Here is a 144,179-nt window from a genome sequence, read left to right as displayed (position 1 = left end):
CCCTCCAGTGAACCAGAAAATAAAGCCGGCCCCGGGACAATTTGGAATCAAGAACCTTCTCCACCAAGAACTCCTGTTGTCCCTGTACATCCACCGGAGATCTACCCTGAGAGATCCTCTGAGGAAATCTACTGGAAGAAACGTATTGTTTCAACAGGGAGCAATGAAATGTATTTCCAATCCTGAGAGATCTTGGTAAACGTAACCGGAAGGCAACTGGGTTGACTGTTTTAATAATAAGAAATGGCCCAATAAATTTGGGTCCCAATCTAGCCGAGGATTGTCGAAGCCTGATGTTACGAGTCGACAACCATACCCTATCTCCCACCTTAAAAGTGCAAGGACGTCGGAGCCTGTCAGAAATTTTTTTCTCTCGAAAGGCCGCTTTTCTGAGAGCAAGGTGCACTTTTTTCCAAATGGCTCTGAGATGGGAGGTTAAGGTTAGCGAGGAGACTGAGGAATGATGAAAAAAAGAATTGGCTCTGGGGTGAAAACCAAAAACTGAAAAGAATGGAGACACTTTAGTGGAGGAATTACAAGAATTATTGTAAGCAAACTCCGCCAACGGAAGAAACTCGGACCAATCATTCTGGAGTTTGGCTGAATACAAACGCAAATACTGTTTCAATGATTGGTTAACTCGCTCGGTTTGCCGGTTGGATTGTGGGTGGTAACCGGATGTTAACGACAATTTCACCTTTAATGAAGCACAAAAACATTTCCAGAATTGTGCGATGAATTGTGGACACCGATCAGAAACAATATCAGTAGGCAACCCATGAAGTCTGAAAACATGGCGGAGAAACAAAACTGCCAACCCTTGGGCAGATGGCAGTCGAGGAAGAGCAATGAAATGAGCCATCTTGCTAAAACGGTCCACTACCACCCATATGACTCGGAATCCGGCTGAAAGGGGAAGGTCAACCACAAAATCCATGGAAATATGAGACCATGGCCTGAGAGGGACATTTAAGGGCATAAGTTGCCCGATAGGCAAGGAACGGGGAACCTTATGCTGTGCACAAACCTGACATGAAAAAACAAACTCCTTAACGTCTTTAGAAAGACCAGGCCACCATACTGAGCGGGAGACTAACTCCAAAGTCTTAAAGATTCCCGGATGCCCGGAAACTTTGTTATCATGGAATTCAGTTAAAACAGTAGCTCTCAAAAACTCAGGGACGTAAAGACGACCAGCAGGAGTATTTCCAGGAGCTTGGTGTTGAAGCTGTTTTAACTGGGTAAATAAATCTTGTGTGAGGCCTGCCCAGATGACCGAAGATGGAAGTATGGGAGTAACAGGACTGTTATTGTGAACCGGAAGAAAGCTGCGTGACAGGGCATCAGCCTTGGTATTCTTGGAACCAGGCCTGAAAGTGATTATAAATTTGAAACGAGTAAAAAATAAAGCCCAACGTGCCTGCCGGGCATTAAGCCGCTTAGCCGATTCGATGTATTGCAGGTTTTTATGGTCAGTCAACACTGAAATAGTATGTTTAGCTCCCTCCAACCAATGCATCCACTCCTCGAAAGCCCACTTTACCGCCAGTAACTCCCGATTACCAACGTCATAGTTGGATTCAGCGGAGGAGAATTTCCTGGACATAAAGGCACAAGGGTGTTTGCTCCAGAGACTCCGGATCCTTTTGAGAAAGGAAAGCCCCCACTCCAACCTCCGAGGCATCAACCTCCACAACAAAGGGCAATTCCGGATTGGGATGTTTGAAGACTGGAGCCGAGACAAAGGCTTGTTTCAAGGCCCGGAAGGACAACTCAGCTTCACGCGACCCGTTGGTAGGATACGCTCCTTTCTTTGTCAGAGCTACAATGGGAGCAACCAGGTCAGAAAAAGAATGAATGAACCTCCTATAATAATTCGCAAACCCTAAAAAGCGCTGAATTGCTTTTAAATTGGTGGGTTGCGCCCAACTAAGGATGGCCTGGAGCTTCTTTGGTTCCATGGAAAATCCCCGAGGGGAAATAATGTACCCTAAAAAAGATACTTCCGTGACATGGAACTCACACTTCTCCAGCTTGGCATATAGATGATTTTCACGTAACTTTTGAAGAACCAAACGCACCTGGGTAACATGTTGTTCCATTGATTCAGAATAAATCAGGATGTCGTCTAAGTAAACGACCACGAATTTCCCTAGGAAGTCACGGAGCACATCGTTAATGAGGTCTTGAAAAACTGCTGGAGCATTAGACAAGCCGAACGGCATCACCAGGTACTCGTAGTGACCCGACTGAGTACTGAAGGCCGTCTTCCACTCATCTCCAGATTTAATTCGGATGAGGTTGTACGCTCCTCTAAGGTCAATTTTAGAAAAAATCACAGCCGAACGTAACTGGTCAAAGAGTACAGAAATCAGCGGCAAAGGATAAGTGTTTTTAACTGAGATCTTATTCAGGGCTCTAAAGTCAATGCAAGGTCTAAGCGAGCCATCCTTTTTCTCCACAAAGAAGAAGCCTGCACTTAAAGGAGTATTTGATGGTCTAATAAATCCTTTCTCTAGGCTCTCCTTAACATAATCATTCATAGCCGCAGTTTCTGGCCCGGATAATGCATATAATCTTCCCTTTGGCAAAGCGGCACCAGGAATTAGCTCAATAGCACAATCATAAGGCCGATGGGGAGGTAGAATGTCCGCATTGCCTTTGGAGAAAACATCAGCAAACTCCCGGCAGGGCCGAAACTAGGGTTGCTCTCACCCGGGGCAAGATAGTAAATTTGCGCCCCCCCGCAAAGTAAAAAAAAAAGTATAATTAAAATACAATTTTATATATATATATATATATATATATATATAAAATCCCACACGTTACACCACAGAGGAGCCTCTGCCACACTACAGCCGCTTATGCACGTTACACCACAGAGGAGCTGCGTATACACATTAGATAGATTATATAGGGGGCACACTATCACACATATGGTGCAGGTCCCAGGGGAACTCTGACACCCACACACAGACCAGGGGCACCCTGACACAAAAACAGATTGTATATGACCACATTGACACACACACGGTATAGGGACCAGATGTACACTGACACACACACAGAATATATAGGGACCAGATGTACACACACACACACACACACACACACACACACACACACACACACACACACACTGTATAGGGACCAGATGCACACTGACACACTGTATAGGGACAAGATGCACACTGACACACACACACACACACACACACACACACACACACACACTGTATAGGGACCAGACGCACACTGACACACACTGTATAGGGACAAGATGTACACTGACACACACAAAATGTGTAGGGACCAGATACACACTGACACAACACACACACACACACACACACACACTGTATAGGGACCACAGGAACACTGACACACACACACGCACACACTGTATAGGGAATCGGATCAGACGCACACTAACACACACACTGTATAGGGACCACAGTAACACTGACACACACACACACACACACACACACACACACACACACACTGTATAGGGACCAGAGGAACAATGACACACACACATTGTAGAGGGGGAGCTGTCTGCCAGGTAGAGAAACATACCTCATAATATATCTCTCTCTGTCACAGCTGCCCCTCGTTCACAGTCCACGCTGCTGCGTTGTGTGCCTCCCCCTGTTCCCAGGCATGGGGGAGGGCTGTGGGCTCAGGGCTGCTGGAGACATGCTGTCTCCGTGAAAGCTCCCCTGTCAGAGGAGCCTGCAGAGTCCAGTGCGGAATGCTGCAGCGTCAGTGACAGTGACTCATTCACTGTCACTGACTGACTGCAGCCGCCAGCCAGTGTGCTCTCATCAGTCCCAGGCTCGGCTCTGCTCAACCGTGCCGGCCAGACTACTGTCTCCGTCCTCTCTCCCTCACCTCCGCGGCAACCAGAGATTTTGGCTGCAGAAACAGCCTCCCTAGCGCCCCCACATTCCAGCGCCCGGGGCGCGTGACCCCCTAGCCCCCCCTTAGTTACGGCCCTGCTCCCGGTATTCCACAGGGATGAGTTCTGGAATGATAGCTGCTACTCTGACGGGAAACGTAATACATTCCTTAGCACAAAAAGTACCCCATTGTGAAATCTCCCCTGACCGCCAATCAATGGTGGGATTATGAAAGGCCAGCCAAGGGTGACCCAGAACAACTGGAACTGCTGGGCAATGTGTAAGATAGAACTCGATTTTTTCGGAATGTAGAGCTCCTACTGTAAGTAGTACAGGGGTTTACGGAGAGAAATAACCCCATTGGACAGCGGACTCCCATCTAAGCCATGCATGGTGACACACCTACCCAAAGGTAACTGAGGAATGCCTAAGGCCTTAGCCCAAGTTAAATCCATAAAGTTTCCTGCAGCTCCACTGTCGACAAAAGCCGACACCAAAGAACTGAGACTGCCAAAGGAAACCTTAACTGGGACTAAAAGGGAGTTATTCGAGGAGATAAGCTGCAGACCTAGGTGAACCCCCTCACAATTCACCTGGTCAAAAGCGTTTCTCGACTTGTTCGGACAGTTTCGAGCAAAATGTCCCTTACCCCCACAGTACAGACAAAGACCGGATTTTTGCCTTCTGGCTCTTTCCTCAGGGGACAGCCGGGAGAGACCCATCTGCATGGGCTCCTCTATGTCTTCAGGAATGGAATTTGAACTTATAGGTGCTCCTCTTTCAGTCCTCCGCTCTCTGAGACGACGATCAATCTTAATAGAAAGCTCCATGAGTCTATCGAGAGTCTCAGGAGCGGGGTACTGGAGGAGACTGTCTTTTATAGACTCTGATAAGCCGAGGCGAAACTGGCTGCGCAGGGCTGGGTCATTCCAGCCACAGTCGTTCGACCAGCGGCGAAACTCTGTACAATAAACCTCCGCAGGATTTCTACCTTGTTTGAGAGCGCGCAGCTGACTTTCAGCGGACTCCTCTCTATCAGGGTCATCATACAAAAGCCCTAAAGACTCAAAAAAAAGCATCTACTGACAACAACGCAAGATCATCTGCCCTTAAACCGAATGCCCAGGTCTGAGGATCCCCCTGGAGTAAAGAAATAATTATCCCAACCCGCTGAGATTCAGTACCAGAGGAAGTAGGTCTTAAACGGAAATATAGTTTACAGGATTCCTTGAAATTAAAAAATTATTTTCTGTCGCCAGAAAAACGGTCTGGCAAATGCGTCTTTGGTTCAGTGACTACCTTCGGGGAGGCTCGCAAAAGATCTTCCTGCGATCTCACCCGAAGAGAAAGATCCTGAAACATCTGAGTAAGTTCTTGCATATGGCTGACTAAGAACTGACCGGGATTTGGCCCTAAACCTGTCGGATTCATGAGGCCGATAAACTCTCACAAAACTGAATGAGAAAAAATTAAACCCCGTTTAATTTTAAGTTTTGGTATGGCCGGCAATAATGTTATGATTTCAGCACTCCAGGTCAGAGGAGATCTTATGGCAAGGACCGGAGCGCTGGAACGGAATGCTGGGGAAGGGAGCAGGAAAGAACAATAGCCCCTGGCGCCCTAACTCTGTTGTCTCACCCGTGCTGTCAGAAATCCCTTGCGAGACTATGGTTTCTTGAGCCCTTGGCAGCCGCGTTTGAAGGGCGGATTATGTCTGCCCAACTCCGATGCCCCCCGGTCTTAGTGAGAGACAAAGGGAAATCCGAGACAGGATGATGACAAGAGGCCCTCTAACTAAACAAACAGGCCAGGGGCTATGAGCTAACTACAAAACCAAAAGTATGTGCGGAGAAACCGCCAGGGAAAAGGACAACCAAAATCCACTTGTCCAATACTCCTACCCGGCACCGCCGAATACCAGAGTGGACCTGTGGAAGCGGAACCCTCCGCAAATGCTCCAAAACACAAAACATAAAGGGTAAAGCGGCCGAGCCGCTACACACGGCAGAGCCGCGACTCACGAACACCACTGGATGTTAAACGGTGATCAGTCAGGACTCCAAGGACGAGATGATAACTCCCGAGTACAGGACTTCAGACCGGATACAGCAGGACTGGAAACAGACTCTCAGCAAACAAAGGCAGCATGCAGGAAGCTATTACCGGCGTCTGTGAGAAGCCCTGAGAGTGTATTTAATCAGGAGTCCTCCAATCAGCTGCTGACAGAGCTGATTAGAATAAATGCCGTGCAGCTGCCTTGCTGCACGGCCAGGGAACAGGTGCACTTATTAATTCAAAGGACCCGGCAACGGGGAACGCGGTCCGCCAGTGGCGTCCCCGTTGCTAGGGTCCGTGCGGCTCAGCGCGCCCAGCGTCTAGCGTTGCTAGGGAGCCGGCGGCTGTACGCGCACGGCGTCCCTAGTTGCTAGGCGCCGGGCCGCGCAGACAAGTGGACCACGGCGCCTAACACCATGCCAACATTCTGGAACACAGGATGCCAATGTCGGTATACTGACATTCGGAATCCTGTGCCACAGAATCCCATACCGATCCCACACAAAGGTGTATTCAGCAAGGAGGAGGTCCGTGTGCCATCTCCATCCAGGCCCCATTCTCTCTAGCCGGCGGTGCAAGTGAGTAGACTCTGGTGGTGCCCTAGAGTCTACATACCAGCTTTTCCAAAAAGTCACTTGTGTGGGTTTTTGAAGGAGGATGGGTTGTAGGCTAAAATATAGCCTAGGGCGCAGTGCCACCATTCACTGGCCCTGCTCCCATCCACACCTGGAGCCCTGATAACAGGGTAGTAACCCCAGCAGCCTGCAGCCCTGTACAGGTGGAGCTAGAAAGTGCTGGAGGATGAGCAGCCCTGCCACAGGGATCAGGTTTGTTGTTTCCTCTCTCTGTTACCGATTGCGGTGGGAGCTGGCTGGGATTTGCACGGGGAGAGTGGTGGGTGCTTTACTTTGATATGGGTTAAGCTCACCGGGGACAAGGCTGTACCGTTATGTTCTATGCTATACAGCCAACAGAGTGGGACAGTAATGTGCTCTCCTAAGTAACACCCTCTCCCTGTCACCTCTACTGTCACCCACTGCTGTCACCCTCTCCCTGGAATCACCCTCTTCCTGTCACCACGCTCTTTCTATTACCTGCCCCTGGCGTCACCCTCTTCTGGTCACCAGCTCCCTGGTATCACCCTGTCACCCACTGCTGTCAAACTCTCCCTGGTGTCACCCTCTCCCTGTCACCCACTGCCTCTCTCTGTCACCCTTTACCTGTCACCCTCTCTCCATCATCCTCTCCCTGTCACCCACCGCATTTCCCCTGCATCACTGTCTCTCCATCACCATTGCTCTCCTGTCACCCTCTGCCTTTCCAAGGCATCACCCTCTTCTGGTCATACGGATACAGCATTCCCATTGAGGCCATGCCTCTTGTTGTGAGGCCACACCCTCATTGCAAGATACGGCACGTTTCCAGCAGCAGATGCGCCTTTGACGCACGCAAGGACAGTGGTGGTAGTGGGCATTGGCTCAGGACGGTAGCGAACATTGGCTCAGTGGCAGTAGGGGTCATCAACGGAACTCGGCGGACATTATGGCTGCAGTGCCTCACCAGCCGCTGACCTCACTGCACGTCACTGATGTAAGCTGTACACTACCATTGTTAGTAGTAAGGTTTTCCACCTGTAATAGTATCTTAGATACAGAATTTGCTGGAATTAATAGTGTTTAATCAGATAAAATCTCACTGATATCGTCGTGTTTTCTACTTACCGCCCAGTATTGAATGCAGTAATGCTAGGTGGCTGACACATTTTGAAAATAGCATTTACATTGGGCGCTGTGTTCAATTGCTTCCTGTCTACTATCTTGACATGGCACTGTCACTGACAGCATGGGTCCATTAATGACAGCTTGTTCAAGACTCAGTTGCATTTCCACACTCATGCCAAAGATATATATGTAGGATGACAATATAGGAAGACAGGCAGCAGTGATATAGTGGGTAATTACACAACATGCTATGAAAACTGCGTTTTGGTATATTTTCCATTTTAGAGATTTTCTTTCTGAATATACTGTATAATAATTTCAGTGTAACAAAATCAAGATTCTCAAGCCTTTATGTATGTGATTTGGCAGCAGCTGAGCATCCCTGGAAACCATGTGTAATTTAATACAAGTGAATTTGAAATGTCAACCGATGCTCCTGATAAATATTCATAGGGGTCATTGCATTAATGCTCCGCAGACATCACACAAAATTTTCAGTTTAACATTTTGGTTCTGTCAAGCAATTGAATTGTTTGATTTGCTTTGCAAGAAATAAGTCTTGCAAAGACACAACACAGAGTTTGCAATCTCACCTATAGCAAGTTGTTATAATGCAGTCAGAGATCTGTATTGTACTCTGTGGCTGCTGTTGGTACTGAAAAGCCCAAATCAATCTACAGATGCAAATTTTAAAGCACCAGACAACATTAAAATAGCTTATTGTATGTAATGATACTGTTATATAATCATTAGTAGAACACAGAAATATAATATAATCTCCAGAGGAAACTTGACAGCATACATTATATACAGTACATAACAAAACAAAACATGCAGGCAAGTCTTTGCAGGCTGTTAGGAAATGATCTCCTCCTAGACCTATACAGTCATGAATTCAGTTGCTACAGGTGCATGGGAGGGGTTATATAAATAGCATCACAGGCACTGTCAGAGATGACCTACCAGCATGGAGATCAGATAGCAGTTCCAAGTAAGTACATGTGAGAGATGCAGAAACTGTAGTTATGAGAGATGAGAATACCAGAAGTATGATAAGAAGCGGACAAAGCAATAAAGATGTATAAGGAGAGTTATGGTAGACTTTCCATGGTTAACTGTCTTTCTGTGAGGTACACTGGGTTCCACAGGGAAAACATCAGGTGTAGAGTGGATCTTGATCCAGAGAGTCACCAACAGGCTAAAGCTTTAGGCTGTCCCAGGATGCATTGTGGGACCTCCTCTTTAACCCTGCCTCCAGACACTGTGAGCTCAGTTTTGTTAACCAGTCCAATGTAGAAGCAGGTAAGAGAGAAGGCAGATGTTAGTCACATAGAACAACATTCTCATGACAGGAGAAGGGACCAGCGGCTAATGCCATACAAACCAATATAAGCTAGGTGCCTCAGGGTGGGCGCCCTGTGGAACCCAGTGTACCTCGCAGAAAGAGAGTTAACAATGATAAGTCTATCATAACTCTTCTTTTCTGCAGCAGGGTACATTGTGTTCCACAGGGAAAACATCAGGTGATGTCCTAAAGCAGTTCCTAAAGGGAGGGGACGTGCCTTAGCGGGTATGAGAACCCGGCATCCAAAGGAAGCATCCTGGGAGGCAGAAGTATCAAAGGCATAGAACCTAATGAACGTGTTCACTGAGGACCACGTAGCTGCCTTGCACAATTGTTCTGGGGACGTGCCACGGTGGGCCACCCAAGAAGGTCGAACAGACCGAGTAGAATGGGCCTTAATGGAAGCAGGAGCTGGGAGTCCAGCCTGCACATAAGCTTGTACAATCAACCATCTAATCCATCTGGTCAAGGCTTGCTTATTCACAGTCCAGCCATGTTTTTGGAAACCAAACAGTACAAAAAGGGTATCTGGCCACCTGATAGAGGCAGTCCTCTCCACATATATACTGTAAAGAGAGCCCTTACCACATCCAGAGACCACTCTTTAGGGGACAAGTTAGAAGAGATTAAGGCCGGAACCACAATCTCTTGGTTAAAGTGAAAAGATGATACCACTTTAGGTAAGTAACCTGGGAGAGTTCACAGAACTGACCGGTCACAATGGAATATTATAAAGGGTGGACGACAAAGCGTCTAAGTCCGACACCCTTCTAGCAGAGGCAATAACAAGCAGAAACAGGACCTTTGCTGTGAGACAATTAAGGTCCACTGACTAAAGAGGTTCAAATGGAGACTCTTTCATGGCATTCAGGACAACAGACAGATCCCATGGAGCCACAGGAGGGACATAAGGAGGCACCATGAGTGAATGTATGAACGTCAGGCATAGATGCAATTTTTCTCTGAATCCACACCTACAAGGCAGCTATGTGAGCCTTGAGGGAGGCCAGATGAAGGCCTAACTTCAGGCCTTGTTGCAGGAAAGCCAGGATTCTGGATGTTTTGTTTCTGTATGCATCAAAGTTCTTATCAGCACACCAGGTGAAGTAAGAATTCCAGATCCTATAATAGATCCGAGCAGACGTCGGCTTACAGGCTTTCAACATAGTTTTAATGAGAATCCTTTGGCTGTCAGGAGTGATGCTTCAAGAGCCACGCCGTCAAAGCCAATCTAGCCAAGTCTGGATGGAGACAAGGGCCCTGTACGAAGAGGTATGGTCATTGAGGAAGTAGAAGAGGACGCTCTTTCAATAGACCCTGCAGGTCTGAGAACCAATGCCGTCTGGGCCATGCCGGATCGACTAGAAGTAATTTTCCTACTTCTTGCTTTAACTTCCGCAGAACCCTGGGCAGGAGTGATACTGGAGGGAACACGTAAGGCAGCCAAAAGTTCCATGGAATGGCTAGTGCATCCACGAATGCTGCTTGAGGATACCAGGTCCTTGATCTGTAGGTCGCAACTTTGTGATTGTGTCGAGATGCCATGAGGTCTACATCTGGTAGGCCCCACATGTTCACTAAGAGTTGAAAGACTTCCGGACGAAGACTCCACTCTCCAGAGTGTACGTCTTGGCGACTGAGGAAGTCCGCTTCCCAGTTTAGTACCACCGGAATGAACACTGCCGATATTGCTGGCAGATGGTGTTTTGCCCATTGAAGGATTTTTGACACTTCCAACATTGCCATGTGGCTTCGAGTGCCACCTTGATGGTTGATGTATACCACTGTGGTGGCATTGTCTCACCGTATTTGAACAGGCCTGTTCTGTACCAGAGCCAGGACGAGGGTTAACGCATTGAACACCGCCCGCAGTTCCAGAATATTTATCGGGAGGAGGGACTCCTCTTTGGTCCAACGACCCTGGAAAGAGTGTTGCTCCAACACCACACCCTATCCCAGTAAGAGATCCAGAAGGGATGGCCCCTGCGCAGTTGCTGGACGTGGAACCACCAGGTCAGCGAATGATGAACCTCCTGAGTCAAGGTAATCATGTGAGATCTAATTCAATGAGGTAGGCCTTCCCACTTGGAAAGGATTAACCTCTGCAGAGGGCGGGAATAAAATTGAGCGTACTCTACCATGTTGAATGCCGACACCATCAGGCCAAGTACTTGCATCGCTGAGTGTATCAACACCCTGGGGTGACAGAGGAAGCATCTTATCCTGTCCTGAAGCTTCAGGACTTTCTCCAGAGACAGGAACAGACATTGACTGTGTGTGTCCAGGAGTGCCCCGAGGTGCAACATGCTCTGAGCTAGGACCAGCGATGATTTCTTCCAATTAATGAGCCACCCATGGGCTTGTAGCAAGCTTACCGTCAATTGTAGATGACTGAAGAGGACATCGTGGGAGTTTGCCAGGATCAGCAAGTAATCCTGATACGGCAGGATCCTGACTCCCTGGCGATAGAGATGTGCCGTCATTATGGCCATGACCTTGGTGAAGATCCGAGGAGCCGTAGCCAGTCCAAATGGCAGAGCCTGGAACTGATAGTGTATGTTGCCAATAACAAACCGCAGATACTGCTGATGCGACTTTTCAATAGGTATATACATGTACACATCCTGAATATCCAGGGATACCATATAGTCTCCGTGTTCTATCGCCAGAACAATTGAGCGCAGTGTCTCCATACGGAACTTGGACACTCTCAAAAACTTGTTTAGTGATTCGAGTTTGAGTATAGGCCGGAATGACCCATTGGGTTTCGGGACTAGAAACAGGGTTGAGCAGTAACCACTGCCCCTTTGGGACAGAGGTACCGGCACTACCATTCCTGCATCCAGGTGGGAACTCACAACCTGCTGCAGAGCTTGCGCCTTTAGTGGATCCAAAGGGATGACCATGGTGCAAAACTGGTGAGGGGGACGTCTCTTGAAACAGACTGTGTACCCGTGAGAGACAACTTCTCGCACCCATGCATCTGAAGTGGTGTTTAACCAGAACTGGGTAAACTGCAGAAGTCGGCCTCCCACCCTGGGGTCCCGCATGGGGAGGCCCTCCCCATCGTATGGCAGGCTTCTCTTGTTTAGAAGCAGGCTGACAGGCCACCCAGGACTTTTTTGCCTTGGGCTTAGTGGTTTTGAAAGCATGAGATTGTCTCAGGTGTGCCTGACCTTTTGCTTTCCCTGTAGATCGAAAAGGAATGGAAAGTGGTACCTTTTGCCTTCTGTGCAGAAGGATTAGTATTTAGGAGAAAGACAGTCTTAGCAGCTGCCAGTTAAGACACAATTTTATTTAGGTCTTTCCCAAACAAGATATCTCCCTTAAAAGGGAGTACCTCCGAGGTCTTTTTGGAGACCAGGTCCACTTTCCATGACCTCAACCACAGAATGCGGCGGGCCAGGACAGACATTGTCGACGCCTTGGCAACCAACACACCCGCCTCAGAGGGCGCCTCTTGAATACAATAAGAGGCGGTGGTGATGTGAGACAGGTATTGTCTGGCATTGTCTGATATATCCTCAGGCAGCTGTCCCTCTAATGCATGACACATGCTTCAATACCTTTAGCAGCCCAGGAGGCAGTAATAGTTGGTCTATGTATAGCACCTATCAGGGAGTAAATAGATTTCAGGCATCTCTCAACATGCTTATCTGTCAGTTCTTTCAGTGAAGTTACAGTGGTGACAGGCAGAGTGTATGACACCACTAGACGGGTGACATGAGAATTCACCGGTGGTGAATTATACCACTTGTTACATAACTCTGCCGGGAGAGGATAGCGAGCTAAGGCCCATTTGGAGAGAGGGAAGTTCTTCCCTGGACTAGACCAGGGTTCCTGCCTGATGTCTACCAAATGGTCAGAATGGGGTAATAGATTTTTAGCCACCTTCTGATGTTTAAACATATCAGTTTTCTTGATGACAGTAGTGGAATCCTCATCATCAGTGATTTGTAGGGATTTGCTTAATAGCAACCACTAGAGCAGGGACATCAACTTGCAATGTAGAATCCTCGTCAGAAAAGCCGGATTCATTGTCTGACAGGACAGTATGTTCCCCCACCTCTTCAGATGGAACATCTGAGAGATTTGTGAATTGTGAGGAGGAAGCAGGCCACTTATATGACCCAGGGACACGGGATTGACCTGGGGTAGATTTTTGTCTGACTAAGGAATGAGTCAACTGCTGCAACTGGTTAGACAGGTTGTCCGCCCAAGGCAGATTGGCCATAGGGACTATTTGAGGCTGTAATGGTACAGGGGGTCCCATAGGGGGCGTTAAGTGTTCCACTAGAGTACCCAGTAGGTTTGATAATGCGGTTCAGGGTAGCACTTGATTGGTTACAGGAGCAGCGAACTGACTAGGAGACGTATGGCACATAGTACACAGACCATCATGCACAGCTTCCCCATCTGGATAAATCCTTGGCACATGCTCTGCATGATGCAGGACTGTCCATAGACTTACTGCCCTTTCTGTTAGACATTGTACACAAATGCAACACAGAGCGGTTTAGTACAATGAAGCCAGACAGAGTATAATACCTGTGAATAAATCTGATAGTATGTGACTGAGTCCCCAGTACACAACACCTGCAAATAAATCCAGTATTATGTCACTGAGTACACAGTAGAATACACGTAATTTGTAAATACTGTAACACACTATATAAACAACCCTGATGCACCTAGTCCCTCGGGGTACAGAATATAGTGATAGATCTCTGGGAAACACTGAAAGTGAAACCTCACAGCAGATACAGGCACACACTGTCAAATTAGCAATGCATATAATAATTATAATACAATAAAACTGCACTGAAATTAAATATATATATATATATATATATATATAAACAGGAACAAACGAGGCGGCACTCAAAGACTTGAAAAATGCATCAAACGTGTATTAGTGCTATCAACGTTTCGGGGACCACCTCCCCTTCGTCAGGATAACTGCACAAGTGAACAAACCAAACTTATATAGCAATAAACTTGCCCCCTTGCAAGATTCCCCACGCTCGTTCTCCTCTGGCCACGCCACTCGGGCATCCCGTCCGGCGTCACCGCTCGCACCAGCGGAACCGGAAGTGACGTCGCAGCTCCCTCCTGTGTGGCCATGGAGACGCTATAACAAAACAAACATGACATGTAAAAACAACCGTGTCTAAATACAAGACTGTAGCATAAAATGCATTGCAGAAGTAAAATGCACACTGCCATAATAATATAAGCTTACAATCATAGTGAACAGATGTAAAAGTGCATAGTGCTAATCGCAATTGTGTAAGTACTTTGAAAGTGTAACATACAAATTCCTGTTAAACAATCATATAATGTGCAAACTAGGTTAAATCACAATAAACATTAAAAGGAGAGGACCACGGCACGCCACGATGAGTATATGTATATTAACTATATTAAATGTCGACACATATGTAATCGATTAAAAACCTGAACTGTCACCATTAATATCCCCCTACTTGAACTATCCCGGGGGTACACAGGCAACCCGTATATATCTCAAAGGACGCTCCGTTTTTACAAAAAATTAATAAGACCTAAACTATCATTAAGCCCGCCCGGTTTGAGTGTGTTGAGTCTATGTATCCACATGGACTCAAGTTGAAGCAATTTTTTGCCCCTGTTGCCCCCACGGGGAGACTCAGGGACATGGTCTATGATACGATGTTTAAACGTGGCCATGCTATGTCTATGTTCCACGAAATGTTTGGCTACTGGCTGTTCCCCATTACCAGATGCCAACGCACTCCTTATGGCCAATCTATGTTGGGCCATCCTCACCTTGAATTGACATTCGGTTTTACTGATATAGTAACGCCCACATGGACAAATGATAGCATTCACCACATACTTAGACGTGCAAGTGAGGGGCCATCTGATGTTAAATTTTTTCCCGGAAAAGGGGTGGGAAATGCTATCACCAGGAGACATATGGGTGCACGTGGTGCATCCCGTACACTTGAAACAACCGTTTCTACGGGACAAAAAATGTCTGGGAGAAGGTGTCTTGAACCTAGCCATATCAGTTTTAACTAACATGTCTCTGATATTTCGGCCTCTAGTGTAACTGGGCATGACCCTCTTATCCCGGAAAACTTTTAAATCCGGGTCTGTGGACACCATCGGCCACAATTGACGCAGTTTTTGACAAACCTCTGCTCCATTTCTTCCAATTGTACATCTCTCACTGTGCTGTTGTTATTAACCCTACAGACCCTGAGGAATTGGGAGAATGGCAAGCCCTGTAATGTGGATTTGGGGTGAAAACTATCAAACCTTAAGATCGTGTTCCGATCTGATGGTTTTTTGTAAAGGCTCGTCTCCACTTTCCCATCTCCAAGATTCAGTTGGATGTCCAAAAAAACAGATCTCGGCTCTACTGTGACTCATGGTCAGTTTCACTGGGCTATCCGTTAAATTGTGCGCTGTCACAAGATCCGATAGATCCTGCACATCGCCTCTCCAAAATAATAGCAGATCGTCTATATATCTGTAATAAATAAATAATCTTTGGGCTATTAGAGGATTGGTAAAGAATAGCGCCCGCTCCACCTCCCACATGTAGGCATTAGCGAATGAGGGTGCCACTGCCGACCCCATGGCACACCCTGTTCACAGTCTGTAAAAGACACCATCAAAAATGAAAAAATTGTGTGACAAAGTGAACCGCAATAATGAGATGAAGAAATCTATGTCAGGACCTGTATATGCACTGTTGCCCATAATCAATTGTCTCACTGCTTGTAAACCCTGTTCGTGCGGTATGCACGTGTACATGCTCATGACATCTATAGTGGCCAATGTGACATCATCTGGCACTTGGTCTACCAACAACAGTCTCTGCGGGCTTAATGATAGTTTAGGTCTTATTAATTTTTTGTAAAAACGGAGCGTCCTTTGAGATATATACGGGTCGCCTGTGTACCCCCGTGATAGTTCAAGTAGGGGGATATTAATGGTGACAGTTCAAGTTTTTAATCGATTACATATGTGTCGACATTTAATATAGTTAATATACATATACTGATCGTGGCGTGCCGTGGTCCTCTCCTTTTAATGTTTATTGTGTTTTAACCTAGTTTGCACATTATATGATTGTTTAACAGGAATTTGTATGTTACACTTTCAAAGTACTTACACAATTGCGATTAGCACTATGCACTTTTACATCTGTTCACTATGATTGTAAGCTTATATTATTATGGCAGTGTGCATTTTACTTCTGCAATGCATTTTATGCTACAGTCTTGTATTTAGACACGGTTGTTTTTACATGTCATGTTTGTTTTGTTGTAGCGTCTCCATGGCCAAACAGGAGGGAGCCGCGACGTCACTTCCGGTTCCGCTGGTGCGAGCGGTGACACCGGACGGGATGCCCGAGTGGCGTGGCCAGAGGAGAACAAGCGTGGGGAATCTTGCAAGGGGGGTAAGTTTATTGCTATATAAGTTTGGTTTGTTCACTTGTGCAGTTATCCTGACGAAGGGGAGGTGGTCCCCGAAACGTTGATAGCACTAATACACGTTTGATGCATTTTTCAAGTCTTTGAGTGCCGCCTCGTTTGTTCCTGTTCGTGTACTGGGGTGACCCCCCGGGGGAAGGCACCTGAGCAAGCTGGTCCTGTGGGACTTCTGGAGTGCCGGAGTTAAGCAGTTGTTGTATTGGACCCGGGCGTGCCGTGCAGGCACACGGGATTTTTACTCAAGGCACCTGGAACTGTTAACATTATTGACTTTCCACCCTTCAGGATTTTTCACGGCACTAGAGCACTTTTGTTGTTGTTTGCATATATGCACGTGGTTTTCTATTGTATTAGCACAAGTCTATTTGCTATTTTGCACCATTCAAGCACCAGCACTTTGTGAGTGCATAATATGGCTGCGGCAGCTTCTGATCAAGTGGATTTTACTTCTTTCTTGCTGCACTGTGACACTTATGATACCCTCAGTTTTTCTGATATTGAGGCTGAGCATATATTGCACAAAGAACCCGTGTTTTCAGAGGTAACCATTACTACTAATGAGGAGGCGTACAGGGATTTGCTACGTCTAAAGAAACGTGAGCTCGACTATTTATACCAGTCGTACATTGTCGGACTATTACATGGCAAAGCAGTTGCCCCGAGGCTTCAGGGTGCACAATATACCCACCATAGGACGGTATAACATGGAGTTCTGTAAAAAATGGGTCTCTGTGCTAAATAAGTGCTCTATGGACTTAATTCTGCTCGTAAATTGAGGAATCCACTAAAGAGCATGGTATTACCAAGGACCTCATTACTAAATTTGAAACAGAGCACGCCGATTTGCTTGCGGCTGAACAGTCCAAAGGGTGGATTGCTAAACTACAAGAACAGGTGGTACAGTACAAATCCAATTTATTAAAGTTTAAAAAGGAGAAATTGAATAAAGTTCAGTTGGACTATGCACATCATAGGGTATACACCTGGCTTGGTAGCACATCGCACTTTAACACAGGGACTGGCCCTCACCGTGTGTGCAGACACAGGGGCGGTGGCAGACGTGGACACACGTCCACCAGTGATTCTGATGATACACACAACAGCTCTTCGGCCACGTCCCAACGGGAGATCCCTTTAGGGGTTCGAACCCGTGCTGGGATAGCAGCACCGGGAAAAAGCTCAGGCACACACGGAGGGGGAGACAAAACCAAAGACAAAAACAAATCCAAACCAGCGAGGACGAAGAAGCATTGATCTTCAACTTGTCAAGGACTCCCCTTGCCCCAGCTGAGGTAAGGGTTCTTAACAAAGGACTGTCTTACGTCCCCACCAACTATGGTGACAAATTTAGAATGAAGGTGGATGCCTTCAGGTAACATCGCACACTGAAGCTAAAAGACCATTACCACAAAATGCCATCTGTAACAACCGACAATCCATTACCAGCAAGGGTCCAGAGGTTAGGCCCTAAATCCCGGTTTGATCCAGCATCCAATAATGCGTCACTTAAGACCTTTTACCGCATGTTGGATAGCCCGGAGAGCAATTTGAACTGCAAGAAATTTCACAATCTGCAACATGAGGAAAGAGAAGTCCTTAAAGCACTGAGTAAAAGGACTGACATCGTGATACGTAGTGCGGATAAAGGGGGAGCGATTGTGGTCCAGGAGGTCGCGGACTATACACAGGAATGCCAGCGACTATTGTCTGACAGGGACACTTACTGCGTGTTACCTAAAGATCCCACTAAGGTTTATCAGGCTGAACTAACATAGTTATTACAGCAGGCCAGAGATGAGGGCATCATTAACACCACCATTGTACAAAAGTTATCCTCTGAGTGGCCAGTCATTCCTCTTTTCTATACCATCCCCAAGATACATAAGGACACACAGAGACCCCTGGGTAGACCAATTATTTCTGCCCGGGGTTCTCTGTGTGAACCTTTAGCAATATATCTTGATGCATATTTACAGCCCTGTGTGCAGGGTGCGTTCAACCATTTGAAAGATTCGAGCATGTAATTACAGAGACTGTTGTTGGTAGACCAAGTGCCAGATGATGTCACATTGGCCACTATAGATGTCATGAGCCTGTACTCGTGCATACCGCACGAACAGGGTCTACAAGCAGTGAGACAATTGATTATGGGCAACAGTGCATATATAGGTCCTGACATAGATTTCTTGATCTCATTATTGCGGTTCACTTTGTCACACAATTTTTTCATTTTTGATGGTGTCTTTTACAGACAGTGAACGGGGTGTGCCATGGGGTCGGCCGTGGCACCCTCGTTCGCTAATGCCTACATGTGGGAGGTGGAGTGGGCGCTATTCTTTACCAATCTTCTAATAGCCCAAAGATTGTTTATTTATTATAGATATATAGACGATCTGCTATTATTTTGGAGAGGCGATGTGCAGGATCTATCGGATCTTGTGACAGCGCACAATTTAACGGATAGCCCCGTGAAACTGACCATGAGTCACAGTAGAACCGAGATCTGTTTTTTGGACATCCAACTGAATCTTGGAGATGGGAAAGTGGAGACGAGCCTTTACAAAAAACCATCAGATCGGAACACGATCTTAAGGTTTGATAGTTTTCACCCCAAATCCACATTACAGGGCATGCCATTCTCCCAATTCCTCAGGGTCTGTAGGGTTAATAACAACAGTACAGTGAGAGATGTACAATTGGAAGAAATGGAGCAGAGGTTTGTCAGAAGAGGCTACCCCCGTGACCTACTTCGAGTAGCTAGGCAAAAAGCTGTAGCCAAAAACAGGGAGGAGTTATTAAAACCCACACAGACACGGGACATGTCCAAAGTTATCCCGTGGGTTAAAGAATTCAATGTACATAGTGAACAAAACTCCAAGAAACTGCGTCAATTGTGGCCGATGGTGTCCACAGACCCGGATTTAAAAGTTTTCCGGGATAAGAGGGTCATGCCCAGTTACACTAGAGGCCGAAATATCAGAGACATGTTAGTTAAAACTGATATGGCTAGGTTCAAGACACCTCCTCCCAGACATTTTTTGTCCCGTAGAAACGGTTGTTTCAAGTGTACGGGATGCACCAAGTGAACCCATATGTCTCCTGGTGATAGCATTTCTCACCCCTTTTCCGGGAAAAAATTTAACATCAGATGGCCCCTCACTTGCACGTCTAAGTATGTGGTGTATGCTATCATTTGTCCATGTGGGCGTTACTATATCGGTAAAACCGAATGTCAATTCAAGGTGAGGATGGCCCAACATAGATTGGCCATAAGGAGTGCGTTGGCATCTGGTAATGGGGAACAGCCAGTAGCCAAACATTTCGTGGAACATAGATATAGCATGGCCACGTTTAAACATCGTATCATAGACCATGTCCCTGAGTCTCCCCGTGGAGGCAACAGGGGCAAAAAATTGCTTCAACTTGAGTCTATGTGGATACATAGACTCAACACACTCAAACCGGGCAGGCTTAATGATAGTTTAGGTCTTATTAATTTTTTGTAAAAACGGAGCGTCCTTTGAGATATATACGGGTTGCCTGTGTACCCCCGGGATAGTTCAAGTAGGGGGATAGTAATGGTGACAGTTCAGGTTTTTAATCGATTACATATGTGTCGACATTTAATATAGTTAATATACATATACTGATCGTGGCGTGCCGTGGTCCTCTCCTTTTAATGTTTATTGTGTTTTAACCTAGTTTGCACATTATATGATTGTTTAACAGGAATTTGTATGTTACACTTTCAAAGTACTTACACAATTGCGATTAGCACTATGCACTTTTACATCTGTTCACTATGATTGTAAGCTTATATTATTATGGCAGTGTACATTTTACTTCTGCAATGCATTTTATGCTACAGTCTTGTATTTAGACACGGTTGTTTTTACATGTCATGTTTGTTTTGTTGTAGCGTCTCCATGGCACACAGGAGGGAGCCGCGACGTCACTTCCGGTTCCGCTGGTGCGAGCGGTGACGCCGGACGGGATGCCCGAGTGGCGTGGCCAGAGGAGAACGAGCGTGGGGAATCTTGCAAGGGGGCAAGTTTATTGCTATATAAGTTTGGTTTGTTCACTTGTGCAGTTATCCTGACGAAGGGGAGGTGGTCCCAGAAACGTTGATAGCACTAATACACGTTTGATGCATTTTTCAAGTCTTTGAGTGCCACCTCGTTTGTTCCTGTTCGTGTACTGGGGTGACCCCCCGGGGGAAGGCTCCTGAGCAAGCTGGTCCTGTGGGGCTTCTGGAGTGCCGGAGTTAAGTAGTTGTTATATATATATATATATATATATATATATATATATATATATATATAGGAAATGAAGAACACAAGCGCCAAAATGTGTTTTAAATTGTATAAAAAGGTGAAAGCAAGTAGAGATGAGCGCCGGAAATTTTTCGGGTTTTGTGTTTTGGTTTTGGGTTCGGTTCCGCGGCCGTGTTTTGGGTTCGACCGCGTTTTGGCAAAACCTCACCGAATTTTTTTTGTCGGATTCGGGTGTGTTTTGGATTCGGGTGTTTTTTTCAAAAAACCCTAAAAAACAGCTTAAATCATAGAATTTGGGGGTAATTTTGATCCCAAAGTATTATTAACCTCAAAAAACATAATTTACACTCATTTTCAGCCTATTCTGAACACATCACACCTCACAATATTATTTTTAGTCCTAAAATTTGCACCGAGGTCGCTGTGTGAGTAAGATAAGCGACCCTAGTGGCCGACACAAACACCGGGCCCATCTAGGAGTGGCACTGCAGTGTCACGCAGGATGTCCCTTCCAAAAAACCCTCCCCAAACAGCACATGACGCAAAGAAAAAAAGAGGCGCAATGAGGTAGCTGTGTGAGTAAGATTAGCGACCCTAGTGGCCGACACAAACACCGGGCCCATCTAGGAGTGGCACTGCAGTGTCACGCAGGATGTCCCTTCCAAAAAACCCTCCCCAAACAGCACATGACGCAAAGAAAAAAAGAGGCGCAATGAGGTAGCTGTGTGAGTAAGATTAGCGACCCTAGTGGCCGACACAAACACCGGGCCCATCTAGGAGTGGCACTGCAGTGTCACGCAGGATGTCCCTTCCAAAAAACCCTCCCCAAACAGCACATGACGCAAAGAAAAAAAGAGGCGCAATGAGGTAGCTGACTGTGTGAGAAAGATAAGCGACCCTAGTGGCCGACACAAACACCGGGCCCATCTAGGAGTGGCACTGCAGTGTCACGCAGGATGTCCCTTCCAAAAAACCCTCCCCAAACAGCACATGACGCAAAGAAAAAAAGAGGCGCAATGAGGTAGCTGTGTGAGAAAGATAAGCGACCCTAGTGGCCGACACAAACACCGGGCCCATCTAGGAGTGGCACTGCAGTGTCACGCAGGATGTCCCTTCCAAAAAACCCTCCCCAAACAGCACATGACGCAAAGAAAAATAAAAGAAAAAAGAGGTGCAAGATGGAATTGTCCTTGGGCCCTTCCCACCCACCCTTATGTTGTATAAACAAAACAGGACATGCACACTTTAACCAACCCATCATTTCAGTGACAGGGTCTGCCACACGACTGTGACTGAAATGACGGGTTGGTTTGGACCCCCACCAAAAAAGAAGCAATTAATCTCTCCTTGCACAAACTGGCTCTACAGAGGCAAGATGTCCACCTCATCATCATCCTCCGATATATCACCGTGTACATCCCCCTCCTCACAGATTATCAATTCGTCCCCACTGGAATCCACCATGTCAGCTCCCTGTGTACTTTGTGGAGGCAATTGCTGCTGGTCAATGTCTCCGCGGAGGAATTGATTATAATTCATTTTAATGAACATCATCTTCTCCACATTTTCTGGATGTAACCTCGTACGCCGATTGCTGACAAGGTGAGCGGTGGCACTAAACACTCTTTCGGAGTACACACTTGTGGGAGGGCAACTTAGGTAGAATAAAGCCAGTTTGTGCAAGGGCCTCCAAATTGCCTCTTTTTCCTGCCAGTATAAGTACGGACTGTGTGACGTGCCTACTTGGATGCGGTCACTCATATAATCCTCCACCATTCTATCAATGGTGATAGAATCATATGCAGTGACAGTAGACGACATGTCCGTAATGGTTGTCAGGTCCTTCAGTCCGGACCAGATGTCAGCATCAGCAGTCGCTCCAGACTGCCCTGCATCACCGCCAGCGGGTGGGCTCGGAATTCTGAGCCTTTTCCTCGCAGCCCCAGTTGCGGGAGAATGTGAAGGAGGAGATGTTGACAGGTCGCGTTCCGCTTGACTTGACAATTTTCTCACCAGCAGGTCTTTGAAACCCAGCAGACTTGTGTGCGCCGGAAAGAGAGATCCAAGGTAGGTTTTAAATCTAGGATCGAGCACGGTGGCCAAAATGTAGTGCTCTGATTTCAACAGATTGACCACCCGTGAATCCTTGTTAAGCGAATTAAGGGCTCCATCCACAAGTCCCACATGCCTAGCGGAATCGCTCTGTCTTAGCTCCTCCTTCAATGTCTCCAGCTTCTTCTGCAAAAGCCTGATGAGGGGAATGACCTGACTCAGGCTGGCAGTGTCTGAACTGACTTCACGTGTGGCAAGTTCAAAAGGTTGCAGAACCTTGCACAACGTTGAAATCATTCTCCACTGCGCTTGAGACAGGTGCATTCCACCTCCTATATCGTGGTCAGTTGTATAGGCTTGAATGGCCTTTTGCTGCTCCTCCAACCTCTGAAGCATATAGAGGGTTGAATTCCACCTCGTTACCACCTCCTGCTTCAGATGATGGCAGGGCAGGTTCAGGCGTTTTTGGTGGTGCTCCAGTCTTCTGTACGTGCTGCCTGTACGCCGAAAGTGTCCCGCAATTTTTCTGGCCACCGACAGCATCTCTTGCACGCCCCTGTCGTTTTTTAAAAAATTCTGCACCACCAAATTCAAGGTATGTGCAAAACATGGGACGTGCTGGAATTTGCCCAGATGTAATGCACGCACAATATTGCTGGCGTTGTCCGATGCCACAAATCCACAGGAGAGTCCAATTGGGGTAAGCCATTCCGCGATGATCTTCCTCAGTTGCCGTAAGAGGTTTTCAGCTGTGTGCGTATTCTGGAAACCGGTGATACAAAGCGTAGCCTGCCTAGGAACGAGTTGGCGTTTGCGAGATGCTGCTACTGGTGCCGCCGCTGCTGTTCTTGCGGCGGGAGTCCATACATCTACCCAGTGGGCTGTCACAGTCATATAGTCCTGACCCTGCCCTGCTCCACTTGTCCACATGTCCGTGGTTAAGTGGACATTGGGTACAGCTGCATTTTTTAGGACACTGGTGACTCTTTTTCTGAGGTCTGTGTACATTTTCGGTATCGCAACCCTAGAGAAATGGAACCTAGATGGTATTTGGTACCGGGGACACAGTACCTCCAACAAGTCTTTAGTTGGCTCTGCAGTAATGATGGATACCGGAACCACGTTTCTCACCACCCAGGATGTCAAGGCCTCAGTTATCCGCTTTGCAGTAGGATGACTGCTGTGATATTTAATCTTCCTCGCAAATGACTGTTGGACAGTCAATTGCTTGGTGGAAGTAGTAAAAGTGGTCTTACGACTTCCTCTCTGGGATGACCATCGACTCCCAGCAGCAACAACAGCAGCGCCAGCAGCAGTAGGCGTTACACGCAAGGATGCATCGGAGGAATCCCAGGCAGGAGAGGAATCGTCAGAATTGCCAGTGACATGGCCTGCAGGACTATTGGCATTCCTGGGGAAGGAGGAAATTGACACTGAGGGAGTTGGTGGGGTGGTTTGCGTGAGCTTGGTTACAAGAGGAAGGGATTTACTGGTCAGTGGAGTGCTTCCGCTGTCACCCAAAGTTTTTGAACTTGTCACTGACTTATTATGAATGCGCTGCAGGTGACGTATAAGGGAGGATGTTCCGAGGTGGTTAACGTCCTTACCCCTACTTATTACAGCTTGACAAAGGGAACACACGGCTTGACACCTGTTGTCCGCATTTCTGGTGAAATACCTCCACACCGAAGAGCTGATTTTTTTGGTATTTTCACCTGGCATGTCAACGGCCATATTCGTCCCACGGACAACAGGTGTCTCCCCGGGTGCCTGACTTAAACAAACCACCTCACCATCAGAATCCTCCTTGTCAATTTCCTCCCCAGCGCCAGCAACACCCATATCCTCCTCATCCTGGTGGACTTCAACACTGACATCTTCAATCTCACTATCAGGAACTGGACTGCGGGTGCTCCTTCCAGCACTTGCAGGGGGCGTGCAAATGGTGGAAGGCGCATGCTCTTCACATCCAGTGTTGGGAAGGTCAGGCATCACAACCGACACAATTGGACTCTCCTTGTGGATTTGGGATTTCGAAGAACGCACAGTTCTTTGCTGTGCTTTTGCCAGCTTGAGTCGTTTCATTTTTCTAGCGAGAGGCTGAGTGCTTCCATCCTCATGTGAAGCTGAACCACTAGCCATGAACATAGGCCAGGGCCTCAGCCGTTCCTTGCCACTCCGTGTGGTAAATGGCATATTGGCAAGTTTACGCTTCTCCGACGACAATTTTAGTTTAGGTTTTGGAGTCCTTTTTTTTCTGATATTTGGTGTTTTGGATTTGACATGCTCTGTACTATGACATTGGGCATCGGCCTTGGCAGACGACGTTGCTGGCATTTCATCGTCTCGGCCATGACTAGTGGCAGCAGCTTCAGCACGAGGTGGAAGTGGATCTTGATCTTTCCCTAATTTTGGAACCTCAACTTTTTTGTTCTCCATATTTTATAGGCAGAACTAAAAGGCACCTCAGGTAAACAATGGAGATGGATGGATTGGATACTAGTATACAATTATGGACGGACTGCCACGGTTAGGTGGTATAAAAAAACCACGGTTAGGTGGTATATATTATAATAATAATACAATTATGGATGGACGGACTGCCTGCCGACTGCCGACACAGAGGTAGCCACAGCCGTGAACTACCGCACTGTACACTGGTTGATAAAGAGATAGTAGTATACTCGTAACAACTAGTATGACACTATGACGACGGTATAAAGAAAGAAAAAAAAATACCACGGTTAGGTGGTATATATTATAATAATAATACAATTATGGATGGACGGACTGCCTGCCGACTGCCGACACAGAGGTAGCCACAGCCGTGAACTACCGCACTGTACACTGGTTGATAAAGAGATAGTAGTATACTCGTAACAACTAGTATGACACTATGACGACGGTATAAAGAATGAAAAAAAAACCACGGTTAGGTGGTATATATTATAATAATAATACAATTATGGATGGACGGACTGCCTGCCGACTGCCGACACAGAGGTAGCCACAGCCGTGAACTACCGCACTGTACACTGGTTGATAAAGAGATAGTAGTATACTCGTAACAACTAGTATGACACTATGACGACGGTATAAAGAATGAAAAAAAAACCACGGTTAGGTGGTATATATTATAATAATAATACAATTATGGATGGACGGACTGCCTGCCGACTGCCGACACAGAGGTAGCCACAGCCGTGAACTACCGCACTGTACACTGGTTGATAAAGAGATAGTAGTATACTCGTAACAACTAGTATGACACTATGACGACGGTATAAAGAATGAAAAAAAAACCACGGTTAGGTGGTATATATTATAATAATAATACAATTATGGATGGACGGACTGCCTGCCGACTGCCGACACAGAGGTAGCCACAGCCGTGAACTACCGCACTGTACACTGGTTGATAAAGAGATAGTAGTATACTCGTAACAACTAGTATGACACTATGACGACGGTATAAAGAAAGAAAAAAAAATACCACAGTTAGGTGGTATATATTATAATAATAATACAATTATGGATGGACGGACTGCCTGCCGACTGCCGACACAGAGGTAGCCACAGCCGTGAACTACCGCACTGTACACTGGTTGATAAAGAGATAGTAGTATACTCGTAACAACTAGTATGACACTATGACGACGGTATAAAGAAAGAAAAAAAAATACCACAGTTAGGTGGTATATATTATAATAATAATACAATTATGGATGGACGGACTGCCTGCCGACTGCCGACACAGAGGTAGCCACAGCCGTGAACTACCGCACTGTACACTGGTTGATAAAGAGATAGTAGTATACTCGTAACAACTAGTATGACACTATGACGACGGTATAAAGAATGAAAAAAAAACCACGGTTAGGTGGTATATATTATAATAATAATACAATTATGGATGGACGGACTGCCTGCCGACTGCCGACACAGAGGTAGCCACAGCCGTGAACTACCGCACTGTACACTGGTTGATAAAGAGATAGTAGTATACTCGTAACAACTAGTATGACACTATGACGACGGTATAAAGAATGAAAAAAAAACCACGGTTAGGTGGTATATATTATAATAATAATACAATTATGGATGGACGGACTGCCTGCCGACTGCCGACACAGAGGTAGCCACAGCCGTGAACTACCGCACTGTACACTGGTTGATAAAGAGATAGTAGTATACTCGTAACAACTAGTATGACACTATGACGGTATAAAGAATGAAAAAAAAACCACGGTTAGGTGGTATATATTATAATAATAATACAATTATGGATGGACGGACTGCCTGCCGACTGCCGACACAGAGGTAGCCACAGCCGTGAACTACCGCACTGTACACTGGTTGATAAAGAGATAGTAGTATACTCGTAACAACTAGTATGACACTATGACGACGGTATAAAGAAAGAAAAAAAAATACCACGGTTAGGTGGTATATATTGTAATACAATTATGGATGGACGGACTGCCTGCCGAGTTCCGACTGCCGACACAGAGGTAGCCACAGCCGTGAACTACCGCACTGTACTGTGTCTGCTGCTAATATAGACTGGTTGATAAAGAGATAGTATACAATACATACAACAATGAATATACTACTATACTGGTGGTCAGGCACTGGTCACCACTAGTCACACTGGCAGTGGCACTCCTGCAGCAAAAGTGTGCACTGTTTAATTTTAAATTAATATAATATTATGTACTCCTGGGGGCTCCTGCTATAACAACCTGCAGTGCTCCCCAGTCTCCCCCACAATTATTATAAGCTTTGCCTTTTATACATTGATGTGCAGCACACTGGGCTGAGCTGAGTGCACACAGACTGAGTCACACTGTGTGACTGGCTGCTGCTGTGTATCGTTTTTTTTCAGGCAGAGAACGGATATAGCAGAGAACGGATATATTATATTAAAATAAATAAAAGTTAACTAACAACAACTGCACTGGTCACTGTGGTAAACTCTGTCTGACTCTGCACAATCTCTCTCTCTCTTCTAATCTAATTTCTAATGGAGAGGACGCCAGCCACGTCCTCTCCCTATCAATCTCAATGCACGTGTGAAAATGGCGGCGACGCGCGGCTCCTTATATAGAATCCGTGTCTCGCGAGAATCCGACAGCGTCATGATGACGTTCGGGCGCGCTCGGGTTAACCGAGCAAGGCGGGAGGATCCGAGTCTGCTCGGACCCGTGAAAAAAACATGAAGTTCGTGCGGGTTCGGTTTCAGAGAAACCGAACCCGCTCATCTCTAAAAGCAAGTATATAGGGTGGTTAGTTAAGCTGGATCACTTATCTGGTTTAGAAAGGCAGTGATCTTTCAACCATCATTTGGATTCAGTACATGGAAATAAGGAAACAGCAAAACGAGTGTGTACCATTCATAAACAAATCACATAACACTAGAGATGAGCGCCGGAAATTTTTCGGGTTTTGTGTTTTGGTTTTGGGTTCGGTTCCGCGGCCGTGTTTTGGGTTCGACCGCGTTTTGGCAAAACCTCACCGAATTTTTTTTGTCGGATTCGGGTGTGTTTTGGATTCGGGTGTTTTTTTCAAAAAACCCTAAAAAACAGCTTAAATCATAGAATTTGGGGGTCATTTTGATCCCAAAGTATTATTAACCTCAAAAACCATAATTTACACTCATTTTCAGTCTATTCTGAATACCTCACACCTCACAATATTATTTTTAGTCCTAAAATTTGCACCGAGGTCGCTGTGTGAGTAAGATAAGCGACCCTAGTGGCCGATACAAACACCGGGCCCATCTAGGAGTGGCACTGCAGTGTCACGCAGGATGTCCCTTCCAAAAAACCCTCCCCAAACAGCACATGACGCAAAGAAAAAAAGAGGCGCAATGAGGTAGCTGTGTGAGTAAGATAAGCGACCCTAGTGGCCGGCACAAACACCGGGCCCATCTAGGAGTGGCACTGAAGTGTCACGCAGGATGGCCCTTCCAAAAAACCCTCCCCAAACAGCACATGACGCAAAGAAAAAAAGAGGCGCAATGAGGTAGCTGACTGTGTGAGTAAGATAAGCGACCCTAGTGGCCGACACAAACACCGGGCCCATCTAGGAGTGGCACTGCAGTGTCACGCAGGATGGCCCTTCCAAAAAACCCTCCCCAAACAGCACATGACGCAAAGAAAAAAAGAGGCGCAATGAGGTAGCTGACTGTGTGAGTAAGATAAGCGACCCTAGTGGCCGACACAAACACCGGGCCCATCTAGGAGTGGCACTGCAGTGTCACGCAGGATGGCCCTTCCAAAAAACCCTCCCCAAACAGCACATGACGCAAAGAAAAAAAGAGGCGCAATGAGGTAGCTGACTGTGTGAGTAAGATAAGCGACCCTAGTGGCCGACACAAACACCGGGCCCATCTAGGAGTGGCACTGCAGTGTCACGCAGGATGGCCCTTCCAAAAAACCCTCCCCAAACAGCACATGACGCAAAGAAAAAAAGAGGCGCAATGAGGTAGCTGACTGTGTGAGTAAGATAAGCGACCCTAGTGGCCGACACAAACACCGGGCCCATCTAGGAGTGGCACTGCAGTGTCACGCAGGATGGCCCTTCCAAAAAACCCTCCCCAAACAGCACATGACGCAAAGAAAAATAAAAGAAAAAAGAGGTGCAAGATGGAATTGTCCTTGGGCCCTCCCACCCACCCTTATGTTGTATAAACAGGACATGCACACTTTAACCAACCCATCATTTCAGTGACAGGGTCTGCCACACGACTGTGACTGATATGACGGGTTGGTTTGGACCCCCCCAAAAAAAGAAGCAATTAATCTCTCCTTGCACAAACTGGCTCTACAGAGGCAAGATGTCCACCTCATCATCATCCTCCGATATATCACCGTGTACATCCCCCTCCTCACAGATTATCAATTCGTCCCCACTGGAATCCACCATCTCAGCTCCCTGTGTACTTTGTGGAGGCAATTGCTGCTGGTCAATGTCTCCGCGGAGGAATTGATTATAATTCATTTTAATGAACATCATCTTCTCCACATTTTCTGGATGTAACCTCGTACGCCGATTGCTGACAAGGTGAGCGGCGGCACTAAACACTCTTTCGGAGTACACACTTGTGGGAGGGCAACTTAGGTAGAATAAAGCCAGTTTGTGCAAGGGCCTCCAAATTGCCTCTTTTTCCTGCCAGTATAAGTACGGACTGTGTGACGTGCCTACTTGGATGCGGTCACTCATATAATCCTCCACCATTCTATCAATGTTGAGAGAATCATATGCAGTGACAGTAGACGACATGTCCGTAATCGTTGTCAGGTCCTTCAGTCCGGACCAGATGTCAGCATCAGCAGTCGCTCCAGACTGCCCTGCATCACCGCCAGCGGGTGGGCTCGGAATTCTGAGCCTTTTCCTCGCACCCCCAGTTGCGGGAGAATGTGAAGGAGGAGATGTTGACAGGTCGCGTTCCGCTTGACTTGACAATTTTCTCACCAGCAGGTCTTTCAACCACAGCAGACTTGTGTCTGCCAGAAAGAGAGATCCAAGGTAGGTTTTAAATCTAGGATCGAGCACGGTGGCCAAAATGTAGTGCTCTGATTTCAACAGATTGACCACCCGTGAATCCTTGTTAAGCGAATTAAGGGCTCCATCCACAAGTCCCACATGCCTAGCGGAATCGCTCCGTGTTAGCTCCTCCTTCAATGTCTCCAGCTTCTTCTGCAAAAGCCTGATGAGGGGAATGACCTGACTCAGGCTGGCAGTGTCTGAACTGACTTCACGTGTGGCAAGTTCAAAGGGCATCAGAACCTTGCACAACGTTGAAATCATTCTCCACTGCACTTGAGACAGGTGCATTCCACCTCCTATATCGTGCTCAATTGTATAGGCTTGAATGGCCTTTTGCTGCTCCTCCAACCTCTGAAGCATATAGAGGGTTGAATTCCACCTCGTTACCACTTCTTGCTTCAGATGATGGCAGGGCAGGTTCAGTAGTTTTTGGTGGTGCTCCAGTCTTCTGTACGTGGTGCCTGTACGCCGAAAGAGTCCCGCAATTCTTCTGGCCACCGACAGCATCTCTTGCACGCCCCTGTCGTTTTTTAAAAAATTCTGCACCACCAAATTCAAGGTATGTGCAAAACATGGGACGTGCTGGACTTTGCCCATATTTAATGCACACACAATATTGCTGGCGTTGTCCGATGCCACAAATCCACAGGAGAGTCCAATTGGGGTAAGCCATTCTGCGATGATCTTCCTCAGTTGCCGTAAGAGGTTTTTAGCTGTGTGCGTATTCTGGAAAGCGGTGATACAAAGCGTAGCCTGCCAAGGAAAGAGTTGGCGTTTGCGAGATGCTGCTACTGGTGCCGCCGCTGCTGTTCTTGCGGCGGGAGTCCATACATCTACCCAGTGGGCTGTCACAGTCATATAGTCCTGACCCTGCCCTGCTCCACTTGTCCACATGTCCGTGGTTAAGTGGACATTGGGTACAACTGCATTTTTTAGGACACTGGTGAGTCTTTTTCTGACGTCCGTGTACATTCTCGGTATCGCCTGCCTACAGAAGTGGAACCTAGATGGTATTTGGTAACGGGGGCACACTGCCTCAATAAATTGTCTAGTTCCCTGTGAACTAACGGCGGATACCGGACGCACGTCTAACACCAACATAGTTGTCAAGGCCTCAGTTATCCGCTTTGCAGCAGGATGACTGCTGTGATATTTCATCTTCCTCGCAAAGGACTGTTGGACAGTCAATTGCTTACTGGAAGTAGTACAAGTGGGCTTACGACTTCCCCTCTGGGATGACCATCGACTCCCAGCAGCAACAACAGCAGCGCCAGCAGCAGTAGGCGTTACACGCAAGGATGCATCGGAGGAATCCCAGGCAGGAGAGGACTCGTCAGAATTGCCAGTGACATGGCCTGCAGGACTATTGGCATTCCTGGGGAAGGAGGAAATTGACACTGAGGGAGTTGGTGGGGTGGTTTGTGTGAGCTTGGTTACAAGAGGAAGGGATTTACTGGTCAGTGGACTGCTTCCGCTGTCGCCCAAAGTTTTTGAACTTGTCACTGACTTATTATGAATGCGCTGCAGGTGACGTATAAGGGAGGATGTTCCGAGGTGGTTAACGTCCTTACCCCTACTTATTACAGCTTGACAAAGGGAACACACGGCTTGACAAATGTTGTCCGCATTTCTGGTGAAATACTTCCACACCGAAGAGCTGATTTTTTTGGTATTTTCACCAGGCATGTCAACGGCCATATTCCTCCCACGGACAACAGGTGTCTCCCCGGGTGCCTGACTTAAACAAACCACCTCACCATCAGAATCCTCCTGGTCAATTTCCTCCCCAGCGCCAGCAACACCCATATCCTCCTCATCCTGGTGTACTTCAACACTGACATCTTCAATCTGACTATCAGGAACTGGACTGCGGGTGCTCCTTCCAGCACTTGCAGGGGGCGTGCAAATGGTGGAAGGCGCATGCTCTTCACGTCCAGTGTTGGGAAGGTCAGGCATCGCAACCGACACAATTGGACTCTCCTTGTGGATTTGGGATTTCGAAGAACGCACAGTTCTTTGCGGTGCTTTTGCCAGCTTGAGTCTTTTCAGTTTTCTAGCGAGAGGCTGAGTGCTTCCATCCTCATGTGAAGCTGAACCACTAGCCATGAACATAGGCCAGGGCCTCAGCCGTTCCTTGCCACTCCGTGTGGTAAATGGCATATTGGCAAGTTTACGCTTCTCCTCCGACAATTTTATTTTAGGTTTTGGAGTCCTTTTTTTACTGATATTTGGTGTTTTGGATTTGACATGCTCTGTACTATGACATTGGGCATCGGCCTTGGCAGACGACGTTGCTGGCATTTCATCGTCTCGGCCATGACTAGTGGCAGCAGCTTCAGCACGAGGTGGAAGTGGATCTTGATCTTTCCCTAATTTTGGAACCTCAACATTTTTGTTCTCCATATTTTAATAGGCACAACTAAAAGGCACCTCAGGTAAACAATGGAGATGGATGGATACTAGTATACAATTATGGATGGACTGCCGAGTGCCGACACAGAGGTAGCTACAGCCGTGGACTATTGTACTGTACTGTGTCTGCTGCTAATATAGACTGGATGATAATGAGATGTAGTATGTATGTATAAAGAAGAAAGAAAAAAAAACCACGGGTAGGTGGTATACAATTATGGATGGACTGCCGAGTGCCGACACAGAGGTAGCTACAGCCGTGGACTACTGTACTGTGTCTGCTGCTAATATAGACTGGTTGATAAAGAGATGTAGTATGTATGTATAAAGAAGAAAGAAAAAAAAAACATGGGTAGGTGGTATACAATTATGGATGGACTGCCGAGTGCCGACACAGAGGTAGCTACAGCCGTGGACTACTGTACTGTGTCTGCTGCTAATATAGACTGGTTGATAAAGAGATGTAGTATGTATGTATAAAGAAGAAAGAAAAAAAAACCACGGGTAGGTGGTATACAATTATGGATGGACTGCCGAGTGCCGACACAGAGGTAGCTACAGCCGTGGACTACCGTACTGTGTCTGCTGCTAATATAGACTGGTTGATAATGAGATGTAGTATGTATAAAGAAGAAAGAAAAAAAAACCACGGGTAGGTGGTATACAATTATGGACGGACTGCCGAGTGCCGACACAGAGGTAGCTACAGCCGTGGACTACCGTACTGTACTGTGTCTGCTGCTAATATAGACTGGATGATAATGAGATGTAGTATGTATAAAGAAGAAAGAAAAAAAAAACCACGGGTAGGTGGTATACAATTATGGATGGACTGCCGAGTGCCGACACAGAGGTAGCTACAGCCGTGGACTACCGTACTGTGTCTGCTGCTAATATAGACTGGTTGATAATGAGATGTAGTATGTATAAAGAAGAAAGAAAAAAAAACCACGGGTAGGTGGTATACAATTATGGACGGACTGCCGAGTGCCGACACAGAGGTAGCTACAGCCGTGGACTACCGTACTGTGTCTGCTGCTAATATAGACTGGTTGATAATGAGATGTAGTATGTATAAAGAAGAAAGAAAAAAAAAACCACGGGTAGGTGGTATACAATTATGGATGGACTGCCGAGTGCCGACACAGAGGTAGCTACAGCCATGGACTACTGTACTGTGTCTGCTGCTAATATAGACTGGTTGATAAAGAGATGTAGTATGTATGTATAAAGAAGAAAGAAAAAAAAACCACGGGTAGGTGGTATACAATTATGGACGGACTGCCGAGTGCCGACACAGAGGTAGCTACAGCCGTGGACTACCGTACTGTACTGTGTCTGCTGCTAATATAGACTGGTTGATAAAGAGATGTAGTATGTATGTATAAAGAAGAAAGAAAAAAAAACCACGGGTAGGTGGTATACAATTATGGATGGACTGCCGAGTGCCGACACAGAGGTAGCTACAGCCGTGGACTACTGTACTGTGTCTGCTGCTAATATAGACTGGTTGATAAAGAGATGTAGTATGTATGTATAAAGAAGAAAGAAAAAAAACCACGGGTAGGTGGTATACAATTATGGACGGACTGCCGAGTGCCGACACAGAGGTAGCTACAGCCGTGGACTACCGTACTGTACTGTGTCTGCTGCTAATATAGACTGGTTGATAAAGAGATGTAGTATGTATGTATAAAGAAGAAAGAAAAAAAAACCACGGGTAGGTGGTATACAATTATGGATGGACTGCCGAGTGCCGACACAGAGGTAGCTACAGCCGTGGACTACTGTACTGTGTCTGCTGCTAATATAGACTGGTTGATAAAGAGATGTAGTATGTATGTATAAAGAAGAAAGAAAAAAAAACCACGGGTAGGTGGTATACAATTATGGATGGACTGCCGAGTGCCGACACAGAGGTAGCTACAGCCGTGAACTACCGTACTGTGTCTGCTGCGACTGGATGATAAATAATGATATAAAAAATATATATATATCACTACTGCAGCCGGACAGGTATATATTATATAATGACGGACCTGCTGGACACTGTCTGTCAGCAGAATGAGTTTTTTATAGAATAAAAAAAAAAACACCACACAAGTCACACGACGAGTGTTTAACTTTTTCAGGCAATCACAATATAGTATACTACTAACTATACTGGTGGTCAGTGTGGTCAGGTCACTGGTCAGTCACACTGGCAGTGGCACTCCTGCAGCAAAAGTGTGCACTGTTTAATTTTAATAATATGTACTCCTGGCTCCTGCTATAACCTATAACTGGCACTGCTCCCCAGTCTCCCCCACAATTATAAGCTGTGTGAGCACAGTCAGATATATACATAGATGATGCAGCACACTGGGCTGAGCAGTGCACACAGATATGGTATGTGACTGAGTCACTGTGTATCGTTTTTTTCAGGCAGAGAACGGATTATATTAAATAAAACTGCACTGTCTGGTGGTCACTGTGGTCAGTCACTACTAAACTCTGCACTCTCTACAGTACTCCTAAGCTCCAGTAAATCAAGTGTCTCTGTCTCAAATCAATCTCACTCTCTCTCTTCTAATCTAAATGGAGAAGACGCCAGCCACGTCCTCTCCCTATCAATCTCAATGCACGTGTGAAAATGGCGGCGACGCGCGGCTCCTTATATAGAATCCGAGTCTCGCGAGAATCCGACAGCGTCATGATGACGTTCGGGCGCGCTCGGGTTAACCGAGCAAGGCGGGAAGATCCGAGTCGCTCGGACCCGTGAAAAAAAACATGAAGTTCGGGCGGGTTCGGATTCCGAGGAACCGAACCCGCTCATCTCTACATAACACTGTCTGAATCAAAACGGCATCATTAGGGAACTAGCATATTCCCACTAGTAAATACTTCTTAGCCTCAGCAGTGAAAGATTTAAAAACATAGATTTAACAAAATGATATAAGAATGGCTGAATAACACATGTAATGCTTATATCTGCATTGTAATTTTGTTTTTTAAGCACAGCTGCACCAATGCAATTTAACCTGCAAACACTTAAAAAAAAAACTAACATAATTACCATTGCTTCTTAAACCTCTCACAATCCTTTCATTTCTTACACTCCAAAAACATTTCTGCAACCACTTTATCTACGCTTTTGACTCTTTTCATACTAAATCTACACCCCTTGAGCCTACACTGCTTTTCTCACCTGCATTTCAGCAAATCTTCTGCTTGGATTCACTTGCAGTCTCCTCTCCTACTTCCACTTTTCCTCAACCTATTTACCTACTTAACACTATGTCAAGGCTTTCCTATACTCCCCACATCACTCAGTGTCTACCTAATAATGTATCTTTATCCTTCCCCCCAAGTCTCCTACACCTCCTCCTCTCTCCCCTCCTCTGTCTCCCCTCCATCCCTCTGTTTCCTACCCCCACCTTTCCTGTTACCCCACTTTCATTCACCTCTGCCCCATGGTCCTGCTACCCCACAACTCAGCCCTGCTCCCTCTCTCCCTTCCCTGTCACCTGCCCACACCCCCATCCACATCACACTGACCTCCCTCCCTGCCCACCTCCTGCAGTTTCCCCTCCTAGCTCAGGCACCCGTACCATCACTACTCTCTCATCATCCCTGCCCTCAAAGTTAATCCAACCTCATCGCTACAGCAACCCTGAAAATCTCATTCACATCTCTCCCACAAACTCATACCCCCTATCCTGTGCACTCTGGAATGCCAGATCTGTTTGTAACAAACTGGTCCCCACTCATGACCTTTTCATTTCCAACTCCCTACACCTACTAGCCATTACTGAAACTTGGATTACACCCTCTGACACTACTTCTGCTGCTGCTCTCTCTGCTGGGGGCCTCACATTCACACACACACCCCGACCTGGGGGTCGCCATGGGGGTGGTGTTGGGGTCCTTTTACCTTCTAGTTACTCCTACCAACTCATACCACCAGAACCATCCCTTATATTCTCTACATTTGAGGTCCACGCCATACGCCTCTTCCAACCAGACCATCTTAGAGTAGCTATCATTTACCGCACCCCTGGCACTGCTTCCAAATTCATCGACAACTTTGCTTCCTGGCTTCCTCACTTCCTCTCTTCTGACATTCCCACCATTATTCTAGGCGATTTCAACATCCCTATTGACATCCCCACACAATCCCCTGCCTCTAAACTCCTTAACCTCACCTCTTCACTTGGTCTCTCCCAGTGGACCTCCTCACCCTCCCATGTGAATGGGAGCTCACTGGATCTGGTCTTCACTCACCGCTGTGATATTTCTGATTTTTCCAACTCCCCATTTCCCCTCTCTGACCACCACCTGCTCTCCTTTAACCTATCTCTCTCGACTTCCCCATCTCTACCTCCTAAGGCTACCATCACTAAGCGTAACATTGAAGCTATTGACACCACATTCCTTTCCTCCCTGTTTGACTCACTTCTCTCTCCTATTCTCTCTCTCTCATGCCCTGAACAAGCCACTTCCACATACAATGCTTCCCTTACTTCTGCTCTTGACTCTGTTGCTCCACCAACCACTATTCACCCTCGCAAATTAACACCTCAACCCTGGCACACCAAATGCACCAGATATCTGCAAAAATGCTCACGTACTGCTGAGCGACACTGGAGGAAATCACGCTCTAAGGCAGACTTCCTCCATTTCAAACTTATGCTTTCATCCTTCAGTGCTGCCCTTTCTCTTGCTAAACAGTCATACTTCAAGAACTTCATCTCCTCCCAGCCTTCCAACCCCCGGCGCCTCTTTGCCACTCTCAACTCACTCCTCTGCCCACCTCCACCTCGTCTCCCTTCCTCACTCTCTGCTCTTGACTTTGCCACTTACTTCACATCCAAAATTGACTCCATACGTCAGGACATCACATCACACCAGACCATCAGTAACCAGCCTTCTCCCATCCCTTACCAACCCTCCCCATCCCTCGCACCAACTCTGTCATCTTTCTCCCATGCATCTGGAGAGGAAGTCATGGCCCTCATTCGTTCCTGTCCCCTCACCACCTCCCCACTTGACCCTATCCCCTCCCGCCTCCTCCGCTATCTCTCTTCTTCTGCTTGTTCCCATCTTTCCCACCTTCTCAATCTCTCCCTATCATCAGGCACTGTCCCCTCTGCCTTCAAGCATGCACTCATCTCTCCTATTCTTAAAAAACCTACCCTTGATCCAAACACTCTCTCCAACTACCGACCCATCTCTCTCCTCCCTTTTGCCTCCAAACTCCTTGAGCGTATTGTCTACAACCGCCTTACTTCCTTTCTTTCCTCACACTCACTGCTTGACCCATTCCAATCTGGCTTCCGTCCTCTCCACTCCACTGAAACTGCCCTTACAAAAGTATGCAATGACCTCCATGCTGCTAAATCTAAGGGACACTACTCTCTACTTATTCTACTTGATCTCTCTGCTGCTTTTGACACTGTGGACCATCCTCTCCTACTGCAAATCCTTCACTCCATTGGTCTGCGTGACACTGCCCTCTCTTGGTTGTCGTCCTACCTTTCTAACCGTTCATTCTCTGTCTCCTCTCATGACTCCACCTCCCCCTCACTTCCACTAACTGTAGGGGTACCCCAAGGTTCTGTCCTTGGTCCTCTTCTCTTCTCTCTCTATACGTCCTCACTAGGTAAGCTCATTAGTTCTTTTGGTTTCCAATATCATCTTTATGCTGATGACACTCAAATCTATCTTTCCTCTCCAGACCTCTCCCCTACTCTCCTCACTCGTATCTCCAACTGTCTCTCTGCTATCTCTTCCTGGATGTCCCAGCGCTTTCTTAAACTTAACATGTCTAAGACCGAGCTGATCATCTTCCCTCCCTCCCGCATAACCTCACCTCCTACAATCTCATTATCTATTGATGGCACTACTATCTCCTCTACCCCCCAAGTGCGCTGTCTTGGAGTAATCCTTGACTTCTCCCTCTCCTTCAAACCTCACATTCAGCACCTCTCACAAACCTGCCGTTTTCATCTAAAAAATATTTCCAGGATCAGACCCTTTCTGACCCAGGATGCTACTAAGACTCTTATCCACTCACTGGTCATCTACAGACTGGACTACTGTAATCTCCTCCTGACTGGCATTCCTGACAAATACCTCTCTCCACTCCAATCTATCCTCAATGCTGCTGCCCGGCTCATTTTCCTCACCAAACGCACTACGTCCACCTCTCCTCTCTTACTAGACCTTCACTTGCTCCCCTTCCCTTTCAGAATCCATTTCAAGCTTCTCACACTTGCTTACAAAGCCCTCACCCACTCCTCTCCCATCTACATCTCTGATCTTATCTCGCTTTACACTCCCACCCGTCCTCTTCGCTCTGCTAATGCTCGCCGACTCTCCTGCCTACGGATTACTTCCTCCAACTCCTACCTCCAAGATTTTTCACGCGCTGCACCACTTCTCTGGAATTCCCTACCTCTCCCCCTCAGACTCTCCACCTCTCTACAAAACTTCAAACGGGCTCTCAAGACCCACTTCTACACCAAACCCAGCCAAATCTCATCCTAAACCTCTGTTCCACGCTCTCTATGTACCCCATCTGTCTCACCCCTGTCTGTCTACCCCTCCCCGTTAGAATGTAAGCTCTCACGAGCAGGGCCCTCTTCCCTCATGTGCTTACCCTTTTCTTACTTTAATAATCTTCAACTGCACAAAATCCAGCAGTCTTCTGCCACCTGATACTTATTCCCGTGTCATTTGCTGATGTAGCTATGTTTATTTACCCTGTACTTGTCCTATATTGTCGTCAACTGTAAGTTGCTGTTTTCTTGTTTGATTATTTGTTTATGTACTCTGTAATTGGGCGCTGCGGAACCCTTGTGGCGCCATATAAATAAAGGATAATAATAATAATGTACAAGAATTAAAAACATATAGAGCTTATCTGTCCATAAATGGGATATCTGCAAAGCGTCCCAACGCGTTTCATCCGTCTGTGTCTTGACTTCATGTGACTGCATTTTATACAGAATAACTGTGTATCTATCTTTATTTGTACCTTTAATAAAAAAATGTTTTTTATACCAAACATTTAATTTTTGAAATTTTACCGGTAGTTGTGTGCTGGGAACAACCATCTATGGCCCTCATTCCGAGTTGTTCGCTCGCAAGCTGCTTTTAGCAACATTGCACACGCTAAGCCGCCGCCCTCTGGGAGTGTATCTTAGCTTAGCAGAATTGCGAACGAAAGATTCTCAAAATTGCGAATAGAAATTTCTTAGCAGTTTCTGAGTAGCTCGAGACTTACACTGCCACTGCGATCAGTTCAGTCAGTTTCGTTCCTGGTTTGACGTCACAAATACACCCAGCGTTCGCCCAGACACTCCCCCGTTTCTCCAGATACTCCCGCGTTTTTCCCAGAAACGGCAGCGTTTTTTCACACACACCCATAAAACGGCCAGTTTCCACCCAGAATACACCCACTTCCTGTCAATCACACTCCGATCACCAGAACGAAGAAAAATCCTCGGAATGCCGTGAGTAAAATACCAAACTTCTTAGCAAATTTACTTGACGCAGCCGCAGTGCGAACATTACGCATGCGCAGTTAGCGGAAAATCGCACCGATGCGAAGGAAAATAACAAGCGAACAACTCGGAATGAGGGCCTATATTGTGAACTATCCATATCAAAAACTATCATATAAAAAAAACCTCATAACTTTATATGAGATCATTTTGCAATAAATTCAATAGGTTTGGCAACTTAGTTAGTCATACTACATTTGCATTGTAATCAAAATGATGGTTAATCTCTTTTGTCTGGCAAAAATATGAAAATAAGAAGAAACTATGGGGGTCATTCTAACCCGTTAGCTCGCTGCTTTTTATTGCAGCCGAGCGAACGGGTACCCACTGTGCATGCTCCGGCGCCGTAGTGCGCCAGCGTATGCCAGACGGCTGAAGGCCATAGCTGGGCTGTGATCTCCTCTGCCTGATTGACAGGCAGAGACGGTCGCTGGGCAGGATGGGGCGGAACGGCGATGTTTCATGGGCGTGGTCCGGCCAACGCAGGCATGGCTGGACCATGCGGGGAGCGGCCGCAGCGACTGCGTGACATCATACGCAGCCGCTGCGGGCCGGGGAGGGACGAGTAGCTCCCGGCCAGCACGCTAAAGCTGCGCTGGTCAGGAGCTACTCTTGAAGTGCAAAGGCATCGCCGCTGTGCGATGTCTTTGCACTTCTGCGGGGGGCCGGCACAGACATGCGGGGCGGACTAGCCCTGTGCTGGGGGTCCCCCCGCATGTCAGTGTGAATGATCGTAGCTGTGCTAAATTTAGCACAGCTACGATCATCTCGGAATGAGGGCCTTGGGGGGTAATTCTTGATAGCAGCAGGAACTTTGTTAGCAGTTGGGCAAAACCATGGCCCTCATTCCGAGTTGATCACTCGCTAGCTGCTTTTAGCAGCAGTGCAAACGCTAAGCTGCCTCTGGGAGTGTATCTTAGCTTAGCAGAAGTGCGAACGAAAGGTTAGTAGAACATTGCTGTAATTTTTTCAAGCAGTTTCAGAGTGGCTGCAGACCTACTCCTTCCTTGCGATCACTTCAGTCTGTTTAGTTCCTGCTTTGACGTCACAAACACGCCCTGCGTTCGGCCAGCCACTCCCCCATTTCCTCTGGCACGCCTGCATTTTTACCTGACACGCCTGCGTTTTTTTAGCACACTCCCGGAAAACGGTCAGTTACCACCCAGAAACACCCACTTCCTGTCAATCACTCACCGATCAACAGAGCAACGGAAAAGAGTCGCTAGACCTTGTGTAAAACTGCATAGTTTTGTGTGAAAGTATGTCGCGCGTGCGCACTGCGGCCTGTACGCATGCGCAGTTTTGCCATTTTTTAACCTGATCGCTGCACTGCGAAAATAAGCAGCGAGCAATCAACTTGGAATGACCCCATATGTGCACTGCAGGGGAGGCAGATATAACATGTGCAGAGAGAGTTAGATTTGGGTGATTTATTTTGTTTCTGTGCAGGGTAAATACTGGCTGCTTTATTTTTACACTGCTATTTAGATTGCTGATTGAACACATCACATCCAAATCTAACTCTCTCTGCACATGTTATATCTGCCACACCTGCAGTGCACATGGGTGGTCATTCCGAGTTGTTCGCTCACTGCTACTTTTAGCAGAATTGCTAATAGGCTAAAATCCGTCAGTTCTGCGCATGCGTATGCACCGCAGGGCGCACGCACTAAGCAATTTAACACAAAACTATGCTATTTTACTCATGGGCGAATAAAGCTTTTCAGTCGCTCTGTTGATCGGAGAATGATTTACAGGAAGTGGGTGTTTCTGGGTGGTAACTGGTAACAGGAGTGTTTTCTGGGAGTGTGCTAAAAAAAGGCAGGCGTGCCAGCAGAAAAACGCAGGAGTGGCTGGAGAAACGGGGGAGTGGCTGGCTGGACGCTGGGCATGTTTGTGACGTCAAACCAGGAACTAAACGGACTGAGGTGATCACAATCTAGGAGTAGGGCTGGAGCTACTCAGAAACTGCAAGGAAATACTTAATAGTAGAATTGCTAATCTTTCGTTAGCAATTCTGCTATGCTAAGATACACTCCCAGAGGGCGGCGGCTTTGTGTTTGCATTTCTGCTAAAAATAGCAGCGAGCGAACAACTCGGAATGACCACCATGGTTTTGCCCAACTGCTAACAAAGTTCTTGCTGCGATCAACTCAGAATTATCCCCTATACCCCATAGATACAATGAAACTGCAAGCAGCCAATCTACTTTGAAGCAGAGGTTGGAAAGAAAAAATACAAGGAGACTGTAGATGCAGATGTACTGTATGGGTCATTTCAAAAAATAAAAATATGGCACTTGTGAAAATTAATCTGGTAAAGTACATAACAGCTCCTGCAGGAATTGCATATGAAGGAATAAGATGAAAAAAATAAGTAAACAAGGCCGTCCTCGTTTCTTAAAAATATTTTTTATTACATACGGCACTATTGTACAGATTAAAATCAGGCCCTAGCGTTTATAGAAATCGGCTTTGCAACTCAGTGCTATCCAGTAGAGATGTGCAGTTCGGTTCTCCAGAAATTCGAATCCGCTTTACTTTTGTGGATCCAAACCGAAATAAAACCTGGTCCTGATCCCCATACTAGATCCGATCCAGTTCCCAGTTTGAATCTTCACGGTTTGGAATTCGTAATTTGAATCCAAATTTTGGGCTTTGGATTGCAAATATTACATGAATTTATTGTTTTTTTTAAATCAATTTTTATCAATGATTAAATCTGAATCTTAGTGGTTTTGCCAAAACACAATGCTGAATTGGAACCAAAACTAAGTATATATATATATATACTAGTGATGAGCGGGTTCGGTTCCTCGGAATCCGAACTTCACCTATTTTACACGGGTCCGAGGCAGCCTCGGATCTTCCTGCCTTGCTCAGTTAACCCGAGCGTGCCCGAATGTCATCATCCCGCTGTTGGAATCTCGTGAGATTCGTATTCTATATAAGGAGCCGCGCGTCGCCGCCATTTTCACTCGTGCATTGGAGATGGTAGGGAGAGGACGTGCAGCGTTCTCTCAGTTTCTGTGTTCAGTGTGCTGCAAATATCTGTGCTCAGTGTGCTGCAAATATCTGTGCTCAGTGTGCTTGCAAATATCTGTGCTCAGTGTGCTGAAAATATCTACGTTCTCTGCCTGAAAAATGCTCCATATCTGTGCTGCATTGTAGTATATAGTAGGAGGACAGTGCAGAATTTTGCTGACCAGTGACCACCAGTATTATATAGCAGTACGGTACAGTAGTCCACTGCTCTAACTACCTCTGTGTCGTCAAGTATACTATCCATCCATACCTGTGGTGCATTTTAGTTGTGCGCAGTATATATAGTAGGAGGACAGTGCAGAATTTTGCTGACCACCAGTATATAATATATAGCAGTACGGTACAGTAGTCCACTGCTCTACCTACCTCTGTGTCGTCAAGTATACTATCCATCCATACCTGTGGTGCATTTTAGTTGTGCGCAATTTATATAGTAGGAGGACAGTGCAGAATTTTGCTGACAACCAGTATATAATATATAGCAGTACGGTACAGTAGTCCACTGCTCTACCTACCTCTGTGTCATCAAGTATACTATCCATCCATACCTGTGCTGCATTTTAGTTGTGTGCAGTATATATAGTAGGAGGACAGTGCAGAATTTTGCTGACCACCAGTATATAATATATAGCAGTACGGTACAGTAGTCCACTGCTCTACCTACCTCTGTGTCGTCAAGTATACTATCCATCCATACATGTGGTGCATTTTAGTTGTACACAGTATATATAGTAGGAGGACAGTGAAGAATTTTGCTGACCACCAGTATATAATATATAGCAGTACGGTACAGTAGTCCACTGCTCTACCTCTGTGTCGTCAAGTATACTACAAAAGTTCAGTAAATGACCCAAAAATCAAAATTAAAAGCGTCTGCTGAGAAGCGTAAACTTGCCAATATGCCATTTGCGACACGGAGTGGCAAGGAACGGCTGAGGCCCTGGCCTATGTTCATGGCTAGTGGTTCAGATTCACATGAGGATGGAAGCACTCATCCTCTCTCTAGAAAACTGCAGTGCCACTCCTAGATGGGCCAGGTGTTTGTGTCGGCCACTTTGGTCGCTTAGATTAGCCATCCAGCGACCTTGGTGCACCTCTTTTTTTCTTTGCATCATGTGCTGTTTGGGGACTATTTTTTAAATCTGCCATCATGTCTGACACTGTAGTGCCACTCCTAGATGGGCCAGGTGTTTGTGTCGGCCACTTGGGTCGCTTAGCTTAGCCATCCAGCGACCACAGTGCACCTCTTTTTTTCTTTGCATCATGTGCTGTTTGGGGACTATTTTTTAAATCTGTCATCCTGTCTGACACTGCAGTGCCACTCCTAGATGGGCCAGGTGTTTGTGTCGGCCACTTGGGTCGCTTAGCTTAGCCATCCAGCGACCTCGGTGCAAATTTTAGGACTAAAAATAATATTGTGAGGTGTGAGGTGTTCAGAATAGACTGGAAATGAGTGGAAATTATGGTTATTGAGGTTAATAATACTATGGGATCAAAATGACCCCCAAATTCTATGATTTAAGCTGTTTTTGAGGGTTTTTTGTAGAAAAAACACCCGAATCCAAAACACACCCGAATCCGACAAAAAATTTTCAGGGAGGTTTTGGCAAAACGCATCTGAATCCAAAACACGGCCGTGGAACCGAATCCAAAACCAAAACACAAAACCCTAAAAATTTCCGGTGCACATCACTAATATATACACTGCTCAAAAAAATAAAGAGAACACTAAAATAACACATCCTAGATCTGAATGAATGAAATATTCTTATTAAATACTTTGTTCTTTACATAATTGAATGTGCTGACAACAAAATCACACAAAAATTATCAATGGAAATCAAATGTATTAACCCATGGAGGTTTGGATTTGGAGTCACACTCAAAATTAAAGTGGAAAAACACACTACATGCTGATCCAACTTTGATGTAATGTCCTTAAAACATGTCAAAATGAGGATCAGTAGTGAGTGTGGCCTCCATGTGCCTGTATGACCTCCCTACAATGCCTGAACCTGCTCCTGATGAGGTAGCGGATGGTCTCCTGAGGGATCTTCTCCCAGACCTGGACTAAAGCATCCGCCAACTCCTGGACAGTCTGTGGTGCATGGAGCGAGACATGATGTCCCAGATTTGAACAATTGGATTCAGGTCTGGGGAACGGGCGGGCCAGTCCATAGCATCAATGCCTTCGTCTTGCAGGAACTGCTGACACACTCCAGCCACATGAGGTCTAGCATTGTCTTGCATTAGGAGGAACCCAGGGCCAACCACACCAGCATATGGTCTCACAAGGGGTCTGAGGATCCCATCTCGGTACCTAATGGCAGTCAGGCTACCTCTGGCGAGCACATGGAGGGCTGTGCGGCCCCCCAAAGAAATGCCACCCCACACCATTGCTGACCCACTACCAAACCGGTCATGCTGGAGGATGTTGCAGGCAGCAGAATGTTCTCCTTGGTGTCTCCAGACTCTGTCACGTCTGTCACATGTGCTCAGTGAGAACCTGCTTTCATCTGTGAAGAGCACAGGGCGCCAGTGGCAAATTTGCCAATCTTGGTGTTCTCTGGCAAATGCCAAACGTCCTGCACAGTGTTGGGCTGTAAGCACAACCCTCACATGTGGACGTCGGGCCCTCATACCACCCTCATGGAGTCTGTTTCTGATCGTTTGAGTAGACACATGCACATTTGTGGCTTGCTGGAGGTCATTTTGCTGGGCTCTGGCAATGCTCTTCCTGTTCCTCCTTGCACAAAGGCAGAGGTAGCGGTCCTGCTGCTGGGTTTTTGCCCTCCTACGGCCTCCTCCACGTCTCCTGATGTACTGGCCTGTCTCCTTGTAGTGCCTCCATGCTCTGGACACTACGTTGACAGACACAGCAAACCTTCTTGCCACAGATCGCATTGATGTGCCGTCCTGGATGAGCTGCACTACCTGAGACACTTGTGTGGGTTGTAGACTCTGTCTCATGCTACTACTAGAGTGAAAGCACTGCCAGCTTTCAAAAGTGACCAAAACATCAGCCAGAAAGCATAGGAGCTGAGAAGTGGTCTGTGGTCACCACCTGCAGAACAACTCTTTTATTGGGGGTGTCTTGCTAATTGCCTATAATTCCCACCTGTTGTCTATTCTATTTGCACAACAGCATGTGAAATTGATTGTCAATCAGTGTTGCTTCCTAAGTGGACAGTTTGATTTCACAGAAGTGTGATTGACTTGGAGTTACATTGTGTTGTTTAAGTGTTCCCTTTATTTTTTTAAATGGTGTGTATATATATATATATATATATATATATATATATATATATAGGGTTCACGCACATCTCTACTATCCAGGCAAGCCCATTTAAATACATTTGGGCTGATTCTGAGCCGGATGCAAAGGGGGGTATTCAATTACCCGTGATCATTGATCATGGGTAATTATCTCGCCAGGGCTATTCAATCATCCCTGATAAGCCGTAGTGAGACGCACCTATCAGGGATTTTGTTTTACCTGCCTCAGGAAGGCAAAGCTAAATCCCCGAAAATAGTTCCTTCATCCTAAAATTAAGTTGTTCCTACCGAAAACACACAGGTTTCACTGAAACTGTGTGCTTTTGGGTTCTAAGGATTTTTTGGGGGGTGACCTTATTGGATACGGCAAAAAAAAAAACGAGCAAACATCAGGAAAATTTTTTAAAAGATGTTTAGTTTTTTGCTCCTGATGTTTCTTCATTGGTAATTGAATACTCCTCAAAGTGGTTCTGTTTGCATGATGCAGTGGAAGCCTGATTTACTGACTTATGCAACTGCAAGTCTTCCTAGGGCTTATGTGAGGATCTGTATGGCTTTAAGTGGCCCACTGTTTTTCCATCCATAGCCCCAACTGTCATCAGTAATATAAGAACTTACAGCAGGGCTGCCATCAGAAATTGTGGGGCCTGGCAGTGCCGTAAATAGACATTTTAGCGCTGTGTGCAAGAAACCTCATTGGCGACCCCAATATACAACAGGGAGTGGCTTCTTGGGAAAGGGGCATGGCCAGAGCTCCCTTTCACACATTATGGCAGGCAGAGTCCCCTTTTACACAGTACGGCAGGCAGAGTCCCCTTTTACACAGTACGGCAGGCAGAGTCCCCTTTTAGACAGTACGGTAGGTAGAGTCCCCTTTTATACATTAGGCAAGTAGAGTCTCATTTTTCACATTATGGCAGGAAGAGCTCCCTTTTACACATTACGACAGGCTGAGCTCCCTTTTCCACCTTAGGCAGGAAGAGCTCCCTTTTACAAATTACGGCAGCAGAGTCCCATTTTTACACATTACGGCTGCAGAGTTCCCCTTTTACACATTACAGCAGGCAGAGTCCCCTTTCTACACATTATGGCAGCAGAGTCCCCTTTTTACACATTGTGGCAGGTAGAGTCCCCTTTTACACATTACGGCAGGCAGAGTCCTCTTTAACACAGTACGGCAGGTAGAGTCCCCTTTTACACAGTACGGCAGGTAAAGTCCCCCTTTTTTTTTACACATTATACACATAATGAGTACGTTATACACATAATGCTAACTGTAGTTATGCCCCTTACATACATAATGTAGTTGTGCTGCTTACACACATACTGCCCACAGTAGTTTTGATGCTTATACACATAATGCCATTGTCGTTGTGCTGCTTAAACACACATATTAATGCCCACAGTAGCTGTGTCCCATACCCCTGCCATTGGAGCCTGGAGCCGGCGGTGGAAGCTGGTTGCCAAGGAAACGAGCTGTGAGGGTGGAGTTTTGCCTCCTATCAGTGTAACCAGAGGAACTGGGACTGGGATCGGGCAGGAGGAGCTGGGACTTGGGGTGGGCAGTAGGCTGACATCGTTGGCAGTCCGGCACTGCTCCGCACTACTGAGTGTTCAAACTTAAAATAAACCAGCCCTTGCTGCCGGGAGCTCCCTGCAACAAGGGCTGCTGGGAGCTGTAGTTTATTTCAAGTATGAACCAACAGTGTAGTGCAGGGAGGTGCCCGACTGTCCAACACCAGGAACAGTTCCCCCTCAGATTAAGCACTTTTTATTACATTACATATACACCATAACTTAATAACCATAATTATAGATGCTGCCAGGTCAGAGAGTGCTCACCCGGCTGGCTTCATTTATTAAAGCCCTCCTCCCCTCCTGCGGCACCTCCGCCACGTGTGCAATCACTCACCAGATATTCACTGTGAGTGCTCACCCAGCCAGCCAGCCCAACTCAGTATTGCTCATGTGGTGCACACAGCAGGTGGCCGCGTTGATCAGCCAGTGTCAGTGATGGAGCTGGATACACACAGACGCAGCACCGCTGCTGTCACACCCCCTCCCGCAATAGCAGCCCACACGCTGTATCCACTAAGCCTGTAGACAAGCCGGGGAGTGGTGGACCGAATGGAAAAAAAAGTCAGGTAGGATGAGCATGGGGAAAACTGCAGACGAGTTGGGGGAGGGGTCCGATGGGATAAACAGCTACAGCGTTGTGCGCTCCGCTGCTATGTGTAATAACAGAACTATGCCCAGCAGAGAAGTAGCCGGGCGCTGCAGATAGTGGCTGGCAGACTTACGCGCAGCCTGGACCAGCAGGTGTTACCGGCGGTACTGCGCCCACAGTGCTTATGCGCTGTGTGCCAAGCACTGCTGGCACGCACCTAGTTACGGCCCTGGGGCCAGGCAATGAGTAAGGGGCTAATTCAGGTTGGATAGCAAATTCTGCTAATCAGCAGAATTTGCTATCCTTTGTATTGCATGCTGGGGGCCGCCCATTGCTGGGCAAGGCCACCCAGCATGCTGACCGGAGCCTCCCCCAGTTAAACAAGCAGAAATTGCAAAGCGTTCGCAATTTCTGCTTGTTAGCAGAAACTGTGGGAGCCTCCTGCCGGCGCAGTTTAGCTGCGGCCGCAGAAGACTTGCCCCCAGTTTCCTGATTGCATCGGCCTCGTGTGACGTCACGCAGCCGCCGTGATCATGCCCACGACACGCCCCCATTTTTCCGGCTCCACCCCCATTCACAACGCACCACCCCCGCAACGTTCCGTCTCCTCCCTGGAAACGGAGCGTTGCTGCCATCCCTCCCCCTCACCCCGCGACCGCCTCTGCATTTTCTGTGCCCCCCCCCTCCTCCGTGGAAAATGCCATTGCATGTGCAGGATGGGTGCTGCTCATGTGCCTGTACCTTTTCACCAAAAATTCCAGCTGGATCGCCAGCTGCGATCCAACCTGAATTAGCCCCTTAATTCCATCTTAAAAAAAAAATTTTGTTTTAATTTTTAGCGCTGCAAAAACCTCTGCCAATCGTTATAGAAAGGACCTTTGCACTTTAGGCCGAGCACCCACAAAAGATTTACAGGTTACTTAGAGCTAGATTAGCCACACTCATTTTAACTTTTTTTTTTTTTTTTTTTAAGGTTAAGCATGGGAAGAACTGTGCATGACTATCTCAAAATGATCACTCTGTAAAAAGTGGCAAAATCAAAATGTAAAGTTAGCAGATGAGAATTGAAGGCCATTTATTAAGGAAGAAGGTTTAGCAGCTGCCGTGGCTCCAGACAGCTGAGACTGAGCACCCAGGGGCCCCAACAATGCTTTTACAAGGATCCCAAAGTTAGAACCTAGGTTAAATATTTATTTATAAACCATACCCCTAGCTGCCTCTCCCAGCCCATCACACAGACACACACACATGCGGTGGCAGCAGCAGGCACGGATAGTAAGCCCCCCCAGCTCATGTGCCAGGGGTGGACACCAGGGCATGCCAGGGTGCAGACCCAGCTTTGCCATGCACATACCAGTGGATATCTCACCAGCCAGCAGCCATCATTCCGCTGGACAGCTGCACAGTATATATAAATTAATAGTGAACCCCTGTGATGCTACACACACCTGTATGTGGGGTGATGTTAGACAGTGTAAAAGTGTGGGGAGGATCACTGGCAGCAGAGCTGTGGTAAGACTGACGTGTCTCTGACGGAGGATGGTACAGCAGCAGCAGAAAGCACACAGAGTGGAGGAAGGGAAGCTTCTCTCCTCTCCCTACTCCTTGTCCTCCTCCGACAGCCTACCATTACCCCAGCAATATTCAATACCCACCGCCTACAGCGACTCTGAGTACAAGCAGCTCCTCATCCCCTCCATTGTGGAAGCGGGCCCCTTCTCCGCCCGGGCCCGAAACTCCAGTCCCAGAAGTCCCAACCATCATCAGCATGCATCAGCCCCATGCCAGGTGCAAGAGGTCTGTCTGAAATAAGTTTGCCTTCTCCATACACATGACTCAGAATAGTATAGAACTCAAGCTACACTGCCCCAAAACAATACCATACGATCAAGGTGCTCCCCAAATTCCTCATTTCACACTAATCTGGTTAAGTTCTATCGGCTCAGAATCTAAAGGAGATGCACAAAAATGTGTAAATTCGCTAGCACTATATGCTACACTCTTTGTGTCCATGAAAACAGATGCATCCAACTGAAGGTGGGTACACAGCAGGCAATGTGCTTTGTGAGCGACGTCGCCTAGTGTGCTCTCTTCCCTGCCGGGGCGGTCGGCGGCAGTGCGTACACACTGAGCGATATGACAACCATATCATTTAGTGACGTCACATCGCGGCCGGGCCGTGCATGCAGTTACTTGACGACAGTCTAAATTGAGCTATATGCACGTCCTACAACGAGGGTTGTTAACGACCCGCGGGGGCCGCGCATCGCTCGGCAGCGGCATACACACTTAGCGATAAAATAAACCATGTCACTCAGGAACAGTCAAAATGAGTGACGTTGTTTAATTTATCCCTAAGTGTGTACCCACCTTTAGAGCAGTCCTGTTCTTTCTGTCCCTAGAGTTGTGTTACTTTACTCAGGATTAACACAATATTTACCTGTATATTTATGTATTTATTAGGATTAAGTGTATAGTACAAGCTAAAGGTCCCAATCTGCACAAATACATCAGAAGTCAACACCATTTTGGTTTTCTGGTGTATTGAACCTCTTGAAGATTGTACTGCACAAACAACCTCTTGCACTTACTAAAGAATCAAACTAAAAGGAAAACCAAAGTCTTAGAATAAGCAAAGGAAAACTCCCAGGGTGGGGTGAGTATTGAGGGATTGATCTAGAGTATCCATTCTCTGAAACTCATCATTTCCCCATCACATTTATATACTCATGTTATTGACTCATGGATTTCAGAATCTGGCAGTCAGTCATAATCTTTAGCAGAGGCATTCTGTGACAAAAGGTTGACAAATCCCAGAGCATTTTATTATAAGTAATGATTCATTATGAATACAGAAGAAAAATCACAAATAAATTATTTAACAATGCACATGTATATATTGTGTTACGGAAAAAGCTACTGTATAATATTTCTTTATTCTCTGTAAAACATTCTCTGTGCCCTGGGCCTTAGCTTTCCATATCTCCAGCCTTAATTGTATTCAATTTGTATAACGTAAATAAATGAAAATAACTTTGCTCACACTGATCTCATAGTTAGATGAATGACTGTTAGAACATACCATATAAGAAACACATACAAAAGCCATCACTCAGACTACGTCACATCCACCCAGGATGCTCGATTACAGAGTGGAACAGCACTAAATCCACACAGCTTTATACATACAAACAATTGCAGATTTGATGATCTGAACACTTTAGAGTCCAGCTCATAGAAACTTGTGTGCTCAGAATTTGGCAGAGTATGATGTGTTTCTGAAATGCATTATACATTTTTGTATTCTACCTGTAATTGCTTAAAAAATATATTTTTTAAACTGAGCCAGTTATATAAGTGGCAAAATTACAGTCATTTAAAATCATAAAAGATTACAAAAAAAAACCAACAACTTTGACATGGAAAGTGGGCACAGTTAATCTCTGCCATCCTAGACTGGCACCTGTGGGTTTAAAAAAAAAAAAAAAAAACGTCAGAATTGTAAAATACAGTATAACAGAACTGCACAAGAGCACATATCCTTGACTTTGAGCTTCATTGCTACCTCAGTCTACGACCTGGTTGAAGTTTCTGCGCTACAAGCACAGGCAAGTGTGTGTGTGGGGGTGCCTTGTGTGCACAGACACACACTAATGTCGGACACCTGCAACATGCCAGGCCAGCAACTGTAGCACTCACTGAATTAAAGAGCTGACTGCTGACACAACTCTCACATCAACATGTGGTAAACAGGCTGTGCAAAACACCTAGACAGCCTCCCCTAGCTTTGCCTTCCTCAGTCCCCCTCTAGACATTGGCGGTGATGACGCAGTGACGTCATTGCTGCATGTCCTTCTGTGCTGCCGATGATCAGGCACCAACATCTAGGGAGGAGTATCTCTCTCTCTACTGGTATTTTTCCTTCACTCTTCAAGCATGCAGTGATTACTCCCATTTTGAAAAAACAAAATTCTGACTCTAACGCTCTCTCAAACTACCGCCCTATCCCTCAGCTCCCTTGTCCCTCTAAGCTACTTGAGAGACTTGCCTACACTCGACTAACACACTTTCTTAAATCACACATTTTATTGGACCCACTTCAGTCAGGCTTCCATTCCCAACACTCCACAGAGACAGCACTGACTAAAGTGGTTAATGATTTGGTCACTACGAAGTCTAAAGGCCATTACTCAATACTTATTCTTCTAGATCTATCTGCTGCATTTGACATTGTTGACCACTCTCTTCTCATACAAACACTGCAATCCCTAGGTCTTAAAGACACAGCCCTTTCTTGGTTCCTATCCTACCTATCTAATCGCTCCTTCAGTGTTTGCTTCTCTGAATCTACCTCCTCCTCACTACATCTTTCAGTTGCAGTACCGCAAGGCTCAGTCTTGGGTCCTCTGCTTTTCTCTATCTATACCTCATCTCTTGGTACACGAATCAGCTCTTTTGGATTTCAGTATCATCTGTACGCAGATGATACTCAAATCTACCTATCCTCCCCTGATTTGTCCTTATCTGTACTGGGCCGTGTCAAAGTGACATGTGGTGCGGTGAGGCAGGTGAGGCAGAGCCTTTATTGTCATACTTACGTTGTACCAGAGTTTTGACTGTATAAAGTATATGAAAAATACAAAGAATATGTTTGAAATATCTTCTCTGCATTATTCTAATCATTTTTACAGCCAAAACTCTGGAGCAAAAAGTCTATGGCAGGTGAGGCAGTGCCTCACCTGCTTATCTTTTACGCACATCTCTGAATAAAACTCACCAAATTTCCAGGAATTTATACTGTTGCACCTGTGTATAATGCCCAGATGTAATCTTTGGTTCATATTTTGTGTGTAAATCTGGCTATGGTGCTAGCTAGTGCTTCCTTAGCCTTTTAGCTCACTGCATGTCCCTGCCGTGTTACTGAATGCCTTTCTGCCATTTCATCTTGGATGACATCTTGTCACGTCAAACTTAATATTTTAAAAACAGAGTTAATTATATTTACATCAGCCCATAGTAGGTACCAACCTGATATCTCTATCACTTTTGAAAACTCGACAATCTACCCTACCCCACAAGCTTGCTAGCTAGGTGTCATCCTTGACTCTGATATGTCCTTTGTTCCCCACATTCAATCTGTCTCAAGATCATGTTACATGCATCAAAAAACATATCCAAAATACGACCATACCTTACACAAGACACTGCTAAAACTCTAATCCATGCTCTCATTATCTCCCGCATTGATTATTGCAATAGTCTCTTAACTGGTCTTCCCAAAACAAGACTCTCACTATTACAATCCATTCTGAATACAGCTGCGAGGATAATCTTCCTCGCTAGATGTTCATTGTCTGCAGATCCACTCTGTCAGTACCTCCATTGGTTACCTGTATTCTACTGTATTCAATATAAAATACTTTTACTCACACACAAGGCCATTAACCAAACTACACCAACGTGCATCACTTCGCTTATCTCAAAATATCTCCCAGCCTGACATCTTCGCTCTTCACAAGACCTTTGTCTCTCATCCACACCACTCATTACTCACTCCCACTCACGATTGCAGGACTTTCATCGGGCTGCACCCACTCTGTGGAATGCCCTACCATGCACAATAAGACTCTCCTCTAGTCTCCAAGCCTTCAAGCGTTCCCGGAAAACTCACCTCTTTAGGCAAGCATTTCAAATTCCAGAACCGCCCACATAACCTTCATAAACCTTCCTATCAAATTGCATCCACTCTGCACAGTCCACACATATCCTCACATGTCTTCTCATTCTTCACTTTCCCTTCCTCTCGACCCCGGTTCATCATTGCTGCATGACCATATCATACAGCCCACCAAGAACCTTTGCAATCTGGAGGACAACTATGCAACAAATAGCTTCTGTTCATTCAGTAATTCACTCAATTCTCATCAGGTCATCCCCGTCAATTGTATATGTAACAAAAAATATGGGATAGAGAATATAGTGTAACACAGTTTTTAATAACCAAACAACATAAAAATAGGTTAAAATCCAAAGCTCTGTACAAATGGCATATTTTCGACAAGGTAGGTAATCCAGTCAGTTTATGTAATGGAGGTTTACCAGATAAGGTGGAACTGTGTTTTAGACAGTTCAAAAACAGCTCGTGAGATAAAGTGGGAATCCGGGAGCGCCACTCAAATCCGTCCTTACTGCTGAATCCAACAGGTTTCTCCTCCAAAAGTGCCAAAACTGGAATGCCTCCTCCACCAACGCGTTTCCTCCCCCAACCGGGGTCTTTATCAAGGACCATTTGTACAGACCTTTGGATTTTAACCTATTTTTATGTTGTTTGTGTTAGGCGCCGAGGGTCCGCTCGTCAGTGCGGCCCGGCGCCTAGCAACTAGGGACGCCGCATGCGGACAGCCGCCGGCTCCCTAGCAACGCTAGACGCCGGGCGCACGGAGCCGCACAGACCCAAGCAACGGGGACGCCACTGTCGGACCGCGTTCCCCGTTGCTGGGTCTAAGTTAATCACCTCACTGGTTCCTGGCCGTGCAGCATGCAGCTGCACGGCATGTTGTAATTAGCCCTGTCTGGCTCCTGATTGGAGGGCTCCCATTTAAAGGCACTCTCAGGACTTCTCACAGACGCCGGTAATAGCTTCCTGTTTGCTGTGTCAGTTGCAGAGAGTTTTCCAGTCCTGTTCTATCCGGTCGTTCCTGTCCTCAGTGATCCAGTACTCGGAAGTTGTCATCTTTTCCTGGAGTCCAGACCGAGCACCTTTAACATCCTGTGGTGTTCGTGAGTCGCGGCGTAGCCGTGTGTTGCGGCTTGACCGCTTACTATTTATTATTTGGTTATATTGTGTTTCGGAGCTTTTTGCGGAGGATTCCGCTCCCACAAATCCACTCTGGTATCCAGCGGTGCTGGATAGGAGTAACGGATTAGTGGATTTTTGGTTGTCCTTTTCCCTGGCGGTTTGTCCGCACATACTTCTGGTTTAAGTTAGTTAGCTTGTAGCCCCTGGCATGGTTGCTTAGTCAGAGGGCCCCTTGTTATCACCCTGTCTCGGATTTCCCTTTGTCTCCCATTAAGACCTGAGGGGGCATCGGAGTTGGGCAGACATAATCCGCCCTTCAAACGCGGCTGCCATGGGCTCAAGCAACCATAGTCTCGCAGGGGATTTCTGATTACACGGGCGAGACAACGGAGTTAGGGCGCCAGGGGTTACTAGGCTTTCCCGCTCCCGTAACCAGCATTTCCTTCCAGTACTCTGGCCTCTGTCATAAGATCTCCTCTGGTCAGAAGTACTGGAATCATAACATTATTACCGGCCAGACCAAAACTTAAAATTAAACAGGGTTTGATTTTTTCCCTTATTCAGTTTAGAAGATTTGTCGGCCTCATGAATCCCACTGGTTTAGGGCCAAATCCTGGCCAGCTTCTAGTTAGCCAGATTCAAGAACTTACTCAGATGGTTCAGGATCTTTCCCTTCGGGTGAGGTCACAGGAAGATCTTTTACGGACTTCCCCGAGGGTCGTTCCTGAACCGAAAATGCATTTGCCTGACCGTTTTTCTGGTGATAGGAAGCAGTTTTTTAATTTTAAAGAGTCTTGTAAACTTTATTTTCGTTTAAGACCAGTCTCCTCAGGTACGGAATCTCAGCGGGTCGGAATTATTATTTCTTTACTTCAGGGGGATCCCCAGACCTGGGCTTTTGGTTTAAGAACAGAGGATCCGGCATTGTTGTCTGTAGACGCCTTTCTGGGGTCTTTAGGGCTATTGTATGATGACCCTGATAGAGAGGCATCCGCCGAGAGTCAGTTACGTGCTCTCAGACAGGGTAGGAATCCCGCAGAGATTTATTGTACGGAGTTTCGCCGTTGGTCGAACGACTGTGGATGGAATGACCCAGCCCTGCGCAGTCAGTTTTGCCTCGGCTTATCTGAGTCTATAAAAGACAGTCTCCTTCAGTATCCCGCTCCTGAGACTCTCGATAAACTCATGGAGCTTTCTATTAAGATTGATCGTCGTCTCAGAGAGCGGAGGGCTGAAAAAGGAGCACCTGTCGGGTCTACCCCTTGTGTTTTTTCCATTCCTGTGGACATAGAGGAGCCCATGCAGATGGGTCTCTCCAAGCTGTCTCCTGAAGAAAGGACCAGAAGGCAAAATTCTGGTCTTTGTTTGTACTGTGGGGGTAAAGGACATTTCTCTATCGTCCTAGTGGATGCTGGGGTTCCTGAAAGGACCATGGGGAATAGCGGCTCCGCAGGAGACAGGGCACAAAAAGTAAAGCTTTACGATCAGGTGGTGTGTACTGGCTCCTCCCCTTATGACCCTCCTCCAAGCCTCAGTTAGATTTTTGTGCCCGGCCGAGAAGGGTGCAATCTAGGTGGCTCTCCTAAAGAGCTGCTTAGAAAAGTTTAGCTTAGGTTTTTTATTTTACAGTGAGTCCTGCTGGCAACAGGATCACTGCAACGAGGGACTTAGGGGAGAAGAAGTGAACTCACCTGCGTGCAGGATGGATTGGCTTCTTGGCTACTGGACATCAGCTCCAGAGGGACGATCACAGGTACAGCCTGGATGGTCACCGGAGCCTTGCCGCCGGCCCCCTTGCAGATGCTGAAGTAAGAAGAGGTCCAGAATCGGCGGCAGAAGACTCCTCAGTCTTCTAAAGGTAGCGCACAGCACTGCAGCTGTGCGCCATTTTCCTCTCAGCACACTTCACACGGCAGTCACTGAGGGTGCAGGGCGCTGGGAGGGGGGCGCCCTGGGAGGCAAATGAAAACCTATTTTGGCTAAAAATACCTCACATATAGCCTCCGGAGGCTATATGGAGATATTTAACCCCTGCCAGAATCCGTTAAGAGCGGGAGACGAGGCCGCCGAAAAAGGGGCGGGGCCTATCTCCTCAGCACACAGCGCCATTTTCCCTCACAGAAAGGCTGGAGGGAAGGCTCCCAGGCTCTCCCCTGCACTGCACTACAGAAACAGGGTTAAAACAGAGAGGGGGGGCACTAATTTGGCGTTAGAAATATATAATAAAGATGCTATAAGGGAAAACACTTATATAAGGTTGTCCCTATATAATTATAGCGTTTTTGGTGTGTGCTGGCAAACTCTCCCTCTGTCTCTCCAAAGGGCTAGTGGGTCCTGTCCTCTATCAGAGCATTCCCTGTGTGTGTGCTGTGTGTCGGTACGTGTGTGTCGACATGTATGAGGACGATGTTGGTGAGGAGGCGGAGCAATTGCCTGTAATGGTGATGTCACTCTCTAGGGAGTCGACACCGGAATGGATGGCTTATTTAGGGAATTACGTGATAATGTCAACACGCTGCAAGGTCGGTTGACGACATGAGACGGCCGACAAACAATTAGTACCGGTCCAGACGTCTCAAAAACACCGTCAGGGGTTTTAAAACGCCCGTTTACTTTAGTCGGTCGACACAGACACAGACAGGGACACTGAATCCAGTGTCGACGGTGAATAAACAAACGTATTCCTTATTAGGGCCACACGTTAAAGGCAATGAAGGAGGTGTTACATATTTCTGATACTACAAGTACCACAAAAGAGGGTATTATGTGGGATGTGAAAAAACTACCGTAGTTTTTCCTGAATCAGATAAATTAAATAAAGTGTGTGATGATGCGTGGGTTCCCCCCGATAGAAAATTAGGGGCGGTATACCCTTTCCCGCCAGAAGTTAGGGCGCGTTGGGAAACACCCCTTAGGGTGGCTAAGGCGCTCACACGCTTATCAAAACAAGTGGCGGTACCGTCTATAGATAGGGCCGTCCTCAAGGACCAGCTGACAGGAGGCTGGAAAATATCATAAAAAGTATATACACACATACTGGTGTTATACTGCGACCAGCGATCGCCTCAGCCTGGATGTGCAGCGCTGGGGTGGCTTGGTCGGATTCCCTGACTAAAAATATTGATACCCTTGACAGGGACAGTATTTTATTGACTATAGAGCATTTAAAGGATGCATTTCTATATATGCGAGATGCACAGAGGGATATTTGCACTCTGGCATCAAGAGTAAATGCGATGTCCATATCTGCCAGAAGATGTTATGGACACGACAGTGGTCAGGTGATGCAGATTCCAAACGGCACAAAGGTGTATTGCCGTATAAAGGAAGAGGAGTTATTTGGGGTCGGTCCATCGGAGCTGGTGGCCACGGCAACTGCTGGAAAATCCACCGTTTTTACCCTAAGTCACATCTCTGCAGAAAAAGACACCGTCTTTTCAGCCTCAGTCCTTTCGTCCCTATAAGATCATATCTGCCCAGGGATAGAGGAAAGGGAAGAAGACTGCAGCAGGCAGCCCATTCCCAGGAACAGAAGCGTTCCACCGCTTCTGACAAGTTCTCAGCATGGCGCTGAGACCGTACAGGACCCCTGGATCCTACAAGTAGTATCCCAGGGGTACAGATTGGAATGTCGAGACGTTTCCCCTTCGCAGGCTCCTGAAGTCTGCTTTACCAAGGTCTCCCTCCGACAAGGAGGCAGTATGGGAAAAAATTCACAAGCTGTATTCCCAGCAGGTGATAATTAAATTACCTCTCCTACTACAAGAAAAGGGGTATTATTCCACACTATATTGTGGTACTGAAGCCAGAAGGCTAGGTGAGACTTATTCTAAAAAATTTTTGAACACTTACAAAGGTTCAAATCAAGATGGAGTCACTCAGAGCAGTGATAACGAACCAGGAAGAAGGGGACTATATAGTGTCCCGGGACATCAGGGATGCTTACCTCTATGTCCCAAATTTGCCCTTCTCACTAAGGGTACCTCAGGTTCGTGGTGCAGAACTGTCACTATCAGTTTCAGACGCTGCCGTTTGGATTGTCCACGGCACCCCGGGTCTTTACCAAGGTAATGGCCGAAATGATGATTCTTCTTCGAAGAAAAGGCGTCTTAATTATCCCTTACTTGGACGATCTCCTGATAAGGGCATAGTCCAGGGAACAGTTGGAGGTCGGAGTAGCACTATCTCGGATACTGCTACAACAGCACGGGTGGATTCTAAATATTCCAAAATCGCAGCTGATCCCGACGACACGTCTGCTGTGCCTAGGGATGATTCTGGACACAGTCCAGAAAAAGGTGTTTCTCCCGGAAGAGAAAGCCAGGGAGTTATCCGAGCTAGTCAGGAACCTCCTAAAAACAGTGCATCATTGCACAAGGGTCCTGGTAAAAATGGTGGCTTCCTACGAAGCAATTCCATTTGGCAGATTTCACGCAAGAACTTTTCAGTGGGATCTGCTGGACAAATGGTCCGGATCGCATCTTCAGATGCATCAGCGGATAACCCTATATCCAAGGACAAGGGTGTCTCTCCTGTGGTGGTTATAGAGTGCTCATCTTCTAGAGGGCCGCAGATTCGGCATTCAGGATTGGATGCTGGTGACCACAGAGCCCAGCCCGAGAGGCTGGGGAGCAGTCACACAAGGAAAAAATTTCCAGGGAGTGTGATCAAGTCTGGAGACTTTTCTCCACATAAATATACTGGAGCTAAGGGTAAAATTATAATGCTCTAAGCTTAGCAAGACCTCTGCTTCAAGGTCAGCCGGTATTGATCCAGTGGGAAAAACATCACGGCAGTCGCCCACGTAAACAGACAGGGCGACACAAGAAGCAGGAGGGCAATGGCAAAAACTGCAAGGACTTTTCGCTGGGCGGAAAATCATGTGATAGCACTGTCAGCAGTGTTTCATCCCGGGAATGGAAACTGGGAAGCAGACTTCCTCAGCAGGCACGACCTCCACCCGGGAGAGTGGAAACTTCATCGGGAAGTTTTTTCCACATGATTGTAAACCGTTGGGAAATACCAAAGGTGGACATGATGGCGTCCCGTCTGAACAAAAAACGGGACAGGTATTGCGCCAGGTCAAGAGACCCTCAGGCAATAGCTCTGGACGTTCTGGTAACACCGTGGGTGTACCAGTCGGTGTATGTGTTCCCTCCTCTGCTTCTCATACCTAAGGTGCTGAGAATTATAAGACGTAGAGGAGTAAGAACTATACTCATGGCTCCGGATTGGCCAAGAAGGACTTGGTACCCGTAACTTCAAGAGATGCTTACAGAGGTCTTATGGCCTCTGCTGCTAAGAAGGGATTTGCTTCAGCAAGTACCATGTCTGTTCCAAGACTTACCGCAGCTGCGTTTGTCGGCATGGCGGTGGAACGCCGGATCCTAAGGGAAAAAGGCATTCCGGAAGAGGTCATTCCTACCCTGGTCAAAGCCAGAAAGGAGGTGACCGCACAACATTATCACCACATGTGGCGAAAATATGTTGCGTGGTGTGAGGCCAGGATGGCCCCACAAAGAAATTTCAACTTGGTCGTTTCCTGCATTTCCTGCAAACAGGAGTGTCTATGGGCCGCAAATTGGGGTCCATTAAGGTTCAAATTTCGGCCCTGTCGATTTTCTTCCAGAAAGAATTGGCTTCAGTTCCTGAAGTCCAGAAGTTTGTCAAGGGAGTATTGCATATACAACCCCCTTTTGTGCCTCCAGTGGCACTGTGGGATCTCAACGTAGTTCTGGGATTCCTCAAATCACATTGGTTTAAAACCAGTCAAATCTGTGGATTTGAAGCATCTCACATGAAAAGTGACCATGCTCTTGGCCCTGGCCTGGACCAGGCGAGTGTCAAATTGGTGGTTTTTTCTCAAAAAAGCCCATATCTGTTTGTCCATTCGGACAGGGCAGAGCTGCGGACTCGTCCCCAGTTCTCTCCCTAAGGTGGTGTCAGTGTTTCACCTGAACCAGCTTATTGTGGTGCCTTGCACCTACTAGGGACTTGGAGGACTCCAAGTTGCTAGATGTTGTCAGGGCCCTGAAAATATGTTCCAGGACGGCTGGAGTCAGGAAAACTGACTTGCTGTTATCCTGTATGCACCCAACAAACTGGGTGCTCTTGCTTCTAAGCAGACTATTGCTAGTTGGATGTGTAATACAATTCAGCTTGCACATTCTGTGGCAGGCCTGCCACAGCCAAAATATGTAAATGCCCATTCCACAAGGAAGGTGGGCTCATCTTGGGCGGCTGCCCGAGGGGTCTCGGCTTTACAACTTTGCCGAGCGGTTATTTAGTCAGGGGCAAACACGTTTGTAAAATCCAACAAATTTGATACCCTGGCTAAGGAGGACCTGGAGTTCTCTCATTCGGTGCTGCAGAGTCATCCGCACTCTCCCGCCCGTTTGGGAGCTTTGGTATTATCCCCATGGTCCTTTCAGGAACCCCAGCATCCACTAGGACGATAGAGAAAATAAGAATTTACTTACCGATAATTCTATTTCTCGGAGTCCGTAGTGGATGCTGGGCGCCCATCCCAAGTGCGGATTGTCTGCAATACTTGTACATAGTTACAAAAATCGGGTTATTATTGTTGTGAGCCATCTTTTCAGAGGCTCCGCTGTTATCATACTGTTAACTGGGTTCAGATCACAGGTTGTACAGTGTGATTGGTGTGGCTGGTATGAGTCTTACCCGGGATTCAAAATCCTTCCTTATTGTGTACGCTCGTCCGGGCACAGTACCTAACTGAGGCTTGGAGGAGGGTCATAAGGGGAGGAGCCAGTACACACCATCTGATCGTAAAGCTTTACTTTTTGTGCCCTGTCTCCTGCGGAGCCGCTATTCCCCATGGTCCTTTCAGGAACCCCAGCATCCACTACGGACTCCGAGAAATAGAATTATCGGTAAGTAAATTCTTATTTTTGCCCGTAATTGTCCGAGCAAGTCGGGAAACGCCTCGACCAAGTGAATTGTGAGGGGGTTCACTTTGGTCTGCAGCTTATCTCCTCGAATAATTCCCTGTTAGTCCCAGCTAAAGTTTCCTTTGGCAGCCTCTGTTCTTCGGTGTCGGCTTTCGTTGACAGTGGAGCTGCAGGGAACTTTATGGACTTAACGTGGGCCAAGGCCTTAGGTATTCCTCAGTTAACCTTGGGTAGGCATATCACCATGCATGGTTTAGATGGGAGTCCCTTATCCAATGGGGTTATTTCTCTCTGTACACCCCCTGTTCTACTTTCGGTAGGAGCTCTTCATTCCGAAAAAAATGAATTTTTCCTTACCCATTGCCCAGCAGTTCCAGTGGTTCTGGGTCACCCTTGGCTGGCCTTTCATAATCCCATCATTGATTGGCAGTCGGGGGAGATCTCACAATGGGGTACCATCTGTAATAAGGAATGTATTACGCTTCCCCTCAGAATTGCTGCTGTCGTTCCCGCACCCATTCCTGTGGAATACCAGGATTTTGTTGATGTATTTTCCAAGGGCAATGCGGACATTCTGCCTCCCCATCGGCCTTATGATTGTGCTATTGAGCTAATTCCTGGTGCCACATTGCCAAAGGGAAGGTTATATGCATTGTCCGGACCAGAAACTGTGGCCATGAATGAGTATGTTAAAGAGAGCCTAGGGAAAGGATTTATCAGGCCATCTAAATCCCCTTTAAGTGCAGGCTTCTTCTTTGTGGAGAAGAAAGATGGATCACTCAGACCCTGCATTGACTTTAGAGCCTTGAATAAGATCTCAGTAAAAAATACTTACCCTTTGCCGCTGATTTCTGTCCTCTTTGATCAGCTACGTTCGGCTGTGATTTTTTCTAAGATTGACCTGAGAGGAGCGTATAACCTCATCCGAATCAAGTCAGGAGATGAGTGGAAAACGGCATTCAGTACTCAATCAGGTCACTACGAGTATCTGGTTATGCCATTCGGCCTGTCTAACGCTCCGGCAGTTTTCCAGGATCTCATTAACGTTGTGCTCCGTGATTTTCTTGGAAGATTCGTAGTCGTCTACTTAGACGATATCTTGATCTATTCTGACTCTATTGAACAACATGTTACCCAGGTGCGTCAGGTTCTTCAAAAATTACGTGAAAATCACCTATATGCCAAGCTGGAGAAGTGTGAATTTCATGTCACGGAGGTATCCTTTTTAGGGTACATTATTTCCCCTCGGGGATTCTGTATGGAACCAAAGAAGCTCCAAGCCATCCTTAGTTGGGCGCAACCCACCAACTTAAAAGCAATTCAGCGCTTTTTAGGGTTTGCGAATTATTATAGAAGATTTATTCATTCTTTCTCCGACCTGGTTGCTCCCATTGTGGCACTGACTAAGAAGGGAGCGGATCCAACCAACTGGTCACGTGAAGCTGAAGTATCTTTTCAGGCCTTGAAACAAGCCTTCATCTCAGCCCCAGTCCTCAGACATCCCAACCCAGAATTGCCTTTCATTGTTGAGGTTGATGCCTCGGAGGTTGGAGTAGGGGCTATCCTGTCTCAGAAGGATCCGGACTCTCTAGAATTACATCCTTGTGCCTTTATGTCCAGGAAATTCTCTTCTGCTGTATCCAACTACGATGTTGGTAACCGGGAATTACTGGCTATTAAATGGGCTTTCGAGGAGTGGAGGCATTGGCTTGAGGGAGCAACACATACCATTTCAGTTTTGACTGATCACAAAAAATCTTCAGTACATCGAATCAGCTAAACGGCTGAATGCCCGGCAGGCTCGTTGGGCTTTATTTTTTACTCGTTTCAAGTTTTTTATCACCTTCAGGCCAGGTTCCAAGAATACCAAGGCGGATGCCCTGTCACGCAGTTTTCTTCCAGTTCATGATAACAGTCCTGTTACTCCCATACTTCCGTCTTCAGTCATTCGGGCAGGTCTCACACAAGATTTATTCACCCAGTTAAAGCAGCTTCAACATCAAGCTCCTGGAAATACTCCTGCTGGTCGTCTTTATGTCCCTGAGTTTTTGAGAGCAACTGTTTTGACTGAGTTTCATGATAGCAAAGTTGCCGGGCATCCGGGGATCTCTAAGACTTTGGAATTAGTCTCCCGCTCAGTATGGTGGCCTGGTCTTTCCAAAGACATTAAGGAGTTTGTTTTTTCTTGTCAAGTCTGTGCACAGCATAAAGTTCCCCGTTCCTTGCCTATCGGTCAACTTATGCCCTTAAATGTTCCTCTCAGGCCATGGTCTCATATTTCCATGGATTTTGTGGTAGACCTCCCTCTGTCAGCCGGATGCCGAGTCATATAAGTAGTAGTGGACCGTTTTAGCAAGATGGCCCATTTCATTGCTCTTCCCCGACTGCCATCTGCCCAGGGATTGGCAGTTTTGTTCCTCCGCCATGTTTTCAGACTCCATGGATTACCCACTGATATTGTTTCTGATCGGGGTCCACAATTCATTGCACAATTTTGGAAGTCTTTTTGTGCCTCATTAAAGATGAAATTGTCTTTAACGTCCGGCTACCATCCCCAATCCAACGGGCAGACTGAGCGAGTTAATCAATCATTAAAACAGTATTTGCGTTTGTACTCGGCCAAACTCCAAAATGATTGGTCCGAGTTTCTTCCTTTGGCGGAGTTTGCTTACAACAATGCCTGTCATTCCTCCACCAATGTGTCTCCATTTTTTTCAGTTTTCGGTTTTCACCCCAGGGCTAATTCCTTTTTTCAACATTCCTCTGTCTCCTCGCTGACCTTGACCTCTCATCTCAGACTCATTTGGAGAAAAGTGCACATTGCTCTCAGAAAAGCGGCATTTCGGGAGAAAAAATTTTCTGACAGGCTCCGGCGGCCTTGCACTTTTAAAGTAGGAGATAGGGTATGGTTGTCGACTCGCAACATTAAACTTCGACAAACCTCAGCCAGATTGGGCCCCAAATTTATTGGACCATTTCATATTATAAAAAAAATCAATCCAGTTGCTTTCCGGTTACGTTTACCAAGAACTCTCCGGATCGGAAATACGTTCCATTGCTCCTTGTTGAAACCATACATTTCTTCCAGTAGATTTCCTCGAAAGGTCTCTCAGGGGAAATCACCAGTAGATGTACAGGGTCAGCAGGAGTTCTTGGTGGAGAAGGTTCTCGATTCCAAGTTGTCCCGGGGTCGGCTTTATTTTCTGGTACATTGGAGAGGTTATGGTCCAGAAGAAAGGTCTTGGGTCCTGGATAAGGATCTCCATGCCCCGAGGCTCAAGAGGGCATTTTTTCGAGAATTTCCTCAGAAACCTGGCCTTAGGGGTTCCTTGACCCCTCCTCAAGGGGGGGGTACTGTTAGGCGCCGAGGGTCCGCTCGTCAGTGCGGCCCGGCGCCTAGCAACTAGGGACGCCGCATGCGGACAGCCGCCGGCTCCCTAGCAACGCTAGACGCCGGGCGCACGGAGCCGCACAGACCCTAGCAACGGGGACGCCACTGTCGGACCGCGTTCCCCGTTGCTGGGTCTAAGTTAATCACCTCACTGGTTCCTGGCCGTGCAGCATGCAGCTGCACGGCATGTTGTAATTAGCCCTGTCTGGCTCCTGATTGGAGGGATCCCATTTAAAGGCACTCTCAGGACTTCTCACAGACGCCGGTAATAGCTTCCTGTTTGCTGTGTCAGTTGCAGAGAGTTTTCCAGTCCTGTTCTATCCGGTCGTTCCTGTCCTCAGTGATCCAGTACTCGGAAGTTGTCATCTTTTCCTGGAGTCCAGACCGAGCACCTTTAACATCCTGTGGTGTTCGTGAGTCGCGGCGTAGCCGTGTGTTGCGGCTTGACCGCTTACTATTTATTATTTGGTTATATTGTGTTTCGGAGCTTTTTGTGGAGGATTCCGCTCCCACAAATCCACTCTGGTATCCAGCGGTGCTGGATAGGAGTAACGGATTAGTGGATTTTTGGTTGTCCTTTTCCCTGGCGGTTTGTCCGCACATACTTCTGGTTTAAGTTAGTTAGCTTGTAGCCCCTGGCCTGGTTGCTTAGTCAGAGGGCCCCTTGTTATCACCCTGTCTCGGATTTCCCTTTGTCTCCCATTAAGACCTGAGGGGGCATCGGAGTTGGGCAGACATAATCCGCCCTTCAAACGCGGCTGCCATGGGCTCAAGCAACCATAGTCTCGCAGGGGATTTCTGATTACACGGGCGAGACAACGGAGTTAGGGCGCCAGGGGTTACTAGGCTTTCCCGCTCCCGTAACCAGCATTTCCTTCCAGTACTCTGGCCTCTGTCATAAGATCTCCTCTGGTCAGAAGTACTGGAATCATAACAGTTTGGTTATTAAAAACTGTGTTACACTATATTCTCTATCCCATATTTTTTGTTACTTATACAATTGACGGGGATGACCTGATGAGAATTGAGTGAATTGCTGAATGAACAGAAGCGCTGGTTAAGTGGTTTTTTCCATTTTCTCTGTTGACGTTTGCACTATTGGTGAGGGGTTAAGGATACCTCCAGGAGTTTACCACTGACAGGCTGCTTCTTGCGCATGGAATAGTTCTTTTAATCTCTGGTTCTATATGCAATAGATAGCACCTATCATTGTGTATCCATGCCTATTTCCCTATAGATTGTAAGCTTGTGAGCAGGGCCTTCCTACCTCTATGACTGTTTGTTATTACCCAGTTTTGTTATATCATTGTTATTTCCATTTGTAAAGCACAACGGAATTTGCTGTGCTATATAAGAAACTGTTAATAAAATAATAATAAAATGACAGTGACCTACATGGATTCTGAAAAGCGACATCTCTCACAGCTTGCAAGTAGTGGAGAAGGACTGCACAGAGGAACACAAAACAGAGGTAAGAAAGAGCTTAATTGTGGGAGCAGCATGAGTGAAGATAGGCTGCATGAGGGAAGAGGGAGCAACAAGAGGGGTTATAAGCTACATGAGGGCAGGAGCCACAAAAGGGGTGATAAGCTGCATGAGGGGAGGGGGAGCTACAAGAGGAGTGATAATCTGCATGGAGGGACTGGGCGCCACAAGAGGGGAGATGAGCTACATAGGGGGTCACAAGAGGGGTGATAAGCTACATGAAGGAGACACTAGAGGGGTGATAAGCTACATGCGGGGATCCACTAGAGGGGTGATAAGCTGCATGGCGGGACCCACTAGAGGGGTGATAAGCTACATGAATGGGGACACAATAGGGGTGATAAGCTGGTGGAGCCACAAGAGTGGAAATAAACTATATGGGGGGGCACTTGAGTAAAAATGAGCTGCAGAGGGGAGTCACAGGAGATAAAATGTGTAAGGGGGGCAGCTGTATGAGAGGGGTGAATTTTGAGGTGGGAGAGCTGTGTGAATGGGGAGAAATCTGTATGAGATATTTTAGTGGAAAGAGCTTCGTGAGGGATAAGATGTGTGATGGATAACATGTGTTAGGGGGTAAGACACATCAGGGGGAAGAGCTGCGTAACGAATAAGACATGTCAGAAGGAAGAGCTGTGTGATGTATAAGATGTGATAGGAAGAAAAGCTGCATGAAGGATAAGATGTTTCAGGGGAAGAGCTGCGTGAGGGAGATGTGTCAGGGGAAGAGCTGCGTGAGGTATAAGATGTGTCAGGAGTAAGAGTTGCGTGAAGGATAAGATATGTCAGGGGGAAGAGCCGCGGTAGGAATAAGGTGTGTAGGAATTAGATACAGGATGGACAGTGAATATGTCGATCCCAGAATGCAGGTGCCGGCATGAAGACAACATGCTCCTTACAGCAAGCTAACCAGAACAAGAGACCAACTTTAAACATACAGGCTACGCAGCATGTTTACATTTGTAATGCCAATCCAGTTAAAATGCTCTAAGTAACATTAACCTTCTTCACATGCCAATGCCTGCATTCTGAGTTTGACTTAGCCAGGGTCGATACCACATGCCCACCCCATTCAGCGCTCCTCCATTATTTTTGCATTCTTATGCTCTCCCACTTGCAGTAATTGTAAACTGGTGCTAGACATGCCCCTCTGGTGGTGCACAACCTAAGAAAATGTGCTGCACACGCCTGTGACTGGAATCCAGACATAACAGCTGGTACACTGAAATGCAAAGTATGGATAACCTCCCATGAGACTTATACCCCTTTCACACCACACAAATAACCCGGTATCGACCCGACATATTTCCGGATCGACATGCAGTGTGAAAAGCACCATAGTCGAAATCCCGGGTCGCCTGACCCAGTAATTCAACAGTGTTATTCCTGGGTTGAATACCGGGTCAGTGGCAGCGTAAACGGCTCCCAGGTCGATGCAACCCGGGACCTGTTCACTACAACAGGGAGAGGCGGCGCGGAGATGATCTCATTTCCCAGTGCCAGCTCCACCCCAGTCCCCGCTGCTGGCTCCACCCCCGCCGCAATGGAAACCCGCCCGGCATATTGCTGGGTCGGGGAAGCCAGTAGTAGCGTCCAATGCCAGATCCCACTCGGGAAGGACCCATTTCCAATTCCCGGGTGGGATCCGGCATTGGCAATGTGAAAGGGGTATTATGGTGCGGGATGCCAGCTGAACTTGGACAGTTTTTTAAAGGAGCAATCACTTACAAGGCATGGTTTTGCCTTGTAAGTGTTTGCCCCTTTAAAATAATGTCAGAGATCAGCCAGCATTCCTCACCTCCAGCGATCATGGACTTCCTTACATCCCGCTGCTGATGTGTTTGGCTACCAAAGTATCACATCTCTAGACAGCAGTAAATTATTTTGTTCACAATGTTCTTGTGTTACCATACAGAACCTTACTCTCTAACAAATTATTAGATATTTAGAATCAGGGATGTAGCCAGAACTTTGTGGGCCCCATAGCAACATATTGAAGGGGCCCCTGTTCCAATGCTTCTTCAGAGACACCTCTCCACAGCAGTTATTCATATTATACAACATAATAGTTCCATAGTTTATTTTCTGAATCATAGTAGTGCCCTAGTTAATTTTATGCCCCATGGCAGTGCCCTAGTTATTTTATGAACCATAGTAGTTCTCTAGTTTACATGATGTCACATTGTTTTGCCGTCAGTACACTTTATGTCACACAGTATCCCCAATTCACATTATGACATACAGTGTCCCCAGTTCATATTATGCCACATTATAGTGCCACCTTTTCATATTGTGAAACATTAAAGTACCCAGTTCTTATTATGTAACATTACAATTAGCAGATCAGATTATAGCAGAGTACATACACTACCCTCCAGTTCATATAGTGCCACATTACAGTGGCCTCCAATTCAAATGATGCCACATTACAGTGCCCCCATATCATCCACAACATACTCCTCTCACTAAAAGGTATATTTACTAAGCCTTTGATGGAGATAAAGTACCAGCCAATCCGCTCCTAACTAACATGTCACAGGCTAGGTTTGAAATATGACAGTTAGGAACTGGTTGGCTGGTACTTTGGGGGACATTTACTAAGCAGTGATAAGAGCGGAAAAGTGAGCCAAGGGAGAAAATGCCCCATCAACCAATCAGCAGCTCTGTATCATTTTATAGTATGCAAATTATAGATATTACTTCAGTGGTGATTGGTTGCCATGGAAACTTCTCCATTGGCTCACTTCTCTGCTCTAATCACTGCTTAGTAAATGTCCCCCTTTTTTATCTCCATACACTTTATCTCCACCGAAGGCTTAGTAAATAGACCCCTAAAACTGTAATGTCACACAATGCAGGCTGAGCAATGGATCAGACCCAATTGCTAAGCAGGCAAATCTGGGAAATTGGTATGCAACTTTATAACCTGGGTAGCGGCCCCTCCCCTATCCAAGCAATGGCACTCCTTGCACAGTGGGTATAGTTGTAACAGGTAAGTATAGGTGGGAATGTCAGTGCAGGTTCGGTGGACGTACCTGGGTTCTCCGCCCGGAATCACTTCTTCAACTGGCGTCCGGAATCACCTCTTCAACCGGATCTCACTCTCAGAACCCTAGGCGGAAAGGCGAGAAACCCCAACCCCAGAGGTCCCAACACATAAGTCACCACGTGTGGGGACGGTGACAGAAACGTTTAGAATTCGGGAACAGCAGGTCACCACTATGTAATTTATGAGTTAAAAGGCAAATACAGTCTCACATTTGTAAAAAAAAAAAAAAAAAAAGTAGTACAATCAAGGTTAAAACATAAAATGGGAAAACATAAATGTAACATCACAATATACTGGTAGATCACTTCCTTATACTTTGCAAGTTGCACTGGTCACTGGTTATATATACCCTAACCTGAGCACATGATGGCAGTCTAGTCTCTGCTATTTTTATTAATTTACATAAACTCTAAGCAAGTTCTCTGTTTCAGGCTACTCTTAGGGGGTCATTCAGACCTGATCGCATGCTAGTTTTTTTTGCTATGCTGCTATCAGGTCAGAACTGCGCATGCGTATGCACCGCAATGCGCAGGTGCATTATACAAGTACAAAGCAGATCGTTGCCCAGCGATGGATTGTACGAAGAATCCGTTCGCACAGCCGATCGCAAGGAGATTGACAGGAAGAAGGCGTTTGTGGGTGTCAACTGACTGTTTTCTGGGAGTGTTTGGAAAATTGCAGGCATGTCCAAGCGTTTGCAGGGCGGGTGTCTGACGTCAATTCCGGCCCCGGACAGGCTGATGTGATCGCAGCGGCTGAGTAAGTTCTGAGCTACTCAGAAACTGCACAAAACTTTTTTGCACTGCCCGGCTGCACATGCTATCGCACACTTCCAAAGCAAAAATAATCTCCCCTATGGGCGGCGACTATCTGCTTGCAGCAGTGCAAAAAATCCCTAGCAAGTGATCAGGTCTGAATGACCCCCTAAGTATCTAAAGAGTCCCTCTAGTCTCTTTATGATATGCACGCTTTACACATTGCAGTGTCAGGGGTAGCCATTGCAGCTAATATTGAAAGACAATAGCAGAATTTAGCACAGTTCATAAAAGCAGGGTATCTGCAGCAGCTGTACAATTTTAAGGCAATCAGTTCAGTTAGAGTGAATGATAGCATGCAAGGTTTTCTCACAGTTCCGTCAATAAAAATAGTATGCTAAAGCTGACAAACCTAACCAAGGCCAATATGCGTACATGCAATAGAGTTCCAGTCAAATGCAAGAGAAATAGTTTTAGGCGGACAGAATGGCAAAGCAAAGTTCATGCAGCGTGGGTAAAAGAATAGAAACTAGTATTTAGCTCCTAGTTCTGTTTTCAATCAAGACAGCAGGGTAATGTCTCTCCCTCAGCTTCTCGTTAACATTGCGCACAGTCTTAGTGGGTAAGGAAGGCCCCTGTTTGGCTGAGTGTGAAGTCTCTAAGTGCCTACGGTTGACAAGGGGAGGGTATTTCCCACTGGAGCTCTGACAGCCTCTGATACGGCTTACTATCTAGTAACAGGGAACTAAGCTTGAGCGGGTTTGCTTTCACTGGGACTGTAGATATGAGGTAAATGATGGGTGGCCAGTACCTGATAACTACTGTAATCAGCGGGTCCCCAGCTTCAGAGCTCATCTTGCAGCCTCTCATGTACTTCTGCACACTTCCGCTGACTGTCCTGGTGGGTAATTGGGATGCTCTCCCCTCAGTGCAAGGCGGCAGCAGCTCCGTTCTCCCAGTGCCTTCTCTCAGCATAACCCGGGCTCGTGGCAGTATTCAAGCCCCAGCTTCTGGCACTGCAGTGGGCGGCGACTCTCACAGCGGTCTCCTCAGCGGCAGCTCCGCTCTCCATGGCATGTCTCCTCACAGCGGTCTCCTCAGCAGCGGCTCCGCTCTCCACAGCGTGTCTCCTCACAGCGGTCTCCTCAGCGGCAGCTCCAATCTCTAGCGTGTCTCTTCTCACACACACTGGTGCAAACCCCGCCTCCTCTTTTTCCTGCTCTGCCACAGCCAATCAAAACTCCATCAGCCTTTTCACTCCCTCCTCCATTATAAGTAAGTCCAAGGGTCCAAGTGCCTGTCTGCTCACTGGTCCTGATGGCGTCTCCCAGGCAACAGCAGAAGGGAGTGTTAACCCTTTCAGCATTAACAGGATGGTTAGTAATCGAAGCTCAGCAAGGGGAAAATTAGGGGACCTTGCTCCTGTCTTATCCAGTCCGACAGTTGCCTGCAATGCATACCCTTTGTAGTACAAATTAAGGGGGTCCAGTTCAGAGTGTCACATAGTGATGCCCATATTTAGTAGGAAACACATCGAACCAAACATTAATTTGTAGGTCATTTCTTAGCAAATTAAGAAATAAGAGCCACCTACAGTATTTACATTCACACTCTGTGTTGTATTGTAGAAATGGCATTATGATATGTACACAACAAATTCATTTTAGTGGAGATTAGTGGTAATAAATGAGTCATGCAAGCTAAAGGAATCAATTTCAGTCTGCTTCATCTACAGTTTGCTATTGTGGTTCATAGTTTTTCAATAGACTGGACTATGGTAAGTAGTTTATTCTCCCTATTTCCACCATATGCATTTACATACACTGGCGTGCGCAGCACATTTTATTAGGGGGTGCACCGTCGGAGGGGTGTGTCTAGCACCGCCTTTTGGGCGTGTCTAGCACCATCTATTGATAGTCAACGCATATAAAATATCCACCCTTGTACCAATCCTAATAAAGCAGATACATTGTCAGATGTTGTGGTGTACACCAAACAAACACCCCTGATGGCACTCACTGCAATTACACTGCTCCTTCTCAGCCTGGTCTGGCTCCCCCTCTCTTTCCCCTGCAAGCTGCAGCAGCTTACTTAGTGTCAGTTTAGTTACCGACTTGTGACAGTCGCAGACTAGTTACTGCTGCTGCTGGAAAAACAAGTGACGTGTCAATGCTGCTGCAGACCGCCTGCCAGTATTGAACTTGTCTTCCTAAGAGGAATGCTGGCTGCATGCTGCTCCTCATCAGTGGCTGGCGTTGGCATAGCATAGAAGGAGAGAGGCGAGCAACACACTGTTTTTGTAAGTGGAGGTGGAGCTGGGAATTTGAAAGCCGGTCAGTAATGCAGTCCTGACAGGGTGCAGCGCAGAGGGGACAGTAATCTACCTGTTCGGTGATTGCTGCATCAGGCATGTGAGATCGGGGTGCCAGACATTAGGGGGTGCCTGTGTGCACCAGGCACCCCCCCTGCGCACACCTATGTTTACATACACAGACACACCATATTATAGTATCTAACGGCTGCAAGACAGCTGACCTCCCACTTCTTGCAGCTGATACAGAATGTTATCCTCTGCACACAAGCATATCACACAGTATAATGGGGGAGTATAATGTTAAGACTGATAATAAAACTACAGTAGGTGCAGAAAACATTTTCAGTGACATTGCAATTACATCAGTGTTCTTTGTTTATGTATATTGTGTAATCTATTAATAACATTTTATTCTTTTTTACACTATTTTTTTTTTAATATATCATCAAGAAACTATATTAGCACTGTGCTATAGCATAATGTTTAGATAAGCTGAAGGCTGCATAAGCCTGAGGCCATATAAGAGCCCAATTTTTTGTGATTGGTTGTTGGTGACTAAGCAGTTGCTAGGCAGATCAGTGTTCTTGGGTATTTTTTCCTATAGGATTATAGGGCTGTCCATCAAGGGCTTAGGGGTTGGCCTGGGAATAATATATAAGCCGCAATCATGTGACTCAGACTTCCTCTTGCCATTTTGGAATGGCCCAGGAAGGCTGAGTACTGATTTCATTATACTGTTATAGTCCTATTTAATTTTTTTTTTTTTTGTATTGTGTCCTTACTGCGCTGTGCTGGCTCCCCCCTCCCCCCTTCCACGGGTTTTAGCATTTATCCATTATAGTGCTTTGCTCCTGTCCCCCCCCCCCCCCTGCTGTGCTGCGTCCAGGAGGGTCTGCTCTACTCCCCCCCCCCCTGTCGCTTAGCTACGGCCTAGAGCTTCCGGCGCTCGTTCCCGGAGCGCGGCCTCCCCTTATCCCCGTCCCGGCGTCTGATAGAGCGCAGCGGGGTCGGACCGCTGCGGCCCGCGATTCTCCCCCTGCTTTCGTCCGGCCGGGGCGCACAGTGCCCCCAACACAGCGGTCCCGGGTGGTGTGCGGCCGCGGTCTCGGGGATCACCCCCGGCGGCCGTGGGGCGGCGGGCGGCTCGGGTCTTCGGCCCGGCGCTCTCCGCCCGCTTCCCCTGCATCCTCCCCATTTCTGCCCGGCTATGTGCGCCAGAGCACAATGGCTGCCTGACGGCCCGGTATGGGCTGCGGGGGGGGGGGGGGGGGGAGGGGGGGGGGCGTGTCCTGTGGCCGGGGTGGGGATGGGGCAGCGGCGGTTTCAACGCGCCATGGTTTCTGCCTGCCACCAGGCTGGGGGGCTGGTTGTGGGGTCCCTCAGTGGGGGTGGGTGGGGGATCATGGGCCAGGCACCCTGGTTTTGGGGACGGGTTTGCGGTCGGGGGTGCCGTTCCGCGGGTGTCCACTTTAGCGGGGGTCTCCTGCCGCTTGGCTCGTGGGGGGGTCTCTCACGTGTGCCCCCCCTTCTAGCATGGGGCTGTTCCATCCTGCGCCCTCCCCGTGTCGCGGCTTGCAGGTGCCCCCGTAGTGCTGGACTGCGATGGTGCGGATGGTGGCGGCGCAGTCGCCTGTGGTGGCATCGTTCCACCTGTCTGGCCCTGTCCCTTGTTTCTCCAGCGGCTGGGTTTGCCGGGGGTCGGTTCCAGCAGTTTTTACCCGGAGCCCGTCCCCGCCCCATGCCGCAGACGGTCACCACATCTTCCGTGGCGCGCCACCCGGGTCTGCTGGCTCCTACTCCCTGCAGATTTTCTCCCTATTGTCTCAGTTTTGGCCCCGGGGGTTCAGCCCACGTGGTCGGTCACCTGCCCTCGGGGTGCTCCCCCCCCCCTCCCAACTGTGCCTCCTGTTTCATCGTCAAAGCGCGGGCGCTTCCTGCGCTTGTTGTCCCCTCTATTTTTGTCTGCGCAGGTGTCTGCGGGTCCGGGGGAGTCAGGGCGTCAACACGGAGGAACAGGAGGCTAAGGAGGGATGCAGCGACAGCGGAAGACGCACCGCCGAGATCGGTGGCGGTGGCGGCAGCTAATGGGGTTCCGGGTCCTTCAGGTACCGGTGAGCATGCTGTTGTTTTCTCCTTATTGTTACAGTACTTTAACCTTCTGTAGGGTTCCTCTGGTTCTCCTTGGCGCCCGCGTTAGTTGGCTAGGCTCATTGCGCGGCGTGTGGCGTTAGGCGTCTCGGATAGGCAGGGCGCCGGCGGCTGCTGTTCCCTCCGCCCCCTGCGGTTCGCGTAGAAGGCGGACGGGGGGGGGGGTCATTGGGGAAACGGCTTTCCGTACTTTCATCTGTGGTTACAGTTTTGGATTTTACGGATTGTGGCACCGGGTCGCGACCTGCCGCGTATCCCCACATGGTGCAGTCTTGTGTCAGCGCACGCAATTTAAATCCTAGGATTCCGCTTGGGGAGATTAAGAAGTGAAGTCCATCGTGATCGGGGTGGGAACGTCATTTTTTCCTGGGGTTTGTGGTTGGGGGTCATCCGGCAGGCCGGACCGCACAGTGGTGTCCCATGTCGCAGGACCCGCGCAGTTGGCGCTTCTGATTTGCGCTCCTTGGTGGGGGGGGGGGTTCACTTGTGGCAGGGGCTAGTACACCACAGGCGTCCACTCCCGTTTTCGTCACTCATGCAAGTTGTGGGGCCTGTCACCTGTCCAGTGATGGTGCCCCAGCCACGAGCGGCTAAACTGCCCGTGGTGGCGCGCCGGCGTTATATGTCCGCTTATGCTGTCTCGCATCAGGTCCGGCGGAAGGTGGACGCAGAACCGGCTTGGGGCTCGGGTGGGCTCTATGCCGTTTTTTCCTCTCTTCATGACTTGTGCATCTTCCCTGTGGGGTTGGTACCCAAGGACCCTGGGCTAGTTCCGCCTTATCCTACATTTGTCTTATCCTCATGGGGTTTCTTTTCATGCTCCGTTTCCGAGACCGTGCGCAGGGTGAGAATTAGTCTTTTAGGGACTCTGCATTTTGTTTCATGAATATGGGCCGGGTACCTCCTTTTTAGCTAACTTATATGTCGGGCCGTGTTTTCGCCTCGTCCCCTGCGCCCCCATCCCCTGCAATTTTTCAGGCCTCGATTAGGTGCCAGTTCTGCGGACAGGTGCGTGTCCCTGAGGTTTCTGTCTCATGTGCTTCTTTGAGGAATGGGGCACTTTCTTGCATTGGTGCATACTGTCCGTCTCCGGCCCCCCTCCCCCCTCGGGTTGCTCGCTACTGGGAATATTTTCTCTTCATGGGTCTGGTAGGCACTTCGGCTCGCAGCTATCCTTCTGTAGGTTGCCAGGTCTTGTTCGGGGGCCTGGGTGTTCCCGTTGCCCCGGTGCGCTGCCAGGGCCCTACCGGTTGCCTGAGTTTTCGGGGATTGGCGCTGGGCACAATGGCGGGTTGCTGTCTCCTCCCTGCTGACAAGTTCACCGACACTTTTGGGTTTTATAACCACTGCTTGGGGCAACGCGAAGTTTGATTTTAGACGGTGCGGTCGCCGTTAGCTCCCCCCCTTTTTGCGAGCAGGTTTATCCCCATGGGTGGCATAGTTTGCAGTAAACCTGCGGGCCGCTGCTGGGTCGGCCAGGTAGCGTCACGCAGTTCCCTTCCCGCGAGATCAGATATGTTTTCGTGGTTGTGGTCTTCATTACTATAGTCTTGTTACGGGGCGGTTTTTCGGGCCTCCTCCTCCTTGTTCCCTCCAGTCCCCCCAGGCTTTGCGACTATGCGACACCTGTTTGTCTGATGTGCGGTACAGTTTTACCATTGTGCGCCCGGAATCGGAATGGGTTTGCGGATGCTTTATCTCATTTCAGTTTGATAAGTGCCGTGAGTGGTTTCCGGGGGGGGCTACATAGGCTTTCTCATGCCCGTCTTCGGTCGGGCGGAGTGTACGGGTGGTACAGCGGGTGTGTCCCTGGTAGACGGTTGATGGTTTTTGTGTTCGATCGTTATCTGGGAGGTAGGTCCTAGGCTGCCCGGTATCCTGCCCTTGCGGACTTTTCCTTCTGTTCTGGGCTGCGCGAGCTGGTGGACCCCGCCTGGTCTTTCGCCCCCTTTCATGAGAGCTTAAGGGTTGGGCTGGGGTGCGCCCCGCGCCTGCGGATACCCGTAGACCTGCTACGTGGCAACTTTTGACGTAATTGCTGGGTGGGCTGCCTCCTGTCGCCGAGTCGGTGTTGGTGGCGGCACCTGTTTTAGATTAGCCTTTGCTTTTGCTGTCTTCGGGGTTTTGCGGGTAAGCGAGTGGAGGCGAGCAATAGGCATTTCGGGATCCCGGAGCCTTTTTCTGTGACGCGGGTCGCAGGATGGTTGGTGGCTCTGCAGGATGGTGTGCCCCGAATCGGATCAAGCAGCTGGGGGTCGCTGGGTCCTTGGAGGCCCAGGAGGTGGTGGGTCTGCCCGCTGCGCCTGGCGCATGAGTATGGATGGGCCTCCGAGGGGGCGACCAGTTGCTGATACAGGCGCTCGCTGGTCCTCTCACTAATGTACAGTTTTGCTGCGGTGTTTGGGTTTGGTACCCATTCCTTGCGGAATGGGGCTGCTGGCCATGCAGCAGCCACAGGGTCCGCCACGGCAGCTGTTCAGGAGCTGACCCGTTGGCAGTATGCTTCTTGGGTCCTACTCCTTATGGATGGGGGAGGCTGCCATGCGGCACCCACAGGGGCCTCCACAGCAGCTGTTTAGGAGCTGGCCCATTGGCGGTATACTTCTTGGGTCATATTCCTTGCGGATGGGGGAGGCTGCCATGCGGCAGCCACAGGGGCCTCCACAGCAGCTATTCAGGGGCTGGGCCATTGGAGATGTACGTCTTAGGGCCTATTCCTTGTGGATTGGGGTGGCTACCTTGCGGCAGCCACGGGGTCCTCCTCGGCAGCTATTAAGGAGCAGGGCTGTTGGGGGTATGCTTATTATAGGTCCTATCCCCGGCGGACTGGGGTGGCTGACCATGCGGCAGCAGCAGGGTCCTCCACGGCAGCAGTTCAGGAGCAGGGTCGCTGGGGGGATGTTTCTTGCAGGTCCTGTTTCCTGCGGATTGGGGAGGCTACCATGCGGCAGCCACTGGGTCCCCCTCGGCAGCGGTTCCGTGCTGGGCCGTTGGAGGTATACTTCTTAGGTCCTGTTCCTTGCGGATTGGGGAGTCTGCCATGCGGCAACCACAGGGCCCTCCACGGCGGTTGTTCAGGAACTGGGGCATTGGAGGTTTACTCCTTATAGGTCCTATTCCTTGAGGATTGGGGTGGCTGCTGTGCGGCAGTCACAGAGTCCCCCACGGCAGCGGTCCAGGAGCTGCGGCATTGGGGGTGTACGTCTTAGGTCCTATTCCTTGCAGATGGGGGTGGCTACCATGCGGCAGCCACAGGGTCCTCTGCGGCAGCTATTCAGGAGGTGGTCCGCTGGAGGTATATTTGTTTTTTAGGTCCATTCCTTGTGGATGGGGATGGCTGCCGTGCGGCAGACATAGGGTCCCCCGCGGCAGCTATTCAAGGGGTGGTTCGTTGGAGGTATACTTCTTAGGTCCTATTCCATACGGATGGGGGTGGCTACCATGCGGAAGCCACGGGTTCCTCCACGGCGGCTATGCAGGAGGTGGGCCGTTGGAGGTAAACTTTTTAGGTCCTATTCCTTGCGGATTGGGGTGGCTACCGTGAGGTAGCCACAGGGTCCTCCACAGCAGCTATTCAGGAGGTGCTCCGTGGAGGGATGCTTACGATAAGCCTTCTGCATGGGGATAATGTTTAGTTGCGCCTGTTGTGCTAACCCAAAAACTTGTTTACCCGTCGGTTTTGAACGGGTTGCGTTCAGGAATCGAGGGTGTGAAGTGAATTTTTAAATTTTCCTCCGAGGGGGCCTAATTACAATTGGCTCATCAAAGGTCCACGGGAGGTTTTTTTTAGTTTTCTCCTTCACTTGGGTTAATTCTGTTATCTGTCACTTGGTTTTCCTATGTGATATATGTCAGTGTGATGAGTTTAGGGTGTTTTTCTTTTGCAGCCGTCGATGGTTTGAACAGGAATGGCTGGTTTGGCCACTCTTACATTTTTGGGCGGCAGGGCATTACTTGGCGCATAGGACAGCTGAGGTTTTGGGTTATGGCTTTTAGGTGGTCAGGCATCCTCTGCTTGTACTGCGTCAGCCGCAGTTTCGACAAGGGGGAAGGCGTTCGTCTTCTCCGGCTGGTGTGTTGCAGGTTGTTCTTACCTGGGGTTTTGGTCCTTTCAGTTAGCTGTCTTCTTTTCCTGGTTTTATTGGTTTGGATGGCGGGGCGGTTTGTTAAACCTTTGTGGCGGGAAGTCGCTACCAACCAGCGGTCAGATGGGCATAAGTGGTCATTGTGGGGCACCCTCTTTAGAAGGACGGCAGGTGTGTCCTTACCTTGCGGTTGGACATTTAGACGTTCCCCTGAGGGAACCGAACGTTTGCCAGAGAAAAGAGTGGTGAGTCCTGCACAATGCGGGTTATGCAAGGAGGAGGCGGGGTTTGGGTACTCCCCTCCATGGTGGTTGGATTTCATCCAAGAGACTGGAGCTGGTGTCTGGTAGTGACTGGTCCTTTGCCATCCTCCAATATAAAATCAATTCAATTACAATTATAGTTTAAAGAACAGGTCAGCGAACAATAAATATCGTCTGACCTTTAACTACAGCTAACCGTGTCCGTGTCGTTATTTTAGTGTGGCGTTATTTTAGTGATAAGCTAGCTTAAAGAAGTGTTTTTGTCAATCGCAATACAATTATGGGCGCCTTAGATAAGCTGAAGGCTGCATAAGCCTGAGGCCATATAAGAGCCCAATTTTTTGTGATTGGTTGTTGGTGACTAAGCAGTTGCTAGGCAGATCAGTGTTCTTGGGTATTTTTTCCTATAGGATTATAGGGCTGTCCATCAAGGGCTTAGGGGTTGGCCTGGGAATAATATATAAGCCGCAATCATGTGACTCAGACTTCCTCTTGCCATTTTGGAATGCCCTCCTGCCCGCCCTGACTATATTTTTTCCCTACATCTTGTCTTTATCGGTGGGCTCTTGACAGCCAGATTGGCGGGAAGTCGCTACCAACCAGCGGTCAGATGGGCATAAGTGGTCATTGTGGGGCACCCTCTTTAGAAGGACGGCAGGTGTGTCCTTACCTTGCGGTTGGACATTTAGACGTTCCCCTGCGGGAACCGAATGATTGCTAGAGAAAAGAGTGGTGAGTCCTGCACAATGCGGGTTATGCAAGGAGGAGGCGGGGTTTGGGTACTCCCCTCCTTGGTGGTTGGATTTCATCCAAGAGACTGGAGCTGGTGTCTGGTAGCGACTGGTCCTTTGCCATCCTCCAATATAAAATCAATTCAATTACAATTATAGTTTAAAGAACAGGTCAGCGATCAATAAATATCGTCTGACCTTTAACTACAGCAAACCGTGTCCGTGTCGTTATTTTAGTGTGGCGTTATTTTAGTGATAAGCTAGCTTAAAGAAGTGTTTATGTCAATCGCAATAAAATTATGGGCGCCTTAGATAAGCTGAAGGCTGCATAAGCCTGAGGCCATATAAGAGCCCAATTTTTTGTGATTGGTTGTTGGTGACTAAGCAGTTGCTAGGCAGATCAGTGTTCTTGGGTATTTTTTCCTATAGGATTATAGGGCTGTCCATCAAGGGCTTAGGGGTTGGCCTGGGAATAATATATAAGCCGCAATCATGTGACTCAGACTTCCTCTTGCCATTTTGGAATGCCCTCCTGCCCGCCCTGACTATATTTTTTCCCTACATCTTGTCTTTATCGGTGGGCTCTTGACAGCCAGATTGGCGGGAAGTCGCTACCAACCAGCGGTCAGATGGGCATGGACGGCAGGTGTGTCCTTACCTTGCGGTTGGACATTTAGACGTTCCCCTGCGGGAACCGAACGATTGCCAGAGAAAAGAGTGGTGAGTCCTGCACAATGCGGGTTATGCAAGGAGGAGGCGGGGTTTGGGTACTCCCCTCCTTGGTGGTTGGATTTCATCCAAGAGACTGGAGCTGGTGTCTGGTAGCGACTGGTCCTTTGCCATCCTCCAATATAAAATCAATTAAATTACAATTATAGTTTAAAGAACAGGTCAGCGAACAATAAATATCGTCTGACCTTTAACTACAGCTAACCGTGTCTGTGTCGTTATTTTAGTGTGTCGTTATTTTAGAGATAAACTAGCTTAAATAAGTGTTTATGTCAATCGCAATAAAATTTTGGGCGCCTTATTAATTCATGTCAGTCACGGGTGACACACTATTAATACAGTGAGCATGGCATAGGCAAAATACTGTACATTGAGTGGCTGACAAGGGCGGACTGGCCCACAGGGGTACAGGGGTCCTTCCACACACATACCCCTAGGGATCATGCCCTAGACTGTGCATTGAATTATTCATACTGTATATTAACTTCTACTGTACAGGATTACAAGATATTTTCTACAGTGTATTTCTGTTATTAATCTAATACATTGTCATGATGCACTAGCAGTATTTACTATATATATTTATCAAGGGTCCCAGTCCATGCACTCTGTTATAGTTTGCCAAGCCCCTGTGGCAGCTGGCCACACACCCTGGAAATTGGCTATACCACTAAACATGGGCCCCTTCAACTGCATTCCCCGGTGGGCCCTTCATGTCCCAGTCTGACACTGGTTGCTATTACTTAATATAAACTGTAGCTATTATGGGAATAAAATGAAAATATATAAGAAAAGAACTAAAAAAAAAATGTTAAAATATAATTGCATTCTCTAATTACTACAACACAAACGCACTGGGAAATTAATTCATCATCTGCCGTGACACATTCTTTTATTGTGGTCAGTCTGTTCTGGAATTTTTCCTAGGCATATTCAAATGTAGATCACTTTTTATTTGCTATTAGTTGCAGATGGCACATGCTGTAATAGTGTATTAAAAGTTTACAGAATACTGACAGCCACATAGTTTTTAATCGCCTATCCTTTTTACACAAATGCTGAATATCACTTCAGCATATCAATATATTGTTTACCAAAACAAAAGAAACAAACAAAAATTGTGTTTATTTAAGCAGAAGGATGCAGTAAATATTTGTATCTTAAGGTGGGTACACACTGGCCGATATATCGGCCGTTCAAGAGAATGGCCAATATATCGCGGGTCCGTCGGCCAGTGTGTATGGGCGATATGTCTGTGAACTCTGTCGTTCACAGACATATCGCGTCGGCCCCGCAGCACAGCCGACAGCCAATATATCTACCGATATATTGGCCGATATATTGGAGCGTCGCTGTGTGTGTACGGCGGTCGGCCGACCGCCCGTGCACATGCTGCGGCAGCCGGCGGTGATTGACAGCTGAACTGGGCATGCGTGTACACACGCCCGCCCAGTTCATAACGTCAGTCCCTGATGGATCGGGCAGTGTGTATGCTCAACACACTGCCCGATCCTTCCATAGATATATCTGCCGATCAATTGATCGGCAGATATATCTATCAGTGTGTACCCACCTTTATAGAGAGGTTTTGATATATTTGTATCAAGTGGAGGGTCTGGGTCACAGGGTCCAATGTCTGCAGTCAACTGCTTTTGAGATGCCTGGTTTAGATGTACAGGTAGCATATTATTCAAATAGAAAACATGTCATGAAGTTTACCCGATTTAAATAAAGCAGTCTCTTGTGTCATTTCGTTGGAAGAATACAATTAGAAAGTTCCACAAAACTATTGACTCAGGGGTTTACCTTATTCAATGAATTGTCATACGCAGCTTTTATGTTCAGCTGTGCACATTGTGGTAGGATATGCTATTCACAGGGCTGTCGAGAGCCACACCAGGCCCCCGGTAAAGGGATGGGGGGCATGGCTTAATAAAGTGGGCGTTACTATGCCCTTTAATAAAAAAAAAGTATTTTACAAGGGGAGTGCCATTTTAACGCAGGGGGAGACTTGATCTGGAGCAGGTCCCTCCTCCCCAGCCAGCGCCATCTTCCCAGTGATATTTGTGAAGAGGACGCTGGTCACTACAGAGCAAAGACTCTGGCACAGTGCCAGAGTCTTTGCTTTCTATATGCGGCACCATTTTCCTGTAGATGTCAATGGCTGGCCCCAGCACTAGTATACTCAGGGGGGGTTAGCAAACTCGGCCCCTCTAGCAGCCTGGGCCTGGGAAATTTGTACCCGGTCCCCCACCACCAACACCTTTCGGCACCACTGGCTAATCAAATGCTAGTTCAACATTCCCAATATTCCTATACACATCTATGGGGTGCAATGTTGGTTGTTGTGAATGCCAGGGTTCTAGATGCTCTAACAGCATTTCACAGGCATCAACAGCGATTGAAGTACCCTGTGAACTTGGCTTATCATGCAAGTCTGATAAAATAATAATTCCAAATTAAATATTCTCAGAAAGAGAAATAGATCTATTCTGGGGGAAAATGGAACACAAAGCAACCTCTGTGATCAGTTTTGGTTCTTTAACACTTTATTAAAGCACTTACCAGTGAGAATAAGGTAATTGGGTATTCATTCACACACAGAATCAGGTTTATAAGATAATAAGCAAATGGCAACTTATTGAAAAAAAATAAACAGATATCATAGATATATTCAAGAAACATGACAGAGAGAAATATATGTATTCTCAGCTCTCACGCAGTTGTATTCAGCAATTTATTCAGATACAGTAAGATCTGAGTCCTGAGATGGCTGGAGACGTTAGCGGGAGGTTCCAGCAAGCAATAGAGAGAGCAACATGTTACATGGAATACCCTTTTACCCCATGAAAGGGATTTATCAAGGGTGCAGTAATAGTTGGTAGCCTCTCCAAAACATATAGCATCTATAAAATACCTGTATGAGCTTCTTATTTATTTAGTGGTAGGGGGCAGTATTGCCTCAGCTATAAAGATAATCCAAAAATGACATAAATTTTGATTATTTACTCTCTATAAACTAACAATATTGAGGCCACCAGCTGGTGTTATCAGAATGACCTTTATACAAATTCAGCATTCTGTACCTCAATAATATACCTCCATGCACATCAGTGTGCGAACAGAACACATTTTTAACAGAAAACATCCCGTGATGTCCAAAAAGGGGCTTTGTTCTATGAAACAAAAACTTAGGATTGTGGCGCAACAGTCACATTACCATCAACCCTACTGGTTACAAACCTCGACCCAGATAAAATTAATGTAGCGTTTCATTTAAATAATAATTATAATAATAATAATAATAATAATGTTACCATCCCATGTTTTAATACAAATCTCATACCCAGTGATTGCAAAAAATCACTTTTGCAAGGATCCTGTCTGTACTGGAACATTTTGGCTAATTTCTGGTCAGCAGTACATCAGGGAAGTTGAAGTCAAGTGCTTGTCAAATGAACCCTATCAATACACTCAAACAACAGATCCTTCTCCAGGTGCAGCAGGTAAGTAGAGTGTGGACCCCTGGAACCCCACTCACATAGTCTTTGCTACTAAAAGGGCCAAGGTACCAATTTAAAATATATACATATGCGATATATATATATATATATATATATATATATAAAACAAAGAATTATATATATAACCAAATTGAGCTTTAATAATTCGCCTTAGACCCAAAATGTCCTTGGGGAAGGTCAGCTGCTATTCTCCAAATAGGTCCTCCTGCCAGTCGAGAACCAGGCGGTTAACAATGTAGATGGTTGTATGGAGAGCGCTCACAACAGGTAGTAGTGTCTCTTTAACTTTTTTCTCTTTAGGATAGTCCTTCAATTTGGGATTTGATCACGAAAAGATGGATAATTCTGCAAAATACCCTCTCACCAGATTCACTCAGATAACAGCATCACTCGTTAATTAAAACTTTCATGAAATTTATTATGAATAAATTATTTTCTTCTTTTTAAAATGAATGGCTCTTACATCAATATTAACATTCGTGGGATAAGGTCTTAATGGCACTGCTGTCTAACCCAGCTGGGGAGGAGCTCCTATTTCTGGTGTGAGGGTATACTTACAGGTGACACCGTGTGTAAGAAACCACACCGTGGAGGAATATTCATTGAAAAATAGAATTCAAGCATTTTAGAAGGCTACACACTAAGCGCAATTGATTTATGTTTTGTATGTATTATTTTGTGGGGGTCCACTAACAGGGGCTCTCTCCAAATTGCTGCTGGTGATCTGAGCGCAAGTTTTAAGACATCTTTTGTATTGTGTGTGTGTATATATATATATATATATATATATAAAACTTATAAAGCATTTTTCCATGACAGTCAGAAAATCAATTACATTGTGAAAATATGTCACTCATGATTAATATTTACTGTAATTGAAATGAAATGAAAATAGTTTTGCTCATTCTACAGATTGTTCATATGGCTGAACATGGAACCCAATTTCCCGTGTATTAAAAAACATTGTACAAAACAGCACTTTTATCAATTTTATTGCTTGGAAAACAACCCGACTACTGCGATAGAAGCAGGTAAAAAAATGGAATGAAATTAATTTAAAATGTCATTTTGCTCTCAGATGTGCAATGAAAAAAATGTGGAAGTGTTACCTGAAGACTGTATGATAACCACCTTTATCATTTTAAAGCATTCTAGCATGGAAAGATTCACTTGATAACAAACGGTCTGTTTGATATTGGGAATAAACACAAAGTGTATCACCTTCCCCTTTCCAAGGTTCAGTTTAATGTGGCATTACAAGGCATCTGTTTTGTTACGCTATTATCATAGGATGATGCTCTCACCTTCACAGTAAAGGTGTGTAGGGACTACATTACTTTAATCATTAAAGATAGCAAATACATTTAAAGGAACATCTTTTAAAACTTCTTTCTGTTCCTATTGCATACTTAGCTGCCTGGGTCCAGTATCCTCAACTTTATTCAAGGACAGTATTTTTTTACTCAAAGAAGTTAAATGCAATATAACACTTTTTTCTTCTTTTTGTCCCATAGTCTCAGTCTGGTATTTGAGGGAAAAAACAAGATAAATGATGCAAATAAAACACTTTATTGGTGAACACATAGAATCTTTTAAATAGAATGTTAATGGCAGATGTCCAAAAACACAGATCATTGTGTGAAATACGGTAATTAATTATATATGGAAGGAAGCAGAAACAAGATCTGTAGGTTTAAGTCTTTTTGGCATAAGAAAGAGGCAATTACATAAAAACAGCTCTATTTTTATTTTCCAAGTTATACAACAGCTAAATAGGGGGCCACACTTTTAACCAAATATTTACATTTTATCATATTTAAAAAAAGCTGCAATGGTAACAGAAAGAGCTTGCAAATATGGTCAGTTATTCTGCTCTTTAGCCAATGAACGCAGTAATATAGGATATTTTACCATAGGCATGACTGTGCATTATGGAAATATGGTGTGCTGCACTCCACTATTATCTACCATCTTAAATGACCCCCTTAAGTCTCTCTCTTTCCACCATGTTCATGCAACGGGATACCCATCCTCTGTAATGCAGCACACATGCTTGGCATACAGGCTTGGACTGGCCAACACGGGTACAGGGGGAAACCCCAGTGGGCCCCACCTTTTCATCAAGGGGTCAGGTTCCAGGTTGTTCACTTGAATTATACATTATTCATATGGTACAGTATACTATGCTGGAGTATTTTCTACGGTGCATTGCTGTTATTAATCTGGTACATTATCATGTATGCGCTAGCAGTATTTACTATATATATTTATCAAAGGGCCCAGTCCATGCACTCTCTAATGGTTAGCCAAGCCTCTAAACATGGCCTCCTACTACTGCATTCCACCGGTGGACCCTTCATGCCCCAGTCCGACACTGTTGGCATAGATCCCTTTTTTAATTCACACATCCTGTATTACAACACACATGCAATTAAGGCGGAGCCAGTTCTAGACTATGCAGAGCCCAGGGTGAGAAGTCCCTTTGGTCCCCCCTTAAAAAGCTATTACAAATCTTTACTGTTTTTGTGTGTACTAAATTAAAATATGCCGTACGTATAGTGATTTCTCTGCAAAAGATCCTTCAAAGAAATCGATTCTACTTCAGTTGTTATTTACCCTTCATGGTCTTGAAAATGTCTGTTTGTGTAGGAATATAACCAATGTCATAGTCATACAACAGCGGTTCATCAAAACTTGTACCTCCTGTGTCACCTTGACCCCGTGTCCCCTCCAAGCTCTGGACCCCTGTGTCTCTCCGGGATCCGGACCTATGTCTCTACTCCCTGTCACTCCAGCCTCCGGCCCCTTGTTTTTCCATCCTTATGTTCCCTGTCACTCTAGCCTCCTGTCTTGCCAGCTTCCTGCTCCATCACTCCAGCATCCTGTCTTTCAAGCCTCCTGTCCCCTGTTTTACTCCAGCCTCCTGTGCCTATCACTACAGTTACCTGTCATGCTAGCCAATAGCCCTCTATGTCACTCCAACCCCATCACGCCAGCTCCTGCTCCCTGTTCCTCCAGCTTCTTGGCCATTGTGTCACTCCAGCATCTTGCACCCTGTCATTACAGCTCCCTGTGTCACTTCAGTCTCCTGTGTCACTCTAGAATCCTGTTATTCCAGCTTCTTGCCCTTTGTGCATCTGCAGCATCCTGCCACACCAGCCTGGCAACTCAAACTCTAACCCCTAGGCACCTTCAAATTACCTTCTTATGGACAACTGGCAATGAATGCTCCTCTTTGTGCTCCTCTTCCTCAGAGTCATGGCATGGTGAAAAGACAGGACACACATGCACAGAAGGTAGGTTGCCTCCTAGTGAAAGCTGTCGCCATAACAGACGGGGGTGAGGCACTAGTGCTTGCCACCATTCTCGTGCCCAGCGGCTGTTGCTCTAACAGATGGCAGGGTGGGTTAACTGTAGCTGTGCCCCCATACTGCCAGCCCTCCCCTTGAGGCATTCCTGAATGATGTACACATGTCCAGTTATCAATTTGGGCACACAGTCACTCTTGTATTCACCAGTGTGCTGGAGAGTGGTGCCCATTTTCTTGAAGGAGACATCCTCCTAATTCTTCTAACCATTGTTTCCTCAATGGTGAGAGGAGAGTAATTACATCATTGCTGTGTTGTGCCCACCAATCCCAGCCTAAGGGAGAAATCTATTGACCTGTCTAACATATAATATCAGACAGGATGGGTGTAGTATGGTATGCCGGATGTCGGGGTCCCGGCGCACAGCATTTAGGCGCAGAAATCCCGACCGCCGGTATACTGACAGCATGTTGAGCACAAATGACCCCCTTTGCAGGCTCGCTGAGCTCGCCATGCTGTAGTCATGTTGACAAACTACGTGCCATCTATTCTCCCTCTAGGGGGATCGTGGACCCCCAAGAGGTGAAATGGTGTCGGTATGCTGGTTGTCGGAATGCTCTGTACCTGCACTTTCCTGGTAATGTATGATTGCCATCGCCTGTGGTGAAACACCTTTCTTATCAATTAACTAGCTCATATATATAGTCACCTTTTGGCTAAGATCAAGTGTAGTACCTGCTCGAGGGAAACACTTGGTGAAGTAACTGTTCTTACACTAGGAGTGTGAGAGGTTCCTAGTGTGGAATGGAGAATCACCTTGTGGAGTACCATGCCGGGGTGTGGCAATGCCTCTGGTCGAGAGTGGAAAAAAACTGGGCTTAGTATCTGCTACCTTCTTAGGGGTTGAAATAGTACCCCTTACGTGGAGCGGGAATGGCCTGGTCTAGTATCTACTCTCGTACTGGGGGTTGACCCTGGCACAGAGTGGGTATGGTCTGGCTGAGAGGTCGGGAGCAGCCTGAAGCCTGAGGTGATATGTGCCCCTGGTGCGGGAATAGCCAGGGGTGCCCGAATATGCACTGGTGATCTGGACACCTTTGCACTAGTATGGCACTTGCACTTTCACTTCCCAAACTTCTGCTGCACTTTTTTCCTTTGCCCTGGCCTTTTGGCTGGGGCAGGGATCATTTTTTATACCCCCCCCCCTCCCCCCCGGCATTCTGCCTGGGGCTTATTTATTTATACACGTGTTTTGCACTATTGCACTACACAGCACTTATTTATGTTTTTCTGTAAGCTACTGTCACGGTTTTTTGTTCGGGGCTTAGGTGAGACACTTATGGGCCACCCTCTCCCCTAGTTGCCGAGGCCCTCTCCTTTTGGGGAGGGCCAGAGGCTGCATCGATCCCCAGGGGGAAGTTTCGGCCAACCTTGGGGATACTTGAGGGTCTCTCTGGACTTCGGCAAGGGGGGACCCACATTCCCCTTTTCCCCTCAGTAGGCCTTTTGGCTCTGAGGGATAGGGGAGTAACAGGGTCCTTCTCCTATTGGAGAGTGTCCAAGAACCTATGCCCCCAGCACGTTTGGCACAGACACTGGGTGATGAAGCCATGCACCTCGGGCTTCAAGTAAAAAAAATAAAAAAACATATATACATATATATATATATATATATATATATATATATGTATATAGTCACGTGACATAGAATAGACTAAAAACACTTATATAAGTGTATACAGTATATACACTAAAAAAAATCTAAAAACTGTCCACAAATGATTAATCCATGTACATGGTAATGTATTAAATTATCGTTAGGTTCTTTATATACTGTAGATAGCGCTAATGAAATGCTGATGAATAAAGTGATGTCCGTTTTAGAACAACTTGGTACGTGTCATGTACTGCAATGTGGAGCTTAACGGTCCCACAACTGATATTCCCGGCACTGGTGCTGGCTGCACTGCGGGAGATGCTTAGCCTCACCTGTCCCTCATTTCCTCTGCTGCTGGTAAGTACTGCCGAAGTCGGGACCGTAGCCGCCGCTGTATCCACTGTGGGCCGCGACTAGATGACGTCACCCGCCTCGCTGGTTTGATCCAACCTCATAAATGAAGTTATTCTTCTAGATACTGAAGTGGTGATATCTAACAATATTAACCCTTCATATTAACCCTTCTGCCACTTTATAATGCAAAAAGTTAACAGTTAATCTCAAATGCAGAAATGTAACCATGAGTCATATATAACAGTAAGTGTATGAGAGACTAATAATGTATGTAACCAGAATTACTCCCAAGCAATATTACAGTGATGTCTTACAATCCTCCAATGTTTGTGCTACCTATCCTTTTGTAAACACCCCCTATTTCCACTGACAGGAACAGTACTCAGATGGGAGTTTAAATGCAACAACCCATCTGTGACAAAGTTTAGAAAATGTACTCAGCTGGTGCAGTAGTTGGCAGACTGTAGAATGTCTTTTACTTCACACAATAGTGTTAGTGTGTATTACTTATATGTTTTCTACCATAGAGTTTGTTTTAGGAAAGCTTGTTACCAATGCCCCATGTGGTGTTGCTGCGTTTACGATGCCGCCGGCTCGGTGGCTCGCTGCGCTCACCACAGGTTCTATTCCCACTCTGTTGGTGTCGTGAACACCCATGAGTGGGAATAGCCCTGGCACAGCTGTCAGCTGACCGCTGGTATATTACAACCCCATGATATATCTGTTCCTGATCCCAGTGACCGAGCTTGTGAATGGTAGGCCCAGGCAGGGCTGGCTCTACCAATAGGAAGCTGTCTAGGGTGCCAGAGTCAGGGGGGGGTGCCACTGAGTCTGCCTATCACAAAATTAAGGATGTTTCTGAAAGAAACATTCTTGTGGTACTTAATTAGGCTTACCATACTATCCCTTTAAAATGGGACACTAATGATTTCCACAGGTTTTGTGGCTGGTTGACTTCAATCCTGCATTTCACCTTGTTTTAATCAGCCACAGAACCTGTGTAATCCATGAGCGTCCCAGTTTAAAGGGATGGTATGGTAAGCCTATACTTAATACAAGTATTCACTGTGGCACTTATAAGTCACACTTTCATTTGAAGGCCTAGGAAGTGGGTATTGGTGGTGGTTGGGGGCAGTTGGCTGAAGTTTTGTCTATGGTGCCGAGAAACCTTGCACCAGCCTGGGTCCAGGTGCAAAAATATAATATGGACCCGCTCATCCACCCCAACCCAAGTTCACAATGTAGCAGTGGGTGACAACAGTAGGCAAGGGGAGGCAGAGGTTGCCAGGGAGAGGCAGTGGCTAACTGAGGTACAAGCACAATGTCTTGTGCGGTGTGGAGCACAGGGTGCATGTTCTTTGGTGGTAGCAGGAGCACAGCGGCTTCTGCTCTGTCTGTGGACCCGTTGTGCTTTCCTCAGTTTGGCACTCAGTCAGACTCTGACAGTGCCAGTTACACTGGTTGTGAGCTGCCTTTAATTCACTGACAGCAGTGAATCAGAAATAATGTACAGCCAGGGTCGGACTGGCCCACAGTGGTACCAGGGAAACCACCGGTAGGCCCCACTTCCTGAGGGCCCACTCCTTCCTCTAGGGATCAGGTTCCAGACTGTGCACTTGTATTATATATACATGGTTGATATGTTGCATTACACTGCACTAAACTATTGTGTATTTCTGTGGAGGCTGGCAACACCCCTAAGTATGGGCCCCTATCACTGCATCCCCCGGTGGGCCCTTCATGCCCCAGTCCGACACTGTGTACAGCTGTGACTGTCTGTTAATTAGAGGCAGTAAGTAGCTGTAATCATCAGCGCTGATAAGTGACAGGACTCCTCTATCAGTCCAGCACACACAAGGTTAGCCCTGCCTACCTAAGGTTAGGGGCAGGTCCCTCAAGCAGTGGGGCCCACCCTGCTCTCTGCACTGGGCCATTCATCCAACATTGCTCAAAATTGTCTGCAGGGGGGCCCAGAGGATAACTCATTGTCGGTCTGTGCCTTAGTGGGTCCCTTAGTCCCCAGGGGCCATGATGGAAAGCACATGGATGATCCTTGATGCTGTGATTACAAATATTTTAATTTTTATTTCTTTCCTTTAATTTTTGTTTGTACCTGTGGAAAAACAACATAATTATTGTAAGACTTTAATTAAGTATAAGTGCGCCAAATAAACTGCAGTGTCAATTTATACATGAGTGCTGTTGAGGGAATATGTCTAATTATTTAACAATAAGGGGTTTATTTACAAATGTATGGTAACCCATAGAAACTAAACAGCAATTAGGACTGGCATGCTAGCACAGTTAAACAGTGAAAGCAAATACAGTAGCTAAACAGTTGACATGTTTTTTTTTTCCTTCATTTTATTATGAAATAACCTGAAATTCTAAACTGAAAATTTTAGTTTTCAAAATATTTGTATTAACAATTGTTCATTTTGCTCACAATGAATTGTAGTATTCTGTTTGATAGACTGCCTTAAAAGTAAATTCTTTACCCAGATAATGTTGCTTTCAATGTATAGTATGAGAGCAGCTGCCAATTAACAATTTTGTCCTTAATCAGTACTCCCGTTGATCCTTTTCAATGACTGTATATAATATTGTCTCTGAAGGATTGCAGTTCACATACAAATTACATTATCTTTTGTGGGAATGTACAAAAATGTGTTTATAAAAAAAAAAGATATTTAAAACATATTACTACTACCAAGCATGTTGGGTATTCCGTCAGAGACACAATATTTTGTCTTTTTCACTGTTGGCAGTCTAAGGTTAGGCTTTTCAATAAACCAATCCGTATTTATAGCAAAAATGACAGAATGAGGGCATAATGATTTAGATACTCTGCATATACCAAGGCATTTGTGTTTTATTTGTTGCCATGGTTTCTACCATTTCTGTGCATTAAAAAAAATGCGTTATCTGGAATGTACACATTTTAAAGATATGCATTAGCAAATCATACAATATGCATGTACATACTCTTAATATGCCTGGGATGTTTGCTAGCCGTGATATTTTCACAGTCTAATGTTTAGTGATTAAAATGAAAACAGTACAGGAAACATTTTATTTATTTATTGACAATTATTTATATAGCGTCAGCATACACTGTATGGTTGAGCTTTAAAATTGGGAACAAACCAGTAGCACAACAATACAGGGTAAAAACAGACAAGGAGGTAAGAAGGGCCTGCTCACAAGATCACAATCTATAGGGAAAAAGGAATTTGATACATGAGGATAAATGCTAAATATTACAATCTAATACAGCCAGATTGCAAAGGTAAAAGGTGCCATCGCTCAGCTGCCCTGTCTGTGATCTCTGTAGATTAGATTGGAAAAGAGATCCAATCTGTGGCATGGTGGGGGGGACCTATTGAAAGGGGGGGCTGGGGGAAATTTACCCCAGGGACCCCCATTAATCCAGCTCTGAATGCCTGCCAATATAATGACATCCCCACTGTACAGTCCACACATAGCTTGCATATTTTATCTTTCTTCACTTTCACATCCTACTGACCATTGGCAAATATTGATGGGTGACCATATAATACAGCCGATTAAGAACCTTTGGCACTATACAATATATCCCGCACCAGACTGAGTGATTCAAATACAATAATAATAATGGTATATTCAAGAAAACCAGCTGGTATACCTTCCTTTGCTAGATTACACCTTGTTTATGCTGGAGGTGCTCCTGCAATCAAAATATACAGAACATTAGAGAATGTGTTTGTTGCAAAGAGGCAACAAAGAGAATGGATTGCTTTTTGGAGCACTCTTTTTTAACAATTTTTATGCAAATCAGTTTGATATGATTATAAGAGTTAAAACGTAACCTTTAATCAATACTCCTAAAATGAAAGGGGGTTATTAATCAGTAACATACATTTCCAATGAAAGTGTCAATCCATAATTATATCAACATCCCCTTATAAACAAAAACAATTTTTTTAAAACATTGTTTTAAATTCATTAATGATCCAAATAATGATGAAGATCTAATTTTAATTAAAATCAATAGTTCATGTGTGGTGAGATATTCTTTTATGTTCAAACTTAAGATTATAAATCTCAATTCATGCAAATATTGCAATCAAAAGAAAGAATGTGTTTACGTACATGTACTTAATGTAGTTGATGTCGAAAACCAACAATGGTAATCAACTTTTCTGCCATCTGCACCTGTGAGCTTAGAGTCTATGCAACAGACAGTATCTCTTTACTGGTCTATTTCATTATCTGCCAAGTTCTTGGATACAAGTGTAAACAATGTTGCCTTTCTGGCTCTTACAATTCTCTCTGCAGTTTTCCAAGCCTGTGTGTCATACAGGCTGCATAATATTTTGAGTGGCCCTAAATTGTGCTTCTCATAAGGACATAGACAATTTCTCTCTGTCTTTATGCGTGATTGCACATGCCCATAAGGTTGGGCCCAGGTTCCTGCTAATTGATATTCATAAATATATACAAGCACTATGGATTAATTGCAAATGGTGTAAGTGTGTCCTTTGTGTGACAGACTGTCACTTAAATGGTATAAGTTTCAGTTTATTGTCCAGAGAGTGTCAGACATATCATACGAGAAAGCAAGATATAGCACACTGATTTCCATAGCCATAATATAAAGAAAAGTACAATCCAAGATGCCGTCTTCCTCATCTACTGCCCATTATCATCATGGAGCGGATAATGAGTGAGAGTAAGGGTTATTGCCAGATTGATAGAGTGGATAGAATCGGCGTTACTCTGTTACTCTGTGTCTGGTGTTAGGTGGACCCTGATACCTTTTGGCATTGCAAGATCCAGATTCGCCAGCAGAAAACAGGTAGACGCTAGAAATAGCAGATGGATAATGCAGGATATCTGGTTTATGCGTGATTGCACATGCCCATAAGGTTGGGCCCAGGTTCCTGCTAATTGATGTTCATAAATATATACAAGCACTATGGATTAATTGCAATGGTGTAAGTGTGTCCTTTGTGTGACAGACTGTCACTTAAATGGTATATATTTCAGTTTATTGTCCAGAGAGTGTCAGACATACCATACGAGAAAGCAAGATATAGCACACTGATTTCCATAGCCATAATATAAAGAAAAGTACAATCCAAGATGCCGTCTTCCTCATCTACTGCCCATTATCATCATGGAGCGGATAATGAGTGAGAGTAAGGGTTATTGCCAGATTGATAGAGTGGATAGATTCGGCGTTACTCTGTTACTCTGTGCCTGGTGTTAGGTGGACCCTGATACCTTTTGGCATTGCAAGATCCAGATTCGCCAGCAGAGAGCAGGTAGACGCTAGAAATAGCAGATGGATAATGCAGGATATCTGGTTGATTTAGCAAGAACCATTTATTAGATGTCTGTATGAAATATCAGGCACATAGCTCCCATACTGTCTAAATGATCAATACTATTCTGGTTAGCCTTCTGTTAGTATAGTTGTGACACACGGCTACTGCAATTAATTAAGAGAGCTGATTTGGAGTAAGTGTGAACCACAGCCTAAACTTATTATGGTTCTAATTGATCGTAAATTGGCAAGTTATTCACACATTGCTGAATTAACAAACTATTCACACATTGCTATAGCGATTAAAAACTAAATCTAGGTACAGATGGATATTATGGGGATACCAAATGACCCCCTGCTGATTAACCATTAATTGCTGGTTATTCACAGGTAGCTGTAATAGCTGAAACTATAATCGAGTACATGTAAATATTCCAACGTGTAATTAGCGGTAAACATACAGATTGCTTAATAACATTTGGCAAATATTTAAATACCTGTGTTGTCCATGCAGGTTATTTAGTGCATTTGGCTATTTCTGCCTCACGTGTCATACATCCAAAATTGGATTTTCAAAGGATGATGTATAGGCAGCACTGATCTAAACTATAGGAGATTGGTAATAAGCTGAAACACGATTTTACATAAATTATGCCTATAGAGTGCAGCAAAACTATCCCAAGACACGTGTACCGAACCACATAGATTATATTGTTTTTAAAATTGACCATTGATTAAGGAGTATTAAACTCACAATAACTGCGGTTAAGGTCCTGCTCAATAATTGCAATGTATACAGGTAAGTATGTATCAAATATGTTACCAATCTGTTGCTGCAGCCACCTGACAGTCGGCGGTCACCGTCCTCCCATTGCAGGGCGCCGGGACCACACACGGCTGCGGTGATTGCGATCCTCCGACTCGGCTATCCGGACTCCAACTACATTCACGGTTTTCCCCCGTGTGGGGTGCCGTAGCCGGACGGCTATGACGGCTGCGATCCTCCGGCTGTGAGTGCCAGGCTTGGACTGAACGTACGTTTCACCACGTCGGCTTGATCACCAGTCAGCCTGACGTGGTGCAAACAGTCACTGTATTTAAAGTGCCACGGCCCAATCTCTGGTGTTCCCGGTCTCGATCTGCCCCCAGATATGGCCTGCAATTAATTAATTAGTTATGCAATCCAATCACACATGCGTTCACCTTCATTATTCGATCAATGCGCATGGGTGTTGGGTTGCTCCTTTAGCCTTTATCTGGTATTACATCATTGTCTGCTGCTGATTAATTCCATGCCTGGAAGGTAGGAGTTATATAGCATCACAGGTGGGTGTTAGCTAGATATTGTTCCTCCCAAAGGTCATAACGGCATAATTGTCAAGGGGGTTTGAAATTGTGACAAGATAGTTAATGCTAGTGGGGAGAATTGTCTAAAGTTATATAGAAAGTTGATTAGCTGCGTTGTTTCCATAATCCTAACTTATTCAGCCACATGTAGAGGGGATTCTTAATTCAAGAAGTGAAATATAAAAATTATATAAGTGTTTCTAAAAGTATATTGTTCTAATTTAGTGATAAAAAATAAACTCTGAAATGTAAAAATATAAAAATATGAGAATGAGAAAAATAAAAAAAATCCATAAATGCGTGTATATGTATAAATGCACATATATGTGCATTTATTTACTTATAATTGGGAAGATTTGTTCTTTCTGGTGGCAATTAAAATATTGAAATAAAGTGTTAATCAATTAATGTGATAAATCTAAAAGGAAGGGATACTGATGAGGTGGTGAATTAAGGTGATGATGGTGAAACAGTGTGTACATAAGAAGGTTAAAGAATAAAGTGAAGATGATTGTACAATTGGTTTGATTGGTTATTTCATTTAATGATCATCAAATGAAATGAAATTGTGTAATTGGTAAGTAAAAAATGGTAAGTGTACACGTGAAAAAGTGTGAGAAAATATAGAAAACCGTGAAAAAATAAGTGAATAAAAAAGTACTTATGTCAAAATTAACTATGTGACATTGAGTAGTATTAATGTCTTGTCGTCATGTGGAGTGTATGTGGGAAGCAGAAAAAAAAGGAGGGGGGGGGGGAAAGAAATCCTCTCGTGATATTGAGAAGTGTGATATGGTGAATATGCACATGATGATTATTGATGCATCCATCTGTGTATAAGAGGTGTGAGTGATTGTGTGATATCTGGGAAATGTGGGGAGGGAAAAAGGGGGGGGAAAGTGAAGAAAGAGAAAAAGAGGGAAAGAGAAAAAGAAAAAGAAATAGAAAAGAGAAAGAGGGGGAAGAACAGAAAAAGTGAGAATGGAAACCCTGATAGATCCTAAACAGATCCCTGAGGAAGGGACAAGGGTGACATGATGTGTCACTAACACGTGTATCTAAAATGAAATGATATTGGGATTAATCTGTTGTGTGGGGAAAAAAAGGCAAGAAAAGTGTGAAACAGAGAATGAAAGGAAAAAGGAAGAAGCCCATATTATATGTTGTGAATGCTGCTGATTGATGATAATTGTCATGTAGGATTATAATAAACCAAATGTAGTGAAGTAATAAGATAGAAAAATGATAATACTATAATATCCCATCTTAGCATTTTGTATGTCACTTTCCCTATAATGTAATTACAGAAAAACTGTAAAATTAATGTTTTCATTCAGGCCCGTGGGTGATAAGCAGCCTAACCTGAATGTCCACTCACTCTCCTTCCTGAGCAATTCTCTCATGATATCCCCTCCTCGGATACCCATCTTGATTTTTTCCAGGCCGAAGGTCTGGATTTGATGAGAGTCATCATTATGATGTTGATGGAAGTGTCGCGCTACAGTTGTTATTTGTTTGAAGTTCTTCATATCCTTCATCACATTCCGGATGTTCCCCATATGTTCCAAAACTCTTGTTTTGAACATTCTGGTAGTGATTCCTACGTATCTCATACCACACGTGCATTGTAGACAATATACTACATTTGTGGTCCTACAGTTGAAGTATTCATGTATCTTATAGATATCTCCATATCTGTCCTTTATTTCCTGTATGGGTAACATGTATCTGCATGCTTTGCAGGAACCGCAGGGGAAGGTTCCTTTGACAATAGGAGTCCTATGTGGATTCTGGTTGAAGTGACTCCGAACCAAAGAGTCCTTTATATTCGGACATCTCCTCCAGCTCATAGAGACTTTGTCTTGTAAATTGTTGGCGAGATCTGGGTCTGACAGAAGAATATGCCAGTGTTTTTGGATGCCATTTTGGAGTTGTCTCCATTCCCTACAGAAATCGCCAACAAATCTCATCTCTTCTTGATCTGATTTTGACTGCTTTTCTTGAAAAATCAGAGAGTTCCTTTCTACTTGGTGGGTGGAGATCTTCGCTTTCTTAATAAGCCTATGGCTATAGCCTCGTTCACGTAGCCGTTCCACAAGTTCACTGCTCTTTTGTTTGTATATCGAGGCATCTGAACAATTCCTCTTAAGTCTAAGGAACTCACCCTTCGGAATGTTGGAGATTGTGGGGGGGAAATGTGAACTGGAACTTTGGAGTATGCTGTTTGTGGCTGTGATTTTACGATATAATTTCGTTGCCACTGTATTTGTCGCATCACGATATATTTTTAAATCCAAAAAGGATATTTCGTCTCGACTGTACTCCATCGTCAACTTAATGTTATATTCGTTGGTATTAAGGCTATTAATAAATTCTATCAGCTCCTCTTCTGTGCCTTCCCAGATCATAAACACATCGTCTATGTATCTGAGCCACATGATTATGTGCTGGTTGTGTATTCCATGACTGTCAGCGAAGACCACCTCCCTTTCCCACCATCCTAGGAAGAGGTTGGCGTATGTGGGGGCGCATGCTGCCCCCATCGCCGTACCTCTTATCTGGAGGTAAAACTGATCATTGAAGACAAAGAAGTTTCTGTTCAAGACAAAGTTGAGTAATTTGAGCAGGAGAGATTGAAATTCTCCTTCGCCTTCCATTTTCAGGAAATATTGTACAGCATGTAGACCAAGACCGTGTGAGATACACGTGTATAGGGACTCCACATCTAGACTCACTAGTATGTGATTTTCTTCCAATTTGATATCACTTAATTTTCTCAAGACATCCGGAGTGTCTTTCACATATGAGGCCAATTGTTCAACATATGACCTTAAATGGGTGTCTATAAAAATGCTCGCTTTCTCAGATAGACTCCCCATACCTGATACAATCGGGCGTCCTGGGGGTTCTTTCAGGTTTTTATGAACCTTCGGGAGTAAGTAGAAGGTGGGGACTTTTGGGTTCTCCACTTTCAGAAATTGATATTCCTCTTTAGTAATGGTATGATCCAGGAAGGCTTGATCAATTATCCTGTTGTATACCTCTTTATAGTTGGGAGTGGGATTCAGAAGGAGTTTTGATAACATTGTGAATTATTCAATTGTTTCAGAGCTTCCTTCAAATACATGGCTCTCGGCCACAGAACTGTATTACCCCCTTTGTCTGAGGGTTTTACTATGACATCTTCCCATGATTTGATCTCCATTATAGCTTGCCTCTCGTGAAAGGATATGTTCTTGGGAAATCTTTGATGTCTGGATTTTTTGTGGATGATATCGAACTCCTTAGAGACTAGATTTAAAAATACTCTTGTCTCTGGGCTGATGTTTTCTGGGGGGAGGAAGGTAGATTTATTCTTACATCTTGGTCTTGACTAATGCATTTGGTCTTGTCTCTACTTTCTTCCGCAAGATCTTCTAATACATGTATGGCCTCCATTTCTTGTGAGGTCCACTCCTGTGTTGTGGTGACGGAATCCATGTCCAAAGATTGTGGGGAGACTGATCCTCTCTGTTTATTGGCAAAAAACTTCCTAAGCAGTAATTTCCTGCCAAAGAGTTGTAGATTTTTTTCCCACATAAATCGATTAAATGGCTTTGATGGTGAGAATGACAGACCCTTCATTAGAGCTCGTTCCTGATCCTTTGTCAAAGTACGATCCGTTAAGTTGATGATGTTTAGCATATTGTTGTCCATCATTTGTTCTTGTACGTTCTGGGAGAGTATCTCGTCGGGGATGTCGACTCCCATCTGCGCCTGTTTCTTGTACTTCTTCCCTCCCCTCCTCTTCCTCCTCTGGGTGGACGTCCTCGGGGTATCCGGCCTGATTCCAAAAAAGGCTGTCTCTGATTGCTGTCCCCTCTCCGTTGTTTATCTAGCCTCTGAGCAGATTCCCCTCCATCCTCATTTTCTGAGGAGTCAATTTCGGAGGAGGTATAATTCTCTCCTCGATCTCTTCGTGTGTATCTTTCCACATTTTTATTCCATTTAAAAACTCTGTCTGTGGCAAAATCCCGTCTGTCTCTCATGAATTTTTGTTTTTTCCTATCCACAATCATGGACTCATATTGTTGAAGTTCTTTTTTATGCTCTTCAAAGCACTTTTGAAATGAGGTATTTTGTTCCCACGTTTCTAGTTTCTTGCCCAGTGTATTAATATCCTTTTCACATTCTTCCAGAACCAGATGGTTGTGTTTAATGAGTATATTTATAAGTTCCGAGGAGCACTTTAATAGTGCACTCTCCCATTCCTTCTTTAAATTGTCAGTTGCCAATTCAAAGGCTGGGAGTGTTCTTGGGCGTAGTCCCCTAGGTACGATTTTTTGTCTTATATAATTTTCAAGACTGGTTAGATCCCAGTTCGTCCTAATCTGTCTCTGTTGTAATTTGCGTAGCCTAGAAAAGTCCCCTTCCCATGTGGGTTCTGAGTCTGAAAGACCTGTGTCACTAGAGAAGATGTCATCCAAGTTATCAGTTTTCCTTTTTACAGTCAGCTCTGAAAGTAATTTAAACTGTGACATGTTTGCACCACGTCAAGTGTAAATAAGCTATTGGATAATGGAGAGTGATAAGGCACGAAAAAAAAAAAAAAATTTTTATGTTGTTAAACCTATCCTTAATATTACCCGATTTGGGGGGTCCTATGGTTTGAGTTGTCCGTGCTGGGAAAGAACTGAGATATGGAAACTCAGAAACAAACTATGGCACTATACTATATATCCCGCACCAGACTGAGTGATTCAAATACAATAATAATAATGGTATATTCAAGAAAACCAGCTGGTATACCTTCCTTTGCTAGATTACACCTTGTTTATGCTGGAGGTGCTCCTGCAATCAAAATATACAGAACATTAGAGAATGTGTTTGTTGCAAAGAGGCAACAAAGAGAATGGATTGCTTTTTGGAGCACTCTTTTTTAACAATTTTTATGCAAATCAGTTTGATATGATTATAAGAGTTAAAACGTAACCTTTAATCAATACTCCTAAAATGAAAGGGGGTTATTAATCAGTAACATACATTTCCAATGAAAGTGTCAATCCATAATTATATCAACATCCCCTTATAAACAAAAACAATTTTTTTATAACATTGTTTTAAATTCATTAATGATCCAAATAATGATGAAGATCTAATTTTAATTAAAATCAATAGTTCATGTGTGGTGAGATATTCTTTTATGTTCAAACTTAAGATTATAAATCTCAATTCATGCAAATATTGCAATCAAAAGAAAGAATGTGTTTACGTACATGTACTTAATGTAGTTGATGTCGAAAACCAACAATGGTAATCAACTTTTCTGCCATCTGCACCTGTGAGCTTAGAGTCTATGCAACAGACAGTATCTCTTTACTGGTCTATTTCATTATCTGCCAAGTTCTTGGATACAAGTGTAAACAATGTTGCCTTTCTGGCTCTTACAATTCTCTCTGCAGTTTTCCAAGCCTGTGTGTCATACAGGCTGCATAATATTTTGAGTGGCCCTAAATTGTGCTTCTCATAAGGACATAGACAATTTCTCTCTGTCTTTATGCGTGATTGCACATGCCCATAAGGTTGGGCCCAGGTTCCTGCTAATTGATATTCATAAATATATACAAGCACTATGGATTAATTGCAAATGGTGTAAGTGTGTCCTTTGTGTGACAGACTGTCACTTAAATGGTATAAGTTTCAGTTTATTGTCCAGAGAGTGTCAGACATATCATACGAGAAAGCAAGATATAGCACACTGATTTCCATAGCCATAATATAAAGAAAAGTACAATCCAAGATGCCGTCTTCCTCATCTACTGCCCATTATCATCATGGAGCGGATAATGAGTGAGAGTAAGGGTTATTGCCAGATTGATAGAGTGGATAGAATCGGCGTTACTCTGTTACTCTGTGTCTGGTGTTAGGTGGACCCTGATACCTTTTGGCATTGCAAGATCCAGATTCGCCAGCAGAAAACAGGTAGACGCTAGAAATAGCAGATGGATAATGCAGGATATCTGGTTTATGCGTGATTGCACATGCCCATAAGGTTGGGCCCAGGTTCCTGCTAATTGATGTTCATAAATATATACAAGCACTATGGATTAATTGCAATGGTGTAAGTGTGTCCTTTGTGTGACAGACTGTCACTTAAATGGTATATATTTCAGTTTATTGTCCAGAGAGTGTCAGACATACCATACGAGAAAGCAAGATATAGCACACTGATTTCCATAGCCATAATATAAAGAAAAGTACAATCCAAGATGCCGTCTTCCTCATCTACTGCCCATTATCATCATGGAGCGGATAATGAGTGAGAGTAAGGGTTATTGCCAGATTGATAGAGTGGATAGATTCGGCGTTACTCTGTTACTCTGTGCCTGGTGTTAGGTGGACCCTGATACCTTTTGGCATTGCAAGATCCAGATTCGCCAGCAGAGAGCAGGTAGACGCTAGAAATAGCAGATGGATAATGCAGGATATCTGGTTGATTTAGCAAGAACCATTTATTAGATGTCTGTATGAAATATCAGGCACATAGCTCCCATACTGTCTAAATGATCAATACTATTCTGGTTAGCCTTCTGTTAGTATAGTTGTGACACACGGCTACTGCAATTAATTAAGAGAGCTGATTTGGAGTAAGTGTGAACCACAGCCTAAACTTATTATGGTTCTAATTGATCGTAAATTGGCAAGTTATTCACACATTGCTGAATTAACAAACTATTCACACATTGCTATAGCGATTAAAAACTAAATCTAGGTACAGATGGATATTATGGGGATACCAAATGACCCCCTGCTGATTAACCATTAATTGCTGGTTATTCACAGGTAGCTGTAATAGCTGAAACTATAATCGAGTACATGTAAATATTCCAACGTGTAATTAGCGGTAAACATACAGATTGCTTAATAACATTTGGCAAATATTTAAATACCTGTGTTGTCCATGCAGGTTATTTAGTGCATTTGGCTATTTCTGCCTCACGTGTCATACATCCAAAATTGGATTTTCAAAGGATGATGTATAGGCAGCACTGATCTAAACTATAGGAGATTGGTAATAAGCTGAAACACGATTTTACATAAATTATGCCTATAGAGTGCAGCAAAACTATCCCAAGACACGTGTACCGAACCACATAGATTATATTGTTTTTAAAATTGACCATTGATTAAGGAGTATTAAACTCACAATAACTGTGGTTAAGGTCCTGCTCAATAATTGCAATGTATACAGGTAAGTATGTATCAAATATGTTACCAATCTGTTGCTGCAGCCACCTGACAGTCGGCGGTCACCGTCCTCCCATTGCAGGGCGCCGGGACCACACACGGCTGCGGTGATTGCGATCCTCCGACTCGGCTATCCGGACTCCAACTACATTCACGGTTTTCCCCCGTGTGGGGTGCCGTAGCCGGACGGCTATGACGGCTGCGATCCTCCGGCTGTGAGTGCCAGGCTTGGACTGAACGTACGTTTCACCACGTCGGCTTGATCACCAGTCAGCCTGACGTGGTGCAAACAGTCACTGTATTTAAAGTGCCACGGCCCAATCTCTGGTGTTCCCGGTCTCGATCTGCCCCCAGATATGGCCTGCAATTAATTAATTAGTTATGCAATCCAATCACACATGCGTTCACCTTCATTATTCGATCAATGCGCATGGGTGTTGGGTTGCTCCTTTAGCCTTTATCTGGTATTACATCATTGTCTGCTGCTGATTAATTCCATGCCTGGAAGGTAGGAGTTATATAGCATCACAGGTGGGTGTTAGCTAGATATTGTTCCTCCCAAAGGTCATAACGGCATAATTGTCAAGGGGGTTTGAAATTGTGACAAGATAGTTAATGCTAGTGGGGAGAATTGTCTAAAGTTATATAGAAAGTTGATTAGCTGCGTTGTTTCCATAATCCTAACTTATTCAGCCACATGTAGAGGGGATTCTTAATTCAAGAAGTGAAATATAAAAATTATATAAGTGTTTCTAAAAGTATATTGTTCTAATTTAGTGATAAAAAATAAACTCTGAAATGTAAAAATATAAAAATATGAGAATGAGAAAAATAAAAAAAATCCATAAATGCGTGTATATGTATAAATGCACATATATGTGCATTTATTTACTTATAATTGGGAAGATTTGTTCTTTCTGGTGGCAATTAAAATATTGAAATAAAGTGTTAATCAATTAATGTGATAAATCTAAAAGGAAGGGATACTGATGAGGTGGTGAATTAAGGTGATGATGGTGAAACAGTGTGTACATAAGAAGGTTAAAGAATAAAGTGAAGATGATTGTACAATTGGTTTGATTGGTTATTTCATTTAATGATCATCAAATGAAATGAAATTGTGTAATTGGTAAGTAAAAAATGGTAAGTGTACACGTGAAAAAGTGTGAGAAAATATAGAAAACCGTGAAAAAATAAGTGAATAAAAAAGTACTTATGTCAAAATTAACTATGTGACATTGAGTAGTATTAATGTCTTGTCGTCATGTGGAGTGTATGTGGGAAGCAGAAAAAAAAGGAGGGGGGGGGGGAAAGAAATCCTCTCGTGATATTGAGAAGTGTGATATGGTGAATATGCACATGATGATTATTGATGCATCCATCTGTGTATAAGAGGTGTGAGTGATTGTGTGATATCTGGGAAATGTGGGGAGGGAAAAAGGGGGGGGAAAGTGAAGAAAGAGAAAAAGAGGGAAAGAGAAAAAGAAAAAGAAATAGAAAAGAGAAAGAGGGGGAAGAACAGAAAAAGTGAGAATGGAAACCCTGATAGATCCTAAACAGATCCCTGAGGAAGGGACAAGGGTGACATGATGTGTCACTAACACGTGTATCTAAAATGAAATGATATTGGGATTAATCTGTTGTGTGGGGAAAAAAAGGCAAGAAAAGTGTGAAACAGAGAATGAAAGGAAAAAGGAAGAAGCCCATATTATATGTTGTGAATGCTGCTGATTGATGATAATTGTCATGTAGGATTATAATAAACCAAATGTAGTGAAGTAATAAGATAGAAAAATGATAATACTATAATATCCCATCTTAGCATTTTGTATGTCACTTTCCCTATAATGTAATTACAGAAAAACTGTAAAATTAATGTTTTCATTCAGGCCCGTGGGTGATAAGCAGCCTAACCTGAATGTCCACTCACTCTCCTTCCTGAGCAATTCTCTCATGATATCCCCTCCTCGGATACCCATCTTGATTTTTTCCAGGCCGAAGGTCTGGATTTGATGAGAGTCATCATTATGATGTTGATGGAAGTGTCGCGCTACAGTTGTTATTTGTTTGAAGTTCTTCATATCCTTCATCACATTCCGGATGTTCCCCATATGTTCCAAAACTCTTGTTTTGAACATTCTGGTAGTGATTCCTACGTATCTCATACCACACGTGCATTGTAGACAATATACTACATTTGTGGTCCTACAGTTGAAGTATTCATGTATCTTATAGATATCTCCATATCTGTCCTTTATTTCCTGTATGGGTAACATGTATCTGCATGCTTTGCAGGAACCGCAGGGGAAGGTTCCTTTGACAATAGGAGTCCTATGTGGATTCTGGTTGAAGTGACTCCGAACCAAAGAGTCCTTTATATTCGGACATCTCCTCCAACTCATAGAGACTTTGTCTTGTAAATTGTTGGCGAGATCTGGGTCTGACAGAAGAATATGCCAGTGTTTTTGGATGCCATTTTGGAGTTGTCTCCATTCCCTACAGAAATCGCCAACAAATCTCATCTCTTCTTGATCTGATTTTGACTGCTTTTCTTGAAAAATCAGAGAGTTCCTTTCTACTTGGTGGGTGGAGATCTTCGCTTTCTTAATAAGCCTATGGCTATAGCCTCGTTCACGTAGCCGTTCCACAAGTTCACTGCTCTTTTGTTTGTATATCGAGGCATCTGAACAATTCCTCTTAAGTCTAAGGAACTCACCCTTCGGAATGTTGGAGATTGTGGGGGGGAAATGTGAACTGGAACTTTGGAGTATGCTGTTTGTGGCTGTGATTTTACGATATAATTTCGTTGCCACTGTATTTGTCGCATCACGATATATTTTTAAATCCAAAAAGGATATTTCGTCTCGACTGTACTCCATCGTCAACTTAATGTTATATTCGTTGGTATTAAGGCTATTAATAAATTCTATCAGCTCCTCTTCTGTGCCTTCCCAGATCATAAACACATCGTCTATGTATCTGAGCCACATGATTATGTGCTGGTTGTGTATTCCATGACTGTCAGCGAAGACCACCTCCCTTTCCCACCATCCTAGGAAGAGGTTGGCGTATGTGGGGGCGCATGCTGCCCCCATCGCCGTACCTCTTATCTGGAGGTAAAACTGATCATTGAAGACAAAGAAGTTTCTGTTCAAGACAAAGTTGAGTAATTTGAGCAGGAGAGATTGAAATTCTCCTTCGCCTTCCATTTTCAGGAAATATTGTACAGCATGTAGACCAAGACCGTGTGAGATACACGTGTATAGGGACTCCACATCTAGACTCACTAGTATGTGATTTTCTTCCAATTTGATATCACTTAATTTTCTCAAGACATCCGGAGTGTCTTTCACATATGAGGCCAATTGTTCAACATATGACCTTAAATGGGTGTCTATAAAAATGCTCGCTTTCTCAGATAGACTCCCCATACCTGATACAATCGGGCGTCCTGGGGGTTCTTTCAGGTTTTTATGAACCTTCGGGAGTAAGTAGAAGGTGGGGACTTTTGGGTTCTCCACTTTCAGAAATTGATATTCCTCTTTAGTAATGGTATGATCCAGGAAGGCTTGATCAATTATCCTGTTGTATACCTCTTTATAGTTGGGAGTGGGATTCAGAAGGAGTTTTTGATAACATTGTGAATTATTCAATTGTTTCAGAGCTTCCTTCAAATACATGGCTCTCGGCCACAGAACTGTATTACCCCCTTTGTCTGAGGGTTTTACTATGACATCTTCCCATGATTTGATCTCCATTATAGCTTGCCTCTCGTGAAAGGATATGTTCTTGGGAAATCTTTGATGTCTGGATTTTTTGTGGATGATATCGAACTCCTTAGAGACTAGATTTAAAAATACTCTTGTCTCTGGGCTGATGTTTTCTGGGGGGAGGAAGGTAGATTTATTCTTACATCTTGGTCTTGACTAATGCATTTGGTCTTGTCTCTACTTTCTTCCGCAAGATCTTCTAATACATGTATGGCCTCCATTTCTTGTGAGGTCCACTCCTGTGTTGTGGTGACGGAATCCATGTCCAAAGATTGTGGGGAGACTGATCCTCTCTGTTTATTGGCAAAAAACTTCCTAAGCAGTAATTTCCTGCCAAAGAGTTGTAGATTTTTTTCCCACATAAATCGATTAAATGGCTTTGATGGTGAGAATGACAGACCCTTCATTAGAGCTCGTTCCTGATCCTTTGTCAAAGTACGATCCATTAAGTTGATGATGTTTAGCATATTGTTGTCCATCATTTGTTCTTGTACGTTCTGGGAGAGTATCTCGTCGGGGATGTCGACTCCCATCTGCGCCTGTTTCTTGTACTTCTTCCCTCCCCTCCTCTTCCTCCTCTGGGTGGACGTCCTCGGGGTATCCGGCCTGATTCCAAAAAAGGCTGTCTCTGATTGCTGTCCCCTCTCCGTTGTTTATCTAGCCTCTGAGCAGATTCCCCTCCATCCTCATTTTCTGAGGAGTCAATTTCGGAGGAGGTATAATTCTCTCCTCGATCTCTTCGTGTGTATCTTTCCACATTTTTATTCCATTTAAAAACTCTGTCTGTGGCAAAATCCCGTCTGTCTCTCATGAATTTTTGTTTTTTCCTATCCACAATCATGGACTCATATTGTTGAAGTTCTTTTTTATGCTCTTCAAAGCACTTTTGAAATGAGGTATTTTGTTCCCACGTTTCTAGTTTCTTGCCCAGTGTATTAATATCCTTTTCACATTCTTCCAGAACCAGATGGTTGTGTTTAATGAGTATATTTATAAGTTCCGAGGAGCACTTTAATAGTGCACTCTCCCATTCCTTCTTTAAATTGTCAGTTGCCAATTCAAAGGCTGGGAGTGTTCTTGGGCGTAGTCCCCTAGGTACGATTTTTTGTCTTATATAATTTTCAAGACTGGTTAGATCCCAGTTCGTCCTAATCTGTCTCTGTTGTAATTTGCGTAGCCTAGAAAAGTCCCCTTCCCATGTGGGTTCTGAGTCTGAAAGACCTGTGTCACTAGAGAAGATGTCATCCAAGTTATCAGTTTTCCTTTTTACAGTCAGCTCTGAAAGTAATTTAAACTGTGACATGTTTGCACCACGTCAAGTGTAAATAAGCTATTGGATAATGGAGAGTGATAAGGCACGAAAAAAAAAAAAAAATTTTTATGTTGTTAAACCTATCCTTAATATTACCCGATTTGGGGGGTCCTATGGTTTGAGTTGTCCGTGCTGGGAAAGAACTGAGATATGGAAACTCAGAAACAAACTATGGCACTATACTATATATCCCGCACCAGACTGAGTGATTCAAATACAATAATAATAATGGTATATTCAAGAAAACCAGCTGGTATACCTTCCTTTGCTAGATTACACCTTGTTTATGCTGGAGGTGCTCCTGCAATCAAAATATACAGAACATTAGAGAATGTGTTTGTTGCAAAGAGGCAACAAAGAGAATGGATTGCTTTTTGGAGCACTCTTTTTTAACAATTTTTATGCAAATCAGTTTGATATGATTATAAGAGTTAAAACGTAACCTTTAATCAATACTCCTAAAATGAAAGGGGGTTATTAATCAGTAACATACATTTCCAATGAAAGTGTCAATCCATAATTATATCAACATCCCCTTATAAACAAAAACAATTTTTTTATAACATTGTTTTAAATTCATTAATGATCCAAATAATGATGAAGATCTAATTTTAATTAAAATCAATAGTTCATGTGTGGTGAGATATTCTTTTATGTTCAAACTTAAGATTATAAATCTCAATTCATGCAAATATTGCAATCAAAAGAAAGAATGTGTTTACGTACATGTACTTAATGTAGTTGATGTCGAAAACCAACAATGGTAATCAACTTTTCTGCCATCTGCACCTGTGAGCTTAGAGTCTATGCAACAGACAGTATCTCTTTACTGGTCTATTTCATTATCTGCCAAGTTCTTGGATACAAGTGTAAACAATGTTGCCTTTCTGGCTCTTACAATTCTCTCTGCAGTTTTCCAAGCCTGTGTGTCATACAGGCTGCATAATATTTTGAGTGGCCCTAAATTGTGCTTCTCATAAGGACATAGACAATTTCTCTCTGTCTTTATGCGTGATTGCACATGCCCATAAGGTTGGGCCCAGGTTCCTGCTAATTGATATTCATAAATATATACAAGCACTATGGATTAATTGCAAATGGTGTAAGTGTGTCCTTTGTGTGACAGACTGTCACTTAAATGGTATAAGTTTCAGTTTATTGTCCAGAGAGTGTCAGACATATCATACGAGAAAGCAAGATATAGCACACTGATTTCCATAGCCATAATATAAAGAAAAGTACAATCCAAGATGCCGTCTTCCTCATCTACTGCCCATTATCATCATGGAGCGGATAATGAGTGAGAGTAAGGGTTATTGCCAGATTGATAGAGTGGATAGAATCGGCGTTACTCTGTTACTCTGTGTCTGGTGTTAGGTGGACCCTGATACCTTTTGGCATTGCAAGATCCAGATTCGCCAGCAGAAAACAGGTAGACGCTAGAAATAGCAGATGGATAATGCAGGATATCTGGTTTATGCGTGATTGCACATGCCCATAAGGTTGGGCCCAGGTTCCTGCTAATTGATGTTCATAAATATATACAAGCACTATGGATTAATTGCAATGGTGTAAGTGTGTCCTTTGTGTGACAGACTGTCACTTAAATGGTATATATTTCAGTTTATTGTCCAGAGAGTGTCAGACATACCATACGAGAAAGCAAGATATAGCACACTGATTTCCATAGCCATAATATAAAGAAAAGTACAATCCAAGATGCCGTCTTCCTCATCTACTGCCCATTATCATCATGGAGCGGATAATGAGTGAGAGTAAGGGTTATTGCCAGATTGATAGAGTGGATAGATTCGGCGTTACTCTGTTACTCTGTGCCTGGTGTTAGGTGGACCCTGATACCTTTTGGCATTGCAAGATCCAGATTCGCCAGCAGAGAGCAGGTAGACGCTAGAAATAGCAGATGGATAATGCAGGATATCTGGTTGATTTAGCAAGAACCATTTATTAGATGTCTGTATGAAATATCAGGCACATAGCTCCCATACTGTCTAAATGATCAATACTATTCTGGTTAGCCTTCTGTTAGTATAGTTGTGACACACGGCTACTGCAATTAATTAAGAGAGCTGATTTGGAGTAAGTGTGAACCACAGCCTAAACTTATTATGGTTCTAATTGATCGTAAATTGGCAAGTTATTCACACATTGCTGAATTAACAAACTATTCACACATTGCTATAGCGATTAAAAACTAAATCTAGGTACAGATGGATATTATGGGGATACCAAATGACCCCCTGCTGATTAACCATTAATTGCTGGTTATTCACAGGTAGCTGTAATAGCTGAAACTATAATCGAGTACATGTAAATATTCCAACGTGTAATTAGCGGTAAACATACAGATTGCTTAATAACATTTGGCAAATATTTAAATACCTGTGTTGTCCATGCAGGTTATTTAGTGCATTTGGCTATTTCTGCCTCACGTGTCATACATCCAAAATTGGATTTTCAAAGGATGATGTATAGGCAGCACTGATCTAAACTATAGGAGATTGGTAATAAGCTGAAACACGATTTTACATAAATTATGCCTATAGAGTGCAGCAAAACTATCCCAAGACACGTGTACCGAACCACATAGATTATATTGTTTTTAAAATTGACCATTGATTAAGGAGTATTAAACTCACAATAACTGCGGTTAAGGTCCTGCTCAATAATTGCAATGTATACAGGTAAGTATGTATCAAATATGTTACCAATCTGTTGCTGCAGCCACCTGACAGTCGGCGGTCACCGTCCTCCCATTGCAGGGCGCCGGGACCACACACGGCTGCGGTGATTGCGATCCTCCGACTCGGCTATCCGGACTCCAACTACATTCACGGTTTTCCCCCGTGTGGGGTGCCGTAGCCGGACGGCTATGACGGCTGCGATCCTCCGGCTGTGAGTGCCAGGCTTGGACTGAACGTACGTTTCACCACGTCGGCTTGATCACCAGTCAGCCTGACGTGGTGCAAACAGTCACTGTATTTAAAGTGCCACGGCCCAATCTCTGGTGTTCCCGGTCTCGATCTGCCCCCAGATATGGCCTGCAATTAATTAATTAGTTATGCAATCCAATCACACATGCGTTCACCTTCATTATTCGATCAATGCGCATGGGTGTTGGGTTGCTCCTTTAGCCTTTATCTGGTATTACATCATTGTCTGCTGCTGATTAATTCCATGCCTGGAAGGTAGGAGTTATATAGCATCACAGGTGGGTGTTAGCTAGATATTGTTCCTCCCAAAGGTCATAACGGCATAATTGTCAAGGGGGTTTGAAATTGTGACAAGATAGTTAATGCTAGTGGGGAGAATTGTCTAAAGTTATATAGAAAGTTGATTAGCTGCGTTGTTTCCATAATCCTAACTTATTCAGCCACATGTAGAGGGGATTCTTAATTCAAGAAGTGAAATATAAAAATTATATAAGTGTTTCTAAAAGTATATTGTTCTAATTTAGTGATAAAAAATAAACTCTGAAATGTAAAAATATAAAAATATGAGAATGAGAAAAATAAAAAAAATCCATAAATGCGTGTATATGTATAAATGCACATATATGTGCATTTATTTACTTATAATTGGGAAGATTTGTTCTTTCTGGTGGCAATTAAAATATTGAAATAAAGTGTTAATCAATTAATGTGATAAATCTAAAAGGAAGGGATACTGATGAGGTGGTGAATTAAGGTGATGATGGTGAAACAGTGTGTACATAAGAAGGTTAAAGAATAAAGTGAAGATGATTGTACAATTGGTTTGATTGGTTATTTCATTTAATGTTCATCAAATGAAATGAAATTGTGTAATTGGTAAGTAAAAAATGGTAAGTGTACACGTGAAAAAGTGTGAGAAAATATAGAAAACCGTGAAAAAATAAGTGAATAAAAAAGTACTTATGTCAAAATTAACTATGTGACATTGAGTAGTATTAATGTCTTGTCGTCATGTGGAGTGTATGTGGGAAGCAGAAAAAAAAGGAGGGGGGGGGGGAAAGAAATCCTCTCGTGATATTGAGAAGTGTGATATGGTGAATATGCACATGATGATTATTGATGCATCCATCTGTGTATAAGAGGTGTGAGTGATTGTGTGATATCTGGGAAATGTGGGGAGGGAAAAAGGGGGGGGGAAAGTGAAGAAAGAGAAAAAGAGGGAAAGAGAAAAAGAAAAAGAAATAGAAAAGAGAAAGAGGGGGAAGAACAGAAAAAGTGAGAATGGAAACCCTGATAGATCCTAAACAGATCCCTGAGGAAGGGACAAGGGTGACATGATGTGTCACTAACACGTGTATCTAAAATGAAATGATATTGGGATTAATCTGTTGTGTGGGGAAAAAAAGGCAAGAAAAGTGTGAAACAGAGAATGAAAGGAAAAAGGAAGAAGCCCATATTATATGTTGTGAATGCTGCTGATTGATGATAATTGTCATGTAGGATTATAATAAACCAAATGTAGTGAAGTAATAAGATAGAAAAATGATAATACTATAATATCCCATCTTAGCATTTTGTATGTCACTTTCCCTATAATGTAATTACAGAAAAACTGTAAAATTAATGTTTTCATTCAGGCCCGTGGGTGATAAGCAGCCTAACCTGAATGTCCACTCACTCTCCTTCCTGAGCAATTCTCTCATGATATCCCCTCCTCGGATACCCATCTTGATTTTTTCCAGGCCGAAGGTCTGGATTTGATGAGAGTCATCATTATGATGTTGATGGAAGTGTCGCGCTACAGTTGTTATTTGTTTGAAGTTCTTCATATCCTTCATCACATTCCGGATGTTCCCCATATGTTCCAAAACTCTTGTTTTGAACATTCTGGTAGTGATTCCTACGTATCTCATACCACACGTGCATTGTAGACAATATACTACATTTGTGGTCCTACAGTTGAAGTATTCATGTATCTTATAGATATCTCCATATCTGTCCTTTATTTCCTGTATGGGTAACATGTATCTGCATGCTTTGCAGGAACCGCAGGGGAAGGTTCCTTTGACAATAGGAGTCCTATGTGGATTCTGGTTGAAGTGACTCCGAACCAAAGAGTCCTTTATATTCGGACATCTCCTCCAACTCATAGAGACTTTGTCTTGTAAATTGTTGGCGAGATCTGGGTCTGACAGAAGAATATGCCAGTGTTTTTGGATGCCATTTTGGAGTTGTCTCCATTCCCTACAGAAATCGCCAACAAATCTCATCTCTTCTTGATCTGATTTTGACTGCTTTTCTTGAAAAATCAGAGAGTTCCTTTCTACTTGGTGGGTGGAGATCTTCGCTTTCTTAATAAGCCTATGGCTATAGCCTCGTTCACGTAGCCGTTCCACAAGTTCACTGCTCTTTTGTTTGTATATCGAGGCATCTGAACAATTCCTCTTAAGTCTAAGGAACTCACCCTTCGGAATGTTGGAGATTGTGGGGGGGAAATGTGAACTGGAACTTTGGAGTATGCTGTTTGTGGCTGTGATTTTACGATATAATTTCGTTGCCACTGTATTTGTCGCATCACGATATATTTTTAAATCCAAAAAGGATATTTCGTCTCGACTGTACTCCATCGTCAACTTAATGTTATATTCGTTGGTATTAAGGCTATTAATAAATTCTATCAGCTCCTCTTCTGTGCCTTCCCAGATCATAAACACATCGTCTATGTATCTGAGCCACATGATTATGTGCTGGTTGTGTATTCCATGACTGTCAGCGAAGACCACCTCCCTTTCCCACCATCCTAGGAAGAGGTTGGCGTATGTGGGGGCGCATGCTGCCCCCATCGCCGTACCTCTTATCTGGAGGTAAAACTGATCATTGAAGACAAAGAAGTTTCTGTTCAAGACAAAGTTGAGTAATTTGAGCAGGAGAGATTGAAATTCTCCTTCGCCTTCCATTTTCAGGAAATATTGTACAGCATGTAGACCAAGACCGTGTGAGATACACGTGTATAGGGACTCCACATCTAGACTCACTAGTATGTGATTTTCTTCCAATTTGATATCACTTAATTTTCTCAAGACATCCGGAGTGTCTTTCACATATGAGGCCAATTGTTCAACATATGACCTTAAATGGGTGTCTATAAAAATGCTCGCTTTCTCAGATAGACTCCCCATACCTGATACAATCGGGCGTCCTGGGGGTTCTTTCAGGTTTTTATGAACCTTCGGGAGTAAGTAGAAGGTGGGGACTTTTGGGTTCTCCACTTTCAGAAATTGATATTCCTCTTTAGTAATGGTATGATCCAGGAAGGCTTGATCAATTATCCTGTTGTATACCTCTTTATAGTTGGGAGTGGGATTCAGAAGGAGTTTTTGATAACATTGTGAATTATTCAATTGTTTCAGAGCTTCCTTCAAATACATGGCTCTCGGCCACAGAACTGTATTACCCCCTTTGTCTGAGGGTTTTACTATGACATCTTCCCATGATTTGATCTCCATTATAGCTTGCCTCTCGTGAAAGGATATGTTCTTGGGAAATCTTTGATGTCTGGATTTTTTGTGGATGATATCGAACTCCTTAGAGACTAGATTTAAAAATACTCTTGTCTCTGGGCTGATGTTTTCTGGGGGGAGGAAGGTAGATTTATTCTTACATCTTGGTCTTGACTAATGCATTTGGTCTTGTCTCTACTTTCTTCCGCAAGATCTTCTAATACATGTATGGCCTCCATTTCTTGTGAGGTCCACTCCTGTGTTGTGGTGACGGAATCCATGTCCAAAGATTGTGGGGAGACTGATCCTCTCTGTTTATTGGCAAAAAACTTCCTAAGCAGTAATTTCCTGCCAAAGAGTTGTAGATTTTTTTCCCACATAAATCGATTAAATGGCTTTGATGGTGAGAATGACAGACCCTTCATTAGAGCTCGTTCCTGATCCTTTGTCAAAGTACGATCCGTTAAGTTGATGATGTTTAGCATATTGTTGTCCATCATTTGTTCTTGTACGTTCTGGGAGAGTATCTCGTCGGGGATGTCGACTCCCATCTGCGCCTGTTTCTTGTACTTCTTCCCTCCCCTCCTCTTCCTCCTCTGGGTGGACGTCCTCGGGGTATCCGGCCTGATTCCAAAAAAGGCTGTCTCTGATTGCTGTCCCCTCTCCGTTGTTTATCTAGCCTCTGAGCAGATTCCCCTCCATCCTCATTTTCTGAGGAGTCAATTTCGGAGGAGGTATAATTCTCTCCTCGATCTCTTCGTGTGTATCTTTCCACATTTTTATTCCATTTAAAAACTCTGTCTGTGGCAAAATCCCGTCTGTCTCTCATGAATTTTTGTTTTTTCCTATCCACAATCATGGACTCATATTGTTGAAGTTCTTTTTTATGCTCTTCAAAGCACTTTTGAAATGAGGTATTTTGTTCCCACGTTTCTAGTTTCTTGCCCAGTGTATTAATATCCTTTTCACATTCTTCCAGAACCAGATGGTTGTGTTTAATGAGTATATTTATAAGTTCCGAGGAGCACTTTAATAGTGCACTCTCCCATTCCTTCTTTAAATTGTCAGTTGCCAATTCAAAGGCTGGGAGTGTTCTTGGGCGTAGTCCCCTAGGTACGATTTTTTGTCTTATATAATTTTCAAGACTGGTTAGATCCCAGTTCGTCCTAATCTGTCTCTGTTGTAATTTGCGTAGCCTAGAAAAGTCCCCTTCCCATGTGGGTTCTGAGTCTGAAAGACCTGTGTCACTAGAGAAGATGTCATCCAAGTTATCAGTTTTCCTTTTTACAGTCAGCTCTGAAAGTAATTTAAACTGTGACATGTTTGCACCACGTCAAGTGTAAATAAGCTATTGGATAATGGAGAGTGATAAGGCACGAAAAAAAAAAAAAAAAATTTTATGTTGTTAAACCTATCCTTAATATTACCCGATTTGGGGGGTCCTATGGTTTGAGTTGTCCGTGCTGGGAAAGAACTGAGATATGGAAACTCAGAAACAAACTATGGCACTATACTATATATCCCGCACCAGACTGAGTGATTCAAATACAATAATAATAATGGTATATTCAAGAAAACCAGCTGGTATACCTTCCTTTGCTAGATTACACCTTGTTTATGCTGGAGGTGCTCCTGCAATCAAAATATACAGAACATTAGAGAATGTGTTTGTTGCAAAGAGGCAACAAAGAGAATGGATTGCTTTTTGGAGCACTCTTTTTTAACAATTTTTATGCAAATCAGTTTGATATGATTATAAGAGTTAAAACGTAACCTTTAATCAATACTCCTAAAATGAAAGGGGGTTATTAATCAGTAACATACATTTCCAATGAAAGTGTCAATCCATAATTATATCAACATCCCCTTATAAACAAAAACAATTTTTTTATAACATTGTTTTAAATTCATTAATGATCCAAATAATGATGAAGATCTAATTTTAATTAAAATCAATAGTTCATGTGTGGTGAGATATTCTTTTATGTTCAAACTTAAGATTATAAATCTCAATTCATGCAAATATTGCAATCAAAAGAAAGAATGTGTTTACGTACATGTACTTAATGTAGTTGATGTCGAAAACCAACAATGGTAATCAACTTTTCTGCCATCTGCACCTGTGAGCTTAGAGTCTATGCAACAGACAGTATCTCTTTACTGGTCTATTTCATTATCTGCCAAGTTCTTGGATACAAGTGTAAACAATGTTGCCTTTCTGGCTCTTACAATTCTCTCTGCAGTTTTCCAAGCCTGTGTGTCATACAGGCTGCATAATATTTTGAGTGGCCCTAAATTGTGCTTCTCATAAGGACATAGACAATTTCTCTCTGTCTTTATGCGTGATTGCACATGCCCATAAGGTTGGGCCCAGGTTCCTGCTAATTGATATTCATAAATATATACAAGCACTATGGATTAATTGCAAATGGTGTAAGTGTGTCCTTTGTGTGACAGACTGTCACTTAAATGGTATAAGTTTCAGTTTATTGTCCAGAGAGTGTCAGACATATCATACGAGAAAGCAAGATATAGCACACTGATTTCCATAGCCATAATATAAAGAAAAGTACAATCCAAGATGCCGTCTTCCTCATCTACTGCCCATTATCATCATGGAGCGGATAATGAGTGAGAGTAAGGGTTATTGCCAGATTGATAGAGTGGATAGAATCGGCGTTACTCTGTTACTCTGTGTCTGGTGTTAGGTGGACCCTGATACCTTTTGGCATTGCAAGATCCAGATTCGCCAGCAGAAAACAGGTAGACGCTAGAAATAGCAGATGGATAATGCAGGATATCTGGTTTATGCGTGATTGCACATGCCCATAAGGTTGGGCCCAGGTTCCTGCTAATTGATGTTCATAAATATATACAAGCACTATGGATTAATTGCAATGGTGTAAGTGTGTCCTTTGTGTGACAGACTGTCACTTAAATGGTATATATTTCAGTTTATTGTCCAGAGAGTGTCAGACATACCATACGAGAAAGCAAGATATAGCACACTGATTTCCATAGCCATAATATAAAGAAAAGTACAATCCAAGATGCCGTCTTCCTCATCTACTGCCCATTATCATCATGGAGCGGATAATGAGTGAGAGTAAGGGTTATTGCCAGATTGATAGAGTGGATAGATTCGGCGTTACTCTGTTACTCTGTGCCTGGTGTTAGGTGGACCCTGATACCTTTTGGCATTGCAAGATCCAGATTCGCCAGCAGAGAGCAGGTAGACGCTAGAAATAGCAGATGGATAATGCAGGATATCTGGTTGATTTAGCAAGAACCATTTATTAGATGTCTGTATGAAATATCAGGCACATAGCTCCCATACTGTCTAAATGATCAATACTATTCTGGTTAGCCTTCTGTTAGTATAGTTGTGACACACGGCTACTGCAATTAATTAAGAGAGCTGATTTGGAGTAAGTGTGAACCACAGCCTAAACTTATTATGGTTCTAATTGATCGTAAATTGGCAAGTTATTCACACATTGCTGAATTAACAAACTATTCACACATTGCTATAGCGATTAAAAACTAAATCTAGGTACAGATGGATATTATGGGGATACCAAATGACCCCCTGCTGATTAACCATTAATTGCTGGTTATTCACAGGTAGCTGTAATAGCTGAAACTATAATCGAGTACATGTAAATATTCCAACGTGTAATTAGCGGTAAACATACAGATTGCTTAATAACATTTGGCAAATATTTAAATACCTGTGTTGTCCATGCAGGTTATTTAGTGCATTTGGCTATTTCTGCCTCACGTGTCATACATCCAAAATTGGATTTTCAAAGGATGATGTATAGGCAGCACTGATCTAAACTATAGGAGATTGGTAATAAGCTGAAACACGATTTTACATAAATTATGCCTATAGAGTGCAGCAAAACTATCCCAAGACACGTGTACCGAACCACATAGATTATATTGTTTTTAAAATTGACCATTGATTAAGGAGTATTAAACTCACAATAACTGCGGTTAAGGTCCTGCTCAATAATTGCAATGTATACAGGTAAGTATGTATCAAATATGTTACCAATCTGTTGCTGCAGCCACCTGACAGTCGGCGGTCACCGTCCTCCCATTGCAGGGCGCCGGGACCACACACGGCTGCGGTGATTGCGATCCTCCGACTCGGCTATCCGGACTCCAACTACATTCACGGTTTTCCCCCGTGTGGGGTGCCGTAGCCGGACGGCTATGACGGCTGCGATCCTCCGGCTGTGAGTGCCAGGCTTGGACTGAACGTACGTTTCACCACGTCGGCTTGATCACCAGTCAGCCTGACGTGGTGCAAACAGTCACTGTATTTAAAGTGCCACGGCCCAATCTCTGGTGTTCCCGGTCTCGATCTGCCCCCAGATATGGCCTGCAATTAATTAATTAGTTATGCAATCCAATCACACATGCGTTCACCTTCATTATTCGATCAATGCGCATGGGTGTTGGGTTGCTCCTTTAGCCTTTATCTGGTATTACATCATTGTCTGCTGCTGATTAATTCCATGCCTGGAAGGTAGGAGTTATATAGCATCACAGGTGGGTGTTAGCTAGATATTGTTCCTCCCAAAGGTCATAACGGCATAATTGTCAAGGGGGTTTGAAATTGTGACAAGATAGTTAATGCTAGTGGGGAGAATTGTCTAAAGTTATATAGAAAGTTGATTAGCTGCATTGTTTCCATAATCCTAACTTATTCAGCCACATGTAGAGGGGATTCTTAATTCAAGAAGTGAAATATAAAAATTATATAAGTGTTTCTAAAAGTATATTGTTCTAATTTAGTGATAAAAAATAAACTCTGAAATGTAAAAATATAAAAATATGAGAATGAGAAAAATAAAAAAAATCCATAAATGCGTGTATATGTATAAATGCACATATATGTGCATTTATTTACTTATAATTGGGAAGATTTGTTCTTTCTGGTGGCAATTAAAATATTGAAATAAAGTGTTAATCAATTAATGTGATAAATCTAAAAGGAAGGGATACTGATGAGGTGGTGAATTAAGGTGATGATGGTGAAACAGTGTGTACATAAGAAGGTTAAAGAATAAAGTGAAGATGATTGTACAATTGGTTTGATTGGTTATTTCATTTAATGATCATCAAATGAAATGAAATTGTGTAATTGGTAAGTAAAAAATGGTAAGTGTACACGTGAAAAAGTGTGAGAAAATATAGAAAACCGTGAAAAAATAAGTGAATAAAAAAGTACTTATGTCAAAATTAACTATGTGACATTGAGTAGTATTAATGTCTTGTCGTCATGTGGAGTGTATGTGGGAAGCAGAAAAAAAAGGAGGGGGGGGGGGAAAGAAATCCTCTCGTGATATTGAGAAGTGTGATATGGTGAATATGCACATGATGATTATTGATGCATCCATCTGTGTATAAGAGGTGTGAGTGATTGTGTGATATCTGGGAAATGTGGGGAGGGAAAAAGGGGGGGGAAAGTGAAGAAAGAGAAAAAGAGGGAAAGAGAAAAAGAAAAAGAAATAGAAAAGAGAAAGAGGGGGAAGAACAGAAAAAGTGAGAATGGAAACCCTGATAGATCCTAAACAGATCCCTGAGGAAGGGACAAGGGTGACATGATGTGTCACTAACACGTGTATCTAAAATGAAATGATATTGGGATTAATCTGTTGTGTGGGGAAAAAAAGGCAAGAAAAGTGTGAAACAGAGAATGAAAGGAAAAAGGAAGAAGCCCATATTATATGTTGTGAATGCTGCTGATTGATGATAATTGTCATGTAGGATTATAATAAACCAAATGTAGTGAAGTAATAAGATAGAAAAATGATAATACTATAATATCCCATCTTAGCATTTTGTATGTCACTTTCCCTATAATGTAATTACAGAAAAACTGTAAAATTAATGTTTTCATTCAGGCCCGTGGGTGATAAGCAGCCTAACCTGAATGTCCACTCACTCTCCTTCCTGAGCAATTCTCTCATGATATCCCCTCCTCGGATACCCATCTTGATTTTTTCCAGGCCGAAGGTCTGGATTTGATGAGAGTCATCATTATGATGTTGATGGAAGTGTCGCGCTACAGTTGTTATTTGTTTGAAGTTCTTCATATCCTTCATCACATTCCGGATGTTCCCCATATGTTCCAAAACTCTTGTTTTGAACATTCTGGTAGTGATTCCTACGTATCTCATACCACACGTGCATTGTAGACAATATACTACATTTGTGGTCCTACAGTTGAAGTATTCATGTATCTTATAGATATCTCCATATCTGTCCTTTATTTCCTGTATGGGTAACATGTATCTGCATGCTTTGCAGGAACCGCAGGGGAAGGTTCCTTTGACAATAGGAGTCCTATGTGGATTCTGGTTGAAGTGACTCCGAACCAAAGAGTCCTTTATATTCGGACATCTCCTCCAGCTCATAGAGACTTTGTCTTGTAAATTGTTGGCGAGATCTGGGTCTGACAGAAGAATATGCCAGTGTTTTTGGATGCCATTTTGGAGTTGTCTCCATTCCCTACAGAAATCGCCAACAAATCTCATCTCTTCTTGATCTGATTTTGACTGCTTTTCTTGAAAAATCAGAGAGTTCCTTTCTACTTGGTGGGTGGAGATCTTCGCTTTCTTAATAAGCCTATGGCTATAGCCTCGTTCACGTAGCCGTTCCACAAGTTCACTGCTCTTTTGTTTGTATATCGAGGCATCTGAACAATTCCTCTTAAGTCTAAGGAACTCACCCTTCGGAATGTTGGAGATTGTGGGGGGGAAATGTGAACTGGAACTTTGGAGTATGCTGTTTGTGGCTGTGATTTTACGATATAATTTCGTTGCCACTGTATTTGTCGCATCACGATATATTTTTAAATCCAAAAAGGATATTTCGTCTCGACTGTACTCCATCGTCAACTTAATGTTATATTCGTTGGTATTAAGGCTATTAATAAATTCTATCAGCTCCTCTTCTGTGCCTTCCCAGATCATAAACACATCGTCTATGTATCTGAGCCACATGATTATGTGCTGGTTGTGTATTCCATGACTGTCAGCGAAGACCACCTCCCTTTCCCACCATCCTAGGAAGAGGTTGGCGTATGTGGGGGCGCATGCTGCCCCCATCGCCGTACCTCTTATCTGGAGGTAAAACTGATCATTGAAGACAAAGAAGTTTCTGTTCAAGACAAAGTTGAGTAATTTGAGCAGGAGAGATTGAAATTCTCCTTCGCCTTCCATTTTCAGGAAATATTGTACAGCATGTAGACCAAGACCGTGTGAGATACACGTGTATAGGGACTCCACATCTAGACTCACTAGTATGTGATTTTCTTCCAATTTGATATCACTTAATTTTCTCAAGACATCCGGAGTGTCTTTCACATATGAGGCCAATTGTTCAACATATGACCTTAAATGGGTGTCTATAAAAATGCTCGCTTTCTCAGATAGACTCCCCATACCTGATACAATCGGGCGTCCTGGGGGTTCTTTCAGGTTTTTATGAACCTTCGGGAGTAAGTAGAAGGTGGGGACTTTTGGGTTCTCCACTTTCAGAAATTGATATTCCTCTTTAGTAATGGTATGATCCAGGAAGGCTTGATCAATTATCCTGTTGTATACCTCTTTATAGTTGGGAGTGGGATTCAGAAGGAGTTTTTGATAACATTGTGAATTATTCAATTGTTTCAGAGCTTCCTTCAAATACATGGCTCTCGGCCACAGAACTGTATTACCCCCTTTGTCTGAGGGTTTTACTATGACATCTTCCCATGATTTGATCTCCATTATAGCTTGCCTCTCGTGAAAGGATATGTTCTTGGGAAATCTTTGATGTCTGGATTTTTTGTGGATGATATCGAACTCCTTAGAGACTAGATTTAAAAATACTCTTGTCTCTGGGCTGATGTTTTCTGGGGGGAGGAAGGTAGATTTATTCTTACATCTTGGTCTTGACTAATGCATTTGGTCTTGTCTCTACTTTCTTCCGCAAGATCTTCTAATACATGTATGGCCTCCATTTCTTGTGAGGTCCACTCCTGTGTTGTGGTGACGGAATCCATGTCCAAAGATTGTGGGGAGACTGATCCTCTCTGTTTATTGGCAAAAAACTTCCTAAGCAGTAATTTCCTGCCAAAGAGTTGTAGATTTTTTCCCCACATAAATCGATTAAATGGCTTTGATGGTGAGAATGACAGACCCTTCATTAGAGCTCGTTCCTGATCCTTTGTCAAAGTACGATCCGTTAAGTTGATGATGTTTAGCATATTGTTGTCCATCATTTGTTCTTGTACGTTCTGGGAGAGTATCTCGTCGGGGATGTCGACTCCCATCTGCGCCTGTTTCTTGTACTTCTTCCCTCCCCTCCTCTTCCTCCTCTGGGTGGACGTCCTCGGGGTATCCGGCCTGATTCCAAAAAAGGCTGTCTCTGATTGCTGTCCCCTCTCCGTTGTTTATCTAGCCTCTGAGCAGATTCCCCTCCATCCTCATTTTCTGAGGAGTCAATTTCGGAGGAGGTATAATTCTCTCCTCGATCTCTTCGTGTGTATCTTTCCACATTTTTATTCCATTTAAAAACTCTGTCTGTGGCAAAATCCCGTCTGTCTCTCATGAATTTTTGTTTTTTCCTATCCACAATCATGGACTCATATTGTTGAAGTTCTTTTTTATGCTCTTCAAAGCACTTTTGAAATGAGGTATTTTGTTCCCACGTTTCTAGTTTCTTGCCCAGTGTATTAATATCCTTTTCACATTCTTCCAGAACCAGATGGTTGTGTTTAATGAGTATATTTATAAGTTCCGAGGAGCACTTTAATAGTGCACTCTCCCATTCCTTCTTTAAATTGTCAGTTGCCAATTCAAAGGCTGGGAGTGTTCTTGGGCGTAGTCCCCTAGGTACGATTTTTTGTCTTATATAATTTTCAAGACTGGTTAGATCCCAGTTCGTCCTAATCTGTCTCTGTTGTAATTTGCGTAGCCTAGAAAAGTCCCCTTCCCATGTGGGTTCTGAGTCTGAAAGACCTGTGTCACTAGAGAAGATGTCATCCAAGTTATCAGTTTTCCTTTTTACAGTCAGCTCTGAAAGTAATTTAAACTGTGACATGTTTGCACCACGTCAAGTGTAAATAAGCTATTGGATAATGGAGAGTGATAAGGCACGAAAAAAAAAAAAAAAAATGTTTATGTTGTTAAACCTATCCTTAATATTACCCGATTTGGGGGGTCCTATGGTTTGAGTTGTCCGTGCTGGGAAAGAACTGAGATATGGAAACTCAGAAACAAACTATGGCACTATACTATATATCCCGCACCAGACTGAGTGATTCAAATACAATAATAATAATGGTATATTCAAGAAAACCAGCTGGTATACCTTCCTTTGCTAGATTACACCTTGTTTATGCTGGAGGTGCTCCTGCAATCAAAATATACAGAACATTAGAGAATGTGTTTGTTGCAAAGAGGCAACAAAGAGAATGGATTGCTTTTTGGAGCACTCTTTTTTAACAATTTTTATGCAAATCAGTTTGATATGATTATAAGAGTTAAAACGTAACCTTTAATCAATACTCCTAAAATGAAAGGGGGTTATTAATCAGTAACATACATTTCCAATGAAAGTGTCAATCCATAATTATATCAACATCCCCTTATAAACAAAAACAATTTTTTTATAACATTGTTTTAAATTCATTAATGATCCAAATAATGATGAAGATCTAATTTTAATTAAAATCAATAGTTCATGTGTGGTGAGATATTCTTTTATGTTCAAACTTAAGATTATAAATCTCAATTCATGCAAATATTGCAATCAAAAGAAAGAATGTGTTTACGTACATGTACTTAATGTAGTTGATGTCGAAAACCAACAATGGTAATCAACTTTTCTGCCATCTGCACCTGTGAGCTTAGAGTCTATGCAACAGACAGTATCTCTTTACTGGTCTATTTCATTATCTGCCAAGTTCTTGGATACAAGTGTAAACAATGTTGCCTTTCTGGCTCTTACAATTCTCTCTGCAGTTTTCCAAGCCTGTGTGTCATACAGGCTGCATAATATTTTGAGTGGCCCTAAATTGTGCTTCTCATAAGGACATAGACAATTTCTCTCTGTCTTTATGCGTGATTGCACATGCCCATAAGGTTGGGCCCAGGTTCCTGCTAATTGATATTCATAAATATATACAAGCACTATGGATTAATTGCAAATGGTGTAAGTGTGTCCTTTGTGTGACAGACTGTCACTTAAATGGTATAAGTTTCAGTTTATTGTCCAGAGAGTGTCAGACATATCATACGAGAAAGCAAGATATAGCACACTGATTTCCATAGCCATAATATAAAGAAAAGTACAATCCAAGATGCCGTCTTCCTCATCTACTGCCCATTATCATCATGGAGCGGATAATGAGTGAGAGTAAGGGTTATTGCCAGATTGATAGAGTGGATAGAATCGGCGTTACTCTGTTACTCTGTGTCTGGTGTTAGGTGGACCCTGATACCTTTTGGCATTGCAAGATCCAGATTCGCCAGCAGAAAACAGGTAGACGCTAGAAATAGCAGATGGATAATGCAGGATATCTGGTTTATGCGTGATTGCACATGCCCATAAGGTTGGGCCCAGGTTCCTGCTAATTGATGTTCATAAATATATACAAGCACTATGGATTAATTGCAATGGTGTAAGTGTGTCCTTTGTGTGACAGACTGTCACTTAAATGGTATATATTTCAGTTTATTGTCCAGAGAGTGTCAGACATACCATACGAGAAAGCAAGATATAGCACACTGATTTCCATAGCCATAATATAAAGAAAAGTACAATCCAAGATGCCGTCTTCCTCATCTACTGCCCATTATCATCATGGAGCGGATAATGAGTGAGAGTAAGGGTTATTGCCAGATTGATAGAGTGGATAGATTCGGCGTTACTCTGTTACTCTGTGCCTGGTGTTAGGTGGACCCTGATACCTTTTGGCATTGCAAGATCCAGATTCGCCAGCAGAGAGCAGGTAGACGCTAGAAATAGCAGATGGATAATGCAGGATATCTGGTTGATTTAGCAAGAACCATTTATTAGATGTCTGTATGAAATATCAGGCACATAGCTCCCATACTGTCTAAATGATCAATACTATTCTGGTTAGCCTTCTGTTAGTATAGTTGTGACACACGGCTACTGCAATTAATTAAGAGAGCTGATTTGGAGTAAGTGTGAACCACAGCCTAAACTTATTATGGTTCTAATTGATCGTAAATTGGCAAGTTATTCACACATTGCTGAATTAACAAACTATTCACACATTGCTATAGCGATTAAAAACTAAATCTAGGTACAGATGGATATTATGGGGATACCAAATGACCCCCTGCTGATTAACCATTAATTGCTGGTTATTCACAGGTAGCTGTAATAGCTGAAACTATAATCGAGTACATGTAAATATTCCAACGTGTAATTAGCGGTAAACATACAGATTGCTTAATAACATTTGGCAAATATTTAAATACCTGTGTTGTCCATGCAGGTTATTTAGTGCATTTGGCTATTTCTGCCTCACGTGTCATACATCCAAAATTGGATTTTCAAAGGATGATGTATAGGCAGCACTGATCTAAACTATAGGAGATTGGTAATAAGCTGAAACACGATTTTACATAAATTATGCCTATAGAGTGCAGCAAAACTATCCCAAGACACGTGTACCGAACCACATAGATTATATTGTTTTTAAAATTGACCATTGATTAAGGAGTATTAAACTCACAATAACTGCGGTTAAGGTCCTGCTCAATAATTGCAATGTATACAGGTAAGTATGTATCAAATATGTTACCAATCTGTTGCTGCAGCCACCTGACAGTCGGCGGTCACCGTCCTCCCATTGCAGGGCGCCGGGACCACACACGGCTGCGGTGATTGCGATCCTCCGACTCGGCTATCCGGACTCCAACTACATTCACGGTTTTCCCCCGTGTGGGGTGCCGTAGCCGGACGGCTATGACGGCTGCGATCCTCCGGCTGTGAGTGCCAGGCTTGGACTGAACGTACGTTTCACCACGTCGGCTTGATCACCAGTCAGCCTGACGTGGTGCAAACAGTCACTGTATTTAAAGTGCCACGGCCCAATCTCTGGTGTTCCCGGTCTCGATCTGCCCCCAGATATGGCCTGCAATTAATTAATTAGTTATGCAATCCAATCACACATGCGTTCACCTTCATTATTCGATCAATGCGCATGGGTGTTGGGTTGCTCCTTTAGCCTTTATCTGGTATTACATCATTGTCTGCTGCTGATTAATTCCATGCCTGGAAGGTAGGAGTTATATAGCATCACAGGTGGGTGTTAGCTAGATATTGTTCCTCCCAAAGGTCATAACGGCATAATTGTCAAGGGGGTTTGAAATTGTGACAAGATAGTTAATGCTAGTGGGGAGAATTGTCTAAAGTTATATAGAAAGTTGATTAGCTGCGTTGTTTCCATAATCCTAACTTATTCAGCCACATGTAGAGGGGATTCTTAATTCAAGAAGTGAAATATAAAAATTATATAAGTGTTTCTAAAAGTATATTGTTCTAATTTAGTGATAAAAAATAAACTCTGAAATGTAAAAATATAAAAATATGAGAATGAGAAAAATAAAAAAAATCCATAAATGCGTGTATATGTATAAATGCACATATATGTGCATTTATTTACTTATAATTGGGAAGATTTGTTCTTTCTGGTGGCAATTAAAATATTGAAATAAAGTGTTAATCAATTAATGTGATAAATCTAAAAGGAAGGGATACTGATGAGGTGGTGAATTAAGGTGATGATGGTGAAACAGTGTGTACATAAGAAGGTTAAAGAATAAAGTGAAGATGATTGTACAATTGGTTTGATTGGTTATTTCATTTAATGATCATCAAATGAAATGAAATTGTGTAATTGGTAAGTAAAAAATGGTAAGTGTACACGTGAAAAAGTGTGAGAAAATATAGAAAACCGTGAAAAAATAAGTGAATAAAAAAGTACTTATGTCAAAATTAACTATGTGACATTGAGTAGTATTAATGTCTTGTCGTCATGTGGAGTGTATGTGGGAAGCAGAAAAAAAAGGAGGGGGGGGGGGAAAGAAATCCTCTCGTGATATTGAGAAGTGTGATATGGTGAATATGCACATGATGATTATTGATGCATCCATCTGTGTATAAGAGGTGTGAGTGATTGTGTGATATCTGGGAAATGTGGGGAGGGAAAAAGGGGGGGGGAAGTGAAGAAAGAGAAAAAGAGGGAAAGAGAAAAAGAAAAAGAAATAGAAAAGAGAAAGAGGGGGAAGAACAGAAAAAGTGAGAATGGAAACCCTGATAGATCCTAAACAGATCCCTGAGGAAGGGACAAGGGTGACATGATGTGTCACTAACACGTGTATCTAAAATGAAATGATATTGGGATTAATCTGTTGTGTGGGGAAAAAAAGGCAAGAAAAGTGTGAAACAGAGAATGAAAGGAAAAAGGAAGAAGCCCATATTATATGTTGTGAATGCTGCTGATTGATGATAATTGTCATGTAGGATTATAATAAACCAAATGTAGTGAAGTAATAAGATAGAAAAATGATAATACTATAATATCCCATCTTAGCATTTTGTATGTCACTTTCCCTATAATGTAATTACAGAAAAACTGTAAAATTAATGTTTTCATTCAGGCCCGTGGGTGATAAGCAGCCTAACCTGAATGTCCACTCACTCTCCTTCCTGAGCAATTCTCTCATGATATCCCCTCCTCGGATACCCATCTTGATTTTTTCCAGGCCGAAGGTCTGGATTTGATGAGAGTCATCATTATGATGTTGATGGAAGTGTCGCGCTACAGTTGTTATTTGTTTGAAGTTCTTCATATCCTTCATCACATTCCGGATGTTCCCCATATGTTCCAAAACTCTTGTTTTGAACATTCTGGTAGTGATTCCTACGTATCTCATACCACACGTGCATTGTAGACAATATACTACATTTGTGGTCCTACAGTTGAAGTATTCATGTATCTTATAGATATCTCCATATCTGTCCTTTATTTCCTGTATGGGTAACATGTATCTGCATGCTTTGCAGGAACCGCAGGGGAAGGTTCCTTTGACAATAGGAGTCCTATGTGGATTCTGGTTGAAGTGACTCCGAACCAAAGAGTCCTTTATATTCGGACATCTCCTCCAGCTCATAGAGACTTTGTCTTGTAAATTGTTGGCGAGATCTGGGTCTGACAGAAGAATATGCCAGTGTTTTTGGATGCCATTTTGGAGTTGTCTCCATTCCCTACAGAAATCGCCAACAAATCTCATCTCTTCTTGATCTGATTTTGACTGCTTTTCTTGAAAAATCAGAGAGTTCCTTTCTACTTGGTGGGTGGAGATCTTCGCTTTCTTAATAAGCCTATGGCTATAGCCTCGTTCACGTAGCCGTTCCACAAGTTCACTGCTCTTTTGTTTGTATATCGAGGCATCTGAACAATTCCTCTTAAGTCTAAGGAACTCACCCTTCGGAATGTTGGAGATTGTGGGGGGGAAATGTGAACTGGAACTTTGGAGTATGCTGTTTGTGGCTGTGATTTTACGATATAATTTCGTTGCCACTGTATTTGTCGCATCACGATATATTTTTAAATCCAAAAAGGATATTTCGTCTCGACTGTACTCCATCGTCAACTTAATGTTATATTCGTTGGTATTAAGGCTATTAATAAATTCTATCAGCTCCTCTTCTGTGCCTTCCCAGATCATAAACACATCGTCTATGTATCTGAGCCACATGATTATGTGCTGGTTGTGTATTCCATGACTGTCAGCGAAGACCACCTCCCTTTCCCACCATCCTAGGAAGAGGTTGGCGTATGTGGGGGCGCATGCTGCCCCCATCGCCGTACCTCTTATCTGGAGGTAAAACTGATCATTGAAGACAAAGAAGTTTCTGTTCAAGACAAAGTTGAGTAATTTGAGCAGGAGAGATTGAAATTCTCCTTCGCCTTCCATTTTCAGGAAATATTGTACAGCATGTAGACCAAGACCGTGTGAGATACACGTGTATAGGGACTCCACATCTAGACTCACTAGTATGTGATTTTCTTCCAATTTGATATCACTTAATTTTCTCAAGACATCCGGAGTGTCTTTCACATATGAGGCCAATTGTTCAACATATGACCTTAAATGGGTGTCTATAAAAATGCTCGCTTTCTCAGATAGACTCCCCATACCTGATACAATCGGGCGTCCTGGGGGTTCTTTCAGGTTTTTATGAACCTTCGGGAGTAAGTAGAAGGTGGGGACTTTTGGGTTCTCCACTTTCAGAAATTGATATTCCTCTTTAGTAATGGTATGATCCAGGAAGGCTTGATCAATTATCCTGTTGTATACCTCTTTATAGTTGGGAGTGGGATTCAGAAGGAGTTTTTGATAACATTGTGAATTATTCAATTGTTTCAGAGCTTCCTTCAAATACATGGCTCTCGGCCACAGAACTGTATTACCCCCTTTGTCTGAGGGTTTTACTATGACATCTTCCCATGATTTGATCTCCATTATAGCTTGCCTCTCGTGAAAGGATATGTTCTTGGGAAATCTTTGATGTCTGGATTTTTTGTGGATGATATCGAACTCCTTAGAGACTAGATTTAAAAATACTCTTGTCTCTGGGCTGATGTTTTCTGGGGGGAGGAAGGTAGATTTATTCTTACATCTTGGTCTTGACTAATGCATTTGGTCTTGTCTCTACTTTCTTCCGCAAGATCTTCTAATACATGTATGGCCTCCATTTCTTGTGAGGTCCACTCCTGTGTTGTGGTGACGGAATGGTGACGGAATCCATGTCCAAAGATTGTGGGGAGACTGATCCTCTCTGTTTATTGGCAAAAAACTTCCTAAGCAGTAATTTCCTGCCAAAGAGTTGTAGATTTTTTTCCCACATAAATCGATTAAATGGCTTTGATGGTGAGAATGACAGACCCTTCATTAGAGCTCGTTCCTGATCCTTTGTCAAAGTACGATCCGTTAAGTTGATGATGTTTAGCATATTGTTGTCCATCATTTGTTCTTGTACGTTCTGGGAGAGTATCTCGTCGGGGATGTCGACTCCCATCTGCGCCTGTTTCTTGTACTTCTTCCCTCCCCTCCTCTTCCTCCTCTGGGTGGACGTCCTCGGGGTATCCGGCCTGATTCCAAAAAAGGCTGTCTCTGATTGCTGTCCCCTCTCCGTTGTTTATCTAGCCTCTGAGCAGATTCCCCTCCATCCTCATTTTCTGAGGAGTCAATTTCGGAGGAGGTATAATTCTCTCCTCGATCTCTTCGTGTGTATCTTTCCACATTTTTATTCCATTTAAAAACTCTGTCTGTGGCAAAATCCCGTCTGTCTCTCATGAATTTTTGTTTTTTCCTATCCACAATCATGGACTCATATTGTTGAAGTTCTTTTTTATGCTCTTCAAAGCACTTTTGAAATGAGGTATTTTGTTCCCACGTTTCTAGTTTCTTGCCCAGTGTATTAATATCCTTTTCACATTCTTCCAGAACCAGATGGTTGTGTTTAATGAGTATATTTATAAGTTCCGAGGAGCACTTTAATAGTGCACTCTCCCATTCCTTCTTTAAATTGTCAGTTGCCAATTCAAAGGCTGGGAGTGTTCTTGGGCGTAGTCCCCTAGGTACGATTTTTTGTCTTATATAATTTTCAAGACTGGTTAGATCCCAGTTCGTCCTAATCTGTCTCTGTTGTAATTTGCGTAGCCTAGAAAAGTCCCCTTCCCATGTGGGTTCTGAGTCTGAAAGACCTGTGTCACTAGAGAAGATGTCATCCAAGTTATCAGTTTTCCTTTTTACAGTCAGCTCTGAAAGTAATTTAAACTGTGACATGTTTGCACCACGTCAAGTGTAAATAAGCTATTGGATAATGGAGAGTGATAAGGCACGAAAAAAAAAAAAAAAATTTTATGTTGTTAAACCTATCCTTAATATTACCCGATTTGGGGGGTCCTATGGTTTGAGTTGTCCGTGCTGGGAAAGAACTGAGATATGGAAACTCAGAAACAAACTATGGCACTATACTATATATCCCGCACCAGACTGAGTGATTCAAATACAATAATAATAATAATGGTATATTCAAGAAAACCAGCTGGTATACCTTCCTTTGCTAGATTACACCTTGTTTATGCTGGAGGTGCTCCTGCAATCAAAATATACAGAACATTAGAGAATGTGTTTGTTGCAAAGAGGCAACAAAGAGAATGGATTGCTTTTTGGAGCACTCTTTTTTAACAATTTTTATGCAAATCAGTTTGATATGATTATAAGAGTTAAAACGTAACCTTTAATCAATACTCCTAAAATGAAAGGGGGTTATTAATCAGTAACATACATTTCCAATGAAAGTGTCAATCCATAATTATATCAACATCCCCTTATAAACAAAAACAATTTTTTTATAACATTGTTTTAAATTCATTAATGATCCAAATAATGATGAAGATCTAATTTTAATTAAAATCAATAGTTCATGTGTGGTGAGATATTCTTTTATGTTCAAACTTAAGATTATAAATCTCAATTCATGCAAATATTGCAATCAAAAGAAAGAATGTGTTTACGTACATGTACTTAATGTAGTTGATGTCGAAAACCAACAATGGTAATCAACTTTTCTGCCATCTGCACCTGTGAGCTTAGAGTCTATGCAACAGACAGTATCTCTTTACTGGTCTATTTCATTATCTGCCAAGTTCTTGGATACAAGTGTAAACAATGTTGCCTTTCTGGCTCTTACAATTCTCTCTGCAGTTTTCCAAGCCTGTGTGTCATACAGGCTGCATAATATTTTGAGTGGCCCTAAATTGTGCTTCTCATAAGGACATAGACAATTTCTCTCTGTCTTTATGCGTGATTGCACATGCCCATAAGGTTGGGCCCAGGTTCCTGCTAATTGATATTCATAAATATATACAAGCACTATGGATTAATTGCAAATGGTGTAAGTGTGTCCTTTGTGTGACAGACTGTCACTTAAATGGTATAAGTTTCAGTTTATTGTCCAGAGAGTGTCAGACATATCATACGAGAAAGCAAGATATAGCACACTGATTTCCATAGCCATAATATAAAGAAAAGTACAATCCAAGATGCCGTCTTCCTCATCTACTGCCCATTATCATCATGGAGCGGATAATGAGTGAGAGTAAGGGTTATTGCCAGATTGATAGAGTGGATAGAATCGGCGTTACTCTGTTACTCTGTGTCTGGTGTTAGGTGGACCCTGATACCTTTTGGCATTGCAAGATCCAGATTCGCCAGCAGAAAACAGGTAGACGCTAGAAATAGCAGATGGATAATGCAGGATATCTGGTTTATGCGTGATTGCACATGCCCATAAGGTTGGGCCCAGGTTCCTGCTAATTGATGTTCATAAATATATACAAGCACTATGGATTAATTGCAATGGTGTAAGTGTGTCCTTTGTGTGACAGACTGTCACTTAAATGGTATATATTTCAGTTTATTGTCCAGAGAGTGTCAGACATACCATACGAGAAAGCAAGATATAGCACACTGATTTCCATAGCCATAATATAAAGAAAAGTACAATCCAAGATGCCGTCTTCCTCATCTACTGCCCATTATCATCATGGAGCGGATAATGAGTGAGAGTAAGGGTTATTGCCAGATTGATAGAGTGGATAGATTCGGCGTTACTCTGTTACTCTGTGCCTGGTGTTAGGTGGACCCTGATACCTTTTGGCATTGCAAGATCCAGATTCGCCAGCAGAGAGCAGGTAGACGCTAGAAATAGCAGATGGATAATGCAGGATATCTGGTTGATTTAGCAAGAACCATTTATTAGATGTCTGTATGAAATATCAGGCACATAGCTCCCATACTGTCTAAATGATCAATACTATTCTGGTTAGCCTTCTGTTAGTATAGTTGTGACACACGGCTACTGCAATTAATTAAGAGAGCTGATTTGGAGTAAGTGTGAACCACAGCCTAAACTTATTATGGTTCTAATTGATCGTAAATTGGCAAGTTATTCACACATTGCTGAATTAACAAACTATTCACACATTGCTATAGCGATTAAAAACTAAATCTAGGTACAGATGGATATTATGAGGATACCAAATGACCCCCTGCTGATTAACCATTAATTGCTGGTTATTCACAGGTAGCTGTAATAGCTGAAACTATAATCGAGTACATGTAAATATTCCAACGTGTAATTAGCGGTAAACATACAGATTGCTTAATAACATTTGGCAAATATTTAAATACCTGTGTTGTCCATGCAGGTTATTTAGTGCATTTGGCTATTTCTGCCTCACGTGTCATACATCCAAAATTGGATTTTCAAAGGATGATGTATAGGCAGCACTGATCTAAACTATAGGAGATTGGTAATAAGCTGAAACACGATTTTACATAAATTATGCCTATAGAGTGCAGCAAAACTATCCCAAGACACGTGTACCGAACCACATAGATTATATTGTTTTTAAAATTGACCATTGATTAAGGAGTATTAAACTCACAATAACTGCGGTTAAGGTCCTGCTCAATAATTGCAATGTATACAGGTAAGTATGTATCAAATATGTTACCAATCTGTTGCTGCAGCCACCTGACAGTCGGCGGTCACCGTCCTCCCATTGCAGGGCGCCGGGACCACACACGGCTGCGGTGATTGCGATCCTCCGACTCGGCTATCCGGACTCCAACTACATTCACGGTTTTCCCCCGTGTGGGGTGCCGTAGCCGGACGGCTATGACGGCTGCGATCCTCCGGCTGTGAGTGCCAGGCTTGGACTGAACGTACGTTTCACCACGTCGGCTTGATCACCAGTCAGCCTGACGTGGTGCAAACAGTCACTGTATTTAAAGTGCCACGGCCCAATCTCTGGTGTTCCCGGTCTCGATCTGCCCCCAGATATGGCCTGCAATTAATTAATTAGTTATGCAATCCAATCACACATGCGTTCACCTTCATTATTCGATCAATGCGCATGGGTGTTGGGTTGCTCCTTTAGCCTTTATCTGGTATTACATCATTGTCTGCTGCTGATTAATTCCATGCCTGGATGGTAGGAGTTATATAGCATCACAGGTGGGTGTTAGCTAGATATTGTTCCTCCCAAAGGTCATAACGGCATAATTGTCAAGGGGGTTTGAAATTGTGACAAGATAGTTAATGCTAGTGGGGAGAATTGTCTAAAGTTATATAGAAAGTTGATTAGCTGCGTTGTTTCCATAATCCTAACTTATTCAGCCACATGTAGAGGGGATTCTTAATTCAAGAAGTGAAATATAAAAATTATATAAGTGTTTCTAAAAGTATATTGTTCTAATTTAGTGATAAAAAATAAACTCTGAAATGTAAAAATATAAAAATATGAGAATGAGAAAAATAAAAAAAATCCATAAATGCGTGTATATGTATAAATGCACATACATGTGCATTTATTTACTTATAATTGGGAAGATTTGTTCTTTCTGGTGGCAATTAAAATATTGAAATAAAGTGTTAATCAATTAATGTGATAAATCTAAAAGGAAGGGATACTGATGAGGTGGTGAATTAAGGTGATGATGGTGAAACAGTGTGTACATAAGAAGGTTAAAGAATAAAGTGAAGATGATTGTACAATTGGTTTGATTGGTTATTTCATTTAATGATCATCAAATGAAATGAAATTGTGTAATTGGTAAGTAAAAAATGGTAAGTGTACACGTGAAAAAGTGTGAGAAAATATAGAAAACCGTGAAAAAATAAGTGAATAAAAAAGTACTTATGTCAAAATTAACTATGTGACATTGAGTAGTATTAATGTCTTGTCGTCATGTGGAGTGTATGTGGGAAGCAGAAAAAAAAGGAGGGGGGGGGGGGAAAGAAATCCTCTCGTGATATTGAGAAGTGTGATATGGTGAATATGCACATGATGATTATTGATGCATCCATCTGTGTATAAGAGGTGTGAGTGATTGTGTGATATCTGGGAAATGTGGGGAGGGAAAAAGGGGGGGGAAAGTGAAGAAAGAGAAAAAGAGGGAAAGAGAAAAAGAAAAAGAAATAGAAAAGAGAAAGAGGGGGAAGAACAGAAAAAGTGAGAATGGAAACCCTGATAGATCCTAAACAGATCCCTGAGGAAGGGACAAGGGTGACATGATGTGTCACTAACACGTGTATCTAAAATGAAATGATATTGGGATTAATCTGTTGTGTGGGGAAAAAAAGGCAAGAAAAGTGTGAAACAGAGAATGAAAGGAAAAAGGAAGAAGCCCATATTATATGTTGTGAATGCTGCTGATTGATGATAATTGTCATGTAGGATTATAATAAACCAAATGTAGTGAAGTAATAAGATAGAAAAATGATAATACTATAATATCCCATCTTAGCATTTTGTATGTCACTTTCCCTATAATGTAATTACAGAAAAACTGTAAAATTAATGTTTTCATTCAGGCCCGTGGGTGATAAGCAGCCTAACCTGAATGTCCACTCACTCTCCTTCCTGAGCAATTCTCTCATGATATCCCCTCCTCGGATACCCATCTTGATTTTTTCCAGGCCGAAGGTCTGGATTTGATGAGAGTCATCATTATGATGTTGATGGAAGTGTCGCGCTACAGTTGTTATTTGTTTGAAGTTCTTCATATCCTTCATCACATTCCGGATGTTCCCCATATGTTCCAAAACTCTTGTTTTGAACATTCTGGTAGTGATTCCTACGTATCTCATACCACACGTGCATTGTAGACAATATACTACATTTGTGGTCCTACAGTTGAAGTATTCATGTATCTTATAGATATCTCCATATCTGTCCTTTATTTCCTGTATGGGTAACATGTATCTGCATGCTTTGCAGGAACCGCAGGGGAAGGTTCCTTTGACAATAGGAGTCCTATGTGGATTCTGGTTGAAGTGACTCCGAACCAAAGAGTCCTTTATATTCGGACATCTCCTCCAGCTCATAGAGACTTTGTCTTGTAAATTGTTGGCGAGATCTTGGTCTGACAGAAGAATATGCCAGGGTTTTTGGATGCCATTTTGGAGTTGTCTCCATTCCCTACAGAAATCGCCAACAAATCTCATCTCTTCTTGATCTGATTTTGACTGCTTTTCTTGAAAAATCAGAGAGTTCCTTTCTACTTGGTGGGTGGAGATCTTCGCTTTCTTATTAAGCCTATGGCTATAGCCTCGTTCACGTAGCCGTTCCACAAGTTCACTGCTCTTTTGTTTGTATATCGAGGCATCTGAACAATTCCTCTTAAGTCTAAGGAACTCACCCTTCGGAATGTTGGAGATTGTGGGGGGGAAATAATACTAATATAATATATTTAGAACATAATCATTTGTTGAGATTTGTTGGCGATTTCTGTAGGGAATGGAGACAACTCCAAAATGGCATCCAAAAACACTGGCATATTCTTCTGTCAGACCCAGATCTCGCCAACAATTTACAAGACAAAGTCTCTATGAGCTGGAGGAGATGTCCGAATATAAAGGACTCTTTGGTTCGGAGTCACTTCAACCAGAATCCACATAGGACTCCTATTGTCAAAGGAACCTTCCCCTGCGGTTCCTGCAAAGCATGCAGATACATGTTACCCATACAGGAAATAAAGGACAGATATGGAGATATCTATAAGATACATGAATACTTCAACTGTAGGACCACAAATGTAGTATATTGTCTACAATGCACGTGTGGTATGAGATACGTAGGAATCACTACCAGAATGTTCAAAACAAGAGTTTTGGAACATATGGGGAACATCCGGAATGTGATGAAGGATATGAAGAACTTCAAACAAATAACAACTGTAGCGCGACACTTCCATCAACATCATAATGATGACTCTCATCAAATCCAGACCTTCGGCCTGGAAAAAATCAAGATGGGTATCCGAGGAGGGGATATCATGAGAGAATTGCTCAGGAAGGAGAGTGAGTGGACATTCAGGTTAGGCTGCTTATCACCCACGGGCCTGAATGAAAACATTAATTTTACAGTTTTTCTGTAATTACATTATAGGGAAAGTGACATACAAAATGCTAAGATGGGATATTATAGTATTATCATTTTTCTATCTTATTACTTCACTACATTTGGTTTATTATAATCCTACATGACAATTATCATCAATCAGCAGCATTCACAACATATAATATGGGCTTCTTCCTTTTTCCTTTCATTCTCTGTTTCACACTTTTCTTGCCTTTTTTTCCCCACACAACAGATTAATCCCAATATCATTTCATTTTAGATACACGTGTTAGTGACACATCATGTCACCCTTGTCCCTTCCTCAGGGATCTGTTTAGGATCTATCAGGGTTTCCATTCTCACTTTTTCTGTTCTTCCCCCTCTTTCTCTTTTCTATTTCTTTTTCTTTTTCTCTTTCCCTCTTTTTCTCTTTCTTCACTTTCCCCCCCCTTTTTCCCTCCCCACATTTCCCAGATATCACACAATCACTCACACCTCTTATACACAGATGGATGCATCAATAATCATCATGTGCATATTCACCATATCACACTTCTCAATATCACGAGAGGATTTCTTCCCCCCCCCCCTCCTTTTTTTTCTGCTTCCCACATACACTCCACATGACGACAAGACATTAATACTACTCAATGTCACATAGTTAATTTTGACATAAGTACTTTTTTATTCACTTATTTTTTCACGGTTTTCTATATTTTCTCACACTTTTTCACGTGTACACTTACCATTTTTTACTTACCAATTACACAATTTCATTTCATTTGATGATCATTAAATGAAATAACCAATCAAACCAATTGTACAATCATCTTCACTTTATTCTTTAACCTTCTTATGTACACACTGTTTCACCATCATCACCTTAATTCACCACCTCATCAGTATCCCTTCCTTTTAGATTTATCACATTAATTGATTAACACTTTATTTCAATATTTTAATTGCCACCAGAAAGAACAAATCTTCCCAATTATAAGTAAATAAATGCACATGTATGTGCATTTATACATATACACGCATTTATGGATTTTTTTTATTTTTCTCATTCTCATATTTTTATATTTTTACATTTCAGAGTTTATTTTTTATCACTAAATTAGAACAATATACTTTTAGAAACACTTATATAATTTTTATATTTCACTTCTTGAATTAAGAATCCCCTCTACATGTGGCTGAATAAGTTAGGATTATGGAAACAACGCAGCTAATCAACTTTCTATATAACTTTAGACAATTCTCCCCACTAGCATTAACTATCTTGTCACAATTTCAAACCCCCTTGACAATTATGCCGTTATGACCTTTGGGAGGAACAATATCTAGCTAACACCCACCTGTGATGCTATATAACTCCTACCATCCAGGCATGGAATTAATCAGCAGCAGACAATGATGTAATACCAGATAAAGGCTAAAGGAGCAACCCAACACCCATGCGCATTGATCGAATAATGAAGGTGAACGCATGTGTGATTGGATTGCATAACTAATTAATTAATTGCAGGCCATATCTGGGGGCAGATCGAGACCGGGAACACCAGAGATTGGGCCGTGGCACTTTAAATACAGTGACTGTTTGCACCACGTCAGGCTGACTGGTGATCAAGCCGACGTGGTGAAACGTACGTTCAGTCCAAGCCTGGCACTCACAGCCGGAGGATCGCAGCCGTCATAGCCGTCCGGCTACGGCACCCCACACGGGGGAAAACCGTGAATGTAGTTGGAGTCCGGATAGCCGAGTCGGAGGATCGCAATCACCGCAGCCGTGTGTGGTCCCGGCGCCCTGCAATGGGAGGACGGTGACCGCCGACTGTCAGGTGGCTGCAGCAACAGATTGGTAACATATTTGATACATACTTACCTGCATACATTGCAATTATTGAGCAGGACCTTAACCGCAGTTATTGTGAGTTTAATACTCCTTAATCAATGGTCAATTTTAAAAACAATATAATCTATGTGGTTCGGTACACGTGTCTTGGGATAGTTTTGCTGCACTCTATAGGCATAATTTATGTAAAATCGTGTTTCAGCTTATTACCAATCTCCTATAGTTTAGATCAGTGCTGCCTATACATCATCCTTTGAAAATCCAATTTTGGATGTATGACACGTGAGGCAGAAATAGCCAAATGCACTAAATAACCTGCATGGACAACACAGGTATTTAAATATTTGCCAAATGTTATTAAGCAATCTGTATGTTTACCGCTAATTACACGTTGGAATATTTACATGTACTCGATTATAGTTTCAGCTATTACAGCTACCTGTGAATAACCAGCAATTAATGGTTAATCAGCAGGGGGTCATTTGGTATCCCCATAATATCCATCTGTACCTAGATTTAGTTTTTAATCGCTATAGCAATGTGTGAATAGTTTGTTAATTCAGCAATGTGTGAATAACTTGCCAATTTACGATCAATTAGAACCATAATAAGTTTAGGCTGTGGTTCACACTTACTCCAAATCAGCTCTCTTAATTAATTGCAGTAGCCGTGTGTCACAACTATACTAACAGAAGGCTAACCAGAATAGTATTGATCATTTAGACAGTATGGGAGCTATGTGCCTGATATTTCATACAGACATCTAATAAATGGTTCTTGCTAAATCAACCAGATATCCTGCATTATCCATCTGCTATTTCTAGCGTCTACCTGCTCTCTGCTGGCGAATCTGGATCTTGCAATGCCAAAAGGTATCAGGGTCCACCTAACACCAGGCACAGAGTAACAGAGTAACGCCGAATCTATCCACTCTATCAATCTGGCAATAACCCTTACTCTCACTCATTATCCGCTCCATGATGATAATGGGCAGTAGATGAGGAAGACGGCATCTTGGATTGTACTTTTCTTTATATTATGGCTATGGAAATCAGTGTGCTATATCTTGCTTTCTCGTATGGTATGTCTGACACTCTCTGGACAATAAACTGAAATATATACCATTTAAGTGACAGTCTGTCACACAAAGGACACACTTACACCATTGCAATTAATCCATAGTGCTTGTATATATTTATGAACATCAATTAGCAGGAACCTGGGCCCAACCTTATGGGCATGTGCAATCACGCATAAACCAGATATCCTGCATTATCCATCTGCTATTTCTAGCGTCTACCTGTTTTCTGCTGGCGAATCTGGATCTTGCAATGCCAAAAGGTATCAGGGTCCACCTAACACCAGACACAGAGTAACAGAGTAACGCCGATTCTATCCACTCTATCAATCTGGCAATAACCCTTACTCTCACTCATTATCCGCTCCATGATGATAATGGGCAGTAGATGAGGAAGACGGCATCTTGGATTGTACTTTTCTTTATATTATGGCTATGGAAATCAGTGTGCTATATCTTGCTTTCTCGTATGATATGTCTGACACTCTCTGGACAATAAACTGAAACTTATACCATTTAAGTGACAGTCTGTCACACAAAGGACACACTTACACCATTTGCAATTAATCCATAGTGCTTGTATATATTTATGAATATCAATTAGCAGGAACCTGGGCCCAACCTTATGGGCATGTGCAATCACGCATAAAGACAGAGAGAAATTGTCTATGTCCTTATGAGAAGCACAATTTAGGGCCACTCAAAATATTATGCAGCCTGTATGACACACAGGCTTGGAAAACTGCAGAGAGAATTGTAAGAGCCAGAAAGGCAACATTGTTTACACTTGTATCCAAGAACTTGGCAGATAATGAAATAGACCAGTAAAGAGATACTGTCTGTTGCATAGACTCTAAGCTCACAGGTGCAGATGGCAGAAAAGTTGATTACCATTGTTGGTTTTCGACATCAACTACATTAAGTACATGTACGTAAACACATTCTTTCTTTTGATTGCAATATTTGCATGAATTGAGATTTATAATCTTAAGTTTGAACATAAAAGAATATCTCACCACACATGAACTATTGATTTTAATTAAAATTAGATCTTCATCATTATTTGGATCATTAATGAATTTAAAACAATGTTATAAAAAAATTGTTTTTGTTTATAAGGGGATGTTGATATAATTATGGATTGACACTTTCATTGGAAATGTATGTTACTGATTAATAACCCCCTTTCATTTTAGGAGTATTGATTAAAGGTTACGTTTTAACTCTTATAATCATATCAAACTGATTTGCATAAAAATTGTTAAAAAAGAGTGCTCCAAAAAGCAATCCATTCTCTTTGTTGCCTCTTTGCAACAAACACATTCTCTAAGATTAAGAACCTTTGCAATCTGGCATGATCTTTATGCAAAAGGTAGCAGCTATCCTTTTGTATCAACGCCTATTTCCCTATAGATTGTAAGCTTGCGAGTGGGTCTTTCCTACCTCTATGTCTGCCTGTTATTACCCAGTTTTTTTCTATTACTTTTTTACAGTGCTGAAAGTAGGGTGGTATGGAGTGGTCTGGAGTACCAATGAGAAATATGGTGGTGGTACTCAGTACCACCAGCCCACCACTGGGCCATAATTTATAAGGGGTATTTTTGTGTGTGGGACATAAAATGGTGTCAGTATATATAGTCAGAATCGGAAGAAAAGATAGTGCAGATCGCAAGGTGACAGTCACCTTGCGATCCCGATCCGATGCCGATGCGCGGCCCCGCGCGGTCGGCATCGGCAGAAAAAATAGGCTGTGCAGGCAAGTCAATCCTGGCTATCTCTATAGAAGAGATAGTCAGGATTGACATCGCACATAGCCAGCATCGCAAGCACACTCATTATGTGCTTGCGATACTGGCTAAGTGCCGACCCGGCCCCCTGTCGCACGGTGAGAATCGGATAAGTCCGAATCTCACCGTGTGTATGCACCCTTAGTTCAGTAAGATTTTGTGTAACATACATCTTTTGGAAAGTTATCTAAACATTTCTGTGTTTATTCAGAGCTAGCCAGTGGCGGATGAAACCCATGGGCCGCAATTTACAACAAATCACGCAGTGGGGAGCAGGAAAGCACATATGAACATACATGCAGGGATGTTTGTAACATATGTGCTGGCTGCAGGTCTCCGGGAATCAGCAGCGCTGCGTGTAGTCTTACAGCCGGCACCGAACCTGGGACTCAGCATTCAGCATAACGCCCCTCTACTTTCCTGCTAAGGCCACCCCCAGGCTCCCATAGAGAGCTGCAGCTCACAGGACTATAAGGAGAGCCTGCAAGCTATCCAGGAGCTGTGATTGCAACAACTTAACCAGCAGCGGAATAAAAAATCCTTAAGGTAAAATTGCCTATGGCTTTGAAATCTGTGAATACGAGATTTACACACCTCTGTGTATTGGACAGCGGGGAGTAAAATGCCAGTTGGTGTATCAACTCCCATACAAACTGAACTTTTGTGTCCATTCACAAAGATACAT

This window comes from Pseudophryne corroboree, chromosome 8, assembly GCF_028390025.1.
Source record: "Pseudophryne corroboree isolate aPseCor3 chromosome 8, aPseCor3.hap2, whole genome shotgun sequence".
Taxonomy (NCBI): Eukaryota; Metazoa; Chordata; class Amphibia; order Anura; family Myobatrachidae; genus Pseudophryne; species Pseudophryne corroboree.
Note: the sequence above shows the minus strand (reverse complement) of the source record.